This window comes from Bufo gargarizans, chromosome 2 (genome assembly GCF_014858855.1).
Source record: "Bufo gargarizans isolate SCDJY-AF-19 chromosome 2, ASM1485885v1, whole genome shotgun sequence".
NCBI lineage: Eukaryota > Metazoa > Chordata > Amphibia > Anura > Bufonidae > Bufo > Bufo gargarizans.
Window position 1 is genome coordinate 72,178,833 of NC_058081.1, and position 144,179 is coordinate 72,323,011.

Genomic DNA, 144,179 nt, shown 5'->3' on the forward strand with positions numbered 1-144,179 from the left:
CTATTTCTGTAACTCCTGTAGAGGTGGCGTGCACGTGCGCGACCTGCCACCCCGTTCACTTTGAGAGGCGTTGGGAGGTATGGCGATAGGGAATAACTTGGCACTACTGAAATACCACCCTAAGTGCTAAAGTAGGCACAATGCCTTTTAAGGCTAGCTTGGCTTAACATAGTGATACTTGTCACTTAGCGATCGGTTGCTTCATTCTGGAGAAAAAGTATTGTTAATCCATATACACAGGACGTAACTACTATAGCGGCAGACCATGCGACTGCTATAGGGCCGAGGGCAAGAGGAGCCCAGATGGGATTATTCCCTCTTCTACTGGGGGTGAAAATTTGGTCAGGACTGTACCCTCTAAAGGAGCAACTTTTAGCAAATGAGGCAGTGGAAAAAATGGCCCAAGGGTCATTGAAAAGGGTTTAGGCAGAAACCCTTCTGTCCTGTGTGGGGGGCCTGGTTTGATCCTTGCTATGGGGCCCATACTTCTCTACATACACCACTGCATATACACATACGCAGCTGAGTGCACCAATGGCGGACCCAAGTCACTCTGTGCACCCTTGCTCTACCTCCTTCCTCTGCCAGCCCGTCCCTCTCCTTCCTACTTGACAGGACCAGACAAGAGGACTATACAAGAACCTGGTCCTGTCAATCAAGAAGGAGAGGGGCTGGCAGAGGAAGCAGGAAGAGCAAGGGTGCACAGGGTGGCTTGGACCTGCCCTTGGTGCACTTAAATGCTCATTAGCATATGGATTGAAAGTACTTTTTCTCCAGAATGAAGCAGCAGATCACTAAGTGAGGTATCATTACATTCAGCTGAGCTAGCCCTACAAGGCCTTGTGCCTGGTGTAATAGTGCATTTCTTGCTGACAACTCCCCTTTAAAGAGCGGCTTGTCTCTATGGCAGATCATGTTTAAAGGGAACCTGTTAGGCATATCATAGGGGGAACATTATAATTCTCAACGATTTTATATAATATGTACTGATTGGAATACCTGCTCCTTCTCTGCTTAAGAATCCAGTGGGTGGTCTTAATCAGTGATTGGCAGCTATATATACAAGACCACCCACTGGACTCCTGAGCATGGCAGAAGCAAGAATTTCAATAAAGTACTGAATATTTTCCTACAAAACTATATATCAATCTGCTCGGCTCCTCCTGCTCTATAAGATGATGCTGATTGATTGCACTGCATTTCCATCATGACAGGTTCCTTTTAAGACTTTTGCACTTTACAGTTATCCAGTACTGGAGGTTTCACATGCTCCTCACAGTATGGCTGTACAGATTGAGAATGTCAATCAATAAGATACACAAATGAGCAGGAATTCTATGATGGCCTCATGCATGACATGCTCTTCATGCAGGGACATCCAGAAAAGTACCCTAGTCCCCAGGGCATTTGCTAAACAGATACAAATGAGTTTCTAGAAATCGCAAGGAATTAAAATCTAATGTAGTATAGGAGAGTTTTTTTCAGTACGGTAACTTCCCAAAAATTTCAAGGCACAAGTCTTGTAACCCTTAGTGATGGTGAACCTTTTAGAGACCGAGTGCCCAAACTGCAACCCAAAACCCCTTTATTTATCGTAAAGTGCCAACACGGCAATTTAACCTGAATACTACAGTCCAGTACAGTATATCTTCCATGTTCTTTATCCTTTAGTGCGCTGCCTGTGCTGTTTATAGCGCGCCCTGTGCTGATGAATGGCTGGGAAATTCTAAGGCATATTGGTACACCATAAACTTTTTACAGGGTGTGAGTGCCCACAGAGAGGGCTCTGAGTGCCGCCTCTGGCACCCGTGCCATAGGTTCACCACCACTCCCTTAGACTATTCCTGCAGGTTAGAAGTAGTCATGGAAAGTATTTTCTGTAGAGCTTAGTACATGTGTCAGTGGTAAAATATATACAGTAGGTTATTTTACCTAGAATGTAGTTGAATATACATATGGCATGTATATAAGACAGCAGCCACTTACCATCTCTGATGTCTTCTTTTGTCCAGTGCCCCTCAGTTCACAAACCCCCACTTTTTATACCGCTCTTTATCTGAACTACAGTTAAAATAGGACCAAGCCAGAGGCAGAGAACCAAAGATGGCCCTAAAGTGCTGCAAGAGATAAGAGCTTAAGTGTTCAAATTCCAATCCCTCCAGCAGATATCAGCCCCTACTGATGTCCTACACAGAAACCCCCTAGACACCTGATATAGATAGAATCATCTGGTTCTCTTCCCCCTCATACAAGTTCCTGACTTCATATCAGTGTTCCATTATTAATCTTATATTTTCAACCCACCCACAATCTTCCCAGACAGGTTATATCCATATCTCATAACTAGTAAACTTGCATACAGGTCAACTGTCCCTGAAGAGCAGGGACAGTCCCAGGTCTAAATGTATTGTCCTTGCAAGAATAAACTTCAATTTCTTCTTCTCCACATATCAGATGCATGTCTAATAATTTACAGTTTAGGCAAAAGCTGGTGCAAAAGGTCCTACCAGTCTACCCAGGGCCAAACTGTGACTGAAATTCTGCCCTGGCGTTTTAAAACAGATAGGCCTACTAGCTTTGTGAATGTGAAATATGATTGATTGCCCATTGATTGCCCCAGCAGTTATAATGTAACCCTGTAGATCCTTAAGATTATGGTAGTGCCCCCAGTAGTTATAATGTCCCTCTTTACTCCCCCATTACTTATGTCTCCCTGTATTGCTCCCAGTAGTTATAATGCCTCCTTGTCATGGCCAAGTAGTTATAATGCACCCCTGTCATGCCCCCTGTAGTGTCACCAGTAATAATACTGTCCCCCTACAGTGCTAGACTAAGGCTGGCCATACACATGAGGTACTCATCTTACGAAAGCGCATTCTTCTGACAGCTATCCTGATCCCTCCATACATATGCAATCCTAGCTTGGTTTTGAGCATGCTTGTGTTCTAAAGAGGAGAGAGGGGAAAGCCTCTGTCAGACTCCAGACTTCGGCTCCGTTCTTTCGAAGAACAATAGGACTGGGCAACTGCCTGATCCTTATCTCCTCTGACATCTGGAAAGTTAAAATAGAAAAAAGGTAGCGTAAATTGAGGAAAAAAAGAAAAGGAAAGGAAGGAAGGACAGAGAGGTGCAGAGGGAGGATAGATGAGACAGGGGGAAAAGGGGGAGGGATTTAGGGTGAATAGCGAGTGAAGGTGAGAAGAAATAAGGCGCCAAGGGATACCAAATGCCAAAACCGAGAGAAGGAAGAAATATAAGAGGCTGCTCACACCAAGTAGAACTAAAAGTTCAGACTGGTGTGACTAGCAGGCCGCCTGTAGATACACGAAAAAAAGGAACCAGTGGAGCGCCAAGTGTTGGGGAAAAAATAGGGAAAAAGTAACCACTACATGTGGCTAACAAAGGCCTACAAAGCCACCCTAACAGTGTTAAAATAGGAGGCTGTATGGTGTGAGGCCAAATGAAATGGTGGAAATTAAAAATGTTAAATTTAGAAATATAGTTAAAAACAATAAAAAAAGAAAAAACTAAAAATGGTGTCGGAGGCCGGAACTGGTGGAACGCATAGCTGCTATAATGTGGCATCAAATACATTTGAAAGAATGGAGGATCGGTGAAAACGCATAGCCCCCTAATAGGTTTATAATTAACATGGCTATATGCAGTAGGGCAGAGGAGAGAATAAAATAAGATGTATATAAAGGACTCAGTTCCGGCCTCCGGCACCACTTGAACGGAAGATAACATTCAATGCGCTTCCACAGGCCCCAAAGCCGACCCAGCAGGTGGGGGCACGGGTAATAACGCGGCTCGGCCGCTACTTCTACAGAATTGATTATATTCAACCATTATTGCTGTTTATTTGTTGATTTCCGAGTATTATTATTATTTATTATTAAAGCGCCATTCCTTCCATGGCACTGTACTGAGAAGAGGTATACATACATAATACAGACAATTGCACTAATCATAAACAAGATGAGTTACAAACTGGTACAGAAGGAGAGAGGGCCCTGCCCGTGAGAGCTTACAATCTGCATGGTATGGGAGAAGGACACAGTAGGTGCGGGTGATGTTGGTCATGGCGGTATAGAGGCAGCAGGGTCACTGGTTGTAGGCTTGTCTGAAGAGGTGGGTTTTCAGGTTTCTTTTAAAGGATTCCACTGTAGGTGAGAGTCTGATATGTTGGGGTAGCGAGTTCCAAAGTATGGGGGAGGCACGGGAGAAATCTTGGAGTCGATTGTGGGAAGAGGCGATAAGAGGAGAGGAGAGAAGGAGGTCTTGTGAGGATCAGAGAGTGTGTGTGGGGGTGTATCGGGAAAGTAGCTCAGAGATGTAGGGAGGGGACAGGTTATGGACGGCCTTATATGTATTTGTTAGTACTTTGAAGTGAATTCGCTGGGCAATGGGGAGCCAGTGAAGGGACTGGCAGAGGGGAGAGGCAGAGGAGTAATAGCAGAGGATTAGTTGGGCAGCAGAGTTGAGGATAGATTGGAGGGGTGCGAGAGTGCTAGATGGAAGACCATAGAAGTGGGATCAATTGAGTATGCGTTCCACGGGTGGAACGCACTTCCGATTCCAGGTCGCGTGACCGGGAGTGAACGTTCTACCACGTGGAACACCTTCCTTAATGTGACCTATTATAAATTGCTAAGAACCATTTGTCTATCTGTACTACAATATGCTCCTGAGGAAGTTTTTTTTTAATTGCCCTGAAACGCGTCTAGATAATTACAATAAAAGTTACCTTGTGTTACTTTCTAAGTCCATCGGGTCATCGATCAATAGGACGACAAGGGAACCAACACTCTACAGGCGACCTCTGCGAGGGGGAGTCTGGCGTCAAGTGTCTTGAGTTTATCTTGCGCCACCCTCCCTGATGAAGTGAGTAAAACACAAGATTGTGTGCATATTTTACTGAGGATTACAGTAATTGATTTGTATTCATTTTTATTGTTTTTAACTATATTTCCAAATTTCCACCATTTAATTTGGCCTCACACCATACGGCCTCCTCTCTTAACACTGTTAGGGTGGCTTTGTACGCCTTTATTAGCCACATGTAGTGGTTACTTTTTCCCTATTTTTTCCTCAACACTTGGCGCTCCACTGGTTCCTTTTTTTTCATGTATCTACTATCTGGAAAGTTAGAAAGTTTGGTGGTTTTGACCGTACTTTTAATATGTAACCATCTTTGTTTTCTTGTCCACACAGGACGTTTCAGAAATAAGTCTTAGAGGTCTTTTGTAAGACAACTTGTTAAGGAATAGACCCAAGTGACAGGAGAGTGGCCTTAAAGTCAGCTCCAAATGGGATTTTCTTCTAGAAGACCTTCATGAACCATTATTGTGTCATAGCCTAGGTCCACTCGTCGGTCTGACCCTGGATGAAGGGCAAAGTGGAATAAGGTAAGATGTATAAAGGTCTAAATGTGGTTCAATGCGTCACCATTACATTGTGGTCTTCCTTTCCTAGTTGTAATGAAATTTCAGATCTTCACCTTGTTCTATTATTGCCCTAATCTCAATGCAAGCACTCGTGAAAATTCCCTGAACCTTTCTCAGCCAGGAGGCTTGTGTACTATTATTAGCTATTCTATTCAAAGACCATTTACATTGCTGCTTGTGGACCGGTATGCCCGATTTGCAGACTGTTGAGGGACATGTTGAGGGAAATGAGATGGAAGCCAAAGAACTTAAATCACAACAATCAACACCCCCATATTGTGTATGGTCATCTTTTAATGCACATTTTATCTGTTCTTGGAAAAAAAAATTGTAAAAACTGAACATTTGTATGTTCTCCAAAGTAAAAGGAATAAAAGTGAAAAATACTGCCGCCTTCACCACAGTATTGAGCTATATTACTGTCCTCAGGACAGTGATACTGTTGAGTTCAGGTATGCCCCTGTGGCTATTGGACAGGTGCATAAGAACCTGATGCTCCTAGCATTAATTAATGCTGAGACCATTAGATCGTTATGTTCCCGGCCATGAGGAGGGCTCAGGTGGTTCCCTGGAAAATTGGCTAGTCCACTCCTGCAAATGTTAGCCCTGGGGGAGCTTTCTTAAAACTTAGACAACCCCTTTTTTTTATGCAATTAGTGTGCTACATATTATTATTTTTTTTTACAATTTGTTTAGGATCTTGTCCAAAGGGGTACATACACATGAGAGCAAAGTTATCTGAGCCTGCTGATTTCAGTGAGATTGGTCAACCACAACCATGTGCTGTGGGGGTGCTCATACTTTACCCCAACGGCAGTTTTGGGAGAAAGAAGGCTCAAGAATGTTGGGTTTCTAACATACCCAATCCTTCCTTTTCACAGGAAATTAGCTTCCCCCAGGGAAGTCTAGCTGCAAATTATTCCCCTCTCTCCATTGAGAAAACGGCAAGTTGAAGTGTATGGGGGGTATGAGGAATAGCTGTTTAGCTGATAGCTATCTAAAGTGTATGGCCAGCTTTAGACCAAGAATTAAAATCCTGCTGACAGAAAGATTTATACCTCTCATGTACCTATATATTTTGGGACCAAACGGGTGGCAATGGGTGGGATGCTTCAAGACTACCCTGTTCCAACTTTCCAAGAGATCTGCAGTGTCACGAGGAACTTCATGTAAAAGTATCACCCTTTAAATCACCTAGGAACCCACTTATTACACAAACTTTTCATGCTAAACACATGAACAATATGCCATGGCTGTGCCACGAGAAATATTAAATCTAATTTCTAACACTGATTTCCATGCAAAACTGCCCCAATTTCTTAAACCTTTAGATAATGTGGATGGATACCTGTCATGACAGGTAGGTAAGCGGGGAAATAACCAAACACGGGAAAACAAACAGAACAAATGACTAGGCCCAAAAGCTAGGGAGAAAAGGGTCACCTCCTAGCGATCCCTAAAAGCTTTCCCTAAACTGCTGTGCCCATGTGCATACCCTTATGGTGGATATGCACATGCCCTCGTGCCTAAACCTAAACACCCTGGGCAAACCCTAAGCAGCAGGGAAAAGGGAAGAGGCAACCTGCTTCTTCAAACCAGGAGGAAGCAAGCGTCTCCCTAGAGGCCTAGATAAAACACACAAAGGGAAATAAGGAGAGGACTTATCTTGAGCAGAGCTGGAGCAGACGATCCACCACAAATCAAGAGCTCCCAGGAAAGAACTATAACCCGCACAGGCCACTGGGGGAAGGAGGGATAAATAGCCTCACTAACAATGAAACCCAGTACACCTGAGGGAAGGTGGATCCAGCTCAAACCCAAATCAAAACAACAGAGAAGTCAGACATGTGCAGCCAGTCTGACAGATCTCCGCACATTCACAGGGCAAGGCGTGACAGTACCCCCCCTTCTACGGGTGACCTCCGGACACCCCGGACCAACTTTATCCGGGTGTGCCCTGTGAAAGGCCCTCACCAGGCGGCTAGCACTGACATCAGTAGCCGGAACCCACATTCTTTCCTCGGGACCGTATCCCTTCCAGTGCACCAGGTACTGGAGGGAACCCCGAAGAACACGTGAGTCGAGAATCTTAGAGATTTCAAACTCCAAATTGCCATCCACCAGGACAGGGGGAGGTGGCAATGGAGATGGTTCCACAGGTTCCACATATTTCTTTAATAAAGACCTGTGAAACACATTATGGATCTTCCAGGTCTGCGGAAGATCCAGACGAAACGCCACCGGGTTGACAATCGCAGAGATTTTGTAAGGGCCAATAAATCTTGGACCCAATTTCCAAGATGGTACCTTCAGCTTAATGTTTCTAGTGGACAACCACACCGAATCACCCACACACAGGTCCGGACCAGTCATACGTCTCCTGTCAGCCATCCGTTTATATCTTTCACCCATCTTTTCCAAATTAACTTGGATCTTCCGCCAGATAGATGACAAGGCGGAAGAGAATCTCTCCTCTTCTGGCATCCCAGAAGATCCAGTCCCAGAAAAAGTACCAAACTGTGGGTGAAAACCATATGCGCCAAAAAATGGCGACTTATCAGTGGACTCCTGTCTACGGTTATTCAAGGCAAATTCGGCTAGAGACAAGAACGAGGACCAGTCATCCTGGTTCTCGGCAACAAAACACCTCAAATAGGTCTCCAGGTTTTGGTTAGTGCGCTCTGTCTGACCATTCGACTGGGGATGAAAAGCCGAAGAAAAAGACAGTTGAATTCCCAGACGAGAGCAGAACGCCCTCCAAAACCTGGAAACAAATTGTGTCCCCCTATCAGACACCACATCAGAGGGAATGCCATGTAGTTTCACAATGTTATCGATAAAAACCTGAGCGAGAGTTTTGGCATTGGGCAAGCTAGGCAACGGTACAAAGTGGGCCATCTTACTGAAGCGGTCCACTACCACCAAAATGACAGTTTTCCCAGAGGAACTCAGTAAATCGGTAATAAAGTCCATGGACAAATGCATCCAAGGACGAGATGGGATGGATAAAGGAAGAAGGGATCCTGAAGGCAGAGTGTGAGCCACCTTCACGCGTGCACAGGTCTCACAAGCTGTCACATAACCCTCCACACCCTTGCGCAACCCTGGCCACCAGAATCTCCGGGTAATAAGATCTATGGTGGATTTGCTTCCAGGATGTCCCGCAAGGACCGTATCATGATGTTCCTTGAACACCTTGTATCGCAGTTCAGCAGGAGCAAACAACTTGTCTGGAGGACAAGAATCAGGAGCCTCCTCCTGGGCCCCCAACACCTCCATCTCTAACTCGGGGTACAGAGCAGAAACCACCACCCCATCAGCCAAAATCGGAGCGGGATCCACCGAATCACTTCCCCCAGGAAAACTACGTGATAACGCATCTGCCTTGACGTTTTTAACCCCAGTTGGCGAAAGGTGCCCACAAAATTGAACCTAGTAAAAAACAGTGACCATCTAGCCTGTCTAGGATTCAGGCACTTAGCAGACTGCAAGTAAGCCAAATTCTTGTGGTCAGTATATACCGTAATAGGATGAGTAGCCCCCTCCAACCAATGACACCATTCCTCAAAGGCCAATTTAATGGCCAGCAATCTCCTACATCATAATTTCTTTCAGCGGCCGAGAGAAAAAAGCACACGGACGCCATTTGCTAGGGAATGGACCCTGCGACAGAACTGCTCCGACCCCCATTTCTGATGCATCAACCTCCGCGATAAACGGTTGAGACACATCAGGTTGCATCAGAATGGGAGCAGACGCAAAACATTTCTTAATAGACAAAAAGGCCTGTAATGCCTCATCCGACCAGAGAGAAAAGTCGGCGCCTTTTTTAGTCATATCTCTCAAAGGTTTTACAATGGTGGAATAATTCAAGATGAATTTTCTGTAGTAATTGGTAAAACCCAAAAACCTCATCAGAGCTTTCTGATTCTCAGGCCGGTCCCATTCCAGTACCGCCCAGACCTTTTCGGGGTCCATACGAAAATCAGAGTCAGAAAGCAGGTATCCTAAAAACAGCAGCTCTTGGACAGCAAATACACATTTTTCCAATTTTGCATACAATTTATTCTCCCGAAGGATCGACAACACCTGTCTCACGTGATCCTGATGGGTCTCCAAATCGGGTGAGTAAATTAGTATATCATCAAGGTAAATAACAATAAACCTTCCCACTAAATGATGGAAAATATCATTGACAAATTGCTAAAAGACCGCTGGCGCATTAGTTAAACCAAAGGGCATGACAAAATTCTCGAAATGACCTTCGGGTGTATTGAAGGCCGTTTTCAACTCATCTCCATCCTTAATTCTGATCAGATTATAAGCTCCTCTTAAATCCAACTTGGAGAACACCATGGCTCCGACAATTTAATCAAATAGATCAGAAATCAAAGGAAGGGGATACGGATCACGGACCGTAATGAGATTCAATTCCTGGAAATCTAAACACGGTCTAAGTGATCCGTCTTTCTTTTTTACGAAAAAGAAGCCGGCGGCCACAGGGGACTTAGATGGCCTAATATGTCCCTTTACCAAACTCTCTGCAATATACTTACGCATAGACTCTCTTTTGGGTTGGGAAAGGTTGTATAGTCGAGATTTTGGCAGTTTATCTCCAGGGATGAGATTGACCGGACAATCATATTCTCGATGTGGAGCTCCACCCTCCGAGAATACGTCCACAAAATCAGAGAGAAACTGAGATAGGACCGTAGTTGACACCTCTGAGATAGAAGCACAAAGACAGTTGTACGAACAAAATTCACTTCAGCTACTGATTTGTTTTGTTTGCCAGTCAATAGTAGGGTTATGCTTTATCAACCATGGTAAACCCAGAACCATCGGAGCAGGCAAGCCCTTCATAACAAAACAAGAAATGGACTCAACATGTGAATCACCCACCCTTAACTGAATGTCATGAACGATATGAGTAAGACTCTTTTGTGAGAGAGGGGAGGAATCAATAGCAAACACTGGTATCTCTTTATCTAAAGTGCTAGTTCTAAAACCAAGATTTTGGAGGAACTGAAAATCAATAAGGTTTACCCCCGCACCACTGTCAACAAATACCTCAAAATCAAATTTCCTGAGTCTAGCTGCCACCATGGCAGGCAGGAGGAAATGGGTATTGCAGGGAGAATGCATATTTGCTTGCTCAGACTCCCCATTCACACTACCAAGAGTCAGGGAAGTCTTTTTTTTCTCTTTATGTGAATACCTCCGTAGTTTTTCATTACCGCTTTGAGGTTTAACAAAAGGACATGCACAAACAAAATTACCTTCTTTTCCACAGAAGTAACATAGCTTATTCAGCTTCCTAAAATCCCTATCACCTGAGTGAAAGGAAACCTGGCCCAACTGCATAGGCTCCTCTCCTGCCCCAGATTCAAAAGTCATATTACCCCGGGGACTAGGTGGGACGGATCCACTTACAGACGGGACCCCCCGCTCGAGAGGAATCTTATACCTCTCTCTAAGATGTCTATCAAGCCGCACTGCCAAAGACATGGCCGTCTCCAATGAATCGGGATACTCATGAAAAGCAAGGGCATCTTTCAACCTCTCAGATAGCCCCTGACAAAACTGACTCCGGAGTGCAGGATCATTCCACCCCGAGTCAGTTGCCCATCTTCTAAATTCTGCACAATATGACTCTGCAGTACGTTCTCCCTGTAACAAACTGCGCAGCTTAGATTCAGCCATAGAGACCCGGTCTGGGTCATCATAAATCAAGCCCAAGGCTCTAAAAATTCATCCACCGACCGGAGGGATGGTGAACCAGTCGGCAGAGAAAAAGCCCAGGACTGCGCGTCCCCTTTGAGCAGAGATATAATGATCCCCACTCTTTGATTCTCGTCACCAGATGACATCGGCCGCAGACGAAAATACAACCTGCAGGACTCCCTGAACCGAATAAAGTCATCACCACCCCCTGAGAACCTATCAGGGAGAGCGACTTTAGGCTCTAAGCAGACCTGATTTCCTCCAACGGTGCCAGACGCCAGAGCATTCTGACACCGTGCAACAGAACTGCGGAGATCAGCAACCTCCAGCGATAATCCCTGCATGCGATCAACCAAGGCATCCATAGCCTCCATTTCGCAAACAGCAGGGATATGACAGTTTTTTGGGCGGGTTATAATGTCACGACAGGTAGGTAAGCAGGGAAATAACCAAACACAGGAAAACAAACAGAACAAACGACTAGGCCCAAAAACTAGGGAGAAAAGGGTCACCTCCTAGCGATCCCTAAAAGCTTTCCCTAAACTGCTGTGCCCATGTGCATACCCTAATGGTGGATATGCACATGCCCTCATGCCTAAACCCGAACACCCTGGGCAAACCCTAAGCAGCAGGGAAAAGGGAAGAGGCTACCTGCTTCTTCAAACCAGGAGGAAGCAAGCGTCTCCCTAGAAGCCTAGATAAAACACACAAAGGGAAATGAAGGAGAGGACTTATCTTGAGCAGAGCTGGAGCAGACAATCCACCACAAATCAAGAGCTCCCAGGAAAGAACTATAACCCGCACAGGCCACTGGGGGAAGGAGGGATAAATAGCCTCACTAACAATGAAACCCATTACACCTGAGGGAAGGTGGATCCAGCTCAAACCGAAATCAAAAGAAAGAAAGAAGTCAGACATGTGCAGCCAGTCTGACACATCTCCGCACATTCACAAGGCAAGGCGTGACAATACCTATTTAATATGTTCATCTATTGCTAAACTCACGGCACCCTTTCACATATTTTGCACTGCCATGAGATCAGGACCTTCTTCAGCTACACTCACAGTGAACGTCAACCGGCTAGAAAATACCATTATAATCAATTGCTTGAGAATGAATACAGCCTGTAAGCTGAGCATTACGAATTGTTCCCACTGCAAATGTCAATGTCCATTATATCCTGTGTATTGGGTACCATAGGCTTTGTGTGGAGAGACCAGTGGGAGCTCCCTAGTGGCTGGAGAGGGCTGGCATACCCCCCTTCTCTTTAGGAGGAAGTAGTAGAGAGTCTAGAGCATGGGTGCACAACCTGCGGCCCAGGGGCCACATGCGGCCCTCAATACCATTCTATGCGGCCCCCAGCCATCTGGTAGCAGACATGTATGTCTATGTCTTGTGGCTGCTCACATGAATCTTTCATGTATTGTCCCATTAGATGGGAGTACTAGAAGTGTAACTAGACATTTATAATATATACTGTATGTTTAATAGGCCATAAATATAGTATTTCACTTGAAAATACCCCTTTAAAGTTTATTTTCGGCCCTTGGAATTGCTTCAGGTTGACAGTGTGGCCCCCAACCAGAAAAGGTTGTGCACCCCTGGTCTAGAGTAACCTGCACACAAGTACACCGCTAAGGAGCAGTGCTGAACAGGAAATCTTCTTGCCCTGTAGATAACTAAAACAAAAAAGGAAAATGTATGTGCCAGCCCTTGGAAGGGAGGAGATACTACAGAAGGTTTAGCGGCCACACCAAAGGGGATTGCAGAACGTTTGCCAGAGAAAGGTAATGCACTTATATTGAGGCCACAGACATCTCTGCTAGTGGTGAGAGTAACACGCTTTTAGCTTCCCATTATAAAAAATTGCACAGTATCCTCAGGATAGGTCATCAATATCAGATCGGCAGGAGTCCGACACCCGGCACCCCCCGCCAATCACAGGTATGATGAGACAGTGTATGCAGTGTGCATGTGCCATCTCTCTTCTTACTGCTGCTTTGCCATAGACATAGCAGGACCCCCGCCGATCTGATATTGATGACCTATCCTGAGGATAGGTCATCAATATTAAAAGCCTGGAGAACCCCTTTAAATACAGTAAACCTGTTGCACCAAACCCAGCATCATCATTGACTCTCACCCCTGCGAACCCTGCCTTGCACCTCAACATCAAGGGCACCGCAACCTACAGTCTACAGGCAGGAGTACCCTCAACACCAGGGAGTGCCCCAAGGGGAGTGAAATGTGTACTCTTACTATTCAATGTGCAGCCCAGGGAGCGTCAGAACCATGTATACTACTCCCGTGCACCCCCACTGTATGCTTCAGTACAAATTTGTGTTCTGAATAATATTTGAGAACTATGGGGGGGGGGGGGGGAATGTATGATGGGACTTTTTTAAGCCTGTTTTGGTTTGGTGAAAGGTGCACCAAATTTATTTTAAAAAAATTACACAATGTTTGTTAAATTTGGTGCATCTTTTTTTAATTCTTTTTATTTGAGAACAAGGCATGAAATATGCAAACATATTGAATACATGTTCATATTAAACACAAGATGAGAAATTATCAACAGGCCCTTATTCACTTTTTCAAAACGTAACATAGATTAAAAAGAGAAACATCCCTCCCTTCCCCCAACGAAAGAGATCTTATGTCACGGACGGTGTACGGGAAACAAGACAATGCAACATGCATATATGACTCACTGGATCCAAAGCTAAGGAACCAAGGGGAGACCCCTGCACAAGACCTAGCACTTTCCCTGGATGCTCAGCCTATGCAAAGATCCCAGAGGTGGATGGTTGCATAGCCACGTACCTCGACTATATAACCCCTGAACACCCTACAATAGTGAGGGGACACGACCACCGGCTCCCTACACCAGACATGGAGGGAGTCAGGATCACCTGGGATCCAGGAAACAGAAAATAACAGATAAATGTACAGCACTTAACTTTGTAGCAGACAGGGAAACAGGATCAGCATGCACACACACTTCAGGAAGTAGTATAAGCCGCCCAGTAATGCATTATGGGGCGGAATTTAAAGGGATGCAATTAGTCAAACTACATGACAGCTGAGAGAGGCTAACGAGATGAGGAACTGAATACCACAACAAAGAGAACTCAAGGAGGAGGTTCTGAAAGGCTTCTGTCAGAGCTTCTCAGCTGTCTGGTTGTGACATCTTATCGATGAAGTCTTGTGTCTCTACTCTGCATTGCAGGGTCCACATGTGGTTCATCTCATTTCTAGTACTGGGCAGTTTCTCCATTCCCTAGACTTCCAATTTGCCCAATTTTCCTCCTAGTTGTGCCTCTAAGTACCATGTGGTCTGAGTGAAGGGGGAAATCAGTTCCCTAATCTCTCCCTCTGACAATGTAGATTCAATGAATTTTCTCAATTTTTTTATGAACTTGCTAATTTCTCTTTCTTTGTACCTTTCCATTTTTTTTTTTTTTTTTTGTGTGTGCTTAAGATAGAATATTTATTAACATATATACAAACACAATTTATCAATTTTTATGAATTTTCTGAGGTACAATAAATAGAACATGGGATGATGGGGGTCACAGAACAGTCGCACCCCAATAATTATTCCATTTCTCATCATTAGAAATATTAAGCCCTCTCTAAGCTATGCATAGGGTCGGTTGCTGCATATGCATGGGGTATCGATCCAAGATGCCTCTGAGAGGCCATTCTGCAGGCTTCTCTTAGACCCTTCCAAATGGGTCTTAGCATGGGTAGTAAGCAATGCGGCTCTAGTTACACCATTTATTAATAACTCATACCAAAGTCAACGCCGAAAGTTGGCTTTCATGTTTCAGGAAAACTATTGTTGGAATACAAAGTAGTGTTAGTCGCAATTCACAAAGGGGTTGTTGGGGGAAGAGGTTTTCGTGTGATGCTCTGCGAAGATGAAAGATTTCGCTCCCTGACTTAAGAACTGCTTTTAAAACTAGGATATTTAGGTTATTTCAAAGCATGCTGCATTTTGTCTATAAAGTGAACAATGCTGCATGTGTAGTGTATTATGGTGGTTTTCCTTGTTAAAGAGGACCTGTCACCACTCCTGACAGGCCTGTTTTAATAGCTTCATGCATAGCCCGTGTAATTGCTACTCGATTTATCAATAAAGGTCCAGATGGGTCCCACCAGTTCGAGGTGTGTCCCTGCACAAGGCAACACTGTCCAATCAGTGCTGCACGTGGACTGTAGACTGCACAGGGACACACCCCCAAATGGTAATACCGATCTGGACCCCTTCTTTACAAACATCTAGTAGCAACAACGGATGAATGGAATGTAGAGTTCATTATTGCATGGGGAATAAATTATTTTGCCAAACAGATATGTCCACTTCCACAATCACTGCAGGGAAAACTTTGTTAAATGTACATGCACATGTAGTGCTGACATGTTGTATCATGATGGTGGCCAAAACTCAACCCCGAGAAGCTAGATTGGTCCGGAAGCCACTTTTGCATAATAATAATAATAATTCGAACAGGCAGCAATGCAAAATTCTAAGAGCTTAAATAGACTTCCTTTCCATTTCTAACCTCTCCATATGGAGAACTTGTTTCATGCTCCCTAACAGTGCATTTTGTAACCAATGTTTTAGAATGGATTTTTTCACTGACATGAGCAGTATGGCCTTTTCAGCTACCCCTGGTCCCTCTGCATCTGTTTGTACCCTGGGTATATAGTGAAAGATGCACTGCTCTGGTTTCAGTAGCACTTTCACTCCCCAGACTGTCAAAATGTATTTCACTGCTTGCAACCAAATTGACTTTAGGTTCGGGCAGCCCCACAGGCTATGTAAGAGCCCTGCTCTTGAAAGGGAACATTTAGGGCACTATCTTAAATAATGGGCCGGGGTATCCTTGTAGGATAGGTTAAATGCATAGGTTGCTCTGCATCTCTGCAGCAAAATGGCACTTGTGGCAAAATTTGCAGCTTTTATTATTCCAGAAAACTAGTGTACAAATGATACAACAGTATATTCTCATCATTCTGAAGCCCATGAGTATGTTGTCGGAGAACCTGTACTTTCTTAGCTTTGTATTCTGTCCCAGACTTGTTGATTCCTTTGCCAAGCATCAGAATAAATGATTCTCCCTACTGTAGTGACAGGTTGCTTGCTAGGGATCCCCTGATCTTGTTTCAAGGAACCCCAGACTTCCAGGTGACCCTGGCTGGGGACATCAGGTCTATGTCTGGGCTACCAGAGAATGTGATACATGTATGTTGAGGCAGAGGCCTCTCATGAATTTGTTGCATCCTCCAGCAGGCCGCGCAGCACACTGAAATCTATGGCAGCCTCCTAGATTCCGTTGGGTTCTATCTTTATTTACACCAGAAAACCAGCGTGAATAAAGACCAATATGTGGGTCCTTCTGGCCCGTCCCCTCCCTACCCTAATAATGCCCCCCTTTTCACATCACTACTGAAAAGTGGTGTGAGGGCCAAAAGGTTGCAAATCTCACTGCAAAGACAGCGTACAACAACAGCTGTGACTTTTCCACGCCAGAATTCTGGAGTAAAGGCCATAGTAAATGTCCCTCAGAGTTTCCATAGGATAATAACTACATAGGGGGAACTTATTATGCAAGTTTTGTCAGTTTTCTAGAGCAAAAAAAACAAAAAACTTTCAATTTCACAATGCTCTTGCCAGTCTTAATAAATCTCCCCCATAGTTTTTTATACTTTTTGCACTTGCACAACGAGTCAGAAACATCTTATTTCCATCTTTTATTTTTACAGGAAGAAATTGGCATCACAATTCATCATGCCTTACATGGCTATACAGGCCTTAACCTATAAATTAAAACCTGAAATTGAACAGCAAATTGTTCTGGTTCTGACAAAGCTGCCAGTTTGATTTGATGTACTGCTCCAAATTAATTAAGATACGTGCACTGAGAGATCAGACAGACAACTCACTACATGGAGTTAATCAGTATCTCTGGTTTATTTCTGAAAACAACATGGGTTTCATGAGAGGAGGGAGTGGGAGGGGGGGTGAAAGATAAAGTATATATTTTCTATTGGCTATGAACTCTCTACTTTTCTGTAACCTTGACGGCCAGAGGAAATTCCTTCTCCCTCCCCCCTGGGTGAAACCGTTACTTCTATCTTTGTAGCTGCTTGCTTGAGCTGAACAGAAACCACAAAGAAACACATGATAAAAACACAAAGTAAGATTCTAGTTTATAGGTGTTGGCTGAATGCCTGGCCACCATCTTAGCTCAACAAGCAAGTATCCATTTTGTATCAATAGTCCATAACAGTCCCCCCTTGGAGACTTGATTGTAGACTTTCCCTTCGCCTAGCGAATCCCCTGGGCATACCATTCGTATCCTCTTCACCCGCAGTGGCGACAACCTACCCCTTATAGGTAGGCTCCCGGTTGCTCGGACTTGTGGTAATACCCTGGGATTCATCTCACCCTATCTCAGCCAGGCATCATTGTGAGGAGGGGGAGCTGTGTTGAACGATGTTTCCTTCTGTCCTTCTTCATCATAGAGGAGCATAATAGGTCGTTCATCAGTTTTCTTCATTCTTTTTGAAAAGCGGGTCACACAAATAAGAACGAGCTTAATCACTACATATATCACCAATATTATTAGGGCTACCTGTAATATTACCTGGACAATTCCCATGAGCCAACCCCCAATACCTTTGAACCAGTTATTGGGGTTAAGGGAAGAGAAGGTATCAGACCACCATGTATCTTTATCAGCTTTATGTGCATCCAGCCATTTATCTCTTAAATCCGCCATTTTCTCTATACCCACCTTAACTTGCAAATTACCCTGCGGGTCTATGTAATGGCAACAAGAGGGTCCCACAACCTGGCACATACCTCCATCTTTAGCTGTAACATAATCTAGAACTAATGTGTGTTGGTTGGTGACAATGATTAACTGGTTTTGCACAATGTTTGAGGTATTCATAAGTCTCATCACTTCCCATATTTGGTCATCCAGGTAGTCTGTTGCTACTACCAGATGATCCCACATCTGCACTATCATGGGATATATGAAGATGGAACTAACAGTTTTGTTGGTAATGCTCATCTCTACTACATGTGGCTTGCCATTTGGTCTGGGTGTGTTATCTTTGGCCCTATGATACAAGGTGTGTTTAGGTACTGCATTTATGCCAATTTCAGAGTGTGGTACTATAAAGGTGGCAGGAGTAAGCTTGGCGATGGTGCACAGTCCTGTGACATTCTCAGATAACCATTTGTATGCTTTGTGTCCACAAACTAAGTATATATCTTCTGGAACTGCTACTGCTGTGCCATTGAATAATCGGGTAATTAGTTTGGCTAATTGTGTCCCTTTCACCAACTCATATCCTTTTGACTGACTTTCGGTGTCGTTAGCTAATATACCTGTCCGGAGATCCTGTACAGTACGGTGGTTACAGGGCAGATCCTTTCCGTTCTCAGCATCTACACCAATACACTGCACGTGGCTGTCTGTTTTTGAATCATTGCAACCTGAGTGTATGTGTGGACTAAATGTCATACCTTTGGTTTGTACTTGGAGACAATAACAGTGTGTCCAGCTAGGAAAACATGTGACATTAGCCCAGTGTCCCATTCATTACCCAGTGGCGTGAACACTGCAGATATGCCCACTGTCAAAGTCATGATCAGTATGTGAATCCTCATGGCTTATTGTTCCAGGGTCGTCGGGACAGCCTTTACTCTTTTACAATGTGAGGCGTGGATCCAGGTAAGCCTCCCTTCGAGTTTCACAGAGGTCGGGGTAGTCAGCAACACCTGGTACGGCCCCTCGTATCGTGGTTCGAGGGTGTTTCTGACGTGTTTCTTGACCACCACCCACTCTCCAGGTTTGAGAGTGTGTATTCCCTCTAGGGAGTCAGGATCTGGAATGGAAGAGAAAACTTGTGCACATATGTTAGACAATTGTTTACTATGGGCAATCACATATTTAGCAACAGATTCATAATGCATTTGCAGTGGGAAGTACTGTCCCATCCTAGGCCGTGTCCTAAACAAAATTTGGTGTGGAGGCCTAGGGGTGTGTCTAACTGAAAATAGTGCTATTGGCAGGCATTGTACCCAACTGAGCCCTGTCTCCCCAGTCATTTTCAGCATCTTGGACTTCAGTACCCCATTCAGTCGTTTGACTTTGTCGCCGCTTTGGGGTCTGTAGGGTGTGTGATAGGCTAAGTGTGACCCTACCATCTTCCAGACTTCTTGGGTTAATCTAGCAGTGAATGCTGGGCCCTGATCACTCTCAATGACCTCAGGTACTCCGAACCTACAGACAAGCTCCTGCATCAGTTTTTTTGCAGTAGTGGTTGCTGTCTGGTTTCGGACGGGGTAGGCTTCTGGCCACCCAGAGAACAAGTCTATCACTACTAGCACATATTGAAACCCTTGGCACATTGGCATCTGGATGTGGTCAATTTGAATCCGTTGGAACGGGTACTGGGCTTTGGGGAGACATTTAGTTGGTGTAGGCTCAGGTCTTCCCGGGTTGCACTGCGCACAGATGAGGCAAGACTGAGTATGCCTCACCAGGACAGGGGTTATCCCTGGGGCCATTGTCTATTAGTTCTTTCATGATGGTCTTAGATTGGTGGGTGGGCCCATGAGCTATTGAAGCTATCAGAGGATAGAGAGCTTTGGGCAGAGATGCTCTCCTTCCTTGGGTCCACAGTCCAGATTCTTTCTCTTCTTGGGCTGACTCTTTTAGCCAATCCAATTTTTCTTGTGGCGTGGCCTGTTTCTGTATTTGTTTCAGGAGGTCCTATGTGATTTCTTCTTGTTCCAGGTCTTCCTGTGTTATCATAATCTGGTCTGACTGGACTCTTTCCTCTTTCACTGCTGCTTCCTTCGCAGCTTGGTCAGCTAGGGCCGTTTCCTCTGGCTTCAGAGGTGTCAGCTCGAGTGTGCCTGTAGATCAATAAAATCTTCAGAATCTCCAGTATACTCCCCCCTTGGAAGAGGAAGGAGTGCAGCAGGATGGAGGATGTGGCACCTCTGAATCGTGACATTATCTGGCAGAAGCAAACTACACTGAAGCCGGAGGTGGCGCTGTGCAGTGAGGTGTTTAGGTTGAGTCTGCTGGAGGATGGCAGAAACTGTCATGGAGAGCCAGAATAGTGAGGGGATGACCTAGCACAACGTCAGATGTGACGTTTAGAAGAGAGCTGGCAGCATGGATAGCTCTGACACAGGAAGGGGCTTCTCTGGCTACTGGGTCCAGTCTCTTTGTATGGTAGGACTTTGGGGTCCTTCAGGGTCACAGTGACTGGTGGGACATTGAGGTATCCAATATCCTGGGGTCCTCTGGCCCAGAGAGTATTGGGGATGAGGTGCAAAATGGTTTGCAGCGAATCCCCTTGCTCATATAAATCAGTGCAGAATTTTATTGTCAGACATCCGGCAGCCGTGGGTGTCACATAATTTGAGTGAAAACCACAAAGACCAAGAAGCGAGACAGTTTCTTATCAGAAAGAGGAGCTTAAACTAACACAGCAGAAACTAACATTTCTGTGAAAAGAAAAAAGGTGGGGGTCAACTGATCCCCCGCAGCTGTCCTGCAATGTGGTGGAATGATCTGCATGGAATGATCTGCAAATTTAGCTTTTGTCCATTTCTGTAGTTGTTCTATAAAGAATTCTCCAGACTCATGATCTTGGGGGCCAAAGTTAGCACCTTTAAGTTCAGGGATGTGGATTTGATCCATCATCAGTGTGGAGTATTCACCTGTCTTGTTTTCCACTATACTTTGCAGGTCCGACCATGTGCACCCATAGGTTTGATGCACTTGGGACAGCTTCCTGAAAAAGGGCATGGGATGGGTCTCAGGGTCAGGCAGTAAATTCACTATGGTGAATAACTGTTGTGGGGTGAAAGACACATATTTTGGTGGTCCCTGTGGCCGGTTAAGTGCTAGGGCTTCTTTCAGTGTCTCAAGGTTTCCCTGCTCAATTTTCTGTAAGTTCTTTTGTAACTCTGTAATCTGACCCTGCAGTATTTGATCTTGTGAACGTCGTGATGGGCGCACGGTCATGGGTACAGTCCACTGTGGTGCCAGGGGTAAAGTTGGCGGATCACCGTAGTCTGTCGGGGTACCCCGCGAAGGAGTTTGCATATTACCCGGTGCATTTTGTATGCCCATTGTGGATTCTGCAGCACCGTCTGCATCCCCCTGTTCTGCTTCATCAGGTTGCCCCCCTACCATTATAGGAGTAAGGGTGGCAGGTGAGTGGGGTAGCATGAATGTACCGTCCGGGTTTATCATCGGGTACAAGGTAGTAGGAAGGGGCAAGGGTGACATAGGAGTGACGGGGGGGGTCCGGACCGAATGATATTAAAGGTCCGTTCATGGGCGTTGCCTGGGGACAAGATGGCGCTGTAGCTAACACGGGAAGTGATGGGACGTGCCGGGGAGTAGTTACCAAGGTGTGGTTTTGTGGGTGGGGAACCCCACAGGGAAGGCACGTATCACGGGAGGAGGGATTCTGTTGACCACATGTTTTGCAGGTCCACCCACCTGCTTTCTTCCCGGCGCCATTATAGGGTGGTGGCAATTCATGTATCAATGCAACACCAGGCTTACAGAAATATCTCTGTCTTTTCTCATCAAAATTTAGTTCCCCCCCCGGTCTGTTCAAATTCTTTACTACAGTCCAACCACACACGGACCATGTCTGTCAATTAATCATCTTCTAACTTCCCTCTCTTCTCGTTTAACAGCACTTGCCAGGTAGCACTACATAGGATGCCTCCTTTACAGACACCTTTATCTCTTCTCCAACTTACTTAATCCTTTTATGAGGATGCCTCCTTTACAGACACCTTTAACTCTTCTCCAACTTACTTAATCCTTTTATGAAACGTTTGCCTCTCCTGTCCGCCACGTACTGTTCAGGTGAACAGTAACCCTTCGGGACACTTTCCTCATTTCCCATTATCTCTCGTACCTACTGAAGCTGCCTAAAGACCTCTGCATAGAGTAATCACTGGACGTGAAGACCTTTGAGTTCCGGTCAGCACACTCTGGGCTACCGCGAACCGCTCTCCACCCATCTGTGATCGTCCCCTTTATGGAGATTTGAGTCAGACACCGGGCTGAACTCCGATACAGGAACACAGGAGAACTCCGTGTCTCCAGTCAATGATACTTGTCAACAGGGTCTTCACAACTTATAGGCACAACACAGTACATCAAGACTTTAAGAAAACATATGGGGTTCTTACTTTCATGCCCTCGAGGACGTCCCAGACTGCTTCCGCACCCCTCCCTCAGACGAACACCAAGAGGCTACACCAGGGGACACTTTATAGGCAAGATGACTCAATTTTCCTACCTCATATCACGGGTTGCGATCCCGGTGTCCGTTAGTGCGCCTCTCCTCGTCTGGTCTCTGGGGGTACGGGAACAGAGGGTCCAATCCTCGAGCCCCACGTTGGGTGCCAAAATTGTTCTGGTTCTGACAAAGCTGCCAGTTTGATTTGATGTACTGCTCCAAATTAATTAAGATACGTGCACTGAGAGATCAGACAGACAACTCACTACATGGAGTTAATCAGTATCTCTGGTTTATTTCTGAAAACAACATGGGTTTCATGAGAGGAGGGAGTGGGAGGGGGGGTGAAAGATAAAGTATATATTTTCTATTGGCTATGAACTCTCTACTTTTCTGTAACCTTGACGGCCAGAGGAAATTCCTTCTCCCTCCCCCCTGGGTGAAACCGTTACTTCTATCTTTGTAGCTGCTTGCTTGAGCTGAACAGAAACCACAAAGAAACACATGATAAAAACACAAAGTAAGATTCTAGTTTATAGGTGTTGGCTGAATGCCTGGCCACCATCTTAGCTCAACAAGCAAGTATCCATTTTGTATCAATAGTCCATAACAAGATTAGACATACATGACCTGATTTGTTGTCATTAAGAACACAACCTATATGTAATAGTCTATATAACAATAGGTCAGTTACAAGTTAATGTAGTATACATACAAGAAATTGAGACTTTTACACTCTAAAAGCCATCATAAGAATAGTCTAAAATACTGAAAGATAAATGACATGAGGTGAACACTCTAGGACAGATTCCAATGTGTTTGCCGGGCCAAAGTCAATAGCCAAGTCAGTTTTGTGCACAGTCATATGCAGACTTGATAGGCCCCCATGTATCCTGGCCCAGGATTGCTAACCTGTCCATTAAATAACATACAATCCATGCTTATTAAAAGAAGCCACATTAGTATAGAACTAACTGAAAAAATAGGGATATTCTGGCATCAGAAAATGACATTGTTTAACTTACATTTTTATGTTAAACAATTTTTTGAGAATTTTTGATGATTCTAATTTTCATTGTCACTATCTCTATTTTAAAAATGCAAATATAAAAATATACCTAAAATTGTGCAGTTTACGCACTGGCCACTAGGTCTAAGAGATGTCAAGACTTCCTGATTTTAATAGGTCACTTTTCAGTAGCCATCTCATTATCATCACAGGCAGAATTACAATGACAGATATCACCTACATGTAGATAACACAGGATGCACTATTCACTATAGTGCACAGCTTATCTGTTCCCTCCTGATCTCTGCACGGGTCACAGAGAATGCCTAGAAAACTCTCCCACAGAAGTCACCTAGGTCTCCTCCTAGCTATTATGTTTATGACCCATGTGGAGGTTCGCAAAGAATAGGAAGTCTTGACTTATTTTAAGTCTAGTGGCAAGGGTGAAAAGCTGACTTTAGGAAGTTTTTTTATATATACCCTATTTTTGGGACTATAAGATGCACTTTTTAAGCAAAAAATGTTTTGATAAAAAGTTATTGCGTCCAAACATAGAGTGATCAGCAGCTTCAGATAGCACAGCATATAAGATGCAATTGGCCTACAAATGCTGCCATGTTTACATAGAGCTGTGATGGCTAACCTCCGCGACTCCAGCTGTGGTAAAACTACGACTCCCAACATGTACACTTGCTTGGCTGTTCTCAGAACTCCATAGAAAGGAATGGAGCATGCTGGGAGTCCTAGTTTCACCATAGCTGGAGTGCCAGAGGTTAGCCATCACTGACAAAGAGCAATGATGCCAAACAAGAGTCCTTGTGAACACCCGTTCAGCAGATCACCCTAATGCAAAAGGGTCACTCCCTTGGAACACCAGAGAAGTTTCAATTAGTAGCAAATTTTTTTTTTTTTACTATTTTCTGTTGTCTAAAACCTGGGTGCATCCTATAGTCAGGAGTGTCTTATAGTTTGAAAAATATGGTTTAAAAAATCATCAAAATATCTATAACAAAAAAGTCTAAAAACTTGATTTAAAGAGGATCTTTCATGGGTTTTTGTATCACAGCAGACCGGATTTGGTAACTCTCACGAGAACAGGCTATGCAAGCGAGTATAGTATTTGCTGTACTAACTTACATAACCTGTTCTCATGAAATTTACCAAATCTCACGAGAACAGCTCACCTTCTCCCTGTCTGTGACGCGGCCCGCTGCAATTGGATGGAGTCACAGCCAGGGAGAAAGAGACGCCCCCTGAGGAAACCAGATCTTTCCTCCTCCCTGTACCGATGGTCCTAAGTAGCATATGGTGCTCCAAAAACAGCGAGGGGCACAGCAGTGGAGCGGAGGGGTATTGTTTTGGGAAAAAAAGTGCATCTACAGGGGCCGCCCTATCTGGTAAGCATGCCAGTTTGTGATACAAAAAAACATGAAAGGTTCTCTTTAAACAACAGGTCATTTTCTGATGACACATTCTCTCAAATTCCATCAATTTGAAGTATACATTTTCTCTCCATGATGGCTCTGTAATACCGTACCGATGAGACAGATTTCATAGAAGACTTCTTTTGACCTAGTTTTTTATAGACAGGGTGGCTATCCTAATCTAGCCAAATGATCTATCATGATCTACGATCATAAGGCTTGAATACTGCACAACTAAAGGGCTTGTCTTAGCAAGGCTATCCCTTTTTCAGCCTGGCCTATGTCGTCACAGGTTCGGCCTCTGAAATCCTTGGCAAACACCTGGCCACACGCGTTCCTTACATGCTGCCCATTAAAATGAATGGCCAGCCTTTTAATAGACAGTCATGTTTGGTCCACTTTTTGCTTGCCGCTCCTCATTCCAGCTAATAGGTTAAATAATAGGGGAAAATCCACGAGGATCTGTCGAGAAGTTTGCAGTAAATTTGCTTTAGATTTTTTTCAACTGCATCTGAATGAGATTTGCTAAAATTTCATCCACCTTGCCAGTACTGCAAATCTGACGATAAATCTGCAGCATAGGAATCCTGTGTGGCCCTACCCATAGAGGGGGCTTCCTTATATGAAGTCCAAATGCCATAATAGGCATATATACACATCAGAGTAATATCTGATAAATGCATACATGTCATAGAACCATATGTAACAAACACAGATGTCCTCATGTCTGGCTTTATATCTTACAGTAAGCAGCATCATGTAAAAGAGGTATAGCATGTAGTCTGTAAATAATAAATGAACCCGTCTGATGACAAGTCACCATAGCTAGTACTTTGTGATATTCTTACACTACTTTCAGCTGTATTGTGATAGAAAATTATCAAAAGGAATCTGTCACCAGGGAGTTTACCAAGCATAATGTCTAGTAGGGCTAGCTCAGCTGAATGAAATAATACCTTTCGCTTAACGTTCTGTTGGCTTCATTCTGGAGGAAAAAGTACTTTTAATCCATATGTAAATGAGTATTTAAGTGCACTGAGGGTGGGCCTAAGGGACTCTGTGCACCCTTGTTCCTCCTTCCTCCTCTGCCAGCCTCTCTCCCTTCTTCTTGATTGACAGGGCCAGGCAAGATGTCTATGCGGGAACCTGGCCCTGTCAATCAAGGAGAGGTAGAGACTGGCAGAGGAAGCAGGAGGAGCAAGGGTGCACAGAGTGGCTTGGGCCCGACCTCTTAACTGTTCATTTGCTTATGGATGAAAAGTATTTTTTCTCCACAATGAAGCAACGGATTGTTAAGTGAATGGTATCATTGCATTCAGCTGAGCTAACCCTACAAGGAGTTTTGCCTGTTTTCAAGGGGTTCTCCGGGCTCTCCTATATTGATGACCTAACCTCAGGATAGGTCATCAATATCAGATCGGCGGGGGTCCGACACCTGGCACTCCCGCCAATCAGTTGTATGAGGAGATGGTGCGCAATGTGCCCATGAGGTCTCCCTTCTTTCTTCCTGTTTGCCACTGCTTTGCCACAGACAGCAGTGGTGAGCGCCATCTCCTCATACATCGGTGGGGGTGCCACCTATTGAGAATAGGTCATCAATATAGGACAGCCCGGGGAGCCCCTTTAACAGTGAATTTCCTGGTGACAGACTCCCTTTAACAAAGAAACAAGTTTTGAATTCAGCTCACCCAATCACTAGAACCACGTCTTCTGAGTAACCTCTTGCATGGACAAAACGTCCAGAGTCAGGAGAAATATGAGACTTAAAAAACAGCAATAGGAATTCCAAAGAATGAAATAAAATCCAAACTTTATTAATATAAGTTAAAAATAGGTAACATCTGCTCAAGAGGATGTACAAAATACACTTACGCATTTCGGAAGAGTTCCTTAATCATAGCATAGATTGTTATGATTGAGGAACTCTTCCGAAATGCGTAAGTGTATTTTATATTTCCCCATGAGCAGATGTTTTATGTTTACATTATATTATTCAAGTTTGCATTTTTTCTTATTCTTTGGAAGTCCAGGTGCTGGACTTCAAAGTACAGACTCCTTTTAGATTTCTTTCTTCTTTAGGGAACATCAGCAAACATCTAACCAAAAGCTCGCTTAGCACTAGATATATTCTTGACTGGAGACCATTACTATAATACTGTAAAATACACTGATATGAGGTTTATTTGAATGAAGTCTTAATGTTCATACTAAATCATTTTCTAACATCATTATCTACATTGTAAAACAAGAATTAATGAAAAATGGTAACAAGTAACCATCAAAAAAGCTGATTAAGAGTGGACATTAAATAGAGGAAGCTCCTGAGGCTGAGACCTTTGAGAGAAGGCGCTCCTAGGTTGGCTGCATTTCAATTCCTCATGGGTGTGGTTATCTACAATGAAGAGCAGAGGAGGAGCAGATGCTGCCCTTCTTTCCTTATATGGATTAACAGGGGTATAAAAGTCTTGGATATCTGGGTTGGAGGTGAAGGTTGTGATGACCCATTTTATAGCTACCTGTACACTTTGGTTCCAAAAATGTCCATTCCACAATTGTCATTTAAGAAATAATTCATTTTCTTCTTACAGTGTAATGTACTGTTCTGTCATTAATGATTACTGCTGGCCACATTCTTGTATACATACAAAACGTACAATTAACGACATATTTTATACAGGTTCCAAGAGAAAGAAATCACTTTAATGAATGTATAAACCGCAGCTGTATTCTTCAAATTTACTATATGTTGTCGATCTAAACTATTGACCCAAGTACTAAATATGGCGTCCAATTCTCCAGGTTAAATGTTGAGCATTAGGTTTGCTGAGGGCTCAAACCTTGTAAACTCTTTAGCTTCTCTACTTACATCTGTCCGCTTCTAGAAACCTATTACCTGAGAAATCCACGTGAGAACTGAAAATGTACAACTCTGTAACCTTAAAGCAACAACTTGAAGATGTGTCTTCACCAAGATATGACTGTCTCTTAGCTTGTCTTTGCTGGATGACTAGGTTCTTAGAGCACTGTTGGGAATGTCCCACCTGGCGTGCACTTAAGTGAAGATACTTGGCAATGCACAGATGTCCTGTTCTGCAGAATACATTGTGAAGCTTTGGGAAGGTGTTTGCACCTCTTACATATCATGATGTATCCATATCTGCTTTTTAAGTCTAGCAATGTTGATGTGATGGAGCCCTGCAGGTTGTTTTTGTACAGGTCTGCAGAAACTCTGTAGATCACCGGAGGTAGGGAAAACATATTTCTAAGGAGTATGTTGCATCGATAGCTAATGACCAATAAGGTAAGCCATCTTGTATGCCACTGCTGAGATCAGGGCCGCACCTCGCCCGCTGCCTTCCTCTGATTGGATGAAGGTGATTTCACATCTTGGTGTCAGCTTGTGGACTGCTGCGTGGAACTTTTCCTTGAAGCTTAAAGCAGAAGGAAATGGAGTCAAACACATTTTAGAATCACAGATTGTGCAAAAAAATAAAAAAATAAAATGAGTCCACCCAGCTTGAAATCGTTTTGTATTCGGTCCACTAAATTCCACAATGAAATACTTTAACTTACAAAGGGTGGAGTTTGTAGACAGATCCGTCCACCCCAACTGTGATCTTGAGGATGTCTTCTCCCCGGTTTTTATGCATGCGGTTGAGGACTCCAGCAAGGCCGGATCCACACATGACAGCAGCTCGTGTGGACACGCTTTCACATGCCATACGCACTGCATGACAGTCGCCCAGTGTGGGCTGCAGACCAAGTGTTCGCAGGATGTTGTAGGTTTGCTTAAAATCTGTAGAGTCTCTGGAAATAAGAACAAGAAAAAACATTTTTGGGATAATACTAATAATGGGGGTTGAAAAAATGACAACCAAGAGACTGTCTGTCTCAGAAAACCTATGTTTGAATCCACTATTTGGACATTTTGGGTTAATAAAGGGATGTACCTCATTTTCACTTCTATTGATTTATAGTGTATCTATTGCCTTAGAACCCTGCTTGTGCATTACACTGACTTCACTGGGCAATGTTGTGCTCTCTGCACTTTGATTGACAGGGCCAAGCAGTGCAAATGTCATCAAAGCGCAGAAGGCACGGCAGTTGCAGAGAGAGCAGAGCCTCTAGGTGTAACGACAACGCCCACATTGCTCCTAGAGGCTAATTTGCATATACTGTAATAAAACATCATTTTTCTCAGCAATGAAGGGATATATGAACATGGGACCAACACAGAGGCCTTCAGCTGTCAAGCGCACATGTAACAGGTCAGCCAGTGTCATAGGTACAAATCTGCTGACAGATGCCCTTTAAAGACTTGCAGACATGGTCACAAGATATTACAACTGATCTCAGAGAGTAACAGAACTAATCATCAGGTATCCCTTTTAAAAGGACAACCCTTTTAATGTTAAAGAGTAAGGAGAACTCGTATTGATCAATAATGGGGAAATAGCATTTCTATGAACGTTCATTTGAAGGATCATGAACCTGTCTAGACACCCCACCGATCTGGTCTTAACTCTTAACATAAAAATAGTCATTTGTGCAGCACATCTCCTCATCTAAACAGGGGACGTGCTGCCAACACACAACTGTATGGGGGATGAATGATTATATTAACGATAATTCATCCCAATACAGTCAGCCTGTGTAAAAGGCCTTTTAAACAAGCGTCAATTGACTGGTTTAGAGGGCTTGCTCTGGGCTATTATCCATCTGTATGAAAGGACCCTCCCTAAAGCTGTGTTACTAGAAATTTCTGATTATTTCTTTATTACCCCTCTATCTGTGACACAAATTGTGTTTCAAAACTTCCTCTCATCTTCAGTTGTTCAGAAGCTTCTCCTCCAAATACCAAATTTTCATTCACCATCTTCATCAGGACCAGTCTGACGAGTTCTCCCATGTACTTTCCTCCAATCATCTTCTCATAGCTTTTCCATGGTAGGAGTAAACAGCAAGGGAGTCAAAATAAAAGCTCATTATTAAGAACGCCAAAATATTTAAGGCAAAAATCCAAATTTATCTTCACATAAAGATATTTATTTTGTATATTAGTCATAGACACACACATAACTTGGACTGAAATAAAATATACTATATACAATGTTAAAGAACGGTAATACAATTTCATATATTTATATATATATAGGAATATGGATTAATATTTACTGTCAGCCATGTCCTCACACCCCCATTTGCTGACAGAAAGCAGAGGTAGTGAACTCCACAGTAGGGCCCTGCTTCAAAGCCCCAGCCCTGATTGTCATTTGATTCACCTCTTGGCATGTTCATCAGTGTACATGCAAAATAAGTTTCCACCCCCCAGCCATCTGAGTGTCAGCTGGCAAGGAAGAAAGCCCCAGGGGTCTAGGCTTCAAGGAGGCCCCAGGTGGAGAATGTCACACCTCCATCCACCAGTTTGGAGGCAAGCTAAATCCTGCAGGAAAACCCCTCAACAGGAGGTATCAGCCCTTGTGAGGATCAATGGTACCTTCCAGACATGTTGGCACCTACATTTTATAAGGGATTATGAATCGCCCGGCCATCGCAGGCTCAAACCGGAGACATAGTTGTGTCCCGGTGGCCACGATGTACGTGCCCATAGGCTTTATTTGAGGGGGGCATGCCAGGGAAAGGAGATATCCATATCTCCCCAGAGAAACCACATAACGGTACCAGGTTTGGACTCTACTTGTAACCGGAACCCAGGCAGGTCCGTTGGTCACAGAACCATCTCCATGTGACCCTCTGGTCTGGACCTATGAACCCTAAAGGGTTTTGTGGGTCATTTGCTGCCAGCCCAGAAGAGGGGGAGTGGACCCCTCCCTGAGGCCGGGAGGGGAGGGGCCGGCTACAGGTTAAAAGGCTTGTGCCAGCAAGCGGGCGGGTCTTTCTCTGAAGAAGGGTCACATCGTGTAATGTGTTTAGAGGGACCCAGGAACTAGCTGAGATCACGGCCCTTCATGTAGACTGCAGCAAAGAACACCTCACCACCAAAAGGAACTTTCATCTACCCGGTAACTGACTTTTACACTGCTTAACCCTGTTGTACCCATATAATCTGTAACCTCAGACCACTGTATATATTGTCTGTGTATATTGTGTTAAATCTAGTGTGCCCTTACGGCGATTAAATAAATAATTTAATCTTGTGCTACCTTGTATCTCAATCACGAATCCCCACATCCGTGTTTTGGCCTAGTTGTAAGCTACCGCGGGTTGTTTTTTAACCCTATATAATCCCGTTAGCGGACCGGGATTATATCAAACGAGAAGCTGGTGGCAGATTTCCCGGGCTGAGACAGCGCTGTTTTCACTGTGGCAGTGAAAAGGCTCTCTCAGCTTGTTGCCTCTCTGTGCCCACGTGGACAGGAGGTGTCTGTGTAAACTGTACCAACCTGACCTTACCTGCTCCTCTGGAGGGCGTAACGTCATGTTTTTGGTAACCAGGGACAATACCACATCTCGTGAGCTCGTAGTTGACGTCAAGCGGGCACGAGGTGTGGTATTCGTCATAATATATATATATATATATATATATCTATATATACACAGTGGATATAAAAAGTCTACACACCCCTGGTAAAATGTCAGGTGATGCTTTGCGTCGTTGTCATGCTGAAAGATGAAGTTCCTCTTCATGTTCAGCTTTCTAGCAGAAGCCTGAAGGTTTTGTGCCAATATTGACTGGTATTTGGAACTGTTCATAATTCCCTCTAGCTTAACTAAGGCCCCAGTTCCAGCTGAAGAAAAACAGCCCCTTGGCATGATGTTGCCACCACCATGCTTCACTGTGGGTATGGTGTACTTTTGGTGATGTGCAGTGTTGTTTTTGCGCCAAACATATACATATCTTTTGGAATTATGGGCAAAAAGTTCAACCTTGGTTTCATCAGACCATAACACCTTTTCCCACATGCTTTTGGGAGACTTCAGATGTGTTTTTGCAAAATGTTGCCTGGCTTGGATGTTTTTCTTCGTAAGAAAATACTTTCGTCTTGCCACTCTACCCTATAGCCCAGACATATGAAGAATACGGGAGATCACACAGCCAGTACTTGCCAGATATTCCTGCAGCTCCTTTAATGTTGCTGTAGGCCTCTTGGTAGCCTCCCAGACCAGTTTTCTTCTCGTCTTTTCATCAATTCTGGGGGGACGTCCAGTTCTTGGTAATGTCACTACCATTCACTGTGTTCCATGGAAATTCTTTTGTACCCTTCTCCTGACTGATACCTTTTAAAGGGAACCTGTCACCGGGATTTTGGGTATAGAGCTGAGGACATGGGTTGCTAGATGGCCGCTAGCACATCCGCAATACCCAGTCCCCATAGCTCTCAGTGCTTTTATTGTGTAAAAAAACCCGATTTGATACATATGAAAATTAACCTGAGATGAGTCCTGTCCCTGACTCATCTCAGGGAAAGGACTCATCTCAGGTTAATTTGCATATGTATCAAATCAGTTTTTTTACACAATAAAAGCACACAGAGCTATGGGGACCGGATATTGCGGATGTGCTAGCGGCCATCTAGCAACCCATGTCCTCAGCTCTATGCACAATATCCCGGTGACAGGTTCTCTTTAACAATGAGATCCCTCTGATGCTTTGGAAGCTCTCTGTGGACCATGGCTTTTGCTGTGGGATGCGACTAAGACAATTTCAGGAAAGACCAACTAGAGCAGCTGAACTTTATTTGGGGTTAATCAGAGGCACTTTAAATGATGGCAGGTGTATGCTGACTCCTATTTAACATGATTTTGAACGTGATTGCTTAATTATGAACACAGCTACATCCCCAGTTATAGGAGGGTGTGCACACTTATGCAACCACTTTATTTTATTTTTTTCTTCCCTCCACCTAAAAGATTTCAGTTTGTTTTTCAATTGAGTGGTACAGTTTATAGGTCACATTAAAGGTGGTAAAAGTTCTGAAATGATTTATCTTTGTCTAAATTTTTTTATAGCACAGAAACCTGACATTTTAACAGCGGTGTGCAGACTTTTTATATCCACTGCATATATATAAATATATAAATATATATATATCCTATAGTGTGGTTAAAAAGGCTGTGGGAATCTTAGCTGGGGAGATCAAATGTGTACAGGCTAACTAAAAGCTGAACAAGCTAAGAGGGAGGAATTGGTCTCTGAAAGACCCCAGAGAGTGGTGAGATCATATTGTTTTGTTACCCGATTTGGACTGAACACAAAATGTGGGACTTTATGTTATACAATATGTGTGGGCTGAAGAAATCTTAAAGCTAAAGTTTGGACATGTTTACTTTTGTTTGCTGAAATAAACACTGCCTGTGGTGAAGACTAAACTGACATGTGTGTATGTGTTCACAGTGACGGAGTTAAAACCCCCACAATATATATATATATATATATATATTATACTGTATATGTTCAATCAATGGGACTCCGAATGTTTTGACCTTTACCAATCCCTAGAATGATAACTGTGAAAGAATGGAAAAATGTTGTGCGTTCTTACAGTTGCTGACCAGGATGTAGGGAGCCCTCATCCACTACTCGATCGTACTCCAGGCGGAAGTCTTCTAGTTCACCTGTGTCGCCAAATGCACCCCACTCTGTGTTGACACACATGCGACCTTCTTCTCCTTCCACCAGCTCCACATTGCACATCTCTTCCATGTAACAGGCATTACATCCAGTGCCTGGAAGATCAAAGTGATCAAGGAAAAAGAGAAGATAGGTCAACTCTCAGTGGTGGGATAGATAACTCATGTTGCTGCAAGCAACTTTTAAATTAAAGGGGTTGTCCGGACAGATAAAAAGTTGTTTTAATGAAAGTGATTGCACTTATACAGCACAAGTCAAAAGTTTGGACACACCTTTTCATTTCATAGTTTTTCTTATTTTCTACATTGTAGATTCATATTGAAGTCATGAAATTGATGAAGGAACACAGATGGAAGTAGTAAACGGAAAAGTGTTAAAGGGGTTGGCCACTTTCTGGTTAATGTTGACCAATATTCTTGTAAGATTATTATTTGGCACTTACTAATATAGCCTTTGTTAAAATTCTGCACCATTTTCTATATTTCATATGGTATGCCCCCTTGTTTACAAAGTCTTTTGTGATGTCCATAAGATGGCCGCTGATGGAGAGTCCTGTGACCAGGCAAATCACCTCCATGTGATGTCTCTTCCATTCAAAGACACTGCACTTGCCATCTACACTTGTTCTGTTGGAGGTTTAGTGCAAGTGCAGTGTGTTTGAATGGAGAAGACATCACATGGAGGTGATTTGCCACATGACCCTCCATCAGCAGCCATCCTATGGACAGAACCTCTGTGTGGACAGCACAAAAGACTTTGTAAACAAGGGGCATAAAATATGAAATATAGAAAATGGTGCACAATTTCAAAAAAGGCTATATTAGTAAGTGCCATATAATCATCTCAGAAACACATTGGTCAACAATAACCAGAAAGTGGCCAACCCCTTTATCCAAACCAGACTATTTTCTATAGTTTAGATTCTTCACAGTAGCCCCCATTTGCTTTAATGACAGCTTTGCTCACTCTTGGCATTGTGTCAATCAGATTCATAAGGTAGTTGCCTTAAATGGTCTTCGATTAACAGGTATGCCTTGCCATGATTTCCGTTGTATACAAGTAGGATTGGTTTACAGTCCATACCATGTTTAGCCCTATTCTACTACTGTTCTGATCAACATTATGGTAAGAACCACTCAACTAAGAGAAATTAAAGTTCATCATTACTTTAAGACATGATGGTCAGTCAATTCGGAAAATTTCCAGAACTTTGAAGGTATCCTCAAGTGCAGTCATGAAAACCATCAAATGTTATGATGGAACTGGCTCTGATGAGGACCACCCCATGAAAGGAAGACCAAGAGTTACCTCTGCTGTAGAGGATAAGTTCACTAGAGTTACCAGCCTCAAAAACCTCAAATAAACAGCAGTTAAAGGGATTCTGTCGTGTCACCACATTTTACCCCTACAGTAAAACATAGCTACTTGTAGGTCTCCCTGAGCTGTATTAAATGATGCCCTTATTAACTAATAGTCTTGATTTATTTCTTTATAAAATTGATTTTAGTGATATGCTAATGACTTACAGTCATGTGAAAAAATTAGGACACCCTTTGAAAGCATGTGGTTTTTTGTAACATTTTTAATAAAAGGTTATTTCATCTCCGTTTCAACAATACAGAGAGATTAAAGTAATCCGACTAAACAAAGAAAACTGAAGAAAAGTCTTTTCAAGATCTTCTGTAAATGTCATTCTACAAAAATGCCTATTCTAACTGAGGAAAAAGATAGGACACCCTTGCCCCTAATAGCGAGTGTTACCTCCTTTGGCTGAAATAACTGCAGTGAGACGGTTCTTGTAGCCATCTACCAGTCTTCGACATCGGTCTGAGGAAATTTTACCCCACTCCTCAATGCAGAACTTTTTCAGCTGTGAGATGTTTGAGGGGTTTCTTGCACGTACAGCCCTTTTCAAGTCACCCCACAGCATCTCAATGGGATTCAAATCTGGACTTTGACTTGGCCATTCCAGGACTCTCCATTTCTTCTTTTTCAGCCAATCTTTGGTTGATTTACTAGTATGTTTTGGGTCATTGTCATGTTGCATGGTCCAGTTCCGCTTCAGCTTTAATTTTCTAACTGATGGTCTCACATGTTCTTCAAGCACCTTCTGATACACAGTAGAATTCATCGTGGATTCTATGATGGTGAGCTGACCAGGTCCTGCTGCAGCAAAGCAGCCCCAAACCATGACACTTCCACCTCCATGCTTCACAGTTGGTATGAGGTTCTTTTCTTGGAATGCTGTGTTTGGTTTACGCCAAACATGTCCTCTGCTGTTGTGTCCAAATAATTCAATTTTGGACTCATCTGTCCAAAGAACATTATTCCAGAAGTCCTGGTCTTTGTCAACTTTATCTCTGGCAAATGTCAGTCTGGCCTCGATGTTTCTCTTGGAAAGCAAAGGTTTCCTCCTTGCACACCTCCCATGCAAGTTAAACTTGTACAGTCTCTTTCTGATTGTAGAGGCATGTACTTCTACATCAACAGTAGCCAGAGCCTGCTGTAGTTCTCGAGATGACACTTTAGGGTTTTTGGAGACCTCTTTTAGCATCTTGCGGTCTGCTCTTGGGGTGAACTTGCTGGGGCGACCAGTCCTGGGCATGTTGGCAGTTGTTTTGAAAGCCCTCCACTTGTAGACTATCTTCCGGACAGTGGAATGGCTGATTTCAAAATCTTTTGAGATCTTTTTAAATCCCTTCCCAGACTCATAGGCTGCTACAATCTTTTTTCTGAAGTCCTCTGACAGCTCTTTTGCTCTCACCATGGTGCTCACTCTCACTTCAACAGTCAGGAGCACACCAAACTAAATGTCTGAGGTTTAAATAGGGCAAGCCTCATTCAACATGCAGAGTAACGATCTACTAATTATGTGCACCTGGTGTGATATACCTGTGTGAGATCTGAGCCAATTTAAGAGGGAATACATGTGAGGGTGTCCTATCTTTTTCCTCAGTTAGAATAGGCATTTTTGTAGAATGACATTTACAGAAGATCTTGAAAAGACTTTTCTTCAGTTTTCTTTGTTTAGTTGGATTACTTTAATCTCTCTGTATTGTTGAAACGGAGATGAAATAACCTTTTATTAAAAATGTTACAAAAAACCACATGCTTTCAAAGGGTGTCCTAATTTTTTCACATGACTGTACATAAGGTACCCAAAGGGATGTCCTTTCCTAACTTAGTGCCCAGCCGCACCCCTTGGTCCAGCGCCGCCTTCCTGAGTCCAGCGCCGCCTCTAATATAATATATTCAAGAGCCGACGTGCTGACGTAATCCCTGAGCCTGTTTGAAATCCCGCTCGTGCACACTACACACTGTAGTCTGCGCCCGTGTGGACTACAGGTAATGGCATCGTCGAGCGAAGTGCTGGGCACAGGACCGAGGGGTGCTGCTGGGCACCAAGTTAGGAAAGGACATCCCCTTGGGCACCTTATGTAAGTCATTAGCATATCACTAAAATTGATTTTATAAAGAAATAATTCAAGACTATTAGTTAATAAGGGCATTATTTAATACAGCTCAGGGAGACCTACAAGTAGCTATGTTTTACTGTAAGGATAAATGTGAATCCCTTTAAATTTAGAGCTTCCATAAATGCTTTAGAGAGACCAAGTACCAGTCACATCTCAACATCACCCATCATGGCTTTATGGTTGAATTGCTGCAAAAAAAGCCCCCACCAAAGAAGAGAATTGCTTGGGCCAAGAAAATGAGGAATGAACATTAGACCATTGAAAGTCAAAATTTGAGATTCTGGTTCCAACCATGTTTGGATTGCTCCTAAATGTGTGGTTCCCACTGTGAAGCATAGAGGAGGAGGTGTGATAGTGTGGGGATGCTTTGCAGTAAACACTGTCATCAAAGCAAAAGAGGGATACTGTGAAGAATGTAAAATATAAAAACTATTCTGGTTTGGTTAATTGCATCTGTGTTCCTTCATAGTGATCATGTCTTCAATATGAAAAAAAAAACAAGAATGAAAAGGTGTCCAAACTTTTGACTAGTACTGTATAGTTTGAGTACCATAGCAGCCCCAATGACCCGCTACCAGTTTTGACCCCACACCACTTCTGGGTTGGTTTCGTCAAAGAAAGTAAGCGTCTGTGTTTCAGGACGTGACTATTGAAGCTAGGGGCTGGCTGTGTGCAATAGTTCAGTGCAATCGTTAAATCAGCCCCTTCTCTCTGTGCATCACCTGTAATGGAGGAGGGAGTTGGATTAGCTTCATTTTCTGTGTTAGAACCAACCCAGAAGTTTAGTGGGATTGGCCCTGCATGAAGACTGGAGTGAGAAGTGGTGGCTGGTAGGGAGAGACATCGTAAGAGTGCCTGGAGATTAAAGCAACCATGGGCTATCTACACAATGGACAGGAGGGGACCTAGCTGACTTATACGGGAGAGTTTTCATCCTCTGTGACCTGTGCAGAGGTCAGGAGGGAGTAGATAAGATGTGAAATCACCTATTGTTAATGATAGATACATTACACTCATGGAATAAATGACAGACACCCTTTTATATCCACTCTGTGTCCACATTAGCGCATGGGACTGCTTTTGGTTTTTGCAGATATTTTGGACCACACACACACATTTTTACTCCCGGTCTGAACAGTTGAATGTTAGGCTGGGTTCACATCACATTTTTCCTATCCGTTTAACGTATACAAAAAAAGTATACTTTAAAGGGATAGGGAAAACGTGATGTGAACCCACCCTCACATCGGTGCTTGTGAATGCACACTTACCTACTATCATGCCAACTTCACAACGATGATCTTCATAGTAACAAGAGATCATTGTAGCAACAGTGTCATTCACCATGGCCACAACATCCATCTCAAAATCCTGGTGAGGGCAGAGATAGAATGATCGTTATGTCAGGGGAATGAAACAGTATAATACTAAATCACATATAACTGTAGGAGAGCTTAAATCAGCACCTGGAACTATGTTCATATGAATAAACATCTATATAAAGCAGTATGCACATAAATAATTCAGGGATAAAGTTGTAGGGGGTGCAGGAGTAGCCGTCTTACCCAGGCACTAGTCTCTGACGGGGCCCATAGGCTCCTCTGTCACCTAGAAGGACATTATAAATGCCACATAGCAAGAAGGGGACCCTGAGTTACTGTCACTGATAATGCACTTGACCCCTGTAGCTTCCAGTTACACCTTTAGAATACTTAAAGGGGTTACCCCACGGCAAGTATTACTCTGCAATGAGCAGTTCATTTCAAATGAAATGTTATTACAAATACCAGATTTGTGGCTCTCAGATGGTGCGTCATGCATGGAAATCAATAGGGTGTGTTCCAGAGTGGACTGTTTAATTTTAGAGAGGGGCTATCACATTGAGAAAGGTTCATCACATTGACCAACAGCTCACCCCTCGTCTCTTGATGGCGTCTCTCAGCAGTCCAACAATGTTATTCCCTTCCGCTCCTGAAGCTTTGAATCCTTTGGTCCAGTTCAGAAGGATCCCCTATAATAAAGAAATTCACTATAAGCCTTTGTGTATGACAGAAGGGGTGGACTGGGAACTTAAAGTGGCCCTGGAAAAAAAAAACTAAAAGTGGCCCCGTTTTGTAGTCGAGTCCAAATTGATGGAAGGCCGGGCCAGCAATACCATATTGTGGCATATTATACCACCCCAACAGAGCCAAATATCACAGTCCATCACAAAATACTGCCAGCAGCACAAAATACATCCCCAAAAACTTCTACTGGCCGGCTGTGAGGAGGACTCAAGCGGCCCCCTAGGCATCGGCCCACCGGAAAATTTTCTTGTAAGGTCTAGGGCCAATCCACCCCTGTATGACAGATAGGTAACCCTGAAAATCTACAACATACAGTATATGGCAGTGATACCCTAGGTAACTGTATGTCCACACCTCATGTATACTAATACACTTCACCTTGTCAATATCCTCATGTCGGACTGGGAAGGAGAAGGTAAATCCAAGGGGCAGTTTCTTGTGTTTCATGTTCTGCTGACCCAGATAATCTGAGATACATTCAGCAATGTAATCAAAGAGCTGAAAGGAAAACACTCAGTCAGTTTGAAAAGTAACTTAACAAAAAAATAAAAAATTAAATAAAAACAAAACAAAACAAAAAACTACTACTTTATTACTTTACTCTTGTATAACCTTTACTAGTGTGTCATAAGGTCCATCAGATCCCACCAATTGTACTGTCTCATCCATCATAAAAAAGGACAAGAGGCTGTTGTCACACACCTGCCCCTGTATTTACTATAATATTTTTCACGAGGATTGAACAGTGGATTGGTCCGGAAAAATGCAATAATAAGTTGCTATTTCTTTATACTCCACCAAAATTAACCCACAATTGTGTCAACCCCAAATCCTTTCTATAAAGCTTCTCACCATCTCTGCAGTTCCTGTCATGGCATCTTCAGGGATCGAATACATCTTATGCTTGGTTTCGACTTTCCACTGTCCATCTAGATCCTCCCCTACTTTAACCAACATTACTCGAAAATTGGTTCCACCGAGATCCAAGGCCAAAAAATCTCCAACCTCTGAAAAGAAGAAGTCAGTATCTTGTATCTTGTTAGGGCTTGCAAAGGGAACAATGAAATGTTGGGATTTAAGGGAGTGAAAAGGTAGAGCCACAGCTCTGGTGCCTGAAGAGGCCGAAATGTCCTTCTGCCTCATAGAACACGATCTATCTATCACGCAAATCACAGATCCGTAAAATACAGATACTATCCATGTGCTGTCCGCATCCGTATGTCTGTTCCACAAATTATAGAACATGTTCTATTCTGGACTGCAAAATGTAGTCCACGGACCCAATGGATTTGCAAAAAAATGCGGATGGCACATGGATGTTATACGTATTTTGCGGATTTACTGTTTGTTGACCGCAAAATGGATATGGTTGTGTGCATGAGGCCTTATAGTCAGTATGGTCCATCAAGTGACGTTCATTTCAATCATTTGATTAAAATGGGGTCTCCATATAAAAAAAATTCTCTTTCTATAACGGACGGTTTTCTGACTATTTTGATTTATTTTGTGCTATTAAATTTTTTGCAATTGCTAAAAAAAAATATAAAATTATACTTCTGCTTTTATCCTCAAAAAAAAAAGAACCCTTCCATACAATATACTGATATATATCAATACAGAAGGTTGTAGGTTTTAAAACCCGGCAGAGACCATTTGAAAATAGTGGCCGAATAAAAGCTAAATACACAGGGGTATCCCAATACTAACAGTCTTTGGGGTTCTTCATACCACTGACTCAATATATGAACAAAGAGCAGGGACTCTTAGTCCATATATGGAGCTACAGCAGGGACTCTTAATTCATATATGGCACCAGAGCAGGGACTCTTAATCCATATATGGAGCCAGAGCACAGACTCTTAATCCATATTTGGAGCCAGAGCACAGACTCCTAATCCATATATGGAGCCAGAGCACAGACTCTTAATCCATATATGGCACCAGAGCAGGGACTCGTAATCCATATATGGAGCCAGAGCAGGGACTCTTAATCCATATATGGAGCCAGAGCACAGACTTTTAATCCATATATGGAGCTAGAGCACAGACTCTTAATCCATATATGGCACCAGAGCAGGGACTCATAATCCATATATGGAGCCAGAGCAGGGACTCTTAATCCATATATGGAGCCAGAGCACAGACTCTTAATCCATATATGGAGCCAGAGCATGGACTCTTAATCCATATATGGAGCCAGAGCATGGACTCCTAATCCATATATAGAGCCAGAGCACAGATTTTTAATCCATATATGGCACCAGAGCAGGGACTCTTAATCCATATATGGAGCCAGAGCACAGACTCTTAATCCATATATGGCACCAGAGCAGGGACTCTTAATCAATATATGGAGCCAGAGCAGGGACTCTTAATCCATATATGGAGCCAGAGCACAGACTCTTAATCCATATATGGAGCCAGAGCATGGACTCTTAATCCATATATGGAGCCAGAGCATGGACTCCTAATCCATATATAGAGCCAGAGCACAGATTTTTAATCCATATATGGCACCAGAGCAGGGACTCTTAATCCATATATGGAGCCAGAGCACAGACTCTTAATCCATATATGGCACCAGAGCAGGGACTCTTAATCAATATATGGAGCCAGAGCACAGACTCTTAATCCATATATTGCACCAGAGCAGGGACTCTTAATCCATATATGAGCTAGAGAACAGACTCCTAATCCATATATGGCACCAGAGCAGGGACTCTTAATCCATATATGGAGCTAGAGAACAGACTCCTAATCCATATATGGCACCAGAGCAGGGACTCATAATCCATATATGGAGCCAGAGCAGAGACTCTTAATCCATATATGGAGCCAGAGCACAGACTCTTAATCCATATATGGAGCCAGAGCATGGACTCTTAACCTATATATGGAGCCAGAGCATGGACTCCTAATCCATATATAGAGCCAGAGCACAGATTTTTAATCCATATATGGCACCAGAGCAGGGACTCTTAATCCATATATGGAGCTAGAGAACAGACTCCTAATCCATATATGGCACCAGAGCAGGGACTCATAATCCATATATGGAGCCAGAGCAGGGACTCTTAATCCATATATGGAGCCAGAGCACAGACTCTTAATCCATATATGGAGCCAGAGCATGGACTCTTAACCCATATATGGAGCCAGAGCATGGACTCCTAATCCATATATAGAGCCAGAGCACAGATTTTTAATCCATATATGGCACCAGAGCAGGGACTCTTAATCCATATATGGAGCCAGAGCACAGACTCTTAATCCATATATGGCACCAGAGCAGGGACTCTTTATCAATATATGGAGCCAGAGCACAGACTCTTAATCCATATATGGCACCAGAGCAGGGACTCTTAATCCATATATGGAGCTAGAGAACAGACTCCTAATCCATATATGGCACCAGAGCAGGGACTCTTAATCCATATATGGAGCCAGAGCAGGGACTCTTAATCCATATATAGAGCACAGACTCTTAATCCATATATGGAGCTACAGCAGGGACTCTTAATCCATATAAGGAGCCAGAGCAGATACAATTAATCCATATAAGGACACAGAGCAAGGACTCCTAATTAGAGATGAACAAATGGACTTCGGATGGTACGTGCAAAGTCGATTTGGTAAAAACTTAATTCTAATACTGTATGGAGTTCCCGCTCCATACAGTATTAGAATGTATTGGCTCAGATGAGCTGAAGTTATTACTTTGCGAAGTCTTGCGAGACTTGGTGTAATAACTTCGGGAATTAATTATTACTGTAAAAAACCTTGTAACCCAACTCGGGTTTGGTTCGAAGGTACCACTCGGAACCGAACCCGAGTTCGGTACCAAGGTTTTTTACAGTAATAATTCATTCCCAAAGTTATTACACAAAGTCTCGCAAGACTTCGCAAAGTAATAACTTTGGATCATCAGAGCCAATACATTCTAATACTGTACGGAGCGGGAACTCCATACAGTATTACAATGAAGTTTTTAACAAATCGACTTTGCAAGTACCATCCGAAGTCCATTCGCTCATCTCTACTCCTAATCCATATATGGAGCCAGAGCAAGCACTTCCATAGGCCAGTAAAAAATATGACACTGGCCTCCAGGCACAACCAGCCAGGTGGCAACTCTACCTTCAAATAACATGAAATAAAGTACATGTGTACACTACCATGGCTGACATGTATAGCAAACACTATATGTAGTGGTAAACTGCTGCATGTGCAAAGATGCATGCAAACACTGAAAAGGTGGATAAATCTGAGTTGTATTACTGTTGTACTTACTATACATGAACATTAGAAGCTCTTTGTGCACATTTTGACCGAATTTGTCTCGGTCCCATCAACCAACAGCAAGGTGGCTCCCTCAGACAGGAACCTACACTTTCAGACTTTACTCTCCATCTAATATCTATCTTCTATCTATCTATCTATCTATCTATTATCTATCTCTTGGTAAACCATGTAACTACGACTCTTCTCCATGTAATAATGTGTCCATCTCTTTTATGTCACCATTTACAATCTACCTTTTTCTGCTTCTGCTGCAGTCGCTCCTTGACATTATATAACCTGAGATTCCCGGCCGCCCTCCCCCTGCATGGTCAGGCAATGTCAACGTGAGTAAATAAAAGATTTGCTAAGAGGTGAGAGACAGAGCAGGAATCCTGATGCCGCTGTGCTGAGGGTGAAGGACACAAGCAGAAGAACTGCACTAAGCCCCTGTTTGAACTAGGCCTATGTTTGCATTCAGACTGGTGACAACCCCTGTGTCCAGTGACAATCTGGCTGTATCATGAGCATATCAGATCATCTCTTGAAAGCTAAAGTCCGTAAAAGGTGGTGACATGGCAGACAGTCTAGGACAGGGATGGGCAAACTGTGGCTCTCCAGCTGTTGTAAAACTACAAATACCATCATGCCCTGCTGTAGGCTGATAGCTGTAGGCATACTGGGCATACTGAGAGTTGTAGTTTTACAACAGCTGGAGAGCCACAGTTTGCCCATCCCTGGTCTAAGACATTGCAACTGGGTCCACACAGTGTGGGGCTTCTTGTACTAGTTTAAGGCCTGTTTCACACTGGCGTTAATGGTTCTGGCAGGGGAACAGCCTGCCGGATCCGTAACTACTGTGTGCAGCCATGTGCTGCCAGAAGTCCGTCAATATAATGGGGAGCAGCATAAATCCGTCCACAGCACGGCAAATATGCAGAGAGGCAACCGGACAAATACCACTGCATGCAGCGGTTTTTGTATGGCGCCTCTCAGGCATATTTGCTGAGCGGTGCGGAGCAGAGACACAGAGTGGAAGCCCACGGAGGTACTAAGGAGCGTTTCCGTGGGAGTTCGGTCCGTGCTTCCGCACAACATGTTCTCTGACCTATTCAAGTTAATGGGTCCGCATCTGCAAACCGTGCCCGTGCATTGTGGACTGCAATTTGCAGTACGGGCACAGGTCGCACATCTGCTGATTTTATTTACAGCCTCAACCCATGTGAGGATCCTCCGGCGCTACGGTGAACCAGACTGACCCTAAATCAAAGTGATTTCTGTTGGTCAAAGCTAACCATGTACTGCAATCATATATCATGGACAGTACCATAGTGTTGAACATTGTTGATAGTGTCTACATTATCCATATTCCACAGGTTGTTCCCTATATTGAATCACATTGTCCTATGCCTCTTACCAGAACCATCAGGTGTGGAGCGCACGTAGGTCGGCAGCATTTTTACACTGGCTTCTTCATTCGTCTCCAGGTGAAGACCTCTTTCCATCTCTGCCTGCATTCTGCTCATGAGGACCTGCAATTCTTCTTCATGAAGCTTGAATTCAGACAGCATCTGCTCCACCTACGCGGGTTTAAGACAAGGTCAAAAGGGAGAAAAACTGCATGAGGAAGGTAGTTCATGATGAAATTTATATCTGGACAGCTACAAGTAGATCCATGGGATATCTAGCAGCAACATTTAGGTGAGAAGAAAAATGGAGAGATCTTCCCGGTGCCTAAAAAGTCTGAGAAAGCCCTCTGCAATGGGCATAAATAGAGTCTTATGTTCCTGCCCCCCTTGTTGGAGTGTATAATGATATATGTTTTACCCCCCACCTGTTGGTTACGTCCTGTAGTGAGCCTTCTGATACAGGACGCACATGCTCCTTCCCTTCAGTAACCACTCCTGGTTGATGGATGGACAGACAGACAGGCAGATAATAGACATACAGATGAACTTAATAATACATTGATGGACATTAGTTGTGCCTGAATTAAATCCAGTTACACAGAACATGTTAAATATGTGGAGGAAGAAAATGAACTGGTTAGTGTCATATGTCCTGCTGATGTCAGGACACAGTAGTGGACAGCAGTCACATGACAATCCAGGAAGTAGGATTCAAGCATGGGAGATAAGAGAAAACTGCAAATAAAGTAAATTTGACAAAAAAAAGATCCAAGGAGGAATGGGAATTAGAGTACTTCAAGAAAATAAACTTTAGTGTGAAAAGTACTTTATGGCACAACCCCTTTAAAAGTGTCCCTTTTAGGCCCTACCTAGTAACCAAGCTCCTCTTAATGCCCCCAAACAAGTAATAGTGGGCCCCACATAGTAACTGTGGTCTTACACATTTATAGTGCCTCACTGAGGAAAAATACCTGTCACTGTTTCCATGAGGAGAGCTGGAATCCTCTTGCCCTTCTTCGTGCCCTGGCGGCACGGTGCAGTGATTTCACCAAGATGCTAGTGTCCTCAGACACATGGTATGTAGGTGGAAGCTCTGTATATGTGATATCTCACACATGTAGCAGTGCAGATAAGTACAGGAACATTTATATCAAACCACCATCAGCAAACATCCTCCATCTAATGGTGGGTGAAATGTTCGCTGTTTTGGGGAAAAACAACCAAAACTAATACACTGTATCTAAAACTATACTTTTATGTTACATATAGTCCTGGTATCCCAAAAGGAAGGCAACTGAACAGTTAACCTTTGCGCAATGGTAAATACGGGAATATTCATCACGGTCAGTTACATAAGACATAGATAAATGCAATCATCCACATGACAGGGTTAATGTAAAGCCAACAATGTGGGAAGTCCTAATACCTGGCCTCTCCTATAGAATAGATAGCGTATAGATATATTTAAGATCTGCCGCTTGTCTTATACCAGGTGAACATGACGTACAAATGACTAAGGGCTGAAAAAAATCTATATCATAAAAATGAATGTCTGTTGCCTGAACCATTGGACACCAAATTTTGCACATAGGTACAGTACATCGGGTGTCTGGGAAGGTTATCATAAAGGTCTCATCTCTCTAGGACGTACTGTGCTTGGGATATTACCAAAAATCCTAATATGGCACCATCACATGACCATAAAAAACTAAATGGCTGCACACCATTATATATACAAACAATAGAGCTAAGAAATGGAGGTCATTCTAGATAAAAGTGGTACAATACCGACTATAAATGAGTATACAAAGTGAGGCAGTTTCTTTAGTGATAGGGACCCATCTGCGGAAGCCACCTTGATGCCTGGTAGATGGGCCCGACACGTATGTGCGCCAAGAGCTTTCATTATTCATGTATACTTATTTATAGTCGGTATTGTACCACTTTTATCTAGAATGACCCCCATTGTATATATAATGGTGTGCAGCCATTTTGTTTTTTGTCATTATGTTTGCTTCATGGATATGCACCTGTGTTCCTGAAGGTTTTAGTCAAAATTTTCTTGCACCATCACATGACCCTTATTAGCCAAAAGAAGCTTGCAGTTCCTTCACTCATATTCTTACATACACACGGTCACATGACCTTATAAGCCAATAGAAGCTCGCAGGTCTTTCAGTGGAGGTCACATTTAAGGGGCGGGGTTCTGTGGAGGTCACTGTTGAGGGCTGGGCACTGTGGAGGTCACTGTTGAGGGGCGAGGCACTGTGGAGGTCAGTGTTGAGAGGCAGGGCACTGTGGAGGTCAGTGTTGAGGGGGTGGGGTGCTGTGGAGGGTACTGTTGAGGGGCGAGGCACTGTGGAGGTCAGTGTTGAGGGGCGGGGCATTGTGGAGGTCACTGTTGAGGGGGTGGGGTGCTGTGGAGGTCACATTCTATGTTTCTATGTTGAGGAGGTAGGGTGCTGTGGAGGTCACTGTTGAGGCGCCAGGGTGCTGTGGAGGTCACTGTTGAGGCGGCAGGGTGCTGTGGATGTCACTGTTGAGGGGTGGGCACTGTGGAGGTCACTGTTTAGGGGCGAGGCACCGTGGAGGTCACTATTGAGGGGGGTGGGGTGCTGTGAAGGTCACTGTTAAAGGGAACCTGTCACCGGGATTTTGTGTATAGAGCTGAGGACATGGGCTGCTAGATCACCGCTAGCACATCCGCAATACCCAGTCCCCATAGCTCTGTGTGCTTTTATTGTGTATAAAAAACGATTTGATACATATGCAAATTAACCTGAGATGAGTCCTGTCCCTGACTCATCTCACATACAGGACTCATCTCAGGTTAATTTGCATATGTATCAAATCGTTTTTTATACACAATAAAAGCACACAGAGCTATGGGGACTGGGTATTGCGGATGTGCTAGCGGCCATCTAGCAGCCCATGTCCTCAGCTCTATACACAAAATCCCGGTGACAGGTTCCCTTTAACGGGTCAGGGTGATGTGGAGGTCACTGTTGACTACTTGTTAGTAGAGCAAGAAGTGTATTGAATATCTTGTATATATATATATTGTATATTAACAATATAACACAACATTATTTACATGAAATAATAAGGGTTATCCCCTTCACACGGGAATGGATCATAGACGACTCTTAGAACTGGCATCCCCAGACCAAGACCTGAGCCATATCGCTCTCCGCGTGGCATTTGAAAGGGTAGAGGATCTAGCCGAGAGCTTTACCAGATCTGCCAAGGCATCAGACAAAAAATTTGAGGCCTGTTTCAGAATAAGAATGGATGCCAAAATCTCCTCTCTGGGGGTTCCGGCTGCCAGGTGTTCATTTAACTGGGTTAACCAAACTGACAATGATCTGGATGTGCAGGTTGCTGCTATACTCGGCCTTAACATAGCCGTGTTTGTTTCCCATGCCCGTTTGAGAAGACCCTCAAATTTTTTGTCCATCGGGTCTTTTAAAAGACCCATATCTTCAAGGGGCAGCAAAGTCTTATTTGATATGTGGGCAACAGGGGCATCTATCTTGGGAGTCTTATCCCACAAAGCTAAGTCTGAATCTGCAAACGGATATTTCCTCTTAAAGGCATTTGGGATTGCATTTCGCTTCTCAGGATCTTTCCATTCCTTGGCGATTAGCATTTTTATATTGTTATGAATGGGAAAAACCTTTCTTCTCTTTTCACCCAGTTCCTGGAACATTCTATCTTGAATAGACTGGGGCTCTTTAACTTCCTCAATTTTCATAGTGGCTCTTATAGTTCTCAATAATTTTTCTGTGTCCTCAGGGGTACAGAAGGGCTTCCCCGAATCATCCTCAGAGGACTCAAAACCGACATCTGAGAATATTTCCCCATCATCAGAGTCAGGATCAACGTGGAATTCCTACGTCTCTGATCTTTGAGAGGTGGATGGTTGGGGAGAACATGGTAGTAGTCTTGCGTCTATCACTGTCTTTACTTCTTCCTTGGTCATATTTCTTATAGATTCTAGGAAGGAAAGAGGCTCTTCGGTCACCACTTTTTTCCGTACATCAGGGACAGAGAGCCTTTTTAGTCTTTGACGGCAGGGATTTTTTGCAGATTGCATATTTTTCCCGCCCCGATTCTCCTCCAAAAGATTTAATGGTGCTGGTCTCCCTGCCCTATAAGGTAATAATATAAATCAGGGCTAGTGGCTATAACTCTAACTTGGGACCAGCGCCACACCAGTGGGGGGATAATTACCCCCCCCCCCCTTCCCCGCAGCAGGAGCAACATATGTAGCACAATATTTGGAAGGAGGCTTACCGGGGTCTGGGCAGAAGGATCCACAGGCTTGCAGGACATATCTGGCACTTCCAGTGGAGCTGACATGAAGATATCCACAAGGCCTCTGACGTCATGCGCTGGCAGAAGTGACGCATAGAGGCCTAGCAAATGGAACTCTCGGCCCTAGAGGGCTCCGGCCTGTTTGCGCATACGCACATGTGTGCGATCCCTCGTTCACCGACGTGAAATGGAGTGAGGGAACGGATGCCTAAGGAGCGGGGATAGAGGCTCCAGGCCCCTTCTGTACCCGTCCTATGCACCGGCCCTCCCAGGATGGGGCAATAATAATAGGCCATGCGGGATGACGTTAACGCTTGACACCACAGGAGCGGCTTCCACGCGATTTCGAGGACAGGAAACAACAACTGAAGCAGGTAAAGGGAGGGGGCCTTTTAAACTTGAGCTTCTACGTTGTTTTCTGTCCTGGGGAGGCAGGGACACCCTCCTGAGAGTGCCGTTGTGGAGGCGCCGGGGAAAATAATTATACAGTGGTCCCTCAAGTTACAATATTAATTGGCTCCAGGACGACCATTGTATGTTGAAACCATTGTAACTTGAGTAATTGGTTCCAAAGCCTCAAAATGGCATCCAAGATAAGAGAAAATGAAAATGTAAGAAAAATAAGCAGATAACTAAGACAGATAAAAGAAGTCATTACATATTACAGTCAGGAATAGCTGCAGGGCCGTCTTTACCAAGGGGCAAAAGGGGCAGCTGCCCTGGGCCCGGTTGCTCCTGGGGGGCCCAAGGCAGCTGCCTCTTGAGCCCTGCTAGCTACTGCATCGGGTGTCAGGCTGTCGGCTACACAGGCATCATGATCGTACTGTGTTAATGATCTTAATTCTAGGACCTTAATGAGTTTTGCTCTAGGACCTTAATGACATCATTACCATGTGACCAGTAACCTAGCAATTACTGGTCACATGGCTATGAGGTCATCACAGGTCCTACTGAGTGTTGCAGAAGTTAACTGGAGCTTTTTTGTGTAAAGATTACATCAGAAAAAGGTGACAGGGGCTGTTATGTTAATATACTGTAAACTACTGCATAGTGGGGTGCTGTATACTGTGTGGTGGGCTGTATACTGTGTGGTGGGCTGTATATTGTGTGGTGGGCTGTATATTGTGTAATGGGCTGTATATTGTGTGGTGGGCTGTATACTGTAGGGGTGTGGGGGGGGGGAGTGTGGCCTGTATACTGTGTGGGGGCCTGTATACTGTGTGGTGGGCTGTATACTGTGTGGTGGGCTGTATACTGTGGGGGGCCTGTATAGTGTGGGGGGGGGGGGGCGTGCTATACTGCTGTACTGTATAGTGTGGGGGGCTGTATCGTGTATAGTTTGGGGTGCTGTACACAGTGAGGTGTTGTATACCGTGAGGTGCTGTATACTGTGGGCTGCTATACTGCTCTACTATATACTGTGGGGTACTGTATAGTGTGGGGTGCTAAACTGCATACTGTGTGGTGCTGTATACTATAGGGTGCTATACTGCATACTGTGGGGTGCTGGGGTGCACTGTAACACTAGGGTGAGCCGAGCCCTGGTCTCCTTCCTGCAGAGCGGTGCCCACTTCCAGCCCAGAGCACTGATCCTGAGCCGCTGGAGTCTTCAGAACTGGAAGCATTTACAGTCATTCACTGGACTCTACCAGATGTGTGGATTTTTTTGTGTGTGTGTTGTGGTGGAGGGCGTGATTGCATGCTAAGGTGTGGGAAGGCAGGATCCAGGGGGCCCAAGTAAATTTTTGCCCAGGGTCCAATCAATATTAAAGACGGCCCTGAATAGCTGCTAACTACCAACTAATACAGCTATTTTACCAGAGAAGTGGCCTTGATCGGTTGGATCTGAGTCGGAGGCATTGTATGTTGAGTCTAGTTTTAACTTACGATGGGTCAGAGAAGACCATTGTACTATTGAAAATGTTGTATCCTGAGGCCATTGTATCTTGAGGGACCACTGTATATTATCACTCGGAGTCCCACCACTGGGACCACCACCGATTATGAGTACATTGGTCCTTTGTCCCTGTCTTAAAGAGGACCTTTCACCACTCCTGACATGCCTGTGTTAATAGCTTCATACATTCCCCATGTAATACCAATTCTGGAGCATCTATTCTTATGGCTCTATGTTGTGTCATTCCTTTATTATTTCTACTAGAAGAGGTGAGACCCTAGCAGCACTTAATCTGTGAATAGATGATACGTTATTATTCTGGGGTCCCTAAGGGTCCATTTACATAGTCATAGCACTCCGTGTGCTGTTGAATGGTGCTCCTTAAAATAATGTTTTTAGGGGAGAAAGCCTCCATAAAACAACAAGGAAAATGGCATTACATGTCCATATAGAAACTGTCAGTCAAACCTCTGTGCCTCCACACACCAAGCCTTATTTACATACGACCAGAACAAACCCTTTTGACTCATTGACTGTGAACCAAGACTTTTCTTACTCAACATGGCTGAGTAAACAAAAATTTCTTCATTGAAGCTTCATATTGGGACTCTCTCTATTCCACTGCTTGAGTAATGATGAAATGTGGTGGCAATACCCCGACATATGCCCACACTAACAAAACTAACAGTGACTGGAATCTGGCGTAGATCTGAGCGTGGGTCAATCTGACAATCAATAATCTTCTTGCAAATCTAGTCACATGTTGAAGGATTCACTACTTTTGCCCATTTGGCCAAGAGCCTAGTTCTCTTCTGGCTCCTCACGGGTTGACTGCAGTCATCGTTATTAGAATTTTACGCAATGACTAATAGTCACTGTATTCAGTGCATACAGGTATTAACTCAAGCCCTTGACTAGTGATGGTGACACCACTTTTGGTCAGAAACTTCTCATGAGTCAAGCAAAAAGTAATCCAGTTCATTGTCAACTTCATCCAAAGAGCCACTGCTAAGCCACATTGCTGTCTTGTAGGGTCTAATTAGCCATGTCTTGGACTATCCTACTGCCCAAACCCTCCCCCTGCTTCCTATATAATCTGACCTTCATGTGGTTGACTGAAACTACCTTAATACTTATCCGAATGGCGTAGCTAGAAATGACTGGGCCCCACAGCAAATTTTTGAATGGGGCCCCCCACCCCATTCGCAACCCCTTCCTTTCATGCCGCCCCCATTCCTGTGGCTAGTAAAGATCGCTCTCTCAGACCACTGTCTATACTGTCACTGTGTATAATTTCATTGTGTAATACTGTTGAGGGGGCGCTGACAAAATCTTTTAGTCCTCCTCCTCCTGGATGGGACCCTTCTGGGTCAGGGCCCCAAAAGAGCCGCTTCCCCTACTTTCCCTATAGCTACACCCCTGACTCATTCCCATAATGTGTGTGCAGATTAATTTTCGACATACTTTATTACATATGAGAGTGTATCATACTTTCCAATACTCACTAAGAAGTACCAATCAGTCTATACAATGGTCAAGTGCTTTGCAGAAGCCATTGTAGCACAATATTTGTATTTGTATTTGTATTTGTATTTGTATTTGTATTTGTATTTGTATTTGTATTTGTATTTGTATTTGTATTTGTATGGGCAGCATGGTGGCTCAGTGGTTAGCACTGGTGTCTTGCAGCACTGGGGTCCTGGGTTCAAATCCGACCAAGGATGTTCTCCCCGTGTTTGCGTGGGTTTCCTCTGGGTACTCTGGTTTCTTCCCACACTCCAAAGACATACTGATAGGGACCTTAGATTGTGAGCCTGATTGGGACAGTTGGATGCTAATGTCTGTAAAGCACAGTGGAATATAGTAGTGCATAAAGTAAATAATAAAAAAAAAATTGTATGTCTAGCTTTACAAAGCTGAAATTCAACCTTTGCCCTAGGGGCACTTCTCATGCCATATACCTGCTCATTGGAGACATATGGACACTAGATGTCCAATAATGACCGTCATACTCAACACTGATCATGACTGTTTAGAGTTGAATTCCAGCTCATCCAATAATAGTCAGGTAAGAACTTTGGTAATAGAAGAATTAAACGTAGTTCCAGCATTTCAGTTGTGTTGCCTTCTTCTTTATTAAGGACAAACTGTCCTTAGTCATAAGATGACTGGAACTACGTTTATTTCTTCAACACTGATCATACCATCATAAATTCTGTACATCTAGCCAAATACATACTCCAAAGGATCACAGACCCCTATAAAAACTTCCCTATGGACTTACATCTGGATGCACAGTTGAGTCCATGCTTCCAGGAGATCTCAGGACATGGAAGGCTGGTGCAGGATACAGATACGTGTGCCTGTCACACCTGTAATCCCTGGGTGTCTCTGATCCTGATTATGTCTGCTGCTGAGTGCATATTTTGGTCCTACTTTCCCAATGGCTAGTCCTGTATATATTCTCCAAGACTTCTCCATTTAATATCCATGGTGTGCGCCGAGCAGTCTCCACCGTGACTCTTTCTACTACTCACAGCTTGTCTACTACTACTATTAGCTAATAGCTATGGCCGGCTTACAGGGAGGAGAATGGGAAAGGAAGGGGTTGTCACGTTCAGAGCGATGTAAAAGAAACGATGGGGTGATGGTCTCAAACCGTCCAATGAATATACATTGCTTGCAGTGTCTAGCAGTGCAGGAGTTAATCAGTAACTCTGTTAACACATATGTCCTTCTTCCTGAGAACTGCTGAGCACACAGTCCAGCCTACACACGTATACATGCGGTCAAGGATAGGACAGTTCTACAAAGGATAGACCGTTTAGTTCCGCAAAATGTGAAACGCACACGGCCGGTATCCATCTTTTGCGGATCCGGGCGTATGGATGGACCCTCAGAGGAAGGTCTAAATTGCTTCATAATGAAGCAATTAAAATAACATAAAAAAATACTAATTCCAGGGTAGTAACTACCACTACTACAGAGTTATAACAGAACAGAACGGAATTCTAGGACGGAATGGAATACTGAAGCCTTTAAGAGGCAGTCCGTTTTGCTCCGTCCTAATACATGTCTATCGGGGCAAATAACGCTCCGTTTGGTCCTTAAAGTCTTAAGATATTAAAGGGAATGTGTCATTAGAAAATGACCTACCGTATTTTTTGCTTTATAAGACGCACTTCTTTCCCCCAAAAGTGGGGGGGGGGGGGAAAATGGCACTGCATCTTATAAAGCGAATGCTGCTATTTTTACTCTGGTGATGCTGATACATCGTCGGCCGCTAAGCGGGGAGGGAGGAGGGGCTGGAGGCCGGCAACTGCTGTTGGAATTGCGGCAGGGCACGGTGCAGTCACTGTAGTCTATTACACCGGACCCCGCTCACAGCAGTCTTTATATGTAAAGTGTATTCATGGGAGGTTTGTTAAAATATCGCAATCCTCTGCAGTAGCGCAATCCTCTGTACTACTCACTATCAAACTACCGTAGCACTCAGGTTGGCCCGCAGCGTAACGTCACTCACTCCATCACGCGCCTGCTTCATTAATAATGTGGGAGGAGGAGGCGCGTGAGGAAGTGAGTGACGTTACACTGCCAGCCGGCCTGCCTGCTACGGTAGTTTAAAAGTGAGTACTACAGAGGATTGCGTTACTGCAGAGGATTGCGATATTTTAACAAAGCTCCCATGACTACACTTTACAGATAAAGACTGCTGTTAGCAGGGCCTGGTGTAATAGAGTACAGTGACTGCACCGGGCCCCGCCGCGATTCCGACAGCACTGTTATCGGAGGGGTCTGTGGATGACACATTTATAGCATAAGATGCTATATATGTGTCATCCACAGATCTCCCCATAACAGTGTCATCCACAGATACCCCCATAGCAGTGTCATCCACAGATCCCCCATAGTGTTACCTACAGATCCCCCCATAGCAGTGTCATCCACAGATCCCCCATAACAGTGTCATCCACAGATCCCCCATAACAGTGTCATCCACAGATCCCCCATAACAGTGTCATCCACAGATCCCCATAACAGTGTCATCCACAGATCCCCCATGACAGTGCATCAGCCACAGATCCCCCATAACAGTGTCATCCACAGATCCCCCCATAACAGTGTCATCCACAGATCCCCCATAACAGTGTCATCCACAGATATCCCCATAACCGTGTTATCCACAGATATCCCCATAACAGTGTCATCCACAGATGCCCCCTTAACAGTGCGTCATCCACAGATCCCCCACAACAGTGCGTCATCCACAGATTCCCCATAACAGTGTCATCCACAGATCCCCATAACAGTGTCATCCACAGATCTCCATAACAGTCTCATCCACAGATCCCCATAACAGTCTCATCCACACATCCCCCATAACAGTGCGTCATCCACAGATCCCCATAACAGTGCGTCATCCACAGATCCCCATAACAGTGTCATCCACAGATCCCCATAACAGTGTCATCCACAGATCCCCATAACAGTGTCATCCACAGATCCCCCATGACAGTACATCATCCACAGATCCCCCATAACAGTGTCATCCACAGATCCCCCCATAACAGTGTCATCCACAGATCCCCCATAACAGTGTCATCCACAGATATCCTCATAACAGTGTTATCCACAGATATCCCATAACAGTGTCATCCACAGATGCCCCCATAACAGTGCGTCATCCACAGATCCCCCATAACAGTGCGTCATCAACAGATCCCCCATAACAGTGTCATCCACAGATCCCCCATAACAGTGTGTCATCTACAGATCCCCATAACAGTGTCATCCACAGATCTCCATAACAGTCTCATCCACAGATCCCCATAACAGTCTCATATACACATCTCCCATAACAGTGTCAGTCATCCACAGATCCCCATAACAGTGCGTCATCCACAGATCCCCTTAACAGTGCGTCATCCACAGATCCCCCATAACAATGTCATCCACAGATCCCCCATAACAATGTCATCCACAGATACCAATAACAGTGTCATCCACAGATCCCCCATAACAGTGCGTCATCCACAGATCCCCTCCATAACAGTGTCATCCACAGATCCCCCAAAATAGGTGTCATCCACAGACCACCATTAGTTCAAAACCCACCAAAAGCACACCATTTGGTTCAAAATATTTTTTTTCTTATTTTCCTCCTCAAAAACCTAGGTTCGTCTTATCATCAGGTGGTGCATCTTATAAAGCGAAAAATACTGTGTTTTTTAAATCATGTTTTATGTTAAATGTATTTTTGAAGAATTTTTACTATTTTTCATTTTCCATGTCAATATTTATATTTAAACAAAAATCTTAAATCCTGACGTTTCCGCACTGGCCACTAAGCGTAATAATAGGCGCTTGGTCAGTATAGATCACTTTACTGTAGTTTTCTACTTATCATTACAGGCAGGTTTAGAATGACAGGTGATTGTCTAAGCTTATCTACTCCTGGCTAGTAAAATGATCTTTGCACAGGTCACACAGCATGCCTCGAAAACTCTCCCATAGAAGTCAATGAGGTCAGCTTTAGTCAATTCTGTCTACGGGCCATGTGGCTGCCGTAAAGCAATTCTTTAAATTCTTTGAACAGCTCAGGCAAGATGGCAGGCCCCATAATCATGTTCAGGAAATAGAATTTAAAAAAATCTGTAATCGGAAAAAATAAAAATAAAAAAAGAAGATCTGTCGCTAAAAAAATGTGGTGACACATCCCCTTTAAAGAGGAGCCTGACATTGGCAGCGTTCATAGCTGACTACTAGAGATTTAAGGGTAAAGCTACACTGGTCACGGCCAGGATCGCAGAGTAGCGGTGATCCCATAGAAATGTAGGAAATTGCAGTGCGAGTCGCAGAAAATCCAGCAGTGTTGGATTTTTTTAAACTTGCACTGCGATCTTATTCATTTCTATGGGATCACTGCTACTCTGCGATCTTGGCCTCGATCAGTGTCGCCGTGTAGACGTACCCTTAAAGGGGTTATCCAAGTTCTCCCCCCCATGTGCCGGGCCCCTCACAGGTAATATACTTACCTGGCTCCCCGCTCCTGGTCCCTGCACCTCCGCTGCTGCTTCTCCCTGTACACGGATAAAAACATTCGGTGTCGGGCGGGAGCAGCCAATGCCAGGCGGGAACGGGCACAAGTCTCCCTAGTATCGTGGGTGACGCTAGGGAGGCTCGTCCCCATCCCGCCTGCTATTGGCTGCTCCCCACCCGACACTGAATGTTTTCATCCATGTACAGGGAGAAGCAGCAGCGGCGGTGTGGGGACCAGCAGTGGTGCGGGGAGCGGGGTAAGTATATTACCTGTGAGGGGCTCTGTTGGAGAACGTGGATAACCCCTTTAAAGGGGTTGTTCCATCTTGACATTACTTGTTGTACAAATAGCTTCTGGGGTCCATGCTTTCCAGTTAAAACATTATCTTTATTCAGTCCATTAAAAATATTCCAAAGTAATGCAGCATGACCGGTTTACGCGTTTCGGCTTATAGCCTTAAAGGGCTTCTGTCACCCCATTAAACCGTTTTTATTTTTTTTCTTTACTAATAATCCCTACACTGCGATCTCATCATACATACGGCCGCGGCACAGGCGCCAGATATTGAATCAAAACAGGCAGGGCCAGCAGAGAAAGGGCCAGCGGACGGGATCTGTCAATCAACAAGCAGAGGGGGCGTCATTACCATCGGAGGACGCGGCTGCTACCAGCAAGTAGCCGCCCTACTTGCTGGTAGCAAGGTAATTTACATATTTCAAAAATCGATTTTTAACAAATTCTACTGAACGAAAATCATTAATTAGCTTATGTATGATGAGATCTACTTATGTATGATGAGATCTACACTGCACGCTGGACAGTTAAAAGCCTCTCATTTTGCCGCCTATAGTGAGCTTGTTATCACTAGGGATGAGCAAATCGATTTTAATAAAATTTGTCACACATCATTTCCCAAAATTTCTTCTTCCAAACAAACATAAAGGTTTGGCAATTCGAATCAATCACACAAAACGCGCATGCTGTTTTGCATATCAAATTCAGTACACTAGTGAGAGAAACAAGGCAGGAACGATGAAGACGGAGGATCACCTTGCAGTCAGCTTTACAGACCTCAGGAGGGACGATATTGACTGGTCCTTTAGGCACTATAGGACGTGTTTAGGGCCTTACAGGGACAGTGCAGAGACTGGTAAGATATATTTAATTAGGTGGATTGATTGATTGATAGAAAGACAGGTTTTAGCCCTTTAACCCAGAATAGGGTTATTTAGTTTTTTTGTGTGTCTTTTACAAGGATTTAAATATATATATACGTATTTTCTGGAGTCACTGGGTGTAACAGCGGCTCCTGTGCGCCGCTGTTCCCCTGCTTACCGCCGCGGTCCCGGGCGTTCAGCGATGATCTGCTGCCAGTGCTTTCCCATTCACTGCTGCAGTCCTGGGCGCTGTCCGTGTGCTGTTGTTCTCGGATCCGCTCCACAGTTTCCTTTCAACCCTGGCCACAGCATGCTTGCTGCTTCTTCCATGCAGCACTTCCTTAAGGGCCAGCGAGCGTAATTTCCTGTGCTTTATGGGTTTGATCATGTGACCTCCCTGACCAATCCTAGCCCTCCTGCACATATATAAGTCGCTCAGCCCCCTTCCCAGATGCCTCAGCCTCAAGGTCCTTGTGTCCTGCTAAGGTTGCTGTTATCTCTGCTTGTGTTCCTGGACTCTGCTACCTGTTTGATCCCTGTCTGGTTGCCTTGACTCTCCTGTTGCCAACCCAGATTGCCTGACCTGTACCTGTGCCGCCTGCCCTGACCTATTGCTTGCTTGACTTCACCTCTGCCTCATCCTTCGATCCTGCACTGTTGCTCCTGGTTACGGCCTGCTGACTATGTCTGTACCTCTGGTACCTTGCACTGGTACCCCCTAATCCGTCTGGACCAGCTGCCTTGTGTGCCAATCCTCCTCAAGAGGTAGCAACCTGGTGTTCCCATCGGGAAAGTCTATCCCCACCATCAGGGGTACTATGAAGAACAAGGGGTTCACTTAGACAACGCCCTTAGAGGAGGTAGGACACGTGGCACAGTGGGTTCACTCCCGCTGGTTCGTGACACTGGGAGCATATTTTTTGCAGCAGATGTTGCACAATTGCGCCTTTTTCTTTCCAAAAACCTGTTGCAAATTTTCTACAGTAAATAAGTGCACAGATAAGTGTATTTTTCAGTGTCACCAGCAGTGTATAGTTTGCCAAAGATGTGCAATTGCATCTTTTTCTATCCAAAAACCTGTTGCAAATTTTGTACAGTTAGTACAAAAGCGTATTTTCCAGCATCAGCATCTATTTTGCTGCAGACGTTGTACATTTGTCTTTTTGTTTTCAAAAGCTGTTGCAGATTTTCTGCAGTTCTACAGTTAATAAGTTTACAAATAGGCATATTTTCGAGCATCACTGGCAGCATATATTTTGCCGCAATCAGTGTACCAAACCTGTGACTTTTCACAGTGGCAATGGACAGAATAATAGGGAATGGTCCCTGCATCATCCTCAAGTGAGAATGTGGGCGGCTGTAGACATGGAAGCGGCAGCACAGTTGCCACCCGCCATCCGGCCAGTAGTAGTAGCCACAGTTTTACCTCGGTTCCGATAAGCGACAAATTTTTTTTGATGAGAAAGAGGATGACATTGTGAACTGGATGGCTCACTCATCATCTCAGTCACAGCAGGATGATATTGACGTTCCCTCAGAGTAATGGTTCAGGGTATTCCTCCTGCTCTTCCTCCTTGCTACCAGAGAGAAGCATCATCTCTGTCTTCACTGTTCCCCTTCCCCTAGTGGAGAGCCTTCTTTTTTCCTAAGAAGAGCAAACACTCCAGGTGCTATGGAAGATACTAAGGATAGTCTTCCTGTTGATGCCTAGCTGTGTTGTGTTGGTGGTGGTGGCATTTGTTGCCATGCTGGTGATGGTATGGGCACTAGTGGCTGTGGCACTCAGGGCCAATACAGAGGAGGGGGGCAAGGAGCCCATGATAAATATAGGTTAATTACTTTTTTTTTAGATAATTGTGTGTTAGACAGGACTTGGAAACTGGATCAGTGTGATGAGAAGGAGGTGACAGCAGAGGTGGAGGGTGGTGTCAACATACGGACAAAACATCTCAGAAAAGAAATTGCCAGGGCCAGATCTCCTTCTATTGTGGCTGGCTCAGGAACTGGTGATGCCGCTGATAACGCTCATGCAGAGACAAAGCATGCCAGACCGAGGCGACGGTCGCATTGCTCATAGTGGGTATCTCCCATATGGCAATTTTTCTCCACACTGCCTTCAGGCAAAACCATTGCCGTGTGCAAGATCGGCAGGATGAAAATAAGCCTTGGGCATTCAACCACAGAGGCATCACCTCTGTACTGCAGCACATGAGGAAACATCACCAGCTCCATTCGTTAAATCGAACTGTCATTATCATCATCATCATCAGTTACTGCTTCTCCCCATTAGATTCCTCCACCTTCTCATCCTCTGCTCCGTTGTCAGATATCCATAATGGAATGTGTGGCCAGGAAACAAATATATGCACAAGTTATCTGCTTATGTGCAGATGGGAGTTCATCCCATCTGGCCACTTTGCTGGCGGTCCAGTTGCTGCCATACCACTTTATTGATTTTATACAACAGATGTCGAGTGCACAGCCTCGATGGAAGATACCTAGCCACCACTATTTATGAAAAAAAAAGTCATCCCCTGTACTTGCACGTGGAAGAGAATGTGCGCCACTGCTTGGAATTGTCACTGCGCAGCAAGGTGCGCACCACCATTAACACAGCTGCTACAGGCAGGGACAGTACATGTCTTTCATGGCCCACTGAGTCTAGGTTTGGCGCTGCAACGCTGCACCACAGCAATGAGGCCAGGTCCTATTGACACCTCCACTTTTATGTCGGTCTGGTTCCCACACCTGGCACTTATCCGCCTCTTTCATGGACATCCTCTCATCCCAACAGAAACAGGGCAGAGACTTGCTTCAACTCCCCTTCCCTCTTTTCATATGCGTAAACAAAAGCATTGTCATGCCATCTTAGAACCAGGGCGAGATGAGATGCCACACAGCGGATCAGATGCCACACAGCCAGGGGCTGACTGGCAACTTTTGGCCCAGGGGGCAAGTAACACCCAGAGGCCCACTGAGCCCCCCTCCTGCTTTCCCATTTCCCCTGCCTCCTCCTGACCCCCCCCCCCTTGCCACTTTCGTCAGCCATGTAAATTACAACACAGTAAAACAAAATAAACTAGGCATGCTCCGATATATCGGCCGCCGAAACATATCAGCCGAAAATTGCATTTTTGGTATAATGCCGAAAGTGTCATTTTCTGGCTGATACAGTGTTGCATCCGTGTATTCTCTCCTCCCCGCTGGGCGCTGCTCTCTGCTCTGTGTCCCCCCCATGACACTTGATGACTTTTGCAGGAGAAACTGTATATTGTGTGGCACAGTGTAGGCTATATGTGTATAACATAAACATATTTTATTTGAAAACTTACAGTTACTTGACCCTTGGGGATCTCGGACGCCACTTCCACACTTTGGTCGGGGGCTCGGCGGAGCTGATGTTGTGTTTTATCCTAATGAGAAAGATTTCATAATAAGGATTTGGAGAAGGGGCAGAGGGATAGCGGAGCAGGGAGAGGCTGGTGCTGCTACTAGGGGGTCATACCATGGGGGAGTAATAAAACCCACCATAATGCCCCCCCCCCAGTAGAAATAATTTTCCTTATGATAGACAGTGCACAAAATACCCCCTTGTAATATCCCCAGTTGAGCTAATGTCCCCATAGTGCCCCCTATAATGTGCTAGTAGCCAGATAGGGCCCCCTATAATGTGCCAGTAGCCATATAGGGCCCCCCTATAATGTGCCAGTAGCCAGATAGGGCCCCCCTATAATGTGCCAGTAGCCAGATAGAGCCCACCTATAATGTGCCAGTAGCCATAGGCCCCCTCCACTATAATGTGCCAGTACCAGAGAGGGCCCCCCTATAATGTGCCAGTAGCCATAGGCCCCCCTATAATGTGCCAGTAGCCATAGCCCCCCCACTAATGTGCCAGTAGCCATAGCCCCCCACTAATGTGCCAGTAGCCATAGCCCCCCCACTAATGTGCCAGTAGCCACATAGGCCCCCCCTATAATGTGCCAGTAGCCACATAGGGCCCCCCCTATAATGTGCCAGTAGCCACATAGGGCCCCCCTATAATGTGCCAGTAGCCATAGGCCCCCCATAATGTGCCAGTAGCCATAGGCCCCCATAATGTGCCAGTAGCCATAGGCCCCCATAATCTGCCATCAGCCATAGTCCCCCTATAATCTGCCATCAGCCCATAGTCCCCCTATAATCTGCCATCAGCCCATAGTCCCCCTATAATCTGCCAGTAGCCATAGGCCCCCCTATAATGTGCCAGTAGCCATAGCCCCCCCCATATAATGTGCAAGTAGCCATAGCCCCCCCTATAATGTGCCAGTAGCCATAGGCCCCCCTATAATCTGCCAGTAGCCATAGCCCCCCTATAATCTGCCAGTAGCCATAGGCCCCCCATAATGTGCCAGTAGCCATAGGTCCCCCATAATGTGCCAGTAGCCATAGGTCCCCCATAATGTGCCAGTACCCATAGCCCCCCCATAATGTGCCAGTAGCCATAGGCCCCATAATGTGCCAGTAGCCATAGGTCCCCCATAATGTGCCAGTACCCATAGCCCCCCCCATAATGTGCCAGTAGCCATAGGCCCCCATATAATCTGCCAGTAGCCATAGGCCCCCCACTAATGTGCCAGTAGCCAGATAGGGCCCCCCACTAATGTGCCAGGAGTAGCCAGATAGGGGCCCCCCTATAATGTGCCAGGAGTAGCCACTAGCCAGATTGTGCCCCCCTCATAAAGTGCCAGGCCCAGGGCCAGTAGCCAGATAGGGACAGAAATAAAGAAGAAAAAAAAAAATGTCAGTCAGACTTATACTTACCTCCCTGCTTCTCTGGAATACTCCGGTCCCGCCTCCAGCCAGCACAGATCTAATCACTTTACGGCAGCGCAGCGGCTCAGTCAGGCCGCAGGACCGGCGCAGGTGGCGCGATGACGTCATCGCGCCGATGACGTCATCGCGCCGCCTGCGCCGGTCCGGCGGCCTGTCTGATAGGCTGCCGGCAACACGCCTCCCCTGCTCCCCGTCTCCCTGGCTTAAAGTGGCAGTTCATTCCGGCCCGGCCGGCCGGGACAGCAAGCCAGGGAGGCCCGGGGGGCAATTGCCCCCCTGCCCCCCGGCCCAGTCCGCCCCTGCACACAGCGGATCAGTGGCTAATCTGCATCAAGCAAATTTCCCGCTGGATGTCCCTATGCCAAATACAACTGGGCAACATGGTCAGCGACAATGGCAAAAACATTTGGGGGAAATAACACATGCTCCCTAGATGGTGCACTTGTTAAATTTAGTGGTGCAATGTTTTTTTGTTTTTTTAAAGGATCAAGGTTTGCAGAAGGTACTGGCCAAGCCCAGGAGAGTGTTTGCACATTTTAGACTTTATGTGGGTAAGAAAGCCCTCCTGGACTTGCTTGATCTGCAACTTGCTGGAACTCCACCTTGCATATGCTAGAGGGTCTGTACAAGCAGCATAAGGCAGTCATGTGTCAGTTTGTGTTCAGACAGTGGCAGCTCATTAGGGATGACTGCCAAGCCCTTTGAAGAGATTTATGAGTAGACACAACAGCCACACCAACAATGTCATCCCTCATGGACAAAGTCACATAGAGGAGGAAGTGGAGAAAGATGAGGATGAGGAGCTACAACTGGAGGAGTTGTACACATGTTGCTGTAGCCTTCACTGAGCAGACACCTGACATCCACTTGTCTGGCCGCATGGCCCCTCTCTGTTACAAGAAGCAGAAGCCTTAACCGCTCCACCCTGATGCACATAAGCAAAAGGATATGCACTGTCTGAACAACCAGGTTACCTGGACTGTTCCCTTTTTACGGCACATACTCTGTTCCCTGACCCCATGGACTTCCAGGGAGGCAGATTGGAAAAGTGGCTAGAACTGGCTCATTTTGTTAAGGATGTACTGTCTTGCCCAGCCTAGGGTATTCAGAGGCAGATGACACTGTCACACTAAGGCAGACAAAAATGTCCTCTGCAAGTGTACAAAATATTACATTTTTGAAAATCAATCAAGCATGGACACCTCCTGCGGATGCCAATGAATAGATCTGGCATTGCTGACAGTGGCTATCTATCTCAGACCCAACGATGCCACTGTCTTTCTGTTTATTATATTCCATACTGTATTGCTGCTGCTGCCACTACTACTGCCCATACATAGCCACAGCACCTACTGCCTTGTCTGTCAAGTCCAAAACTGCACTGCTGTAAGCCACACATCTACTGCCTTGTCTTTCAGATTCCATACTGTCGCCACTACTGCCCCTCCACAGCCGCACATCTCCTTTCCATCAGGTTCCATACTGTACTGCTGCTGCTCCCAAAAAAAAAAGATAGTTGTGTACACTTGTTCAGAGCGATTGCTTCTTCCAATACTACCATGTGTGTATAAATTAGGACAGGTATCTACCCCGTTAAGATTGCAGGTTCAGAACAAGCAACTGCTTTTTCTGATACCATTATGTTTGTATAAACACCAACAGGCCAAGTAATAATTTTTGGAATTTTTTTAATTTTAAAAAGCATAATAAATTCGACAGTCCATAGTGTTTTTAAATCCGCTGTTTGTTAACATTGTCAACCATGCTTTTATCCAGAGTGTCACTCTGAAATTATTTACTATCGCCGTCATTGTGTCAAACGAAGGGAGACAGAGAAATTTCTAAAAAAGAAAGAAAAAAAAAGAAAGAAAATAGAGAAAAATGAGTCCTAGAAGACCCAATTTATTCGTACCCAAATCTAATCTTCTGACTGATTTCTTAGAATCGGACACAAAACGAATTTCAAGAAATTCACTCATCTCTATTGATGACCCAGACAACCCCAGCCTTCTCCTGTAATGACAGAGATTGTTGTAGGAACAGGAAAGGACAGTAGCGATGGCAGATATCCCTTCCTGACAATTGTCACTGCTGGCGCTATGGGTACTATAATGACTCTGTGATGACCGCTATGGATACCTAGGATTTCAGTGGTCTGGATATTTCCTCTGATGAGCTTTTATTCAATGATGAATGATGAGAAAAGGCACAGATGTCTTTGGACAATTTAGGGGCATTCACCTCCTGCCACGACCTCAAGCCTACTACACTGAAAAGTGAATAAACAAGGAGATAGTACACATATACCCTCACTTAGTGTCTCTGACCGCCCTCTACTATTCCCATACTCAGATGTTTATGAATAAGTGAGTGCCTATGAGTATATGTTGACGTGTCCCAGGAGCAGATGGCTGTTTTACCTGTTATCTCCTCTAATAGTCCCGTTGGTTGTAGGACTATCCTATTAATCAGCATGTTATGGCAGTACAAAGGTGTTTACCAGACGTTGTATGCAGAGGTCAAGCAGGACAATTGTGTGCATGAGTGCGCTAAAGCCCTCAAAGCACTAGTCGGCCAAACCAACTTTGGTATGACTGGCCAACTGTGTATGAGGTTGTGGTAACTTTCCCCGACAGATAATGTTGGGGTCAGGGGTGCACCTAGCGTTTCTCAAGGATGAGGTGAAATTTTAAATGGCTCCCCCATCCTGTTAAAGGCATACAGGTGAATATAGAAAGATGAGCCACTACCCCCACTCGTCTCTATGTCTCGCCGCCTAATGCAGCTGCCTCACCTGGCCTCATTGGAGGTGCACCCATGGTTGGGGTAAAGAAGAAGGATTGGACATGATGAATTTCTCCAAGAAAGATATTCCCCTCTCCTAATGGGGAGTGCATCTGTGCCGGCCGAGCAGATGTGTGCGTGGGAGTTGTAGAAATAGCAGAGGAGCGACGGTCGGCTATTAAAGGTGTATGGCCATCTTTAGACTGACATGTTACATATAAACATATATGACAGGCTGACGTTAGATATAGCCACAGAGAGCAAGGTATCTATGCTGTCCAGGCAGAAAACGTAATCTGCATGGTTCAAATGGCAAAACTGACATTTGAAGACAAGTTGACAGGTCCCCACGTCAACTAATAGCTGCTGAATCCAACCCTGAGGTTAGAGGTTGCATTGAAACACTGGGGTCCTGGGTTCAAATCCAACCAAGGACAACATCAGCATGGAGACTGTATGTTCTCCCCGTGTTTACATGGACCTGAAACTGTCATTCCTGTTGCATGTGCACTTGGCATCTGTGTAGGTCCCATTTTCATATGTGCCCACATATGATGTTTTAATATATGCAAATGAGCCTCTAGGAGCAACGGGGGCGTTGCCGTTACACCCAGAGGCTCAGCTCTCTCTGCAACCATTGCACCCTCTGCTATTTGAGTGACAGGACAAGGCAGTGTAAATGTATTCACACCTGTCCCTGTCAATCAAAGTGCAGAGGACGAGTCAGTTGCAGAGAGAGCTGAGCCTCTAGGTGTAATGGCAACTCCCCCGTTGCACCCAGGATCTAATTAGCATTTATTAAAACTTGATTTTTCTCAGCAATGCGGGCACAGATGAACATGGGACCACACTGATCACACAGATGCCTTTAGCTGCCAAGCGCACATGTAAGGCTACTTTCACACTCGCGTTTTGGCTTTCCGTTTCTGAGATCCGTCATGGGATCTCACAAGCGGTCCAAAACGGATCCGTTTTGCCCTAATGCATTCTGAATGGAAAAGGATCCTCTCCGAATGCATCAGTTTGCCTCTGTTCAGTCACCATTCAGCTCTGGAGGTGGACTGCAGCGTTTTGGTGTCCGTCTGACGAAGCAGAGCCAAACTGATCCGTCCTGACACACAATGTAAGTCAATGGGGACGGAATGGTTTTCTCTGACACAATCTGGCACAATAGAAAACTGATCCGTCCCCTATTGACTTTCAATGGTGTTCAAGACGGATCCGTCATGGCTATAGAAGACATAATACAACCGGATCCGTTCATGACGGATGCATGCGGTTGTATTATTGTAACGGAAGCATTATCGCAGATTCATGACACATCCGCAAAAAAAACGCTTATGTGAAAGTAGCCTAACGGGTCAGCCAGTTTCATAGGTACAAATCTGCTGACAGATGCCCTTTAAGAAGCAGAACCTAGCAGAATAAAAGTTCATATTCACATTACTCCTGATAATAAAAACTCCACAAAATGGATGTTTGTCCAGCTGTCCCCAGCCCCTACCTAGCACTGACACACTAGGAAAATAGCAGAATAGGAAAATGTCATTGGCAAAAATTGAAAGGGATGTTAAAGAATCTAACCTAGGTCAAAAAAAAAAAAAAAAGTACTACAAAGAAGAAACATATGAAAAGAAAAGGGATCAGAAGATTGTAGATCTCACCATTTTCGTTAAATGTTGATGCACACAAATAATAAAACGTCACCTTAAATTAAAAGGCAGCCTAAGCCACACGTGGTGTATAAACTGTGGGTTTTCTTCCACAGAATTTGCTTCTGGAAAATCAGCAGTGTTTTCAGGAACAACAAAGTGGATGACATTTTAGCGAATTTCGTTCACACACTATGGAAAATGTATGCAACAAAATCCACACATGGTTTGATGGAGGGATGAATGGACGGACAGATAGAACTGAAGTGAACATGTATTATATATATACTACTAGTGTTGATCGCGAATATACTAATCACAAATTTTTATTGCGAATATTGGCACTTCGAGAATTCGCAAAGATGTAGAATATAGTGCTATATATTTGTAATCGCGAATATTCTAGAGTTTTTTTCATCAGTAACCTCCCTTCTTGTTTGTGGGCCAATGAGAAGGCTGCAATGTCTTTGTCACAGCTTAGCAACACCCCTAGCAACCAATAGGAAAACTGCCTACCCCTTACTATATAAGAACCTCCCCAGCAGCCATTTTCTGCTTTTTTTTGCAGTTCTGAGAGAGGGAGCAGTGTCATTGCTGTGCTCTGTGCTTTCATCTGGATCCTATTCCTTATCCAATTACATTACATAGATAGTTAGCTCATATATATATAATACAGATAGTCCGTGTAGGTTAGATAGTTATATAGTGTAGCTGATAGGTGCCAGTGCAGGGTGTTAGGTAGTGTGATAGGAGTTACTGTTTCTCTGCTGTCCATACATACACGCTACAGACATAGTGCTGTGATGTCACAACAATACTTAGTGCACCAGTCAGTAATATCTACTCAGACCTGATAACATGAGAAGTTGCATGTATTGAGCAAAAAATATGCGCATCATTAGTGCGGATTTGCGCAATCGCGAAAATAATGACTGGAGATCACGAATTGTAAAATTTGCTAATTTATTGCAAATATTTTGTGAAAAATTAGCAAAATATTGCGAAAATGAATATTGCCTATGCCGCGCATTACTACACCACCAGCAGAGAACAGTTATTGCCTCTTGTACAAGAAATAATTTTTTATAGTTTTTAGGCCGTAACTTATTTTCGGAACTGTATTAAGGCACAGTAGAAGTTGAAAGTAAGGATGCAGTGTTTTTCTGCCGTAGAGTTGCTGTGTAGACAGAGAGCAGCGGATAATGCAGCGGATTCTGTGGTCAAACAGCTTGGTTAAAGGATAACTGCCATATTTTTTTTATTTGCTAGTTTATTAGAGCTAGGCATGCATACCTGAGTTAGTCTGTCAATGATTGCCCAAAGATCTGTAATTACCTTATAATAACGGCTTTCATTAATGTCCCCTCTCCCTTTCCACTGCTCTCTCAAAAGACCGTTGCTATGGCTCATCCGTCTCCAGCTAGGAAGACAGAGGGGCGGTCCTTCACACTGCATTCCTGCATTAGGCTTCAGAGTGGGGAGGCGTGTCTCTCGCAGTAATCCAATCTGATTGGCTGGCAGGGAGCTGCTGGCTACAGCAAGTTTGTATGGGAAGTGAGGGATAGCAGTTTTGGCCTCAGAGAACTGGCAGAGGAGCCATCTTGAGAAGGTCCTCATATTGTAAATGTTTAAACAGCCGTAACTAAGGGAAACAATTAAGGAAGACAGTGGTATGTGAAGAAACTAAAGATTGCTTTGTGCATAATGCTGCTGCAGCAGTAACATTTGCTAAAATTGATTTTTTTTAATGAAAACATGACAGTTACCCTTTAATGGTTACAAGAAACACTTACATCCTGCTCTTTACTGTAACTCCTGACGAAACGTTGATCAGGCAGCATCCACTCTGTATGTAGTAGGATTGTTACGTTCCCTGCCGACCATCTAATGCGCATGGTGGCCTCCTGACTGTCCTTCAATGGTTGATGGAAGGGGAGGGGGAGAGAAAAGGTATGGGGGGGCTATAAGGTTTGGGCATGTTGGATTTCGGCTGCCCGATCGGTTGGTTCTCAGGAGACAAGGAGAGGAGTCTGGAAGCTGCATATGTATGGGAGGTTCACGACAGGTAGATGTCGAGTGTTTGGCCAACGGCTATCTCATGTGTATGGCTTCAAACTTTAGCCAAGGTTCACACATAATTCACACCAAAAATCCAGTGGATTATTCGGAGTAGAGAAATTGAAACACATAATAAAATAATACATGCCCAAAGAAAATGTGAAGACACATGTGATGGGAAGAACGGTGAATAGCACTAATGTTTTTGCACTAGGGTCCCGGGTTCAAATCCAACCGAGGACAACATCTGCATAGAGGCACTGGCCTTTTAGCTATGTAACCACACCACAGTGAATAATAATGTATGATAACGACAAAGAAGTGGGTGTAATACCCCAACATCTTACCTTCTGCCTCTGAGTGATCTCCATTCTGCCCTTGTTATCCAGCATGAGGACCAGAGAGTGCAGCTAGTTATATAGCTCAGTACTTGAAGGTCTTCTTCTGGGATCCAGCACTCCGGGGTTAATGGAGGATGCTGCCAGGTGTTTAGCCAGCACCCAATGCCTCCTTCCTCAGCTACCTGTTGCCTCCTACTGCCTAAGCCACACCTCGCTGTACAAAGACGAACACTTTGCTGACATACTACATCACACACAACGAAATACCGTATAGAGGCCACCTTAAAAAAGCCCCAACAGCTTGGCAGATAGATCACCGGGCACAGGAACAGTCTGAGCTCCCTCCCTTGTTCTTACAACCTGCTGCCCTGTGGTGTCACCGCTTTATATATACACTCAACTCATTGACCCTTAAAATGTGTTTCTCCACCTTTTAACCCATTCATTGCAAAGGCACAACTCAATCCTATAGATACGCAGTAGAGATGACAGAAACAGCTTGCCAGGTGGGAGAAGGGCAGCAACTCTGGCTCATCAGCATCCTGCAGACTCAACAGAAGAAATTATTTGTAAAGTAATTAGCAATTCCTTAATAATGTTATTATTGGAAGTGCTCCATTTACAATTCCAGAGCATGGCAGGCTTTCCGGTCAGTCCCTCAGCAGATGCAGGCTGTTTTATGGCAGCCTGTGTCTCTTTGTTGCCTGAATTGCAGAACGCTGGTGAGGAAACAATACCCAGGCTTCTCCTATTATTTCCCACCAAAGCATTATAGATCCCAATAATAAATGGTAAAGGCAGTAGACAACCACTTTACCTAGGGTAGCCTAATCTTTTTTATTTTTGGTGCCCTAAAAATTTTGGTGTCAACAAGGCAGTATTAAAACAAAAGTTTCCCCCAATCCACACACTGGTTATCCATCACCTTCACAAAATATCAGATGATCAAAAGATAAGCTGCAAGACCAACCAGACCCTCACTCGTACACAGCAAAGCGGAGGAAACTATGAAGGACATCCAAAAATATTTATAGACATGGAGAAGACAAATACTTCAATAACGTAGACATACATGAAAGCGACCAAATGTTTCATCCCAACCGCCAATCAACTAATAATACAGTTTTCCTATGTGAAATAAATCCATAGACCGTAGGTAACAACGGATACTTCTAAGTTCTAATGATACGCTATAGGTGGCGAACCCATGGCACGGGTGCCAGAGGCGGCACTCAGATCCCTCTCTGTGGGCAGCCGCATCCTGGAAAAAGTCTATGGTGTACCAATATGCCTTAGACTTTTCCTGCCATTCATCAGTACAGGGCGCACTATGAACAGCACAGGCAGCGCACTGAATGTAGGCTATTATAGCTAAATGATAAAGTACATGCTATACTGGACTGTAGTAGGCTGTTGGCACTTTGCGATAAATAAGTGGGCTTTGGGTTGCAGTTTTGGCACTTGGTCTCTAAAAGGTTTACCATCACTGTGCTATAGTTTTTCTGGCTCAGGATGGCCAATTGGTGACTCTCCGATACAGAGATTTCAGAAACATAGCCAAGTATATACAAAATTGCATTAATCTGTAAACTACAATTATATATATCCTCAATAAATCCCATAGTCTCCTCCCAATACCTTCTCAGCCGAGGAGAAGCCCACATCACATGCGTCAAAGCAGCTTTCGGCATATAAAACCTATCACAGTACGCATCAATCCTATACTCCAACTTTCCATTAATATGCTTGGATGCAGCATTCTGTGAGCAGATAGCTTCTTTAGCAATGACCGTTTGTGGCTTACCCTCCTTGTGGAGGGTGTCAATGACTGTCTTCTGGACAACTTTCAAGTCAGCAGTCTTCCCCATGATTGTGTAAACGACTGAACCACGCTGTGGGACCATTTTAAGGCTTAGGAAACCTTAGAAGGTGTTTTGTGTTGATTAACTGTTTAGAGTGTGACACCATCAGTCTACAATATGGAACTTTTTCACAATATTCAAATTTTCTGAGATACTGACTTTTGGGCTTCCATTAGCTATAAGCCATAATCATTAACATTAAAACAAATAAACACTTGAAATAGATCACTCTGTGTGTAATAAATCTATATAATATGAGTTTCACTTTTTTAATTAAATTACTGAAATAAATGAATTTTTGATGATATTTGAATTTATTGAAATGCACCTGTATATAGCAGTATATAAAAAGTAAAAATCAAAATTAATTCTGACAGGATTCCTAAGAGAGATGGTGAAAGTTCTTATTACCTCAAGAATCCCAATTAGCCTGCCTACACATGATTCACATCTTATCCTGTATAAAGCCGAGGACTGTACATCTAGCGATCTCATCGGTGCAATGTGCATGTGCCCTTAGCTGCCAGCCTTATGTCTGATAATAGACAAGTTCTTCTACTACATAATTCCGAAATATTTGGTGACAGAGGCATCTAAACCTCAGCTGCATAAGGATATGCTGGTTTGTTAGTTGTCCCAAACTTACTGACATGGGGACTTGGAAAACAACATTTTAATATGTTGCTGGTTTCCTTAAAGGGTTATTCCCATCTCAAACATTGATGGCATATCGCTAGAATATGGCGTCAATGTCAGATACGTGCAGGTCCCACCTCTGGGACCTTCTCGTATCTCTAGAATGGACTCCTGAAGTGAAGGAAAGCACACCAGACAAGCGTGGCCAAACTCCATTCACAGCTTTGCAAGTTCCAACAACAGCCAAGTGCTGGCTCGGCTATTTCTGGCAGTCTCATAGTAGTGAATGGGGATATGGCTGTGTATGCTGTGCCAAGTGTGCTCACTCAGCTATTTTCAGACCTCCCATAGCTGTGAATGGCGAACATGCTGTGCATGTGCATACTGCAGTGTGTCGTATTTCAGTTTGAGGGCACATTTTTGGAGATAGGAGTGGGTCCCAGAGTTGGGATCCGCACCTATCTGATATCAATGGCATATCCTAGCGAAGTTTAATCAATGTCTGAGATGGGCAAACACCTTTAAAGAGGACATGTCGCCACTAAATACAGTGCAATATGCAGGCACAATGTTACTGTCACGGATGGTGTTACAGAAAACTAGAAGACACAAACGAAGATCCGACTGACTTGATCCAAAACTAAGGAACAATAGGGTAAGCCCTGTAAGAGACCTAGCTCTCTCCCTTACTGCTCAGCCTATGCAAAAATCTCAATGGTAGAAAATTGCATACCCTCGTTCCTCGACTGTATGACACCTAAACACCCTATAATAGTGAGGGGACATGACCACCGGCTCCCTACACTTAATACGGAGACAGTCAGGGTCACCTAGGATCAAGACCACAGGCAAACAGAAATAAAGAAAACAGACTTATCTTGTGGATACAGCAGTAACAGCTTCTAGCATCAGCACACTCCAGGAAGTTGTATAAACCGCAAAGTGATGCAGTATGGGAGGGGATTTAAAGGGATGCAATCAGTGCAACTAGATGACAGCTGAGAGAGGGAAACGAGATGACAAAACAAAAGAACCTTAGACAGGAGGTTCTGAAGAACGTCTGTCAGAGCTTCTCAGATGTCTGGCGGTGACAGTTACAGAGCAGCAGAAGCTGAGCAATTTGATTATATCGTTTTAGCGAGAAAAGATTCAGTAAAATTTGTATTTTATACATTTATATCTCTGCTGTTTCTGGCTTCAGTTGTACATGTGGGAGGTGTTATTAGTGATTGATAGCATTCTCTGTGTAAGTATGTACAGTCGTGGCCAAAAGTTTTGAGAATGACACAAATATTAGTTTTCACAAAGTTTGCTGCTAAACTGCTTTTAGATCTTTGTTTCAGTAGTTTCTGTGATGTAGTGAAATATAATTACACGCACTTTATACGTTTCAAAGGCTTTTATCGACAATTACATGACATTTATGCAAAGAGTCACTATTTGCAGTGTTTGCCCTTCTTTTTCAGGACCTCTGCAATTCGACTGGGCATGCTCTCAATCAACTTCTGGGCCAATTCCTGACTGATAGCAACCCATTCTTTCATAATCACTTCTTGGAGTTTGTCAGAATTAGTGGGTTTTTGTTTGTCCACCCGCCTCTTGAGGATTGACCACAAGTTCTCAATGGGATTAAGATCTGGGGAGTTTCCAGGCCATGGACCCAAAATGTCAACGTTTTGGTCCCCGAGCCACTTAGTTATCACTTTTGCCTTATGGCACGGTGCTCCATTGTGCTGGAAAATGCATTGTTCTTCACCAAACTGTTGTTGGATTGGAGGGTGTTTTGGTACCATTCTTTATTCATGGCTGTGTTTTTGGGCAAAATTGTGAGTGAGCCCACTCCCTTGGATGAGAAGCAACCCCACACATGAATGGTCTCAGGATGCTTTACTGTTGGCATGACACAGGACTGATGGTAGAGCTCACCTTTTCTTCTCCGGACAAGCCTTTTTCCTGATGCCCCAAACAATCGGAAAGAGGCTTCATCGGAGAATATGACTTTGCCTCAGTCCTCAGCAGTCCATTCACCATATTTTCTGCTGAAGATCAATCTGTCTCTGATGTTTTTTTTGGAGAGAAGTGGCTTCTTTGCTGCCCTTCTTGACACCAGGCCATCTTCCAAAAGTCTTCGCTTCACTGTGCGTGCAGATGCGCTCACACTTGCTCGCTGCCATTCCTGAACAAGCTCTGCACTGGTGGCACTCCGATCCCGCAGCTGAATCCTCTTTAGGAGACGATCCTGACGCTTGCTGGACTTTCTTGGACGCCCTGAAGCCTTCTTAACAAGAATTGAACCTCTTTCCTTGAAGTTCTTGATGATCCTATAAATTGTTGATTGAGGTGCAATCTTAGTAGCCACAATATCCTTGCCTGTGAAGCCTGTGGCTGCACGCGTTTCTTTGCAGATCATCATGGTTAACAATGGAAGAACAATGATTTCATGCATCACCCTCCTTTTAACAGGTCAAGTCTGCCATTTTAAAGAGGACCTTTCACTTGTATAAGCTATGTGAACGGAGTATGCTGCCATATAGAGCGGCGCCCGGGGATCTCACTGCACTTACTATTATCCCCGGGCGCGGCTCCGTTCTCCCGTTATGCCCTCCGGTATGTTCACTCTCTAAGTTATAGTAGGCGGGTCTTCCCTTGTCCTGTGGGCGTCTCCTTCTCCTAGGCTGCAGCGCTGGCCAATCGCAGCGCACAGCTCACAGCCTGGGAGAAAAAAACCTCCCAGGCTGTAAGCTGTGCGCTGCTGCAACACGCCAGACCTGCAGGGTATAGCGAAGTGAGGTCACGGTTATGGGCAATCGAGGGTTGCTCACTGTATTGGAGAACCCTGGGCAGGCATGTGGCAGTGAAGGAGAGGTAGACACGGTTCCTCTGGGGCACACTCTGTATGTAGGGACCAGGCCTGATGGTGGATGAGGTGCCCTGGATGTTACGGGTATTTTAAGTGCCTGGGGCAAGGTCCCTTTAAGGTTCGTGACGCCAGTGCCTTTAACGGTGGCACACCGGTTGATAGTTGGAATAAGTGAGGTACACAGGTGGTTTAGTGAACCAAACGTTGCTTTACTAAACAGTCCAACTTTGTACATACAGGTGGTAACACAGTCCTTTAGATCACAAGCAGGCTTATTTCACAAGATGGCAGGTATTGATTATGCAAGATACTCAGAGGGTAAATTCACAATGCGCTCAGAATCAGGTTGTACCTTTCCTCAGAAATAGCGTACACTGTTCTTTCTAGAACTCCTGTCTGGCTTTCTATCCCAAGGCCCGGATGCCTAAATGGTGGCTTATATCCTTGGTAAAACTATATCTTCCTCTGGTATTAAATCCTTGCTTTACTTTCTACAGCATCTGCCCATCAGGGTTACTTATCTTTGCCTGTGATATCCTTACTTGTCTGGTGGATGACTGTGGGTTTCTCCCAGGAGGTTCTGTCCTGCTACTGGGGTGACTTCAGAGCTAACTAAGGCTCTCTTGGCTTCAGGCAGGCTAGGTCTCCTCACTAGCCTCCTGGTCATAGCTAGCAGCCAGGGCTATCAAGCTGCATGTCAGGAGGAGGCCCTCTAACTTCTATCTTCTCAGACTCCTGACTCTGCACTAACTCTCCCTGTCTAGGCCTGGACATTTATACTAGGGGCTCCCTATCTCCCTCTAGTGTCTGGGATGTCTAACTACACCCAACTAGGCCTGCTATTGCATCATACAGGGGTACATTACATATCAAAAACACATTAGAAAATACATTAAATGCACAATTAAATATAACATTTCTGTTCCTTGTGAGTAGGAGTAACGCGCACACCAATTGACCCTTGTGTAGTGCCCACCCCTACCTAGTGGGACACTACACTGCGATTGGCCAGCGCTGCAGCCTAGGAGAAGGAGACGCCCACAGGACAAGGGAAGACCCGCCTACTATAACTTAGAGAGTGAACATACCGGAGGGCATAACAGGAGAACGGAGCCGCGCCCGGGGATAATAGTAAGTGCAGTGAGATCCCCGGGCGCCGCTCTATATGGCAGCATACTCAGTTCACATAGCTTATACAAGTGAAAGGTCCTCTTTAACCCAATCAGCCTGACATAATGATCTCCAGCCTTGTGCTCGTCAACATTCTCACCTGAGTTAACAAGACGATTACTGAAATGATCTCAGCAGGTCCTTTAATGACAGCAATGAAATGCAGTGGAAAGGTTTTTTTGGGATTAAGTTAATTTTCATGGCAAAGAAGGACTATGCAATTCATCTGATCACTCTTCATAACATTCTGGAGTATATGCAAATTGCTATTATAAAAACTTAAGCAGGAACTTTTCCAATTTTCAATATTTATGTAATTCTCAAAACCTTTGACCACGACTGTACACAGAGATAGCTGCCTGTCACTAATAGTTGTACACAGGGGAGGTGTTATCAGCGATTGATAGCATTCTCTGTGTAAATGTGTATAAAGAGATAGCTGTCAGTCACTGATAGTTGTACACAGGGAGATGTTATCAGTGATTGATAGCATTCTCTAGGTAAGTATGTATACAAAAATAGCTGTCAGTCACTGATAGTTGTACACAGGGAGGTGTTATCAGTGACTGATAGCATTCTCTATGCAAGTGTGTATACAAAGATGGCTGTGAGTCACTGATAGTTGTACATGGGAAGGAGTAATCAGTGACTGATAGCATTCTCTGTGTAAGTGTGAATACAGAGATAGCTGTCAGTCGCTGATAGTTATAAATGGGAGAGGTTTTATCAGTGATTGATAGCATTCTCTGTGTAAGTGTGTATACAGAAATAGCTGTCAGTCACTGATAGTTGTACACAGGGAGGTGTTATCAGTGACTGACAGCCTTCTCTATATAAGTGTGTATACAAAAGATGTCTGAGTCACTGATAGTTGTATATGGGGAGGTATTATCAGTGCTGATCGCATTCTCTGTGTAAGTGTGTATACAGAGATAGCTGTCAGTCACTGATAGTTGTACACAGGGAGGTGTTATCAGTGACTGACAGCCTTCTCTATATAAGTGTGTATACAAAAGATGTCTGTGAGTCACTGATAGTTGTACATGGGGAGGTATTATCAGTGCTGATCGCATTCTCTGTGTAAGTGTGTATACAGAGATAGCTGTCAGTCACTGATAGTTGTACACAGGGAGGTGTTATCAGTGACTGACAGCCTTCTCTATATAAGTGTGTATACAAAAGATGTCTGTGAGTCACTGATAGTTGTACATGGGGAGGTATTATCAGTGCTGATCGCATTCTCTGTGTAAGTGTGTATACAGAGATAGCTGTCAGTCACTGATAGTTGTATATGGAGGCAATGTTAAGTAAAGAAAGAGCAGAGGTTTAAATATATAAATTACAAATATTACTGAATCTGTTTCCACAAAACTATACATCAATCTGCTCAGTTCCATCTGCTCTATAAAATGCTACCCGCAGATGCTGCCTGTTGTGGTAGTAGGTCCTCCTTAAGTTAAAAAGTACACTAACTTTCAGCCTGCAATCTTCATTCCTTCATTTATTTTGAAACCCCCATGTATGAGGTTTACAACCTGCTCCTAGGTTCAGACTTTCCTCGTGTGGACATGCCCCTCCCAGTAAAACATGTTGCTTGTGAATTCTGTGCATCCAGGATTCCAGGATGCCTCTGCCTTCACTAGCTCTCATGTATAGCTATCACTGAACAAGCAAACCTCTAAAATTTAACTTTAATTGATCTACAAATAAAATAAAGAACCCCAAGCTTATATCTAATAAAGGTAAGTATTATGACCTATATCTGATGTATGTACTGAAGATACAGTGTCAGTACAGTAGAAAAGATACCAATACAGCAGCGGAAGGGTAACCAGCCTCACATCTGTATATCTGATAAGTCCAGTGGCGCCTGAGTGACGTGTTTCCGACCCAATCGATATGTATCTTAAAGTACTTACAAATATTACCACCAACAGCATTGATTTCTTCTTTGATCTTGATAATTGTGACTTTGAACAGAGAAGTATAAACATACTATAAGATCAATGTGAGTTTTGTGTCTGATCACATGACCGGAAGTGACGTCAGACGCGCGGCTTTTAAAAAGAAACACTCCCAATCACTAGTTCGGTCCTTTTCATCCTGGTGCCCTTATCACATGTGTCTGATTATCTGCAGCGACTTTGTATCAACAAAACGCTGTCCCCTGATGAACCATTTGGATATCTCCATTTGGCCCATCTAGTCTGCCCAATATACTGAATACTATGAATAGCCCTTGGCCCTATCTTATGAAGGATGGCCTTATACCTATCCCATGCATGCTTAAACTCCTCCACTGTATTTGCAGCTACCACTTCTGCAGAAAAACTATTCCATGCATCCACTACTCTCTCAGTAAAGTAATACTTCCTGATATTACTTTTAAACCTTTGCCCCTCTAATTTAAAACTATGTCCTCTTGTAGCAGTTTTTCTTCTTTTAAATATCCTCTCCTCTTTTACCTTGTTGATTCCCTTTATGTATTTAAAAGTTTCTATCATATCCCCTCTGTCTCGTCTTTCTTCCAAGCTATACATGTTAAGGTCCTTTAATCTTTCCTGGTAAGTTTTATCCTGCAATCCATGTACCAGTTTAGTAGCTCTTCTCTGAACTCTCTCCAAAATATCAATATCCTTCTGGAGATATGGTCTCCAGTACTGCACACAATACTCCAAATGAGGTCTCACTAGTGCTCTGTAGAGCGGCATGAGCACCTCCCTCTTTCTACTGGTAATGCCTCTCCCTATACACCCAAGCATTCTGCTAGCATTTCCTGCTGCTCTATGACATTGTCTGCCTACCTTCAAGTCTTCTGAAATAATGACCCTTAAATCCCTTTCCTCAGATACTGAGGTTAGGACTGTATCACTGATTTTATATTCTGCTCTTGGGATTTTACGCCCCAGGTGCATTATCCTGCACTTATCAACATAAAATTTTAGTTGCCAGATTTTTGAACATTCCTCTAGTTTTCCTAAATCCTTTTCCATTTGGTGTATCCCTCCAGGAACATCAACCCTGTTACAAATCTTTGTGTCATCTGCAAAAAGACACACCTTACCACCGAGGCCTTCTGCAATTTCGCTAATAAAGATATTAAACAATATGGGTCCCAGAACAGATCCCTGAGGTACCCCACTGGTAACAAGACCATGGTCTGAATATACTCCATTGACTACAACCCTCTGTCGTCTGTTCCTCAGCCACTGCCTAATCCATTCAACAATATGGGAGTCCAAGCCCAAAGACTGCACTTTATTGATAAGCCTTCTATGTGGGACAGTATCAAAAGCCTTACTGAAGTCTAGATAAGCGATGTCTCCTGCACCTCCGCCATCTATTGTTTTAGTCACCCAATCAAAAAAATCTATAATATTAGTTTGACATGATCTCCCTGAAGTAAACCCATGCTGATTTTAGATGTTCCACAATCCTCTCCTTAAGGCCTCATGCACATGATCGTTGTGTGCATCCGTGGCCGTTGTGCCGTTTTTTTTTGCGGACCCATTGACTTTCAATGGGTCTGTGGAAAAATCGGAAAATGCACCGTTTTGCAGCCGAGACCGTGATCCGTGTATCCTGTCCGTCAAAAAAATATGACCTGTCCTATTTTTTTGATGGACAACGGTTCACGGACCCATTCAAGTCAATGGGTCCGTGAAAGAACACGGATGCACACAAGATTGGCATCCGTGTCCGTGATCCGTAGGTTACTTTCATACAGACGGATCCGAAGATCCGTCTGCATAAAAGCTTTTTCAGAGCTGAGTTTTCACTTCGTGAAAACTCAGATCCGACAGTATATTTTAACACAGAGGCGTTCCCATAGTGATGGGGACGCTTCTAGTTAGAATATACAACGAACTGTGTACATGACTGCCCCCTGCTGACTGGCAGCACCCGATCTCTTACAGGGGGCTGTGATCCGTACAATTAACCCCTCAGGTGCCGAAGGGGTTAATTGTGCGTATCATAGCCCCCTGTAAGAGATCCGGGGCTGCCAGGCAGCAGGGGGCAGACCCTCCTCCCTCCCCAGTTTAAATTTCATTGGTGGCCAGTGCGGCCCCCCCTCCCTCCCTCTATTGTAATAAGAACATTGGTGGCAGTGTGCGGCCTCCCCCGGCCCCCCTCCCTCCATTGTAATTAGAACATTGGTGGCAGTGTGCGGCCTCCCCCGGCCCCTCCTCCCTCTATTGTAATTAGAACATTGGTGGCAGTGTGCGGCCTCCCCCGGCCCCCCTCCCTCTATTGTAATAAGAACATTGGTGGCAGTGTGCGGCCTCCCCCGGCCCCCCCCTTCCCTCCCTCTATTGTAAGTGAACATTGGTGGTAGTGTGCGGCCTCCCCCGGCCCCCCCTCCCTCCCTCTATTGTAATTAGAACATTGGTGGCAGTGTGCGGCCTCCCCCACCCAAACATTGGTGGCAGCGGAGTTCCGATCGGAGTCCCAGTTTAATCTCTGGGGCTCCGATCGGTAACCATGGCAACCAGGACGCTACTGCAGTCCTGGTTGCCATGGTTAATTAGCAATAGTAGAAGCATCATACTTTCCTTCTGGCTGCTGCGATGTCTGTGTCCGGCCGGGAGCTCCTCCTACTGGTAAGTGACAGTTCATTTAGCAATGCGCCGCACAGACCTGTCACTTACCAGTAGGAGGAGCTCCCGGCCGGACACAGACATCGCAGCAGCCAGCAGGTAAGTATGATGCTTCTACTATTGCTAAGTAACCATGGCAACCAGGACTGCAGTAGCGTCCTGGTTGCCACGGTTACCGATCGGAGCCCCAGCGATTAAACTGGGACTCCGATCGGAACTCCGCTGCCACCAATGTTTGGAAGGGGGGGGGGGGCGGGGGAGGCCACACACTGCCACCAATGTTCTTATTACAATAGAGGGAGGAAGGGGGGGCCGGGGGAGGCCGCACACTGCCACCAATGTTCTTATTACAATAGAGGGCGGGGGAGGCCGCACACTGCCACCAATGTTCTTATTACAATAGAGGGAGGGAGGGAGGGGCCGCACTGGCCACCAATGATATTCAAACTGGGGAGGGGGGGGGGGGGGGGTCTGCCCCCTGCTGCCTGGCAGCCCTGATCTCTTACAGGGAGCTATGATACGCACAATTAACCCCTTCAGGTGCGGCACCTGAGGGGTTAATTGTGCTGACCACGGCCCCCTGTAAGAGATCGGGTGCTGCTAGGCAGCATGGGGCAGTCATGTACACAGTTTGCAGTATATTCTAACTAGAAGCGTCCCCATCACCATGGGAACGCCTCTGTGTTAGAATATACTGTCGGATATGAGTTTTCACGATGTAACTCATATCCGACAGTATATTCTAACATAGAGGCGTTCCCATGGTGATGGGGACGCTTCAAGTTAAAATATACCATCGGATTGGAGAAAACTCCGATCTGATAGAATAAAAGGGACTCCAGACTTTACATTGAAAGTCAATGGGGACGGATCCGTTTGCAATTGCACCATATTGTGTCAACGTCAAACGGATCCGTCCCCATTGACTTGCATTGTAATTCAGGACGGATCCGTTTGGCTCCGCACTGCCAGGCGGACACCAAAACGACTTTTTGTTCATGTCCGTGGATCCTCCAAAAATCAAGGAAGACCCACGGACGAAAAAACGGTCACGGATCACGAACCACCGGAACCCTGTTTTGCGGACAGTGAAAAAATACTGTCGTGTGCATGAGGCCTAAGTATGGTTTCCATTAATTTCCCCACTATTGATTTCAGGCTTACTGGCCTATAGTTGGCCGATTCCTCCCTACTGTCTTTCTTGTAAATGGGCACAACATTTGCTAATTTCCAATCTTTTGGGACGAATCCTGTTACCAGTGATTGGTTAAATAAATCTGTTAATGGTTTTGCTAGTTCACCGCTGAGCTCTTTTAATAGCTTTGGGTGTATCCCATCAGGCCCCTGTGACTTATTTGTATTAATTTTAGACAGCTGACTTAGAACCTCTTCCTCTGTAAAGACACACGCATCAAAAGATTCATTAGTCTTGTTTCCTAACTGAGGTCCTTTTCCTTCATTTTCCTTTGTAAAAACTGAACAGGAGTATTCATTGAGGCAGTCAGCTAGTTCTTTATCTTCTTCCATATACCTTCCTTCTTTTGTTTTTAATTTTGTAATTCCTTGTTTTAGTTTCCTTTTTTCATTTATGTATCTGAAGAATGCCTTATTGCCTTTTTCCCTGACTGAGCTAATTTCTCTTCTGCCTGTGCTTTAGAAGCTCTTATAACTTGTTTGGCCTCTCTCTGCCTAATCTTATAAATTTGCCTGTCATCCTCGTTTTTTTTTTTGTTTTTTTTTTTATAGTTCCTAAATGCTTTCTTTTAGTTTTTAATGATTTTGGCCACTTCTGCTGAGTACCACAGTGGTCTCGTCCTTATTTTGCTTTGACTGACAAGCCTAATATGTTGCCTTTATGTTGCCTTCAATAGTGCCACTTTTAAGTAGTCCCATTTCTCCTGGACTCCAATGAAACTGTTCCAATCTGATAGGGACTCGTATACCACTAATCTAGTTTTAGAAAAGTCTGTTTTTCTAAAATCTAAAACTTTAGTTTTTGTGTGGTGTGACTCAGTCACTGTACTTATAGTAAACCACACTGACTGGTGATCACTACATCCCAAGCTTTCCCCTACAGTAATATCAGATACCAAATTCCCATTTGTGAATACTAAATCTAAAATGGCCTCCTTCCGGGTTGGCTCCTCAACTACTTGCTGTAGAGATAATCCCGGAAGATTAAAGTCTCCCATAATGATAACTTCCCCTTTCAATGTAATTTTAGATATTTCCTCAACTAGTAGATCATCTAATTCTTTGACTTGGCTAGGTGGTCTATATATCACACCTACACGAGTTACCTTATGATTATCAAGCTGCAAGGTAACCCAAACTGACTCTAAATTGTTCTCGCTAACATGTATCAAATTAGATTTTATGCTATCTTTCACATACATTTTTGCCTTCTCTGTCTTTCCTGTATAGAGAGAACCCTGGTATTGTTATATCCCAGTCATTACTCCCATTGAACCACGTCTCAGTAACAGCCACTAAATCTATATTCTCAGATGCCATTATAGCCTCAAGTTCATTGATCTTATTCCCTAGACTGTGAGCATTTGTAGACAAGACTCTGAGCTTGTCATTTCTTAACCTTTGTGCTACTGGCCTCTTCTGGCATTGTTCCGGGGGGAAGTCGGACTGCTGGATTATCACTCTTTTGCCCCCCTTTCCTAGTTTAAATGCTTCTTAGCAAATACTTGGAACTGTTCACCGAGGACATTCGTTCCCTCGAGAGAAAGATGCAAACCATCTTTCTTGTACAGTTCTTTTCCATTTCAACAAGAGCTAATATGAGACACAAAGCCAAACCCTTGGTTCAGACACCATTCACCAAGCCATACATTGAATTCCTTAATGCGCATCTTCCTGTCATGCTGAAGGTTATGCACAGGCAAAACTGCAGAGAATGAAACAGTTGATGCAACCTCCCGTATATCCTTTCCAAGTGTGTGAAAAGCTTCTTTCACCTTTCTTTCAGACTTTTCACTCATCAGGGATATCTAGGGTGTCTGAGGGTTTAGCCACCGAGAAGTGGGGTCGCCCCTTTTGGGCGGGTGCTCTGCTTGTAGGCAGGAATAGCCGGCAGGAACAATCTAGGGAAATAAGATCTTCCTTACCCCATGTTCTTGGCTGCAGACCCACAGACAACCTGGTGATGTGTAACCGTGAGTCCCTCAAAACCATGAGATCGTCTGTATAAAAGTAACCGTGAGTCTTTATCAAACAACTGCTGGTTATTGTGTATATACCTATAGGACTTATCAGATATACAGATGTGAGGCTGGTTACCCTTCTGCTGCTGTATCAGTATCTTTTCTACTGTACTGACACTGTATCTTCAGTACATACATCAGATATAGGTCATAATACTTACCTTTATTAGATATAAGCTTGGGGTTCTTTATTTTATTTGTAGATCAATAAAAGTTAAATTTTAGGGGTTTGCTTGTTCAGTCATAGCTTTAATTGGTTCCCCTACGCAAATGTACCTTGCATGTCAGTGATATATAGCTTTCATGTATAGCTTTATTCCTGGAGTGATTTTGCCTCTTACAGCCCATTAGGGATGCCCCTTCACTTGTACTAAAAGTCAATCATTCTGAGGAGCGTGTGATTCTCCTCCCCCAGCAGAGTTTGGCATGGATGCTCTGCTTTCTCTCTACATTTGTACACAACCTGTATAATTCTCCTCCTGCCAAACGCCTTGTGTGTGCTTTCCTCCCTTATTTCAGCCTGTGTGAACTGCCCTTCTTAGATCCTATCCCCCTCTACATTCTGATCTGCCATGTGAAAAATCCTCCCCCTCACTGCAGCTTTCTCCAGGTTTACACACAGATTTCTCACTAATTCAGACTGATGAAATTGAAATTTCTTGACCATTTACACCGTTTACATGTTTTGCCAGGATGGAACCAATTTCTGGTCTTCATCATGTGTTATAATTGCCCTAACATTTGTGTAAAGGTACCCTAACACTGAGAGAAGAGAGAGGGACAGAGCTGTCATGGATTCAGGTGAAATTCAGCAGCATCTCCAGCTAGGTGAAGGAGTTACACATATTCTGCAGAAGCAAAAATGAAAAAATAAAATAAAATTTTTAATGAAAACTATTTGGAAAATTGCTTAATTTTGGTTTTTTAAAGCAACGAACAATAAAAAAAATCAATACAATAGTGTTTAAAGAATTTTCATTGTAAGAAGGTAATCATTCTAATAGCTGGACCAATCTTCTGGAGCAGGTAGCCTAGTTACAATATTTGCTGTGAATTACTCACATCACTGAGCCATGATTTACAGCGCAGTGTGTAAGTGACAGCCTGAATAACATGTCATTAGAAGAGTAATGATGCTTGTTTATCCTACTGTATACAGCCGCTGACTTCTCAGAAGGGTCAGGAGCAAGTACTTGTTTACACAGTACAATGTCTTTGTATCTTCAGAGGTTACCACTCCATTAGAGAACACGTTATTTGCACTGTTAGCCGGAAAATACGTTTCCAAACAGCAAACTTCCGTAGTTGCATACAACGGCAATCTGCCATGTGTGACTGCAGCAATCTTGTGGATTTTCCAGGATTGCTTACACTTACACACTCAGCTGATTACATTGCACATACCACTTTAAAACGTATACCAAAAATAGCACCTACGTAATACAGGTCCTTCTAAAAAAATTAGCATATTGTGATAAAGTTCATTATTTTCTGTAATGTACTGATAAACATTAGACTTTCATATATTTTAGATTCATTACACACAACTGAAGTAGTTCAAGCCTTTTATTGTTTTAATATTGATGATTTTGGCATACAGCTCATGAAAACCCCAAATTCCTATCTAAAAAAATTAGCATATTTCATCCGACCAATAAAAGTGTTTTTAATACAAAAAAAGTCAACCTTCAAATAATTAGGTTGTTATGCACTCAATACTTGGTCGGAAATCCTTTTGCAGAAATGACTGCTTCAATGCGGCGTGGCATGGAGGCAATCAGCCTGTGGCACTGCTGAGGTGTTATGGAGGCCCAGGATGCTTCGATAGCGGCCTTAAGCTCATCCAGAGTGTTGCGTCTCTCAACTTTCTCTTCCCAATATCCCACAGATTCTCTATGGGGTTCAGGTCAGGAGAGTTGGCAGGCCAATTGAGCACAGTAATGCCATGGTCAGTAAACCATTTACCAGTGGTGTTGGCACTGTGAGCAGGTGCCAGGTCGTGCTGAAAAATGAAATCTTCATCTCCATAAAGCTTTTCAGCAGATGCAAGCATGAAGCAATCCAAAATCTCCTGATAGCTAGCTGCATTGACCCTGCCCTTGATAAAACACAGTGGACCAACACCAGCAGCTGACATGGCACCCCAGACCATCACTGACTGTGGGGACTTGACACTGGACTTCAGGCATTGCTTCTACCGCTGTTTCTGGTTCAAAAGTGGCTTGACCTGGGGAATGCGGCACCTGTAGCCCATTTCCTGCACACGCCTGTACACGGTGGCTCTGGATGTTTCTACTCCAGACTCAGTCCACTGCTTCCGCAGGTCCCCCAAGGTCTGGAATCGGTCCTTCTCCACAATCTACCTCAGGGTCCGGTTACCTCTTCTCGTTGTGCAGCATTTTCTGCCACACTTTTTCCTTCCCACAGACTTCCCACTGAGGGGCCTTGATACAGCACTCTGGGAACAGCCTATTCGTTCAGAAATTTCTTTCTGTGTCTTACCCTCTTGCTTGAGGGTGTCAATGATGGCCTTCTGGACAGCAGTCAGGTCGGCAGTCTTACCCATGATTGCCGTTTTGAGTAATGAACCAGGCTGGGAGTTTTTAAAAGCCTCAGGAATCTTTTGCAGGTGTTTAGAGTTAATTAGTTGATTCAGATGATTAGGTTAATAGCTCGTTTAGAGAACCTTTTCATGATATGCTAATGTTTTTAGATAGGAATTTTGGGTTTTCATGAGCTGTATGCCAAAATCATCAATATTAAAACAATAAAAGGCTTGAACTACTTCAGTTGTGTGTAATGAATCTAAAATATATGAAAGTCTAATGTTTATCAGTACATTACAGAAAATAATGAACTTTATCACAATATGCTAATTTTTTTTAGAAGGACCTGTATAATGTTACCAAAAATGCTCCTGTAACCCCTTAAAGGGATTGTCTAAGATATATTTTATATCACTGAACTGCTGGGCGCCTGTCACACTTACCTACCCAATCCCCCCGATTCAGCACCACTGCGCAGTTCTCTTCCCTGGCTTCAGCCAGTGACATATTGTTGTGGCTACAGCGGTAACATCCCGCATACCATTGCAACCAATCACTGGTCTCAGCAGTGTAAGGCTTTGATTTCTGCCATTGATTTTGCTTGCAGCATAACACGTTAAACGGCATCTGTCAGCAGTTTTGTACCTATGACACTGGCTGATCTGTTCCATGTGCACTTGGCAGATGAAGACATCTGTGTTGGTCCCATGTTCATATGTGCCCTCATTGCTGAGAAAATGCAAATGAGCCTCTAGGAGCAACGGGGGCGTTACCATTACACCTAGAGGCTCTGCTCTCTCTGCAACTGCCACGTCCTCTCCACTTTAATGTGGAAATATCATAACACCTGGCCCTGTAAATCAAAGTGGAAAGGGGTGACAGTTGCTCCTAGAGGCTCATTTGTATATATTAAAACATCATATTTCTCAGCAATGCGGGCACATATGAACATGGGACCAACACAGATGCCTTCAGCTGCCAAGTGCACATGGAACAGGTCGGCCAGTGTCATAGGTACAAATCTGCTGACAGATGCCCATTCATTTTATTCACTTTGTATGATTATAGTGATACCAAATGTGCAGTTTTCTTATGTTTTCTGCTTTTGCGCAATAGAATGTCTCATGCAAAAAATATGATTATGTGTATTTTTTTACTACTTTTATAAAATAAAGGCAATTTTTTTTTAAACATGGTTTTATTTTTTTTAACTGTGTAATTTTTAAATAAATATTATTAAAGGGACCTCCCTATGCATAAACACATAGCTGTGGTTCTCCTGATCAAAACACAGTTTTTCTTTTGTTGATCCGAGGCTCCTTTCCCAAGTTAAAATACATTTTCTTTATATGTAAAGTAGGCCTTTGGTGCAATAAGGGCATCACCATTGCTCTTGTTGAACCCAAGCTCTACACATTTCCGTGCTCAACCCCTTCCTGGCTGATTTGCCACTGCCTGGTCCTGTCAATCACAGCAGCGAGAGAGGGGTTGGCCACAGAAATGAGTGGGGCTTGGGAGCAATGGTGCCTAAGGGTCCATTCACACGTCCGCAAATGGGTACGCATCCGTTCCGCAATATCGGGAACGGATGCGGACCCATTCATTCTCTATTGGGCCAGAAGAGATGCGGAGAGCACACTATGCGCTCTTCGCATCCGCATTTCCGGAGCGCGGCCCCAAACTTCCGGGGTTCGGCCCCGCAAGAAAATAGAGCATGTCCTATTCTTGTCCGCAATTGCGGACAAGAATAGGCAGCTCTATGGGGGTGCCGGCCTGGTGTATTGCGGATCTGCAATACACTACGGACGTGTGAATGAAACCTAATTTGCATATAATGATTCGGGAACGGAGTCTCGGCTAAACAAAAGAAAAAACTGTGTGAACGACAGCCATGTGTCTATGCAAACCCTTGGATAGGGAGGTCGCTAGTGACAAATTTCCTTTAACATTTATTTCACGACTTCATTAGTTTCACCAGGGGATTTCACATGGCGATTATTTGATCACTGACATGATGCGTATATCATTGTACCTTTATGCCTCATTCACTCGTCAGTGTTCGGTCAGTGATTTCCATCAGTGATTATGAGCCAAAACCAGGTGCAACTCTAAACACAGAACAGGTACAGATCTTTCCTTTTACCTTATGTCTGTGGAGGCTCCAGTCCTGGTTTTGGCTCACAATCACTGATGGGAAAACATTGATCAAACACTAACGTGTGAATGAGGCTTTATCCTGTCAGTCTACAACGCTGCCATATACAGTGCCCACCTGACGCTGCCATACACAGCGCCCACCTGATGCTGACATACGTAGGGCCCACCTGACGCTGCCATTCACAGGGCCCACCTGACGCTGCCATACTGTCCCGCCTGACGCTACCATACACAGCGCCCACCTGACGCTGCCATACACAGCGCCCACCCGACGACATCATACACAGGGCCCAGCCGACGACACCATACACAGGGCCCACCCGACGACGCCATACTGTCCCGCCTGACCCTGCCATACACAGCACCCGCCTGACCCTGCCATACACAGCGCCCGCCTGACCCTGCCATACACAATGCCCACCTGACGCTGCCATACACAGCGCCCACCTGATGCTGACATACGTAGGGCCCACCTGACGCTGCCATACGCAGCGCCCACCTGAAGCTGCCATTCACAGGGCCCACCTGACGCTGCCATACTGTCCCGCCTGACGCTGCCATACACAGCGCCCACCTGACGCTGCCATACACAGGGCCCACCTAACGCTGCCATACTGTCCCGCCTGATGCTGCCATACACAGCTCCCACCTGACGCTGCCATACACAGCGCCCACATGACGCTACCATACACAGCGCCCACCTGACGCTGCCATACACAGCGCATACCTGACCCTGCCATACACAGCGCCCGCCTGACGCTGCCATACACAGGGCCCGTCTGACGCTGCCATACACAGCGCCCCCCCCCCCCGATGCTACTATATACATATTACATACACAGCTCTACCACATGCTCATTATACAGATCAGAGGTGGCAAAAACGCCAGGCCATTTTACTCCCTGGAAAAAGACTTATTTTTTACGTATTTTTACCCAGTGTCTTTTTCTAGTCAGAAGCGCTGTATCAGAAGCTGCAAGGTCCGGCACACATGAAGCCCCTCCCCTCTACCAAGAAGACCCGCCCCTCACGGATATCTCTCTCACCAGGAGCAGCTCCAGAGTCTGGACTAAACACTACATTGTGGTTACAGGACCTGTAGTGATGTCACAGTCATGTGATCAGCCGTGTGTGGGAGGAGTTAGGGTAACACAGGCCTAGGACTGTGCTGGTGGAGAATGCAGAGGTACTTTATGTATGGAAGGAGTGTATAAAGCAGGGCTATGTCAGTGTAACCAGTCTATTGTACAGTTTTCTGTGTGTAATGTGCACACAGTAGTTCTATCTCTATGACGCTTGTACAGGCGGTTTTGCGACCTCTGATGCCGCACATGCGCGGTGTGCTCCCCTTCACTTTGAAGGATCCATTCTCTAGATAGGAGCGGGTCCCAGAAGAGGAACTTGCACCTATCTGACATTGATGGCATATCCTAGTGTCCCAAATGGACCAAGGGGTTGTGCCATAAAAAATGTTCAGCATTTTTAAAACCAGCCCCTGGATCTGAATACTTTTGTCGTGCCATCAGCGGGCCCCTTTGGGTACAGTCACAGGAGGTGCAGTCATTATAACTCTGCTGGTCACCAGTAAGTCCTGAGAAATGTTTAGTAACATCAGTAACCACACAAGTTCACAGAGCAGTACTTACAGTGCACCTGTCCGCAGGCTCAACTTATACTGCCTGGTAGGGTTAATCCTCCTGATTAAAATGGTTCCTGAGAAAAAAAAAAAAGGAGTTGAGGGCTTCAGTGCACGCATATGCACGACCTAGCCCCTCAGCGTTCCAGGGCTGGCCCTACCCCTTTGTGCACACTTAGGGCTCGTTCACACGACCGTTGCGGTCCGCAATGCACGGCACCTTCCGTGGGGCAGGCGCATGGGGATCGCTTAAATGGGTCTGCGGATCCCTCCGTTCCGCAAAAAGATAGAGCATGTTCTATCTTTTTGCGGTGCGGAGGCACAGAACGGAACCCCAGAAAAAAACACTCCGTAGTGTTCCGTGCTTCCGTTCCGCATCTCCGGATTCGTGGACCCATTATGAATGGGTCCGCATCCATGATGCAGAATGACAACGGAACGGCTCCCGTGTATTGCGGATCCGCAAATGGACACCAACGGTCGTGTAAACGAGCCCTTACCCTCATTTTTCTCAGAAACGCAACAACCTGCTGTCATATTCTCTCTCTGTAAAGTAGGGGACGGATGGCATGGAGTATGACTTCTGGATCAGACTACACGGGGTTTGTTTGTTGTCTGTTACCATGGAGACACATAAGACAGCAGTCAGAATGTCTCTCTACTAGTTCAATAAGGAGAAGCAGACAGTTTGCTACCAGACATTTCTGTCGCTGTTAATCTCTCATGGGAAATCCAACATGGCTAACCATTGTTTCCCCTGACACCAGAACATTGGGACGCAATTACAGTCAATGGAGAAAGGACTCCGCAGTGCTGTTATCTGGGAAATCTCACTACTTACTGTGGTCATGGGGGCCACAGGTCCCACACAGCAGACCTATGGGGGGGGGGGGGGTGCAGAGTTCCCCGAAATGCTTTGTGGAGCATTGTAATGTGGAGAGATCTACTATTCTAGAATACCTACAACATACCCTTACCTGGTGATGTTTGGACTTATAGTTCTACAAGACATGAAGGTCTGTTAGTTATAGGGTTAATGTTTATATCATGACCCCTAGATTCACAAAACCCTAGGGTTCCATTAAAGCCAATGGCCCCCGTAAAATCGTCAGCTCATGCAGAATCACGTCGTCACACAGGTAATGAGCCATCATCTCCGGCAAACACTCCATCACCAGGATCACATAGCAACCTCCACTCTGCCGGACACATTTACTCACCCCTTCCCCCACCATCCAGAGGGAGGCTCTGACGTCAGGGTCTTGAGATATTTTTCGTTAGAAGTAGAATCCTGATTGTGCTGACATATACCAGTTTGTCTTTCGTTAATCTATGACGTAGTGGTGGCAAATTCTACAGTAGTATGTAACTATGCATAAATCATACTGAAAAGCAGAATCTTCTCCACTGGAAGCAGTCTATGGAGATTTCCATGAAAGAGCCTCTGTCAGCATGATCAACCCTAATAAACCAGGCACGTTGTCTGGTAGGGTTGATCATGCTGATTAAAACAATACATAGTAACATAGTTTATAAGACCGAAAAAAGACATTTGTCCGTCCAGTTCGGCCTGTCATCCTGCAGGTTGATCCAGAGGAAGGCAAAAAAAAACCTGTGAGGTAGAAGCCAATTTTCCCCACTTAAGGGCAAAAAAATTCCTTCCCGACTCCAATCAGGCAATCAGATAACTCCCTGGATCAACGACCTTTTGAAAAAGAAAACTATTAAAGGATATAAATATGCAGGGAAAATTGATCTTTTATACAGTCCCTCTTTGACCTTCGAAAAAGTTAGAAGTTATGAGCTAGCACAGCCATATAGGTCAGAGGGCACTGTAATGGATGAAGGGGACAGTCACTAATGACCGGAGGGGCCGGGCACAGAGGTGGTAGAACAGCAAAGCCATGTTTAGGCTGGAGGGTACAGCAATCATGGGATGGCATCACCATAAGGGTTGCCAATCGTCCAGAAATTAGTGGACAGTCCGTAAAAATGTAATAGTATATGTATAAGGCGGCTCACAACTGATATTTTTGGAAGCAGGTGCTCTTATCCAGGTTGACTCACCCTTGTCAATTGGATTTGTAAATAATGGTAGTAGTGACGGGCAGGCACTCTAATTATGGGGTCATGAAAAAACCTATCCATACAAAACGGTTTTTTCATGACCCCATAATTAGAGTGCCTGCCCGTCACTACTACCAGTAGTCCGTAACAATTGATGTGTCCGTGAAAAAAAAAGATGTGTCCGTGATTTTTTCTTTTTGGAGGCTAGTGCCATTTGACTAAATTATTTTGGTGGTAATCATCATCACTTTACAGCTCACAGTAAACTCTGGTAATGAGTTCTTATCAGTATATTGAGCTATAGACTTGTGTTACTTATAATCTTCATTATTCATTATGGTTTTCCAATTTGTCCATAAAAAATGTTGGCTGTCCGTGATTTGGGGATAAATTGTCCAGAAAAAAACAAAAAAATTCTGGTTGTCAACTCTGATCACGGTGTATAGACTGGAGGGCACAGCCATGAGCAGATATGGCAGGACAGGGTGACTACATGGCATATACAGTAGTTCTCAGGGGCGGACATACCGCATGTGCAGCCGGTTCGGTTGCACAGGGGCCCAGAGCAGGAGGGGGCCCCTTATTACCGGTGGCAGGGGGAGATGAGCGCTTACATTGTGGAAGCGCTCATCTCTCTATATTCATCTGTATCGCTGTCCTTAGTGGTTCTGTATATTTGGAGGGCACAGCCATGGGCAGGTATGGCAGGAGGGTGACTACATGGCATATACAGTAGTTCTGTATATTTGGTGGGCACAGCCATGTAGGTATGGCAGGAGGGTGACTACATGGCATATACAGTAGTTCTGTATATTTGGTGGGCACAGCCATGCAGGTATGGCATGAGGGTGACTACATGGCATATACAGTAGTTCTGCATATCTGGAGGGCTCAGCGGTCCCCTCCCTGTGCGCAGTCTCTTCCCGTCTAGGAACCTTCTCCCCTCAGCGCTCACTAGACAGCGGCTTTTCCGGACGGGAACAATTAGCACCGGACGCACTTCCGGTTTGTGACGTGTAACGGGAAGGGCCGCTTCCGTGGCCGGGAGCGAAACCGATAACAGAGACATCCTAGAGAAGAGGGCGGGGGAGGAGAGCCGAGCCCAGGTGAGGAGGCCGCGGGGTGTGCAGGGGGGATAGGGCCGCTGCCGCTCTACGTGTAACCGGTTATTGTGCCCCCTACAGGAGAAGGAACCATGAAGCTGTACAGTCTGAGTATACTGTATAAGGGAGACTACAAGGTCCATCTGCTGAAAAGTGCCTACGATTTGTCCTCCTTCAGCTTCTTCCAGAGGTCCAGGTAAAGGAGAGCCTGTGTCATGGAGCTCATGTGGTGCTATGTGGATGTCTGGGTCAGAACCCGTCTACAGCTCGGTGACAACCCATTAGGGCCATAATGGAGGCAGTAACCGGTTGTCACCTCCATTCCTGTGGCCGTTACAGTTAGCTTTTCAGCACTCTGACAATCTGTTCATCGCCAGGGGATCTGCAGCGGGTGCTAGCTGCATCTTAAAGGGGCTGTCCAGGATAATACACAATCTCAGACAAGCCCTAAAATGTGGCTTAAAGGGGTTGTCCTGTTTTGTTCCCTGAATGAATGGAGCAGCAGGTTGGGCATCACCACTGCCGCTCCATCTCTGTGACTGCTGAGCACCTGGTCTCAGACGGCATCTGGTTGCGATGACCGGGATCAGCGATGACACTGAACCCAGTCATTTAACCTCTCAGATTCCATGGTCAATAGCGATCATGGTATCTTTGGGGTTGGGTGGAGAGAGGGGGCTCTCTCTCTGCCTTCTGATTGGATCTTCCGTAGTGAAATTAAGGGGCTCAAATGGGTTCCCATGACGGCTCTGGATTCTACTGAAGGTTCTCAGGCTTGTCCTGTTAAACTGACTGTAAAGCTGTTCACAGAGCATCAGAATCTCAGACTGCTATAGTATTCTATTGTGGTCTATGGGCAAGCAATCAGAAGATTGCATGTTGTAGCCCACTAAGGGGGCAAAAAGTTGTTGGGGAAGGTTAATCAAAACTGGTGCAAAGAAAACTGTCTCAGTTGCCCGTAGCAACCAATCAGATTCCACCTTCCATTTTCCAAAGGAGCTGCAATGAAGTTGGGATCTGAATGGTTGCAATGCCAGTTTTCCTCTGCACCATGTTTGATAAATCTACCCCATCGTGTAAAAGGTAAAAAAACCCCATAAAGATTAGAAATCCAAATCGCCTCCTTTCCCAATTTTACATATAAACATAACTAATAATAAACCGGTATCATCTCATCCCAAAATGTCTGAACTATTAAAATACAAAAGTATTTTTTCTGCGTGGTGAATGTCCTAATAGACAAAAATGAAAACATGATTCACCATTTTTGATCACTTCTCCCCCCCCCCAAAAAAAAAAATTGGTTAAAGCGAACTTGTCACCAGGATTTGACTTAATAAACTATTACCAGTACCTTATAGATTATCCTCATTGTGTTTCAATGCATTCTTGTGCCGCTTTCCTGGGATGGATATTCATGAAAAAAACGACTTATAAAGTCCTCGTCTCCAGCTCCTGAAGTCACGCTAGAAGTCAAGGGGGTAGCCCTTCCCTCACTCCAGGCTGTAACTCCCCTGCCCTAACCCTGCCTCTAAGTAGTGTAACTGACACCCGGCTCAGTCGCCGGGACCGCGCTTGTACAGGCGGCGCATGCGCTGTCGGACTCGAGCGCGATCCTGTAACTGAATCACGCGTGAGGAAGAGAAGACAGGCAGGCATCGGGGACGGCGCATGCGCGATTCAGTTACAGGATCGCGCTCGAGTCCGATGGCGCATGCGCCGCCTGTACAAGCGCGGTCCCGGCAACTGAGCCGGGTGTCAGTTACACTACTTAGAGGCAGGGTTAGGTCAGGGGAGGTCATTTTTAGACCACGGTGAATGGCGTAGTGTGTGTGTATATATATATATATATATAATAAAAAATCGATTGGTGGTGGTCCGATTGCTGGGACACCCACTGATCTTGAGAACCGGGTGGGGGTCCCATATGCCTCTATGAATATAGCGACAGGTCATGTATGTCCGCTGCCGCTCCAGTCATTCTCTCTGGCAGTGTACTGAGCCATCCCTAGCCCACAGAGCAGGGATTGGCAACCTCCGGCACTGCAACTGATGTGAAACTACAACTCCCAGCAGGCAAATATGCTCGGCTGTTCTTCTAACTCCCATAGAAGTGATTGGAGCATTCTGGGAGTTGTAGTTTCAGAACATCTGGAGTGCTGGAGGTAGAAAATGAATGGAGTGACCTGCTGCCCCCTCCATGCAGGGTAAGAGCAATGTTTCCAGCATGGAGTAACCCTTTAATAATGGCATGGCAGGTCTCCTCGGCGCTGACACTTGTGTGTGGTGCCTTTCCTTGTTCTAAAGCGATAAGTGTAAGGTAGTGAGGGTTCTCCGGGGACATGGTACATCTTGATAATTGTTTCTCCGCTGTTTGCAGTTTACAAGAGTTTATGACATTCACCAGCCAGCTGATTGTGGAGCGGTCAGACAAGGGGAGCCGCTCATCAGTGAAGGAGCAAGGTAGGCGTGCGGCCCTCAGAGGATTGAACAGGGGGTTGGGTCACAGAATGCTTTAGATGTGTGCGGCCTTGTGTCTCCTCACAGAGTACCTCTGTCACGTGTACGTGCGGAATGACTCCCTGGCGGGGGTGGTGATCGCTGATGCGGAGTACCCTCAGAGGGTCTGCTTTACTCTCCTGGATAAGGTAAGATGGATTGGAAAGGATGTTTTTTTTTTTTGTAGAGATAAATCTGCTCGCCTGACATGTCCATTTTTGGGGAATACTTGTATTCCTCTTGAAATAACAATTCTTCAAAGACTGCATTGGTCTTTCTTTTATTATTCCTCCTGGAAATGTAACAAAAGACAACTTGCTGTTGCTCCCCTCCTTCCCATGGTCAGTAGTGCCCCCCCCCCCCCCACTCTTCACCCCAGACCACACCCAGGCAGGCGTCCTGCTAAACATCCACGAGTGCCCACCTCTTACAAGTGGCTGCTTACCCCTCCAGTCCACTGGCAGTGCCGCACATGCGCCCCCCTCCACAGTGGTCCAAGTAAACCAATCAGCTGCCGGCAGCAGCCTCCTCAATAATAATAATAAAGCTCCTTACTCTCCTCTGACCCTTGGTCTCTTCTGGCACCAGCAGGATTGCTGCGCCATTTGCAGCGCACACATCAAATACAGGGAAAGTGTCATGCGTATTATTACACGTGACTTTTCTTCCCACTGCGCACATTATTGGAGCTGTACATGCAGCGGTACATACTGTCTGCTCCCAGCCAGACCGGTCCCGGAGAACTATAGATCTAAAACACTCAATCGTTAAACGGACAGAATAAGCAAGCCGCCATGGTGTATTCTGCAGTGTTTTCTGCTGCTTCTGTCATATTGATGTGTTACTTATGACTTTCACCATCTGCATTTCTCTAGGTTCTGGAGGAGTTCTCCACCCAGGTGGAAAGAATAGACTGGCCATCTGGCTCTCCGGCCACTATTCAGTACAATGCATTGGACTCCTACCTTGCTAAGTACCAAGTAAGAAACGTAATCTTCTAACTTAGGCTACTTTCACGCTGGCGTTTTGGCTTTCCGTTTGTGAGATCCGTTCAGGGCTCTCACAAGCGGTCCAAAACGGATTAGTTTTGCCCTAGTGCATTCTGAATGGAAAAGGATCTGTTCAGAATGCATCAGTTTGCCTCCGTTCCGCTTTGGAGGCGAACACCAAAACTGTGCTTGCAGCGTTTTGGTGTCCGTCTGATGAAAGTGAGACAAACAGATCCGTCCTGGCACACAATGTAAGGCTACATTCACACGTCAGTATTTTTCTATAATCCGAATTTCGGTCCGTTTTTTGCGGATCCGTTGTTCCTGAAAATGTTTCCGTATGTGATCTGTTTTTTGCGGATCCGCAAAAAACGGAAACATGTATACATTTCAATAATCAAATAAAGTTGTTTGGATTTCTTTGAAAAAAAAAAAAAAAAAAATATTTGCTATGTGTTTCCAGGAACGGATTCCGCAAAAAACGGAAGACATACGGAATGACATCCGAATGTCTTCCGTTTTTTGCGGAACCATTGACTTTGCATTGTACCAGGATCCGATTTTTCAGGAACATAATAGGACATGTTTTATATTTAAACGGACATGCGGAACGGAACAACGGAAACGGACAGCACACATTGTGCTGTCCGATTTTTTTCCAGGACTCATTGAAAATGAATGGGTCCTGATCTGGTCCTGATCTGTTCCGCAAAAAACGGAACAGATCAGGAAAGAAAAAACGGACGTGTGAATGGACCCTAAGTCAATGGGGACGGATCAGTTTTCACTGACACAATAGAAAACTGATCCGTCCCCCATTGACTTTCAATGGTGTTCAAGACGGATCCGTCTTGGCCATGTTAAAGATAATACAAACGGATCCGTTTTGAACGGATGCAGACGGTTGTATTATCTGCACCAAACGCGAGTGTGAAAGTTGCTTTACCTGAGCACATTCATGTCCACGTTACTGAGATCTTTATCCCCCGACGTTGGCAGCTGCTTTTGTGGTTGCTTTGGAATAATGGCAGCAGCAGGACATGAGTATTCTGATTTTGTAGGAGGCAGTGACCGATCTATTTGTGTGCTAGAGCTTACAGTAGGATGGACCAGATCATTTGTTCTGGCTTCCTTCTACCCGGCAGCACTGAGGGGGACTTGAGGACGTCTTACACGGCTGTGACATGCTCAGGTGGTATGTGGATGGGATCACGTGGGTCAGCCCAAATAATTTTCTTGGGTGAAAGTAAGACATGCTAAAATTTCTATAGCGGTATGTTTTCTGATCCTTAACCCCCTCCATGCACCAGCGTGTGCCACAAGAGTGTCATTTTGGAAAATGATGGGTTTTGATGTTTGGTCTGTGTTCTCGTGTGTATGTGTATGAGGACCTAGCAAGTGACCTACAATGTCAGATTGGTGGGGAGGTGGGTGTATGTTGGACTTCCTTTGTTCCCATGGTAGATGAGCTGCTACCAGACGTATCGGATTACTACCTTCTCCTTGTTGAAACAAACATGGCCGCTCAGCCAAGCCAGTCATGCATGTCGATGGTGGCGCTGACAGCAATATCTGACCGCTCAGTAGCTGTTTTATGCATATGGCTGTCTTATAGGGGTTGTCCAAAGACAAACACTGATATTGATCACGAGAACAGGGGACGCATGTTCTTGTAATTGAAGCGGCCATCACGTGTGTGCACTGCTGTTCCATTCAATTCTATGGTACTGCTGGGAGATAGCTGAGGGTTTGTACATTGCTATCTCCGGCAGTCCCATAAGCTTGGTTAGTGTGGCCTGAATTTCTGCTCCGTATAATCTAATTTCTTCCGTGATTGAGTAACGTTTAGTGCAACCAGTTCCCTTCCATTCATAGGAGGGACAGTGTGACCTATTGTCTTCTCATAACTGGTATTTCTGAAGAGTAACCCCTTAACTGCTGGACAGTCTGTCAAGGGCCTTGGCCTGATGAGCTGTGGGCACCAAAAAGGATGCACTAATAATCGTACGCCCTCAGGTCAGGTACCCAAGTACCAATGACGGCGAGACGGCCCCTAGAGCAGGGATCGGCAACCTTCGGCACTCCAGCTGTTCTGAAATGACAACTCCTAGAATAATCCTTTCACTTCTGTGGGAGTTACAAGAGCAGCTGAGCAAGTGTGCATGCTGGGAGTTGTAGTTCCACAGCAGCTGCAGTGCTGAAGGTTGCTGACCACTGCCTTAGAGAGAAGACAGAAGCTGTACCCTCGTGATTGGATTGAATAACTGACCCAGCTCACGGAAGCGAAATATATATTTCACCAGCTATACAGAATGGCGCTTTTGTTGGGTTAGTCTTCCCCGCACTAACACAGTGCCACTTGGGTATTTGTGAGGTCACACTGCATTCATATGATTTAATAATATCAAGTGCAGAGGTGGCAGTGCCCCGGCTGGCGTTCTATATAGTGTGTACTGTGCAGGAAGACGCTGGCACGGATTCTCCTGAGCATGTTGTTCTGATCTTATTGGGGCAGAAGATCGGAGTGGTTATTAAATTGTCAGGAGGCGGAGGCAGCAGAGCAGTAAACAGTCGCCTTATGTGCAGGAGAATGGGCCTGTTTTTTTTTTTTTTCCATCTCTTATTTAGATAGTGATTAAATGAAACACCTATTACTAAAGTGCCAGTATTGTCGGTGGGTTTGTTGACACCCTGGAGCAGATATAATACAACCGCTGTAACATATGTCCAGCTTAGTATAAAGTCCAGCGACGCAAAACGCACCAAATTTTATTAGGAGGCGCGGGCGTTTAATAAAATTGACACCTCTAATAGCAGCCTGTGTGCCAGGAGTAGAAATCTGTGCCATCTGAGAGCTGCCATAGCTTTGAGCTATAATTTATGCCAGATTCTGATGCAAATCACACTTTGGAAAGGGTGAGAACAGTGAAAAGTGGGCTAAAACCCTCAGTAAGCGTGGCTTCATTTCAAACCTGTACACAGCGGATGAATGCTGCAAGCCTGAAATGTGTTTTTATGAGAATCTGTCACCAACTAAGTCTCCCTAAAACCAGTTGACTTGGGATATGTGCACTAGTCAGCTGCATCCATTGCTGTTGTTCACATGTCGGTAAGTGCCCACAATCTGTAGAAATGAACCTTTTATTAATGTGCCAATTAGCCCTAAGGTGCATTGAGGGCCATGCCGTTGCACCCAGTGGCTCTGCTCGCTCACAGGCCACGTCCCCATCTATTTAAATGACAGGACGAGGCAGAGGAGACCTAAACACAGGGCCTGGCCCTGAAGTCTCACACCTGCACGTTCGCTTAACTGGCTGGCGCAAGTGCAGTACAGTAAAAAAAAAAAAAAAAAAAGCTGCCAGCCAATGGATTCAGTAGTGCACTGTTTTTGGCGCAGGCCCAGTACTATTGGCTGATGAGCTCCTTTCCTGTACGCACAGATGCAAAACTTTGGGCCAGGCGTCATTACATCTTCACTGTCATTCAAAGAGGTTGTGGCACAGCCTGTAAGCGCTCAGGCACACGACCATATGTATTTTGCGGTCCGCAGAACACGGATCTGCAAAATATATGGATAACGTCCGTGTGCATTCTGTATTTTGCGGAACAGAACAGCCGGCCCCTAATAGAACAGTCTTATCCTTGTCAGTAATGCGGACAATAATAGGATATGTAACTTCCATTTTTTTTGCGGACCCATCGAAATGAATGGTTCTGCATACGGTCCACCAAAAAAACTGAATGGACACTGAAAGAAAATACTTTCATGTGCATGAGCCCTAACTGAGTGAGCAGAGCCTCTGGGTGCAATAAGGTGCAGTGGCACCGCCCTCGTTGCCCCAGTGGCTCATTTGCATATTAATAAAAGGCTAATTTCTACATATTGCAGGCACTTATTGACAAGGGAAAAACAGCACTGGGTTCTGCTGTCAAGCACACGTCCCATGTCAGCTGGTCTTAATGGGACATATTTGGTGACCGATTCAGTTTAAGATTGATCCATCTAACACCCCCCCTCCTTCCGTCTTGTCCAGTCACATGCGACTTCAAATGCTGTTACTGCTTTCCATTCATTTCCAGGGTGTACTGTATGGTGTGGGCACAAGATTTCAGGGCCAGGTGAGAAGACCCTTCTGATGCCTGGCCCTGGTAATCAAGTGGAGAGGGGAGTTCTAGCGATGTCGAGAGGAGGAGCTAAGGTGCACAGAGTGGCGAGTGTATGCCTTCAGTGCACTTAAGACCTCATTTGCACCTAGATTGCTCAATAACGGCACAACAGATCAGCTTATTAGTTTTGTTTTAATGAGTAGGATCAGCTCTACCTGGCATTATGCCTGGTCTAATAGGGTTGATCCTGCAGACAGATGCTCTTTAGCAATAGCAAACGTGTCATTCTTAGGTTAGCAGATATGCACGGAAGTTTGTGGCCCTGTTTTCTGAAGGTCCATGCCTCCCCTGTAAGGCTGAGTTCACACATCCGTTATTTCCATGAATGATTGTGAGCCAAAACCAGGAGTGAAGCCTCTCCAGATATAAGATACAGTGGAAAGATTTCCCCCTGTTCTGTGCTTCTGACCAGCACCTGGCTTTGGCTCGCAATCACTGATAGAAATAACTGACCAGTTAACTGAAGTGTGAACTTGGCCTAAGGCTGGGTTCAAACGGGCATTGCGGGAAAAGATGCGGGTGCGTTGCGGGAAAATGCACCATTTTTCTGCGTAAGTGCAAAGCATTTAATGCGTTTTGCACATACGTGAGAAAAATCGGCATGTTTGGTACCCAGACCCGAACCCGGACTTCACAGAAGTTTGGGTTTGGAATCGGTGTTGTGTAGAATTTATTATTTTCCCTTAAACATGGTTATAAGGGAAAATAATAGCATTCTTAAGACAGAATGCTAAGTAAATTAGGGATGGAAGGGTTAAAAAAAATAATTATAATTAAGTTCTCCTCAGCCACTTGTTCGCGCAGCCCAACTCGTCGTCGTCTTTGAGGGCCTGGGAGGAAAAGGACCTTTGGTAACGTCACTGCGTTCATCACATGGTCCGTCACATGGTCCATCACCAATGTACATGGTGCAAAATATTAAAACAATTTGTACTGTTGCATTTCAATAAAAAAATAAATGCTGCTTGTTTTTCTATGCGTCACGGGGACGCATTGGAACGGAATGCATACTGGTACACTGTTCAGTTTTGTCCCCATTGAAAATGAATGGGAACAAAACTGAAGCATTTTCCTCCGGTTTTGAGATCCTATGACTGATTTAAATACGGGGAAAGGAAAACGCAGATGTGAAAGTAGCCTGATGTATATGTCCTGGTTGGCTCTGCTGGAATCCTGAATTCTGACTGGTTGTAATTGGAAGTCTTGCAGCACCAGATGGAAGACGTGGCTGGAAAGTTTAACCATTTCTTCTGTTCTCAGAACCCTCGAGATGCTGATCCAATGAGTAAAGTACAAGCTGAGCTGGACGAAACCAAAATCATCCTGGTGAGTAAATATGTAACGTTTATCTATAACGCTGATTGTAGGAGAGCCACTGACAAGGGTTTCCTCAGACGGAAAAAAAATGCCAGATCGTAGCTTTGTCTTTAGGAAATTATGAATCGCACTACTGATCTGGATGCCTTCTTTTTTCCTTGCGATTTTTGGGTTCCTAGCATTTTTTTTCAAAATGCTGGTGGGGTTTTTCTTCTGGTTTTCCCGTAAATTTTATGAAAAAGCACAAAAAACTAGCACAGAAAAAAATAACTATGGAAAGCTTACTATGAGATTTGCTATGATCATCTGATCCTGAGACGTTGTTGTCTGCTGCTCACTTCGCCTAAAATGGCCGCTACGGGGGAATTGTGACATTACAACGGCCGTCCAGACAGAGTTCATTTACTCGATCTGCCAGATTGATACTCGCAGATCTAGTTCAGAGCAGGGTCGTGATTAGGGGACCTCTCCATACAACCAGGAGAGGAGAAAGTCGCAGGGAATGGACATCATCCGTTTTTCAGTTTTTGCTTTTCTTGTATGTAACCTGTTTCTCTTCTGTCTTCAGCACAACACCATGGAGTCTTTACTGCAGCGCGGGGAGAAACTGGATGACCTAGTCAGTAAATCAGAAGTTTTAGGAACCCAGTCCAAGGCCTTCTATAAAACAGTGAGTACGCAAGCATAGAAGTCATGCATTCATTAAAGCGCTGCCCAGCGGCAATCTCAGCCACCCAGCTGTGCTGGGTACTGCAGCATCAACCCGTTAAAGGAAGCTGTAATGCTTCTGCACAGTGGGTAGCCAAAGCTCCCTGTCTTACCTGATAGAAAACTTTAGAGGATCCGGAGGGTCTCAGATATTGCATGCCCACTGATCAGTGATGAGATCTCTTGATCAGTGATGGCCAGTTCGCATTGTTAGCCCACGAACATCTGCAGGCTGCCATCTTTTTTCACAAGTCCGGCGAGGCACAGGTAAGCCCTTGCTTGTGCCGCGAGCCGGTCTGAAACAAATGCGGTCACCCTGAGCAGGCAGTTCCGAGAATAGCCCGATGAAGGCCCCCGGTGGCTGTTCTCGGAACTACCTGCTCCCGCTGACCACACTTGTTTTCAGACTGGCTCGCGGACAGGCACAGGTAAGGGCTTACCTGTGCCTCGCCGGACTTGTGAAAAAAGATGGCAGCCCGCATATGTTTGCATGCGAACTGGTCATCACTGCTCTTGATTGCTTTAATACACTGCTATACTTCTGTATGTAATGTATTATGCTGGTCAGTGTACTGCTGACGGGGAACCCAGTAGGGCAGGTTTCCCCAACCTCCAGCACTCCAGCTGTTGTGAAATTCCGACAGGTGCTGTTTTGGCTGCTCTCCGAACTCCCAATCGAAGTGAATGGAGCGCGCTGGGCGTTGTAGTTTGACAACAGTTGGAGTTCCAGAAGTTGCTGATTCCTGCATTAGGATTCAATAGGTGTCCACAGATGTCAGACCTTTATAGGGGTTATCCAAAGTCTAAAAGATCACCCCCCGCCCCTCGTATATATTATACTTACCTGCTCACCGGCACCCGCTTCGCTCCAGATCCCTGCACAGCCATCACTGCATCTCCCTGTCTCTTGGATCAAAACATCCAGCGACGGTGGTGGGGGAAGGATGCAGCCAATAGCAGGCCGTGACGGGGACGTGCAGAAGCGAAAGTGAATGGAGCCTGTGCGGCATCTCTTAAGAACAGTTACACAACGGGACCAAGAGTCACTTCTGAATCACCATAACCAGATAAAAAAATATACTGTGGGCAGTCTATATCACATGTAGAAGCTGTTGGGTTCCCAACATTTATTTTAATTTTTTCCCTCCAGTGACATGGGAAAAAAAAAAAAACTTGCCAAAAATTCTAAAATGTTTAACAACCTTTATTTAAAGGGTAGGGGATAACTATTAGATTGGTGTGGGTCCTACCTCTGGGACCCCTTCCTCCATGGAGCCCCTCAAAATGTACCGCATGGCTGATTGGGCATGCGCACAGCTGCTCCATTCATTTCTGTGGGACTTGCAGAGATAGCTGAGAGCTGAACTTGGCTATATCTGGAATTCCCATATAGATGAATGGAGCAGAAACTAGGATGCCCGACCGCCCTCTGTGTTTATTTTTGAGCGGGGCACAGGGTTCCCAGCGGTAGGACCCCCACCAATCTAATAGTTCTCTATCCTGTGGATAGGGGACAACTTTGTAACCGGAATATCACTTTAAATAAAGGGAATGTGTTGTCAGAAAAATGACCTATTAAGAGAACATGAAAAAAGGTTTTCTGCCTTGGATAACCCCTTTAACCCTTTCCCGAAATGTGACATGTTGGGTCTTTCACACAGCAGACAACCAGGGCTAATGTCTGCAATGCAGCGAAGATTCTGATCACGGAAATGTAAGCCCTCAGATGCGGTGGTCAAATGTGATCATGACATCTGAGAGTGCAAAATCTGGAAGTGCTGCACTTCTGGGTCTTTAACAGCACCCGTAGGCAATGATCGGGGGAGCCATTTATTGTCAATGAAAGGCCAGGGCCTGCTCAGGCTCTGATGGTGTTCACAGTTATATTCCAATGTAGGCCAGCAGGTGGCAGCACTATATTGGAATATACTGACCTTTATATATTGTAATAGTTAAAATGCCATTACTTTATACAAAGTGCAATCCAGTGATTGCATGTTAGTCACCTAGGGTGACTTAAAAAAAAAAAAGTTGAAAAAAGTAAAAAAAAAAAAAAAAAAAAAGAAAAAGTTACAATTTACTCCCCAAAATAAAAATTAACAATTAAAATAAATAAACATCATAGATATTGCTGCATCCGAAAGCGCCTGTATTATTAAAATATAAAATAAATGATCCAATACGGTGAATGGCGTAATAGGGAAAAAAAAATAATCAAAATGCCGGTTTGCCGTTTTTTCTATCGCTTCACCTCCAAAAATTTTATAAAAGGTGATCGAAAAGTTACACCCCAAAATGGTATCACTGAAAGTACAGATCGCCCCACAAAAATTGGGCCCCCACACAGCTCTGTAGAAGTTATGGGTAGGGATGAACGAATCGACTTTGGATGCTTCACTTTGCTGTAATTCTGTATTGGCTTCATAAATTATTGCTGTAAAAAAAAACTAAAAAAAAAAACTTGGAACCGAAGCAGAGTTTTTTTTTTTTTTTTTTTTCAGTATTAAAACCACAAGTGTACAAGTACATATGTGGTATCTCTAATCATACTGACCTGGAGAATGACGGTAATGGGCCAGTTTTACCTCCTAGTTATTGCTGTAAAAACAAAACCTGTAAGGCCTCTTGCACACGACCGTATGGATTTTTCAGTATTTTGCAGAACGGAACAGCTGGCCGCTAATAGAACAGTACTATCCTTGTCCGTTATGCGGACAATAATAGGACATGTTCTATCTCTAAACGGAACAGAAACACGAAAATGGAAGGCATACGGAGTACCTTCCGGTTTTTTTTCCCCCGGATCCATTGAAATGAATGGTTCTGTATACGGAATGCAAAAAACGAAACGGGGAAAAAAAAAAATGTTTGTGTGCAAGAGGCCTAAAGCTGTGGCAGAATTGCATTTTTTTTTTTTTCTCCAGCTTCCCACTATACCCTACGCGGTATTAAATGGTGCTATTAAAAAGTACAACTTGTTCCTCAAAAAAAAACATGCCCTCATACGGCTATGTGAATGGAAAAATAAAAAAAAATTATGGCTCCAAGAAGGCAGGGAGTAAGAAACTAAAACTGAAAATCGCCTGGGGTAGAAGGGGTTAATGTAGCATTGAAATGTGAACTATGTGGAGATTCCTTTTTTCCTGCATTTCGTTGACGTGTTGATGACGACTTATCAGGCGCTATAAGTAATATTGGATTTTTTTTATGACCACTGATAACTTCTGTCCTCTCCCTTTAAGGCACGGAAGCAGAATTCATGCTGTGGAATCATGTGATGGGCGCAGAGTGACGGAGACTGGATGAAAGACAATGAACAAACACTATAATATCAGGGCTGACACACCAAAATCAGCCCTTCCCATCCCCAGCAGGGGGCAGTGTAGGTGGTTACTGCCCTCAGGTCAATTCTTCCTTTCCTCTGTTATTGGGGGGGGGGGATTGTTTTCACATTATCTATTGATGCGTGTTCACTTTTTACCGCAAGACCTACGTCTCTGGCCCCCCAGTATCAAGTGACGCCCTCCCCAGGGGATTGTGCTGACCGTTTTCTGTTGCAATGCAAACATTCCTGTGATATTTAAAGTGATACCAAGAATCACCACGCTGCAGAGTGATGTGGAGTGACCTGGTAATTTGTAACGTAATGCTATACTAACTGAAGCCTAATGTTATCTCCCTGGGAGGAGATGGGTTAATCGTCTGTCTACTTCTCCCCATAGCGCTTATGCACTCGTTTAGTGTTAGGTTAACGCCCTTCCTCCATTAACCCAGATTTGTCTTACCTGTGGTTGACTTTGTAGTCTTTGCGTTGTATTTAGTATTTTTTTTGTTTTTTGTTCCTGGAGCACCCATTCTGAGGTGAAATCGTGAAACGTGCAGGGTAGTTCTGCACCCGCATAGCAAAGCGACAGCCTGCACTCCGTAAATGACTGCTTAATGCCGAAGATCTCATTGCTCTTTTACCACCTTGTCTTATCCAAAAGAAAGAAATCTTCATCAGCCGATGGATCTAGTTCCACTGAGGAGCCCTCGTCAGGTGGACTGTTAAATTCTCATGCTGTATAGATAAGTTATTAACATGTGTCAGTGTTTTATCTTTGGTTGTTTATTCTGATCTCCAGCTTTTTGATTATTATTATTATTTTTTTCTCCTTCAAATTTATTTCTGATGAACTTGTATTTTAATAAAGATTGGCCAAATCTTTCTGTACCAATCACTGACCTTGATAAAACACGTTCATGTCTTATGCAAGCTTGGACGAAGCACTGACTTTCGTTAATTTCTAACGATAATTTGTTTTCCCTTAGTCCTAACAGCAGCACAGATGGGGTTAACCCTCCCCCCCGTGGACTGGTAGGACCGGCGGAATGTTTAATGAGCCCAAGCATAATAACTCAATTTAACAATTAAGTATCCCCTTAAAAGGAGGGAGTCAACCCCCAGCCCACTGTGTTTATAGCAAGAAAAAAACTAGACTTGCTATGGTAGGATATTTGTGTGCTGCTGTTAGGACTAAGGGAAAACAAATTATCGTTAGAAATTAACGATTCCCTTACGTCCTACCAGCAGCACAGATGGGGAGATAGCAAGACGGAACCCCTAGGGAGGGCCCTCCTGCATAGCAGAGCTAAGAATAGTCTGCCCAAAGGCCGAAAACTCAGCTAGTCTGGCATCTAGTCTATAATGGGAGATGAATGTCGATTCAGAGCTCCAGGAGGCAGCATTACAAATTATGTCGAGAGGCAGAAGACTCCTCTCGGCAAAAGAAGTAGCCACAGCTCTAGTAGAGTGGGCCTTTACAAACTCCAGGGGGTCCAGAGATTGGGAAACAGAGGCTTCCCTAATAGCCTCCTTAATCCACCGACTGGTTTGGATGCATTACAGCCTTTAAACTTACCCTCAAACAGGATTAGAAGATTTTCATCTTTCCTGAACTCCTTTGATCTATACACATAGATCCGGAGACCTCTCGAGACGTCCAGAGGATGTCTAGCAGGTTCCTCGGAGGAGGTGGAAGATGTCGACAGAACCAGGAGGGATATCACCTGGTTGATGTTCTGGAAGGAAGGAACACATTGGGCTCCCTCCTTTTAAGGGGATACTTAATTGTTAAATTGAGTTATTATGCTTGGGATCATTATACATTCCGCCGGTCCTACCAGTCCACGGGGGGTGGTTAACACCATCTGTGCTGCTGGTAGGACGTAAGGGAAAGGGCAAATGCACACGATCACTGTTGGCCTTGTGCACCACAATCTGGAAGATGCGGAGTGCTTCCGTGGGTTTTCTGTCCATTGCTCCACACCGCAAAAAAAAGTAGTGCATGCGCTAATTTTTTGGGCTGCGGACCATCTGATGCGGATCATGAACCCCATTCAAGTGGGACCGAAAAAAATGTGGACAGCACACCGTGCGCTGTCCGTTCCGCAGCCCCGGTTGCCAGGACTCCGAAGCCTATTGATCAGCTATTGATGCCCTATTCTGATGATTGGCCAACTCGTTATCCAGCAATGATGTGCCACTTGGGGACACGTCACCACTGCAGTGGGGCATGCGACACTGTCCTTACTGGAAGTTTACCTACAGTGATCTAAGCACAGAGTTGACAGCAGTGGAACTCATGGTACCGGAACCGAACCTTAGGGTCATTATTCTTTCCAGGCCGGGGTCTGCTGGGTGGGAAGAGAGGAAACTTTATCAAGTTATCCAACCCCTATAATGCCCCCAACAGACCTGGGCCCCTCATAGAGGTTATACCTGCGTCGCTTCTGATGCCGGCACTGCATCTCCCAGTTGCATCGTGGGTGACGTTAGGGAGGCTCCTTCCAGTCGCGGTCTGCAATTGGCTGCCCCACCCCAGTTGCTGGGTGTTTTGATTCAGGCGACAGGGAGATGCAGCGTCGGTGGGCATCTGGAGCGATGCGGGTGCTGGGGAGCAAGGTAAGTATAACCTGTGTTAGGGGCCCAGGCATTATAGGGGTTGGATAACCCCTTTAACTAGGCTTTAAAGATGCAGATTTCTTTCTTTCTGATTTAAAGTATTTTTATTGGCACCATAATGGATTCATACAGTACAGTTTATTGAAGAAAAAAATATTTGTTTTTTGGAGGGGAACACAATTCTGCAATTTAGTTTTTTCTTTAGGTTTTTATTTTTTTGTTATACTATTTTGTGCAATCGACGTTTGAGGTTCTAACGAAGTGTGAGAGAAATCTTATCCTGTGAAAAGTACAATGCAATGAACAGGACATTTCAAATGAAGTATTATTGCAATATAAATGCAAAAAAAATAATAATATGGTCCTTATAGCCATTTCATTTTTCTCTCTGGTAGCGCCCCCTGCTGGTTATCTTTTTGATCCACCTTTTACGGCATCCAGTGTTTGACTCACCTGCTCAGTACCTTTTGTACCTCCTTCTTAGCGCTGGTGTAAGAATCTCAGAGAAACAGGTGAGGCGGCCCAGACATTCATTCACCCCTTTATAGGAACATGTAGATATATCTCTCTAAGCAGTGGAGAAGAAAAGTGGACAAGGAGCATTCCATACTATAGTGCAGGCATGGCCAACCTGCGGCCCTCCAGCTGTTGTAAAACTACAACTCCCACCATGCCCTTCTGTAGGCTATCTGGGAATGATGGGAGTTGTAGTTTTGCAACAGCTGGAGGGCCGCAGGTTGGCCACCCCTGCTATATTAGAATCTCTGGAGCTCTGACTGAGGGACTACTTTCTCTGCAGGGGAGGAAAGTGTTAACTAGAGTTTGGACAGAAAGGAAAGACAAAATTCCTCCAGATAATGTGAGTAAGGCCTCATGCACACAACCGTAGTTTCGGTCTGCATTTTTTGCGGAGCCATTCATTTCAATGGGGCCACAAAAGATGCGGACAGCGCACTGTGTAGTGCGCACCGTATGTCCGTTCCACTGCCCTGCCAAAAAGATAGAAAATGTCCTCTTCATTTTACAGACAAGAATAGGCATTTCTAACAGAGAGGGGAGGAGGTACCGATGCGCAAAAACAGATACAGCCGTGTGCATGAGGCATTGAAAAGAGGAACAGAAAGGTGAACATTACACTGGAGATCAGCATTTTTTGCATTGATATGAATAAAATAATGCTGTACATTATTCCAGATACTTTTTTTTTTTATTAAAGGGGTTTTCTGACTTTTTTTTTTTACTGATGATAGGTCATCAGTATCTGATTGATGGGTGGGTGTTTGACACCCGGGACAGACACCCGGGACTCCCGTCGATCATCTGTTTGAGATGGCACCAGCGCTCGTAGTAGCCCCGCGGCCTTCTCCCAGCTCCCTAAGCACAGCATTGTATAGTAGTTGTGCTTGGAATCGCAGCCCAGCCCCATTCGTTTTTTTAATTGGGGCTGAGCTGTGCCTAGGCCAGGAAGAGGCAACCTCTGGGACCCCAGGTGTTCTGAAACTACAACTCCCAGAATACTGGCGTTAGATGAACGGCCGAGCATGTTTGCACATTGGGAGTTTCACAGCAGCTGCTAAGAGTGCCACTGCCTTAAACAGATGTTTGACCCCCACCAATCAGATATCCGGAGGAGAGGCTATCAGTAAAGAGCTGTTCAAAAACCCCTTTAAATTTATGGGATATTCCCTTCCATCAGAAAACATCCCTTTAAATATGGTGTATTATTAGCACCAAAAGTGAAATGTAGTTGTTCTGTGCCTCCACTAGGTGGCCACAATTGCTGCGGGTTTTACCCACAGCTTTCAGCCTTTGCAGTGCTGTCGCTGCTCATTTCCAGCAGTTTTTCGGCCTAAAACGTGTGGTCGTACCCTCATAGTGAATTTTCATTATACTGAAATAATTGAATCCCTTTGTAAATGACAGTATTATGGCTATAGCCTATTACGTACAGGCAGCTTGCAGCCCCAGTATGACCCTACATTTCCTTTTCACAGGTTGTCACCATTCAGATTAGTCGCAGTCTTCAATGGAATTCACAATTTAAGAAGGCCTCTGACATCTATTTCTTCTGCCCTTCCCATACACATGTCCATTTGGGTCGTCCAAGGGTACGTGTTCTAAATAGGGAGAGGGGAGTAAGCCGCTGCCGGACCCCTCGAGGTGGTGGCTTACCTTCCCTGAAAAAAACAAAGGGGGTCATTTATCAACCTGAAATATGCCTATGTTGGGCGTATTTCAGGCGCAGATTGCAGCGCAACAATCTCAGACTTTTCCCTGTTCATGCCAGGTCTAAAAAATTTGGCGTGGCGTCGGTGGTGAAGGGGATGGTCCGGCATCTCATTAATTATTTTCTACACCTGTTTTAGGCGTAGAAAATGGTCTAAATGTAAGACAGCAAGGAAGGTGTCTTACATTTAGGCCTCCTGCACACAAACCCTGTGGTCGTGCAATGCACGAACACCGTCCGTGGGGCAGCCGCAGCGGATCGTGGACCCATTCACTTGAATAGGTCTGCGATCCGGCCGTTCTGCAAAAAGATAGGACATGTGCTCCCGTAGGGTTCCGTTCCGTGCTTCCGTCCCGCACCATTCCGGATTTGCGGACCCATTGAAGTGAATGGGTCCGCATCCGTGATGCGGAATGCCCACGGAACGGCACCCGTGTATTGAGGATCCGCAAAAGCGTCCCGCAATACGGTAACTGAGCGCACACGTTCGTGTGCAGGAGGCCTTAGACTGGTGCTGGATGCACCGAATTTATAGAGGCTGGTGCCTCTTCATAACTTCGGCGGATCCACCGCCAGCTTAGAGATTTATTAAGACTGGTCTTAATAAATGACCCCCAGAATCTGGGACCTTCTCCTATCTCCAGGAATAAGCCGGGTGCCCACAAGTAGGTGAGCAGTGCTGATGATGGGGACACAAGAGGTTGAGAAAGGTATATTTTTGGGTATAAAAAGTGCAAAGCAGTTTACAATAGCGATTAACAACCATTTTGGATTTTTTTCTATGAACTTGGTTTAACCCCTTTATAGATATTGTCCTGTGTGGATAAACCTTAGCTCAAAACCTCCGATGAGCCCAGGCCCCCATGCAATATGTGGTTACCATGTTGTCTTGCAGCACAGGGGTTCTGGGTTCAAATCCCGCCAAGAGCGACATCTCCATGGTGCGAGTGGGGGTTTTCTTACATACAGCTATATGGTGTGACATAATACACTTGGGTGCCAGGGCTAGAAGGGGTCCAAAAGTCCTTCTACCACCTAATAACATACCGGCAATGAAAATGGCATGTCAAAATTCAGGCCCCTGTTCTGCTTTGGGGCCCTGAAGCTTTAATTACTCCGCCGATTAAAGGGTTTGCGTTCTGAGCCTTGTGAGGATCCTTTCATCCCCATCCAGTCCGTGCAGACGGCTGTTCTCAGGGGTAGGTGATGTGTTCAGCGCATGTGATGAGATGTTCTCAGGACTAATGACAGTGTGAGCCTGTGCAGGACAGGATGTGACAAGGCAAACAGGAGAATATTAACAAAAGACTTCCGAGAAGTGGGCTGCAGGTGACTGTGCCGGGCCAGGTCGTAAAATAGACATCCCTGAGGCTTGATTTCACAGAGTTCTTGTTCTACTGTCTAAGGCCTCGTGCACACGACCGTAGCAGGCCAATGCTGGTACTGTGGCCCACAAACAGCGGATCCGCAATACACGGGCGCTGCCCGTGTGCGCACCTTGTCACGGATGCAGAACCATTCACTTGCATGGGTCCGTAATCCGGGAGGTGCGGTGCGGAACAGAGGCACTACAGAGTGCTTCCGTGGGTTTCCTGTCTGTGCATGCACTACTTTTTTTGCAGTGTGGACCCATTCACTTCCGAGACGGCGGGCACAAGGTTGGTGCACGTTCATTTCAGACCGCAATTTAGGGTCCACAGCATGGGTATGGCCGGCACACGGTCGTGGGCATAAGGCCTAAAGGATAGGTTATACACGTTTGCAGATATTCCAAGTTTTGGGACCCCCGCATGCTTGACCACCACTCCATGCACTTCTGTAGGACTGCTGGAGCTAGCCAAACGCTCTACTTGGCAGTACCATAGACAGTGGATGGAGCACACTACTGCGCCATTCACACAAGGGACTTGGGGGACACAATTGATCATGGGGGTCCCAGTGGTTGGACCCCCAGCGGTCATACATTTATCACTTATCTTGTGGATAGATGATAAATGTCATTCATGGGCTAACCCCTTTAAAAAGGACCTGTTACCACTCCTGACATGTCAGTTTTAGTCTTGCATTCCCCATGTAGTAACAATTCCGAATCATCTATTGTTATTACTCTGTGTTGTGCCATTCCTTTATTATTCCTACTAGAAGTTTACAAATAAATTGCCAGCCATCACTAGTAAGGGTACTGCTGAGTGTTACCAGTAGCTGCTGTGTGTCTGACTCTGTCCAATCAGTGCTGCTAGTGTCAGACTGTGCAGGAAACCCCCCCCCCCCAGCTGGTAACACCCAGCTGTACCTTTACTGCAAGCTGACAACAATTCATTCTTAACTTCTAGTAGAAATAATTAAGGACTGGCACAACATAGAGCCATAAGTATAGATGTTATTACATGGGGAACGCAGGTAGTTTCTGCAACAGAAATGTCAAGAGAGGTGACAGGCCCACTTTAAAGAGGAACTCCAACATGAAATCAAACCTACCACTCCACACTTAGGCTCCATTAACACGTCCGTATAATGGGTCCGCATCCGTTCCGCAAATTGCGGAACGGGTGCGGTCTCATTCATTCTTTGTGCTCTCCACATCAGCATTTCCGGAACACTCCCCCTATCTTCCGGTCTGCGGCTCCGGAATCCGGAAAAAAAAATAGAACATGTCCTATTCTTGTCCGCAAGGCAGTTCTATGGGGGTGCCGGCCGGGTGTATTGCGGATTCACAATGCACTACGGACATCTGAATGGACCCTTAAAGGGGTTTTCTGGGATTTTTTAACTTATGACCTATCCTCTGAATAGGTCCTCAGTATCTCTCAGTCATGGCCGGATTGGCCATAAACCCTACAGAAAAATTTCCTAGGGGGCCACTCAAGCCCTCTTGATAGCCGCAGGCCAGGTACATAATGATCTGATGCTCAACGGCCACAGGTGCCCCCCTGAACTTAAGGGCTGCACACGACAGTATTTTGCGTTCAGTATACTGGACGTTTTTGGAGTTCAGTATGTGGAACATATACTGAACCATTCATTTCAATGGTTCAGCAAAAAATACTGAAGTGTCTCCGTGTGCATTCCGTTTCAGTATTTCCGTGCTGTGAGAAGATAGAACATGTCTAATTCTGGTCCGCAAATCACGGTGCTTGGCTCCATTCAAGTCAATGGGTCCACCAAAAAACTGAACACATACGGAAATGCATCCGTATGTCTTCCGTATCCGTTACGTTTTTGCTGAACCATCTATTGAAAATGTATAGCACAGCCCAATTTTTTTTCTATGTAATTACTGTATACTGTATATGGCATACGGAAAAACGGAAAGGAAACAAAAAACGGACCGCAAAACACTGAAAAAGCAATACTGTCGTGTGCATGAGCCCTAACTGTGATACAGTTGAATACTGTGGTTGGGGCGGCAGTACTTTGTGCTTCACTGTGGTATTTGTACTGCACTATGGTATTGCAGGCCCTGCCTGCTTTTGTTGTCCCGTCTTGTCAATTTGGACCCACCTACAACATGGGGCCACTTTTATTTTTTTATTTTTTCCAGGGCCACTTTAAGTTCCCACTTCGCCCCTGCTCTAATTACTATTCCTATTGTCAAAAGCACGTGTTTCCACAGTCTGCAGTGATTGGATAGAGGGTTTATGTAAGCCCCCCTTCCCATCTAGTAACACACAGTTGTCAATATGTTTCAGAAATATCTAGGAGGAATTACCTGAGCTATGCCTCCAAATATCCAACCTAGATGTACTCTCAATGCGGTGTTATCCGGGTGCCTGGACCTAGTGACTACGGCACGCTATGGCTACAACCCTTGCCTATCTTCTAAATTGCATGAGCCGTACAGCAGTAAAGGACAAATAGTGTTACCAGTATGGTGGTAACTAGAGATGAGCGAATTTCATATTTTGAAATTTGTTTGCGCTTTGTTTCTTGGTAAAAGCAGAATTGCGTTATGGATTCCGTTACCACGGACCATAAGGCCATAGACTTCTATTATGACGGAATGAATAACGGAATGCCTCTAAAGGCATTCCGTCATAGAATTGCGTTATGGTCCGCGGTAACGGAATCCATAACGCAAGTCTACTTTTACCACCAAACGAAGCGCATACGAATTTCAAAATATGAAATTCGCTCATCCCTAGTGGTAACATCCAATTACTGTACCTTTCCCATTGTGTACACCTCAGTGACATCTCTGAGCTACATTCTCACTGCCACCATATGTAGCTACTGTTTGAAGCTGTAAGTCAGGCATCCTCAAACTGCGGCCCTCCAGCTGTTGCAAAACTACAACTCCCAGCATGCCCGAACAGCCTACAGGTATCCGCCTACAGCAGGGCATTGTGGGAGTTGTAGCTTTACAACAGCTGGAGGGCCGCAGTTTGAGGATGCCTGCTGTAAGTGGAAGATAGAACATGCCTCCTGATAAAGGACACACCCTTGAGCTGCAGCAGAAAGGACATGGCCCTTGAGCAAAGGACACACCCTTCAGCTGCCAGCTCAGAGCAATTGGAGAACTGAATGGTGATATCTCTGGATCCATGTGAGGTACAGCGCTGGTTCTAGTTTGTTACAAAGAGATTGTTATGTAGTATATGATGTCTGATTTTCATTTTTTACATTAGTCATGGGATAACCCCTTTAACTTAAAAGGGGTTCCACAGTTCGTTTTAACTGATGATCTATCCTCTGGATAGGTCATCAGCATCTGATCGGCGGGGTCCGACACCAGGGACCCCCGCCGATCAGCTTTTTGAGAAGGCAGTGGCGCTCCAGCAGCGCCGCGGCCATCTCACTGTTTACCGCTGGCCCAGTGATGTCATGACTAGTATCAACTGGCCTGGGCGGGGCTAAGCTCTGTTCGCTTGAATGAAGCTTAGCTCCGCCCAGGTCAGTTGATACTAGTCGTGGTGTCACTGGGCCAGCGGTAAACAGTGAGAAGGCTGCGGCGCTGCTGGAACGCTGCTGCCTTCTCCAACAGCTGATCGAGGGGGTCCCGGGTGTCGGACCTCTGCCGATCAGATGCTGATGATCTATCCAGAGGATAGATCATCAGTTAAAACAAACTGCAGAACCCCTTTAATTCCACAGTTAGAGCAATGGTTTACTGCATAATAATTTCTATTGAGTTAAACAGGAGCTGTATTTATCCATCTCCAGTGACCTCCCCGTATGTGAACGTGAGCGGAGGATTTTAAATTCTGTAACCGAAAACCCACTACTGAGACCCCCACCTATCAGGAATCCAGCGCCAGCACAGGCCACAAAGGGAATGGGAAGCGGGGGAGAAGATTCGGCTGCACATATGTATCACAATCTCCATTATAGAGAGTTACAGAAATGAATGGACACTTGGCTCTCTGTGGACTAAAATGGAGAGTAGCACACAATGCAGCCTAATACGGGGTCCTACTAGGTGGGGGTCTCAGCACTTACAATGGGGATATTCCAAAAATACCATATTGTTTAGTGAAGGGACCATAAACCCACAGGCTCATACCAATGACAGACTCCATACACATTTCCCTGTGACATAGAAGGCTTTAAGGTGGATTGCCCTTTAAGCTAAGAGAAACAGAAGGGAAGTTGAAATAAAGAAGGTTCTGTGTCCTGGTAAACTCAAGAGGGGAAGAGCTTCCTTAGTCAGAATTATTATGCAGAGATACTCAGAGGAAAACCAGAGGCCGCCCTATAAATAGACCGTGTTCACGTGTATGAGGAGCGCATTAACTACACGCATCACATAATCCCGCCATCTGATGGACCGGACACAGAGCCGACCCGTGTGAGCGCAACTTCACAGGGAAACACGCACGGCTAGCAGCATTATAAAGAGGTCTGCCTGTCACGGAGGTTAGGAGTGATGTGTATACAGGATAGATATGCAGCGACCGGGCCGCAGGGGCAATATGTGTGCGTTATGATGGGCCGATGGGGGTAGTAGTAGTTTTACTCACTGTTCTGTAGCTCCCTGAGCTGGCGTGCAGTGATGGGCAGCACAGCACCAGTTCCTTCAGGGAACACTCTGTTGTCCAGGGATTCCCACCAGATGGTGGTTGAAGTGCCATGGAGGTAGGGTCCCTGGTGTTTGTGACGCCAGCACCGTAAGGTGCGTTGAGAGATGGTGTAGAATAAGGAGAGAGTCAGTAGTTGAACCAACAAGAACTTTGCTTAGATATTTGCCTTGAGGTAGATAACATCCACGCAAATAATGCCTTGGTACAGAAAAACGGAGACGAGCTGCAACTCCAGAGAACAGGCACGGTGAGACAGTGGTATGCAGGTCCCAACTCAAATCAGAGAGAGAGGGTGATACTTTCCTTTCTTCCTTGACTTGCTCTGACAACTCAGCCTTTTGGTACTTCGAAACTTCTGAACTAGAATTTGGCAACCAACAGGGCGGTCTCCCTAGCGGCAGGCATTACTCATCTGCTCCAGTATTTGAACAGGTTGCTTCAATACAATAAATCCACTTCGTCTCTGACTCCAGGACAGTGGCACTACAAAAGGAGGGATCCAGTAGTCCTTGGGCTGGGTTTCTTATCTATCTTGCCCTTCTGAGGAGTGCCCAGGGGCACACAGCACAAGTTACATGCTCTCCCCTCCTTTGCTAACCTCTCAACCTCTCCCTTCCTGTGCCTGACCTATCATATATAAATGATGTGATAGCACCACCTAGTGATGACTGTGTGTAAAGGCACTTACCAGCCTGTTGTGAGGAGTTTGCAGCTATTGCAGAGGAAATAGACGATGACAAAAAAAAGACATACACAAAGATTTGAAGTGTCCCCTAGCATGTAGTGGGACACTGTATTCCCCTGTGCTTTAAGCTAAGCCGTCCACGGCGTTTGACTTGCTGGACGCTGTGGATCTCTACGCCATCACCTGGAAAATACTAAACATGTGCCGCACACCTATACATCTCCTAGTTCAACATTGCATAATAATATTAAGTTACTTCAATAGGCTCAGATAAGAAAAAGAGTTTGCATGACAATACACAATATTAAAAATGTCACTTATACACATTTTTCCTGGTTCTCATGGCGCAAAAGGGACATTGGGCGCCGTGACTTATTTGCATGACAAAGTCCTCTAAGACAAAGTCCATCTCTGATTTGGGGTATAAATATTTGTAATCCAATAGGCAGTTAAAGTGCAAAGTCTTTGACTTGTAAAACATGTGCATTGAATAGGATAAAACGCAGAAGAATGTCCTTCTGGGCACTTGACTTAAAACGGTGCATAACCTTGATTTATGAAAGCTCAGGAAACCTGAGAAGGGGGGTTAATAGGGATATAAAAAGGCTAAAACGTGCGCAACCTTTTAAAGAAACAGAGGACGCCTAAGTGGCATGAGGAACTGCCACAAAACTTTAACAAGGAGTCCCTCTTTGACAACTGACCCTGGCTCCAAATGAACAGTTCCCTCATATTGAGGTGTAATGAGTTGGCCAGCCGGCCTACTTACTCATAGGGGTCTGGTGATGATGGCACGTCGGTCTCCAGGGGCTTCCAGAGTCCCATTCATCCGAAGATAACTCTGGTACACATCCGGGTCTATACATGTTTTTTTTGCAGAAGTGGGCTCCAGCCCACAATGGGAAACCTTCAAGCTCTCCAGGTGGCGCTGCACGGCCAAGCGGCGCATTCTGGCTAGGTCAGCCTCCCACTCCTTGAATCCTGGTGTCGGGGCAATGCACTCTATCCAGGAGCTCGGACGGGTCTGTGGAGGCTCATCCGGTTCCCTGGTAGCAATCGTGGGTTGCCAGACGACGACAGGCCCATAAAACTGGCTAGTCGATTAATATCCTACCCGCAGGGAAGGTGATGACGGGTTGCGAGCGTTGGCTCTTTTTGCTGAAGACTCCGAAACAGTGGCTCCCTTTTCTTCGGGCCTTTGCAATTCCTCCTAGATCTCTCGCTCTGGCAGGGGACGTATAATGCCAGTGGCATAGGAGCCGCGCGGTCCCTCCGCTATGGTGAATTCTACCACCTCCCCCATGCGGAGGTTGTGCTGGGTCTCTGGCAGGTATGATCGTTTAACGGACCTCCTATTGACGAAGAAGTCCCGGCCGGACTCCTGATCCCGGATAAAGACCGAACCCCTGCTCTTTGGAAAATGACAAAACGACTCACTTTCACCGCTGCAACTCCAGTAGGGAGTCAACTGGGTAATCCAGTATTTTTTTCATGAGTTCCTCATAATATTTCTTTTTCACGTGGACCTTACTGTGACTCACCGAGCGCAGCTCCCTCATTAAGCGCTGGGGAACCGAATAGCGGGGTTCGGCGGGTTCTGCATAAGGTGGAGGTTCGATACCGCGGCCCAGACCTCATAGCTGCGGGCACGCTCCTCCGTGTGTCTTTCTCTCCCAGGCTGCGATGTGAACCGATCAGCCATATTGGAATTTCGCTCCTCTTCAACAGCACCACCACAGCACACATCCTCCCTCTCAGATGGGCTGGCAAACACAACACCTTCAGGCCCGTCCCCTAGGTTCACTTGCATAAGGGGGCAGCACCACCATTTCCCACCGCACAGGGGAGCACCGGGAGGCATAATGTAAAGTCTATGGTGTCGCAGTAATAATTATCTTCCCGCTCTTTTAAAGGTGCGGCATTCACTTTTCCCGCTTTTGAGGGGGTGTCACTAACTTTTTCCTGCCGTTAGCGGGGTGTTGGCACAGTGATATTGCAGTAAAAAAAACAAGAAAGCCCTCAGGTGGCCATTTTGGTGCAATTCATCCATCCAATGGCAGCAAGCAGTTTAAGTGACACAAAAATATGCAATTTTCCACTTTTTGACAATGTGAATTTGTAGTAGGGGTCTCCCCATACAATTTCAATCCACATAAACACTTTTTCAGCTCAATAAAGGCGTTTATATTTTCTTCAATGTTAATACTGCATTAAAGCACATTCAAAGTCTCTCTCAAAGAATATATAACTTAGGGTCCTATTCACACTAGGCGCAGAGGATTTTGATCCTGTCTGTGATGCCAATTTTATGCATCGACCGGGCTGCATGGGCAATATGTGTGAGTTATGGTGGGCCGATGGGGGTAGTAGTAGCTTTACTCACTGTTCTGTAGCTCCCTGGGCCGGCGTGCAGTGATGGGAAGGACAGCACCAGTTCCTTCGGGGCACACTCTGTTGTCCAGGGATTCCCGCAAGATGGTGGTTGAGGTGCCCTTGGTGGAATGGGTTTTTTGGTGCCTTGGAGGCAGGGTCCCTGGCAGGGAAGGACACAGACAGCAAAGGGAACCCTGTGCAAAGAATGTGCCTGGGCCCCCCTACCCCAAGCCAAATTCGCAACCTAACCTATTCCATCCTAACATTACTTATAGCAATACAAAACATATAGTGTAAAGCTACTTTCACACCTGCGGCACTATGCTCCGGCCACCTGATCCGGCAGAAAATGCAAGGAATCGGCCGTCCGTGTCCCACTGATTCTCTGCATTTTTGCCAGATTGTGGCCGGATCTCTGCCGTACCCCATTATAGTCAATGGGGCCAGCGGGCATTCTGTCTGTATCCAGCAGTGCTGGATCCAGTGAACAACAGGCTGTTCTCTGCTGGAACAGACTGCCAGAATAACTAATGTAGATGTGAAAGTAGCCTAATATAGGTCCACATACCTCTTCCATCCAGTGATGTCTCCTTTGATGTAAATGTTCTCTGTCCTCATCTTCTCTCAGACCAGACCGCCATGATGATTTCTTTCAGCCATCTCTTCTCTCTGCAGAGTTTGACAGACATCTTAGTTTCCTATTTTTCCATCATCCTCCCACCTTCTGAACACTCCACCCTGCCACCCCTTAATACTGTGCCCACTGTGCTCCCTATACAGGTTACACACAGATAGTTCCCCTTCAATAATTATTGGCCCACAGTCCTAAAAAATAACTGTGCCCAGGAAACAGTGTCCCTGACACTAATAGTGTAAACATAATGTTCCCCAAAAATAATTGTGCTAAGCTGATACCGTGCCAGGGTGCCCCCCACAGTAATACTGCTCCCCAAAGTCCCACCAATAAAAATAATTATCTACCAGACAACACGTAGTAGTAATAGTGCCCCTACAGTAATGTCCCCATTGTGTCCCAGAAGTAATAATGCTCCTATAGTGCTCATACTAGTATTCATGTTCCTCATAGTCCCTCAACTGTAATAAAGCCCACCATAATGCCCCCGGTAGTAATAATTCTCTTTATAATGTGTTACAGTAAAAATAAAAATGCCCTGTTGTGTGGCAGTATAAAAAATACCTCCTCATAGTGCCCCCTGTAGAGCCAATGTCCCCATAGTGCCCTCATAATGTGTGCCAATGCTCCCTACTGTGTGCCCAAAAAACCTTCTTAGTGCCCCCAGTTGAGACAAGGTCCCCATAGTGTCCTTTAATTTGCACCAGTATAAAATACTCCTATATTGTGCCCCAATAGTGCGCCTCCCCTTGTCCCCATGGTGCCTGACAATGTGCCAGAATAAAATAACCCCATAATGTATGCCAGTATAATTTCCCTATATAATGACCCCAATAGTGCTCCTCTCCCCCCTTCTCCATAATGCCCATGTGTGCCAGTATATAAGATAGGGTCCCCAGTAGATGCCCCCATAGTGCTCCCCCCTTCTCCATAGTGCCCCCCATGTGTGATAGTATATAAGATAGGGCCCCCAAAGTGCTCCTCCATTCCATAGTGCCCCCCATGTCTGCCAGTATATAAGATAGGGCCCCAAAAGATGCCCCCATAGTGCTCCTTTCCCCCCTTCTTCATAGTGCCCCCCCTGTGTGCCAGTATATGATAGGGTCCCCATAGTGCTGCTCCCTCTCCATAGTGCCCCCATGTGTGCCAGTATATAAGATATGGCCCCCATATTGCTCCTCCCCCTCCATAGTGCCCCCCCCTTGTGTGCCAGTATACAAGATAGGGCCCCCCATAGTGCTGCTCCCTCTCCATAGTGCCCCCCATGTCTGCCAGTATATAAGATATTGTCCCCATATTGCTCCTCCCCCTCTATAGTGTCCCCATGTGTGCCAGTATACAAGATGGGGCCCCCCATAGTGCCCCTCATGTCTGCCAGTATATAAAATAGGCAAGCCCCCCATATGTCAATTGCTCAGGCCCCCCCACCATATGTCACTTGCTCAGAACCCCCCCTCCTAATATCAGTTGTTAATTATTTATTCAGGTCCCCCATATCGATGTGACAGACCCCCATCAGACCTCAGATCAGACTAAAAATAAATAATTTAAACTTACTTCTCCTGCTCCGCTGCTCTCCATGTCTGCCGGGGTGTCCTGATGTGAGTGCCTGCCCTGCTGGTCTCCAACAGCCCGCGCTGCACAGTCATGTGACCTGACTGCTTACAGCCGGAGATGATGTTCACCACCAGGCAAATGCTGGGAAAAATGCTCACCAGCAGGTACAAGAACCACTGTGTCACGGATGATGTTGCAGATAGCTGGAAGTTATGAAAAAACGTCCGACTGGCTTGATCCCAAACTAAGGAGCATATAGGTGACCCCTATAAAACCCTAAGAGCTCACCCTGACTGCTAAGCAGATACAAGGGTCTCAAAGGTAGACGATTGTATGCCCCCGTACATAAGACTGTGTGACACCTGAAAACCCTATAATAGTGAGGGGACACGAGCACCGGCCCCCTGAACTTCATACGGAGGGAGTTAGGGTCACCTAGAATCAAGCCAGCAAGCAAACACAATACATGAAAGGACTTATCTGAAAAAGCAGCAGCAGAAGCCTCCAGCAGTGAACACTTCAATCCAGGAAGTTGTATAAACCGCAAAGTGAGGCAGTATGGGAGGGAATATAAAGGAAAGAGGATTAGTCTAAATAGGTGACACCTGGGAGAAGGAAATGAGATGAGAAAGTGAAACCAAAACAAAGAGGTAGAGAAGGACGTCTGTCAGACCTTCTCACAGAAGTGGCAGTGACACACTGGGGAAGATGGTTCCCAAGTGGAAAAAAATGCACTTGGGAGCCATCTTCCCCAGTGGTTCTTGTACCTGTTGGTGAGCATTTTTCCCAGCAATTGCCTGGTGGTGAACATCATCTCCGGCAAACGAAACATACTTTGGCCCATTTTACATATTCCCCTGATGAGAGGATTGTTTCTGCCTCAGAAACGTGCATGTTGGGATCTTTTCAGGGCAAAATAGGGAACGCAATTCCAGGGTTAGGTTCCGGACGGAGGCCCAAATAATGGGACACCCCGTGGTTAGACTAACAGGGCTATTGTAGGGCCCCGAGGGTCGTTTAGGGATAAATAGGAACATCTTCCTGTGATCCCTCCATATCATGAAGACTCTCTTCCGTCAAACCGGACCATCCTACCAAGAAACAACGGAACGAAGGTGTCTGAAGAGCCCATCATCTGTAGGGTAGGACACTGGGTTTCAATGGTGCCGCCGTGCATCTTTATGATATAGGTGCAGCTGTGCATGTATGCTGCACAATGTCTTTCTGCACCTAATCAGTGTGTGTCTTTTTGTTGTTTTTTCTGTATGCCACTGTGCATTGTTGTATACACTTCTACATGTTGTTTTTTGCATTATTGCTTGAATTGTGCACATAGGGTGCCAGTATACATTGCTGCTACCTTGTTTTTTTGCACTTAAGGTGCTTGTGCACATCAGCTCTTCTCACCTTCTAGTGTCTGAAGCTGACTGTATAAGTGTAGACACAGCTGTTCTTGTTTCCAAAGAGCCCCCCTGAGCGCGGGACTGTGGAAAACTATCTACTAACCCACCTAAACCTGATATCTCCATCTCAGTGTGTGGTACTAACACAACGCCTAGGAAGCATGCCCGCTGTCTTGGGGTCATTTTCAACTGAGGTCTGTACTTTACTCCTCAGAATGAATTTCTTGCCTGCTCATGTCCACCTCAAAAACATCTCCAGAATCTTCTGGCGTAAACCATTCTCATCTTGAATACTGTAAAACATTACTAATCGTTCATCCGCTCACTAAACTCTCCCCTCTCTATTCTTTCCTGAAGGCAACAGCCAGGCTCATGGATCTGACAGCAGCTACACTGATGCCGCCACCTTGTGCCCATCACTGCACCGGTTACCCATACAACATATGGAAACTTCTCACTCATACCCATAAAGTTCCTCCCTCATCTCTATCTACCACCCTACCCCTGATCTACATTCTGACACTAATCTAAGACTGACCTTCTCCATAAGCTGACCTCTCACTTCCACCTTCAGGACCTTTCCCTTGCAGCACCTGTTCTCTGGTATGCCCTTCCCCAGACAAACAGGTTAATTCCCAACACACACAACTTTAAAGGGGTTGTCAGAGTTAACCCTTAGGATACTGGAGTTTTTATTAATTTTTTTCGTTTTTATTTTTCTTCCATATCTTCCTTGAGCTATAGCTTTTTTATATTTCCGTTCACATATCCATATGAGGGCTTATTTTCTGCGAGACGAGTTGTACTTTCTAATGCCACCAGTAGTTATGGCATACAATTTAGTGGGAAGTGGTAAAAAAAAAATCCAAATGGGGTGGAATTGGAAAATAAATGCAATTCCTCCACCGTCTTACAGGTTTTTCTCAAACGGCATTCCGTTTGCGGCAAAATTGACCCATGCCCTTCATTCTCTGGGTCAGTACGATTACAACGATACCCTATATGTATAGTTTTTTTATGTCTAAATAGTGTAAAAAAAATAAACTTTAAAAAAAATTTTTTTTTTTTTTTTTTACATCACCATATTCTGACCCCCCATAACTTTTTCATAGTTATATCTACCGAGCTGTGTGAAGGTTAATTTTTTGAGGGACAACAGTAGTTTTTGTTGATACCATTTTGGAGTGTGTGTGACTTTTTGATAATATAAAAAAAAAATATTGGGGTAAGAGAAGCAATAGAAAAAATGGCAAAATGGCCATTTTGACCCTTTTTTCCGTTACGCCATTCGCCGTATTGGAAAAATAGTTTTATATTTTAATAGTACATGCATTTTCGGTCACGGTGATAGCTATGATGTTTAGATTTTTTTGTTATTTAGGTATTTATATTTTTATTAAGCGGAAAGGGAGTGATTTTTTAAGTTTTTTATTTTTATTTTTTTGTAATGATTTTGAAGCTCATATATGAGTTTACAAAATCTTTTTTTTTTTTTTGAACAATCATGTATTTTTAAACTGGACTTATTATTGAGAATTGCTCATTTCTTATGTTCACCTGCCATCTGGTGGCCAAATTAAGAATTGCACTTTGAATGTTCTCAGCCTCTTTAGCGATGCTGAGACCTTTCAAATTAATTACCGGCATCTCCATTGGCCACAGGGGACGCCGGAAACAGTCCCAGAAGCGCAAGCTGGCCACGACCCTGATGCACATGCGAGCGGTCGCCATGTTTGCCTATCGCTCCAGCGCCATACATGTTTTCATCGTTCCTCAGGACCTGATGCCTTCATCCGACAGTGTGTCCCACACTCCATTTACTCGAAAGCACTTAAACGGGTTGTCCTCTTTTTTATATTGATGATCAATATCAGATCGGCGGTGGGGGGTCGATGTAATTGCAGCTATGGCATCCCCATTCACTTTAATGGGACAGCTCCATCCTATTCACTTGAACAGACAGAGCTGTCCCACCTTAAAGGGGTTGGCTCATATTGGACATTGGGGGCATATTGCCAGGATATGTGCCCAATATCTGATAGGTGCGGTACCCACCTCGGGGGCCCACACCTTTTCGTTAGAACAGAGCCCTTAAAGTGCAAGAGGGCGCACCATGTATTTGTGGCCACCCTCGATTCATTTCAATGGGACTATGAGGTCAGAGCTGCGTGAATATAGAACATGCTGCGATTCTCACAGAACGCAGAAATGATACGTGGAAAAACAACGCTCATATGCACAGACTCATTGAAATGAATGGGTCAGGATTCAGTGCGGGGGATATGCGTTTACGTCACACATTGCACCCGCACGGAAAACTCGATCATGTTAGGGGCTTTAGGCATAAAAGAGTGAAATAAAATGTTAACACAAAAATCTACTACTACTCAAATTAAAGCAGCACCATACTAAAGAGAAGGGCTCAAAAATACCCCCAAGACTGCTGACACAGAGACTTTTTTGGTATAAAAATGTAAAAGATGAGGAATCCCTCAACCTTCCACCACAGTCCTCTCCCTCTGGTGACATTGTATTATTACAGGTAACAGCACTATTTGCAATAAAAAACTTTCTAGTAGGGAATTGCGTTTTTTGCAGTATCTGCTTATTTGGTAGGAGATCCGTCCTCTCGTGCTGATCAGCTGGCATTATACTGGAGACCAGCTAAACCCGACCGACTCTGTGACCAGCATTACAATTGGCAGGTTACTGGCTCACGTACAAGCTGGCAGCGTGCTCATAGGCCATTGCCAGCAGTGTCTCCAGCTCTCCCGAAAAATCTGCCCTTGTGAAAAATCCAGTTTATAGTCAATAGATATGACTAGTTGAGCCGTTCCCTCTCAAGGCAGAGAGGCTCCTGCCCTTCATTGCAAAATCTCATAGACTGTAAGCTCTTGTGAGCAGGGCCCTCGCTCCTCTTGTTTTATTGGTTGACTTGTTTGTTGCCATGTAATTTATGACTCTGTTTGTACATGAACCCTGTGATTGTAGAGCGCTGTGGAATGTATCTGCAGATAGTAACTATACCGTATACCTAATACTGCATGTATCTGCAGATAGTAACTATACCGTATACCTAATACTGCATGTATCTGCAGATAGTAACTATACCGTATACCTAATACTGCATGTATCTGCAGATAGTAACTATACCGTATACCTAATACTGCATGTATCTGCAGATAGTAACTATAGCTTATACCTAATACTGCATGTATCTGCAGATAGTAACTATACCGTATACCTAATACTGAATGTATCTGCAGATAGTAACTATACCGTATACCTAATACTGCATGTATCTGCAGATAGTAAGTATACCGTATACCTAATACTGCATGTATCTGCAGATAGTAACTATACCGTATACCTAATACTGCATGTATCTGCAGATAGTAACTATAGCTTATACCTAATACTGCATGTATCTGCAGATAGTAACTATACCGTATACCTAATACTGAATGTATCTGCAGATAGTAACTATAGCTTATACCTAATACTGCATGTATCTGCAGATAGTAACTATACCGTATACCTAATACTGCATGTATCTGCAGATAGTAACTATACCGTATACCTAATACTGCATGTATCTGCAGATAGTAACTATACCGTATACCTAATACTGAATGTATCTGCAGATAGTAACTATAGCTTATACCTAATACTGCATGTATCTGCAGATAGTAACTATACCGTATACCTAATACTGCATGTATCTGCAGATAGTAACTATACCGTATACCTAATACTGCATGTATCTGCAGATAGTAACTATACCGTATACCTAATACTGAATGTATCTGCAGATATTACTGTAAGGGGGCAGAATGGACATTATTACTATTAAGAGGGCACAATGGGCATTATTACTGTGAAGGGGGACAATGGGCATTACTACTATTAAGGGGCATTATTACTGTGAAGGAGGCACAATGGAGATTATTACTGTGAGAGGGGGACAAAGAGGGCATTACAACTGTGAAGGGGCACAGATAGGGCATTACTACTGTGAAAAAGCCACAGAGAGGGCATAACTACTGTGAGAGGGGCACAATGAGGGCATAAATACTATGAAGGGGGCACAATGAAGGGATAAGTACTTTAAGGGGGTACAATGTGGGCATAACGACTGTTAGGGGGCACAACGTGGGCATAACTACTGTTAGGGGGCACACATCTGTACAAAACTACAGTGAAGGTTGTACAATGAGGGCAATACTACTGTGTGGAAGCAAAAAACTAGAGTAACTGAAGCTCATAGACAACCAATTTATGAAAAAATTACTTTATTATTGCATAATAAATATAGTGTGTAATACCATTAAAAAGGGGTCAAATGCCAACTTTGTATAAAAAAAATTTGAAAAGTTGTCTTTTGCCAAGATATTTCTCTCACCCAGCATGGGTATATGTAAAATGACACCCCAAAACACATTCCCCAACTTCTCCTGAGTACGGCGATACCAGATGTGTGACACTTTTTTGCAGCCAAGGTGGGCAAAGGGGCACATATTCCAAAGAGCACCTTTCAGATTTCGCAGGCCATTTTTTACAGATTTTGATTGCAAACTACTTCTCACACATTTGGGCCCCTAAATTGCCAGGGCAGTATAACTACGCCACAAGTGACCCCATTTTGGAAAGAAGACACCCCAAGGTATTCCGTGAGGGGCATGGCGAGTTCCTAGAATTTTTTATTTTTTGTCACAAGTTAGCGGAAAATGATGATTTTCTTTTTTTTTTCTTTTTTCCTTATAAAGTCTCATATTCCACTAACTTGCGACAAAAAATAAAAAATTCTAGGAACTCGCCATGCCCCTCACGGAATACCTTGGGGTGTCTTCTTTCCAAAATGGGGTCACTTGTAGGGTAGTTATACTGCCCTGGCATTCTAGGGGCCCAAATGTGTGAGAAGTAGTTTGCAATCAAAATCTGTAAAAAATGACCGGTGAAATCCGAAAGGTGCACTTTGGAATATGTGCCCCTTTGCCCACCTAGGCTGCAAAAAAGTGTCACACATCTGGTATCGCCGTACTCAGGAGAAGTTGGGGAATGTGTTTTGGGGTGTCATTTTACATATACCCATGCTGGGTGAGATAAATATCTTGGTCAAATGCCAACTTTGTATAAAAAAATGGGAAAAGTTGTCTTTTGCCAAGATATTTCTCTCACCCAGCATGGGTATATGTAAAATGACACCCCAAAACACATTCCCCAACTTCTCCTGAGTACGGCGATACCAGATGTGTCACACTTTTTTGCAGCCAAGGTGGGCAAAGGGGCACATATTCCAAAGTGCACCTTTCGGATTTCACCGGCCATTTTTTACACATTTTGATTGCAAGGTACTTCTTACACATTTGGGCCCCTAAATTGCCAGGGCAGTATAACTACGCCACAAGTGACCCCATTTTGGAAAGAAGACACCCCAAAGTATTCCGTGAGGGGCACGGCGAGTTCCTAGAATTTTTTATTTTTTGTCACAAGTTAGCGGAAAATTATGATTTTTTAATTTTTTTCTTTTTTCCTTACAAAGTCTCATATTCCACTAACTTGCGACAAAAAATAAAAAATTCTAGGAACTCGCCATGCCCCTCACGGAATACCTTGGGGTGTCTTCTTTCCAAAATGGGGTCACTTGTGGCGTAGTTATACTGCCCTGGCAATTTAGGGGCCCAAATGTGTGAGAAGTACTTTGCAATCAAAATCTGTAAAAAATGACCGGTGAAATCCGAAAGGTGCACTTTGGAATGTGGGTCCCTTTGCCCACCTTGGCAGCAAAAAAGTGTGACACATCTGGGGAATGTGTTTTGGGGTGTCATTTTACATATAACCATGCTGGGTGAGAGAAATATCTTGGCAAAAGACAACTTTTCCAATTTTTTTATACAAAGTTGGCATTTGACCAAGATATTTATCTCACCCAGCATGGGTATATGTAAAATGACACCCCAAAACACATTCCCCAGCTTCTCCTGAGTACGGCGATACCAGATGTGTGACACTTTTTTGCAGCCTAGATGCGCAAAGGTGCCCAAATTCCTTTTAGGAGGGCATTTTTAGACATTTGGATCCCAGACTTCTTCTCACGCTTTAGGGCCCCTAAAAAGCCAGGGCAGTATAAATACCCCACATGTGACCCCAGTTTGGAAAGAAGACACCCCAGGGTATTCAATGAGGGGCCTGGCGAGTTCATAGAATTTTTTTTTTGGGCATAAGTTAGCGGAAATTTTTATTTTTATTTTTTCTCACAAAGTCTCACTTTCCGCTAACTTGGGACAAAAATTTAAATCTTTCATGGACTCAATATGCTCCTCAGCGAATACCTTGGGGTGTCTTCTTTCCAAAATGGGGTCAGTTGTGGGGTGTTTGTACTGCCCTGGCATTTGAGGGTCTCCGCAATCATTACATGTATGGCCAGCATTAGGAGTTTCTGATATTCTCCTAAGGCCCCATGCACACGGCCGTGTTTCACGGCCGTGTGCGGGCCGTGGAACCGCGGCCTGGATCCCTCCTGAGAGCAGGAGCGCACGGCGTCACTGGTTGCTATGACGCCGTGCGCTCCCTGCTGCCGGCACAGTACAGTAATACACTGGTATAGATCATACCAGTGTATTACTGTATTGCGGCGGCAGCAGGGAGCGCACGGCGTCATAGCAACCAGTGACGCCGTGCGCTCCTGCTCTCAGGAGGGATCCAGGCCGCGTGAAACACGGCCGTGTGCATGGGGCCTTATATTGAGCATACAGGTAATGAGATTTTTTTTTCCGTTCAGCCTCTGGGCTGAAAGAAAAAAATGAACGGCACAGATTTCTTCATTCGCATCGATCAATGTGGATGAAAAAATCTCTGCCAAAAAAAAAAGGCGTCTGCCAGGGAAAGGCGTCTGCCAGGACATAGGAGCTCCGCCCAACATCCATACCCACTTAGCTCGTATGCCCTAGCAAACCAGATTTCTCCATTCACATCAATCGATGTGGATGAATAAATCATTGCCGGGAATTTATTTTTATTTTTTTATATACAAAGTGTTTGCCAAAGCATAGGAACGCCGCCTCCTCCTCAGCTCGTATGCCTTGGCAAACGTATCTGTTACTGCAGAGTAGAAATCTCGTCTTGCAGCGCCGCATACACCGACTTGCGTGTAATCTGACAGCAGCGCAATGCTTCTGTCAGAATGCACATCAGTGCTGCAGCTAGTCGATCGGTTGGTCCACCTGGAAGGTAAAAAAAAAAAAGAAAAAAAGAAAAAACCAGGCCGCAACGCAATAATTTTATTAACTTTGGAACAGAACATATAAACTTTAACTTTTTGAACTAAACATTAACCTTTTTGCTTACTGGTGTTTTTTTTTTTTTTTTTTTTTACCTTTATAGAACAAACCTCTCCTTCCCCATGGGTCAATGTGCAAAGCGCAAATCGCCCAAAGATGTGGCGAAGTGCGTTATGCACTTTGTCCCAGGTGAAAGGAGACGTTTGCAGCAGCTGTGAGTGAATGGGCCCTAATAGCCCTGTGTGCCTGTCCTGGTGAGATGATCCCTATGCTAGGTATACCTGTGTGTGGTACTTCCGGAAACACTCCCCTAAGCATAGGGCAGGGTGGTCAGGACAGTCAGGACAGAAATAGCGGGTGTCACGCCTTATTCCACTCCTGCTACAGACACGACATCTTTTTCGGGGTGACGGTTGGGTTGAGGTACCAGCAACGACATTGGGGAAATGTCGCTCGTGTAGACGGCTAACTACACTGGTGGATGGGGCCACGGAACCTCCTGGGTACAGGAGGTTCGCGATGATCTCTTCCTGAAATTTGAGGAAGGATCGTGTTCTCCCAGCCTTACTGTAGAGAACAAAACTATTATACAGAGCCAATTGAATCAATTATACAGACACCTTCTTATACCAGCGTCTGGTTCTGCGGGAAACTAAATACGGACACAACATCTGGTCATTGAAGTCCACCCCTCCCATGTGAAGGTTATAGTCGTGGACTGAGAGGGGCTTTTCAATGACACGGATTGCTCGCTCAATTTGTATTGTCGTGTCTGCGTGAATGGAGGAGAGCATGTAAACGTCACGCTTGTCTCTCCATTTCACCGCGAGCAGTTCTTCGTTACACAGTGCGGCCCTCTGCCCCCTTGCAAGACGGGTGCTAACGAGCCGTTGGGGGAAGCCCGCGCGACTAGTTCGCGTGGTACCACAGGCGCCCATCCGTTCTAGAAACAAATGCCTAAAGAGGGCCACACTTGTGTAGAAATTGTCCACATAAAGATGGTACCCCTTGCCGAATAAGGGTGACACCAAGTCCCAGACTATCTTCCCACTGCTCCCCAGGTAGTCAGGGCAAGCGACCGGCTCCAGGGTCTGATCTTTTCCCTCATAGACACGAAATTTGTGGGTATAGCCTGTGGCCCTTTCACAGAGCTTATACAATTTGACCCCATACCGGGCGCGCTTGCTTGGGATGTATTGTTTGAAGCCAAGGCGCCCGGTAAAATGTATCAGGGACTCGTCTACGCAGATGTTTTGCACTGGGGTATACAAATCTGCAAATTTCAGGTTGAAATGGTCTATGAGGGGCCGAATTTTGTGGAGCCGGTCAAAACCAGGGTGGCCTCTGGGACGGGAGGCGGTGTTGTCGCTAAAGTGCAGGAAACGCAGGATGGTCTCAAATCGTGTTCTGGACATAGCAGCAGAGAACATGGGCATGTGATGAATTGGGTTCGTGGACCAATATGACCGCAATTCATGGTCTTTAGTTAGACCCATGTTGAGGAGAAGGCCCAAAAAAAAAATTATTTCGGAAACTTGGACTGGTTTCCACCGGAAAGGCTGGGCATAAAAGCTTCCCGGGTTAGCGGTTATAAATTGTGTGGCATACCGATTTGTTTCTGCCACAACTAAGTCCAAGAGCTCCGCAGTCAAGAACAGCTCAAAAAATCCCAGGGCCGAACCGATCTGAGCTGTCTCAACCCGAACTCCAGACTGGGCGGTGAAAGGGGGAACTACAGGTGCGGCTGAAGTTGGGGACTGCCAATCAGGGTTTGCCAGCACCTCAGGGATTCTAGGGGCTCTACGGGCACGTCTTTGCGGTGGCTGCGACGGGGTCACTACTGCACGTGCCACCGTACCAGCTTCAACTGCCCTTCTGGTGCTCGCTACTTCACCATGTTCTACGGCAGTGCTGGTACTAGGTCCAGGAAGGGCTGCGCTGCTGGTGTATGCCTCACCACATAATCCGACAGCACCAGCTCCACTCTGCTGCTCTTGAATCGGATCCTGCGCAACCTGCGGTCTAGTGACACGGGGCCGGGTACGCCTGGTGCTATCAGGGACCTCAGCCTCCTCGTCCGAACTTTGGGTCAGAGAGTCACTGCTTTCTACAGGTTCGTATTCTGACCCGCTAGATTCATCAGATGAGGGTTCCCATTCCTCATCCGACTGGGTCAGAAGCCTGTAGGCCTCTTCAGAAGAATACCCCCTGTTTGACATTTGGGCAACTAAATTTAGGGGTATTCCCTGAGACTACCCAAGAAAAAAAAGCAAGCCTGTCTTACAAATGGGAGGCTAGCGAAGTACCGGAGGCCGCTGCGGTTGATAAAAAATATCAAAACTGATTTTTTTATCGCCGCAGCGCGTGTAAAGTGAATGTGCAGTGATCAAAAAAAATATTTTTTTGTCACTGCGGTGGGGCGGGCATGGGTGAACGCACGTGTGGGCGACCGATCAGGAGTTTTGGTTTGGGTGGAGGGCGAACTAAAGTGACACTAATACAATTATAGATCTGACCGTGATCAGTTTTGATCACTTCCAGATACTATAAAAGTACAAATGCTGATTAGCGATACTCTAATCAGCGAATAACGGACTGCGGTGCGGTGGGCTGGGCGCTAACTGATCCCTAAACTACCTAACCAAGGGGCCTAAACTATACCTAAAACCTAACGGTCAATACCAGTGGAAAAAAAAAGTGACAGTTTGCACTGATCACTTTTTTCCTTTCACTAGTGATTGACAGGGGCGATCAAAGGGGTGATCAAAGGGTTAATTGGGGTTCAGGGGGGTGATCTGGGGCTAGTATGTGGTGTTTGGTGTACTCACTGTGTAGCCTGCTCCTCTGCTGGATCCAACCGACGAAAAGGACCAGCAGAGGAGCAGGCAGCCATATAACAGATCATGTTTACAAATATGATCTGCTATCTGGCTTGTCATTGGCTTTTTTAAAAATCAGCAACCTGCCAGCCGCGATCATTGGCTGGCAGGTTGCTGACGAAATGCTCCTTGAACTTTTGCCGGCCCGCGATGCGCATGCGCGGGTCGGCTGTGACCGAAATCTCGCGTCTCGCGAGATGACGCACGGATGCGTCCAGGAGGAGTAAATCAACCACCTCCCGGACGCATCCGTGCGTTATGCGGTTGGGAGGTGGTTAAATATAACCTGATGTCATATAGACGGACCAAAAGTTAAAGCAGCATGCAGATGCAGAGAACTCACCTAACAAGAATGACTCTGTGACTCTGCTCCCCTCTCCCCCTGTCACCCCACTAGTGACCCTGCTCCCCCTTCCTCCTGTCACCTCACTAGTGACCCTGTGTGTTCCTGTAGGGAGAGGAGCCTGGCTGTGTCTGTCCCTGTGTGTGTGTCTGTCCATGTATGTGTGTGTGTGTCTGTCTGGAGTGTGGTGAGGCCTAGCTGTGTGTCTGTCCCTGTGTGTGTGTGTGTGTGTCTGTCCCTGTGTATGTCTGTCTTTCCCTTTGTGTGTGTCTGTCTGTCCCTGTGTGTGTGTGTGTCTGTCTGTCCCTGTGTGTGTGTGTCTGTCTGGAGTGTGGTGAGGCCTAGCTGTGTGTCTGTCCCTGTGTGTGTGTGTGTGTCTGTCCCTGTGTATGTCTGTCTTTCCCTTTGTGTGTGTCTGTCTTTCCCTGTGTGTCTGTCTGTCCCTGTGTGTGTGTCTGTCTGTCCCTGTGTGTGTGTGTCTGTCTGGAGTGTGGTGAGGCCTAGCTGTGTGTCTGTGTCTGTCCCTGTGTGTGTCTGTCAATGTGTAACACCCCAGAGTTGTGTTACCACACGCCTCTACCCCGCTACTATCTTCTAAGAGAATTTATATTGTCATCTGATGTAATATACACTCACCTAAAGAATTATTAGGAACACCCTACTAATACGGTGTTGGACCCCCTTTTGCCTTCAGAACTGCCTTAATTCTACATGGCATTGATTCAACAAGGTGCTGATAGCATTCTTTAGAAATGTTGGTCCATATTGATAGGATAGCATCTTGCAGTTGATGGAGATTTTAGAGATGCACATCCAGGGCACGAAGCTCCAGTTCCACCACATCCCAAAGATGCTCTATTGGGTTGAGATCTGGTGACTGTGGGGGCCATTTTAGTACAGTGAACTCATTGTCATGTTCAAGAAACCAATTTGAAATGATTCGAGCTTTGTGACTTGGTGCATTATCCTGCTGGAAGTAGCCATCAGAGGATGGGTACATGGTGGTCATGAAGGGATGGACATGGTCAGAAACAATGCTCAGGTAGCCCGTGGCATTTAAACGATGGCCAATTGGCACTAAGGGGCCTAAAGTGGGCCCAGAAAACATCCCCCACACCATTACACCACCACCACCAGCCTGCACAGTGGTAACAAGGCATGATGGATACATGTTCTCATTCTGTTTACGCCAAATTCGGACTCTACCATTTGAATGTCTCAACAGAAATCGAGACTCATCAGACCAGGCAACATTTTTCCAGTCTTCAACAGTCCAATTTTGGTGAGCTCGTGCAAATTGTAGCCTCTTTTTCCTATTTGTAGTGGAGATGAGTGGTACCCGGTGGGGTCTTCTGCTGTTGTAGCCCATCCGCCTCAAGGTTGTGCGTGTTGTGGCTTCACAAATGCTTTGCTGCATACCTCGGTTGTAACGAGTGGTTATTTCAGTCAACATTGCTCTTCTAGCAGCTTGAATCAGTCGGCCCATTCTCCTCTGACCTCCAGCATCAACAAGGCATTTTTGCCCACAGGACTGCCGCATACTGGATGTTTTTCCCTTTTCACACCATTCTTTGTAAACCCTAGAAATGGTTGTGCGTGAAAATCCCAGTAACTGAGCAGATTGTGAAATACTCAGACCGGCCCGTCTGGCACCAACAACCATGCCACGCTCAAAATTGCTTAAATCACCTTTCTTTCCCATTCTGACATTCAGTTTGGAGTTCAGGAGATTGTCTTGACCAGGACCACAACCCTACATGCATTGAAGCAACTGCCATGTGATTGGTTGACTAGATAATCGCATTAATGAGAAATAGAACAGGTGTTCCTAATAATTCTTTAGGTGAGTGTATATTATGTCTTCACAAATGTGCATCTAAAACCATGTTAAACACAATTGTTCCTGTAATTTTCCAGGTTCACCAGCAAGTGGCAGCAACACTTTGGCAAGGTACTAGTCCTAGTTTATTATCTCTAGGCTGGAATGGATTATTCCAGCTTAGCTCTCCCTCTGTGGAAGTGTGGACTGTTCCCACAACCTGCAGCATGGTGTTGTGCCTTTTCATAGGTAAATGCATTGATATCCAATTCATTCTAGTCAAGATGGATGTTCTTTGCCTTTAAGAGCCATGCTCGACTATATTTACAATTTTGTATGTCTTGAGTAGGCCGAAGTAAGGTCGCACAAAGGTTTCTACTCTTCAGTGTTATTCTTCTCATTAATGTACCGGTCTGAGAAGAGGCCTCCTTGTCTACTTTTAAATTTATGACGGGAGATAAAGATAAGCTCTATGCAGCTGGTGATAATTACCTATACAATTAGGCATTTATTAATGAAGCAAAATATATAATATGTATGTATTCATTTAATGAGCCTTAGTTAGTCCTTAGCATAAGACAATCAATAGGATATACACTCACCTAAAGAATTATTAGGAACACCTGTTCTATTTCTCATTAATGCGATTATCTAGTCAACCAATCACATGGCAGTTGCTTCAATGCATGTAGGGTTGTGGTCCCGGTCAAGACAATCTCCTGAACTCCAAACTGAATGTCAGAATGGGAAAGAAAGGTGGGCTACAACAGCAGAAGACCCCACCGGGTACCGCTCATCTCCACTACAAATAGGAAAAAGAGGCTACAATTTGCACAAGCTCACCATAATTGGACTGTTGAAGACTGGAAAAATGTTGCCTGGTCTGATGAGTCTCGATTTCTGTTGAGACATTCAAATGAGTCCGAATTTGGCGTAAACAGAATGAGAACATGTATCCATCATGCCTTGTTACCACTGTGCAGGCTGGTGGTGGTGGTGGTGTAATGGTGTGGGGGATGTTTTCTGGGCACACTTTAGGCCCCTTAGTGCCAATTGGCCACGGGCTACCTGAGCAGTTCTGAAGGCAAACACTGTATTAGTATGGTGTTCCTAATAATTCTTTAGGTGAGTATATATATATATATATATATACACATATATATATATTACTTTATATTATATTGTTATGTGTTATGAAGACATGTATCCAGTATATTATATATATTTCTCATTAGGAGAATATTTCGTCTCTAAAAGAGTGTCTGTGAAGATGTGTGTTTTGTAACACACAAAATGTACCATTAGATCTCCCTACCCCTGAGTGCGCACGCGCACACAAATCATAAGGAGCAGTTCATCCTTACCGCAGAGCTGAGTGCAGAATATCGAGATCACCACATAGCAGAGCTGAGTGCGGGATATTACCCCAATATCCAGGACTCAGCTCTGCGGTGTCCCGCAATATCCCGCACTCAGCTCCGACAGTAACTCAACTCAGCTCCGACACTAAAACTCTGATCCGACAGTATATTCTAACACAGAGGCGTTCCCATGGTGATGGGGACGCTTCAAGTTAGAATATACTAAGAACTGTGGACATAACTGCCCCCTGCTGCCTGGCAGCACCCGATCTCTTACAGGGGGCTGTGATCTGCACAATTAACCCCTCAGGTGCCCCACCTGAGGGGTTAATTGTGCATATCATAGCCCCCTGTAAGAGATCCGGTGCTGCCAGGCAGCAGGGGGCAGACCCCCCTCCCTCCCCAGTTTTAAATTCATTGGTGGCCAGTGCGGCCACCCCTCCCTCCCTCCCTTGTATTAAATTGATTGGTGGCCAGTGCGGCCCCCCTCCCTTCCCTGTATTAAATTCATTGGTGGACAGTGCGGCCCCCCCTCCCTCCCTCCCCTGTATTAAATTCATTGGTGGCCAGTGCGGCCCCCCCTCCCTCAGTGCGGCACCTGAGGGGTTAATTGTGCAGATCACAGCCCCCTGTAAGAGATCGGATGCTGCCAGGCAGCAGGGGGCAGTTATGTCCACAGTTCTTAGTATATTCTAACTTGAAGCGTCCCCGTCACTATGGGAACTCCTCTGTGTTAGAATATACTCTCGGATCTGAGTTTTCACGATGTGAAAACTCAGCTCTGAAAAAGCTGTATGCAGACGGATCTGCGGATCCGTCTGTGCTAAAGTAGCCGACGGACGCGGATCACGGACGTAGATGGCAATCTTGTGTGCCTCCGTGTTTTTTCACGGACCCATTGACTTGAATGGGTCTGTGAACCGTTGTCCGTCAAAAAAAATAGGACAGGTCATATTTTTTTGATAGACGCGGATGTCAAACGGTGCATTTTCCGAGTTGTCAATGGGTCCGCAGAAAATCACGGAAAACGGAACAACGGACACGGATGCACACAATGGTCGTGTGCATGAGGCCTTATGTAGTGCTGACATTAGCACATCGCTAATGTCAGTCAGCTACATAACAGAAATTCTGATGGTAGAAACCCTATAAGTCCAGAGACCTAGGAGAAGCCTATTCCTCCTCAGCTAGTCTGTCCCAATACAGCAGAAGGTACAGAAAAGTGCAGAAGCTTAATTCCTGCCACAGTTACAGAGCTACCAAGCAGACGACTTATCCTGGAAGCTCCAAGCTTGAACCAGAAGCATTCATTTCCTGCCAACCATTGCTAAAACCTGCTGGGACCAGAGACCAAAGCTGTATACTGCTTGGATACAAGTTATCTTCAGTAAACGTTTGAACTTCATCTCAAGGTCTGGACATCATTTCTGCTGCAAAATCCCTCTATTACTCCTACCATCACTACACTCAAATTTATTGCAAGTGAGCCAGAAGTCCAGCCGTACCCAGGTAGGAGACACCGTTGACACAATTATCCCTATCTGTAATGCAAGGCACCAACGAAACAGACCAGTGAGGATGAAGTCAAAGGGGTTTATTAACAAAATAAACAAAGTTCAGGTAAACTTCACTGGGCAAACATCAGGCAAACAAAAAACGAAGGAAAGCCAGGAGTAGTCCCGATCCGTGCATAAGTCTCTGTGCAACTTGCCAGGTAAACAGATGCGCCACGGAAAGTCCCGGGTCCTGGGTCCCACTGGAACGGATGGAGTCCCAGCAAACGTCAGCCAGTAGCTAGCAGTACTGACCTGCACCTGGATAAGGAAGGATAACAGTAGGCACTGACCGACCTGGGAGGCCACCTTTTATGTGCCTGCTAACAAATCCCAGGGCGCCAAGTGTCCACTCCCCATAGGTGATGATCCTGCCCTACACCTGTGTACAAGGCTTTGGTCGGTCATTAGTCAATTAGACCAATGCTGGCCCCTTAATCTGCTTTGAACTTGCAGTCAGGTGCTATTCCCTTCGCTGTTAGGCGAAGCGCGTATCCCCTCTGTGAGAGTGCGTGAGCGCATTGTCATGGACACCAGAATGGAATCCGCAATAGGCACCGGAGACAAGCTCGGCCGCAGCGCAGTGCCACTAGCCCGGTCAAGCATTTCCCGAAAGCCATGCGGTCTTCCCCTCCAGCGCACATGCGAACGCATCCCCACGTCGGTTCACAAAGGGGTTGGAGCTGGTGTATCAATGGAGACACGCGTAACCTGTCCCGCAGCTCCACGAGGACCCTTTTTGATCACACCGGATTTCGAGACAGGTGAGAATCTTACACTATCCTACAGATACATAGGCCACTACACCAGTCTGGCATTCCTAATCTGGGACATGCATTATAGCACCTTGGAAGGGCCTTGGGATAGTATCCTGCGCACGCTGCAATTGGTGTCACGACAAATACAGAACTTTTATTACCAGTATCCTGGCCATTGCAAATGTGTGTGTGTGTCTCTCCCTGTGTGTGTGTGTCTGGAGTGTGGTGAGGCCTAGCTGTGTGTCTGTCCCTGTGAGTGTGTGTGTGTCTGTCCCTTGTGTGTGTGTGTCTGTCCCTGTGTGTGTGTGTCTGTCCCTTGTGTATGTCTGTCTGTCCCTGTGTGTGTGTTTCTCTCTCTCTCTCTCTGTGTCTGTCCCTGTGTGTGTGTATCTGTCCCTGTGTGTGTGTCTGTCTGTCACTGTGTGTGTGTGTCTGTCCCTGTGTGTGTCTGTCCGTCCCTGTGTGTGTGTCTCTGTGTGTGTGTGTGTCTGTCCCTGTGTGTGTGTGTCTGTCCCTGTGTGAGTGTGTGTGTGTCTGTCCCTGTGCGTGTATCTGTCCCTGTGTGTGTGGGTGTCTCTCCCTGTGGGTGTCACCATCATCATGCCCACAGTGTTCCTATGTCTTGACGCAGCTGCATCAGGATGTTCTGTGCGGGGCAAGAAGAAGAAGGAAGAGGAGCCAGCATGGAGTCCGTGGAAGAGACACAGGGAGGCACACTAAGGACGTAGGTAACACTACCACATGATCTACACTAGTGTTATCTGTGGTTTTACATAGGACTGCAGGTAACACTACCACATTATAAGGACTAGTGTTATCTGTGTTTTTACATAGGACTGCAAGTAACACTACCACATTATCAGCACTAGTGTTATCTGTGGTTCTGCATAGGACTGCAGGTAACACTATTAAATTTTCTGTACTCAGATAGCCATTACTGTGTTATCTGGATTGTTACATAGGACTGCAGGGGACATTTACTATATTATCTTTACTCAGAGAGTTATCACTGTATAGGGGGGCCCACTGAGACTTTATCGCCCAAGGGCCCACATGAGCCTGGAGCGGGTGCGGCACGATATGTGTGGGGCTATGTGTGGGTGTGGCTTGAGGATTGGCGGGGACACAGGGGCCCCATAATCTCCTATTGCCCAGGGGCCCCATGAGTTGTCAGTCCGCCCCTGCATATACCTAATACTGAATGTATCTGCAGATAGTAGTTATACCATATACCTAATACTGAAAGGGCTTCTGCAGTTTGTTTAAACTGATGATCTATCCTCTGGATAGATCATCAGCATCTGATCGGCGGGGGTCCGACACCCGAGACCCCCCACGATCAGCTGGGCCGGGGCCTTCTCACTGTTTACCGCTGGCCCAGTGACGTCACGACTAGTATCAACTGGCCTGGGCGCAGCTGAGCTCCATTCAAGTGAACAGAGCTTAGCCACGCCCAGGCCAGTTGATACTAGTCTTGACATCACTGGGTCAACGGTAAACAGTGAGAAGGCCGCGGCGCTCCCTGAGCGCCGCGGCCTTCTCAAACAGCTGATTGGCGGGGGTCCCGGGTGTCGGACCCCCACCGATCAGATGCTGATGATCTATCCAGAGGATAGATCATCAGTTTAAACAAACTGCAGAACCCCTTGAATGTATTTGCAGATAGTAGCTGTACTATATACCTAATACTGAATGTATCTGCAGATAGTAGCTGTACTATATACCTAATACTGAATGTATCTGCAGATAGTAACTGTACCATATACCTAATACTGAATGTATCTGCAGATAGTAGTTATACCATATACCTAATACTGAATATATCTGCAGTTAGTAGCTAATAAGTCCTCCATTACATTGCACATTGTTTTTGTGCTCCATCCATATGTTCTCAGTAACTATGAGGAGGGTTTTGTCAGTGATTGCCTAGGGCGGCATAGTTTATAAAGATATCTCTGCATATTTTCCCCGCCTGCTATTACAGGCAGTATAATACTTAAAGTTCACTCAATGCCTTGGGATAGGTTTAAGGTGGAGACTTGACGTCTATAGGCTCAGCTCAGCTGCCTTTATCTTAAAGGGCTATTCACATAAAGGATATTCATGACCTATCCACAGTGATTGGAAGACCTCTGGTGGGATAGCTTACTGCTGGGCAGTCCTATAGAAGTGAAGGTAGCGGTGGTCATACATACGTACTAGTGCTCCATTCACACCAGGGACTGAGAGCCACGATTGTTGTAATCACTAGAGGATCCAGCAATAAGACCACCAGCATTCCTAAATTTGTTCTCCTCCAATTGTCCAGTGGGCCTCTGTTAGGCCCACCACACAGATATCTTTTCTGCCTGGCCAGTTGTTTTAGGCTGGGATCCGGACACAACTTACATACACTGATGAGCAAAAGGTTAACAATGTTTAGAACTTTTGACTTTAAGGCTCCATATCTCACCATCCACTACAGCTTCGAACGTGAGACTACCATCATTTTATAGACAATTATCTTGGCTATCTCATACATAAATTGGACTTGCGACTATTTAGCATATGAATAGTTATGCAGATTCTTTTAACTGCATTGTTACTGTTTTGATCCTAAAATTCTAAAATGTAATTATTTTGTTAGTATTTTGTAAATCCACCTTTGGCTTTCAACATTGCCTGAATCCTTCTAGGCATGCTCTTGATCAGACTCCAGTATGTCTCAACTGAAATCTGTTCCCAATGTTGGTGTATACTGGTCGACTCACTTGGGTATGAATATGTTTTTTTCTTCAACTCTACCCACAAGTGTTCGATTAGGTTGAGATCTGGGGATTGTGAGGGCCAATCCAGCACCTCTACTTCATTGTCATTAAACCATCTCTTCGCCAATCTCGATGTATGCTTCGGGTCGTTGTCCTGCTGGAACACTATGTAATCCTTTTCAAACCCATAGTACTTGAGTCTATGAAGTAACTCGTCTTGTAGGATACTCACATACAGCTCAGCATTGAGGCCACCATCAATCCTGGTCAAGTATTGAACGCTTTTGGCTGTGAAACAACCCCATATCATCAGACTTCCTCGACCAAACCTGACAGTTCCTTCAATTTCTTGATCCGTTAGCCCCATTTTCCCTTATTTCTTCCAGGCCCATCTGCACCCATCAGAACCCAGTCTATTGAGATTGGTCTGATCCCTCCAAATCACCCATTTCTAATCTTCGACTGTCCAATGGAACTTACAATTCCAGTATTCCCCTCTTGGTGGGAGTGAGCTGGTCATGCTTCCTGCCAGGAAAGGGAGCTATAGAGAGTTCTAGGGAGAGTCAGCTGAGCGAGCATGGAGTGAGGGAGCATGTTCATCTGCTCATGCTCATGGGCCTTAGGAGTGAAGATACAGATTGAATGTGAGGACTACTACCCCAGGGAGATTGCAGGGTCCCAGGCCATCAGAAGAACTGCAAACTACAGCATTTACATACAGCAGAGTGATCAGTACTACCATTATACAGACTCTGCTGCAGGTAAGGGAAAAACAAGTTAAGACACCCATCACCACAGTTCAGGGCACATGCATAAGCCTGCATATCACTAGTGGAGACCTAAAGCCACAAGTACCAGCTTATTGCTGTTAGTGAAATAAAATCAGGGGAGAGAAAGAGGGACTACTCTAGAGTGCTATTGTCTGCTACCTTGCCTGCCACCATACCTCATCATCTTTGGACAGAGGCATTGCACCTAGTACAGATGACAGGTGGATGTACTGTTTTGACTCTGTAAAGAAAAATTTAAGTTTCTGCTATGTCTACCTGGTCCTTTCACACCACCTTTTCACTGCACCGAACCCAGGGAGAGACGGTCTGAGGGAGTACGCAGTGACACAACATCTCATCAGGGCCACTACAACTCATCCTCTGCACAGAGTCTTCAAACCAGAACCTGGATCTGAATACTTTAGTAATTGTAATGTAATAAAAAAAATTCAGTTTAACCACTGAACTATTCAATCAAGTGTATCTGTATAGCGCCACTTGTTGTTT

The 144,179-nt window shown here is 45.1% G+C and overlaps 3 protein-coding genes across 4 annotated transcripts in view; 1 reads left to right on the plus strand and 2 right to left on the minus strand.

The window, feature by feature from the left end:
* MYL7 (myosin light chain 7) overlaps nt 1-2,035 on the minus strand; it is a 10,088-nt gene extending 8,053 nt beyond the window's left edge. The window contains exon 1 of the mRNA XM_044279185.1: nt 1,987-2,035. Coding sequence (XP_044135120.1) covers nt 1,987-1,989 — 3 coding nt within the window. The 5' untranslated portion in view covers nt 1,990-2,035. The remainder of the gene's footprint in view (nt 1-1,986) is intronic.
* A 24,846-nt stretch (nt 2,036-26,881) lies between these two features.
* Nucleotides 26,882-69,952, minus strand: GCK (glucokinase). Of its 2 annotated transcripts, none has more exons than XM_044283054.1 (10): nt 69,799-69,952; nt 44,743-44,905; nt 39,900-40,054; nt 39,426-39,545; nt 38,897-38,992; nt 38,253-38,352; nt 33,417-33,600; nt 29,694-29,849; nt 28,486-28,719; nt 26,882-28,343 (listed from the first exon to the last, which is right to left on the minus strand). In XM_044283054.1, the coding sequence occupies exons 1-10, from the start codon at nt 69,841-69,843 to the stop codon at nt 28,199-28,201; spliced, it is 1,398 nt and encodes a 465-aa protein (XP_044138989.1). In that variant the 5' UTR covers nt 69,844-69,952; the 3' UTR covers nt 26,882-28,198. The 2 variants fall into 2 exon arrangements, with proteins under 2 accessions (XP_044138989.1, XP_044138990.1); XM_044283055.1 differs by lacking the exon at nt 69,799-69,952 and adding an exon at nt 53,233-53,520.
* Nucleotides 69,953-93,504: 23,552 nt separating this feature from the next.
* YKT6 (YKT6 v-SNARE homolog) lies at nt 93,505-107,539 on the plus strand. Its single transcript, XM_044279187.1, has 8 exons — nt 93,505-93,645; nt 93,724-93,838; nt 96,023-96,105; nt 96,190-96,290; nt 97,017-97,121; nt 102,558-102,623; nt 103,183-103,284; nt 106,565-107,539. Exons 2-8 carry the CDS (start codon nt 93,735-93,737, stop codon nt 106,598-106,600), a joined length of 597 nt encoding a protein of 198 aa, XP_044135122.1. The 5' UTR covers nt 93,505-93,645; nt 93,724-93,734; the 3' UTR covers nt 106,601-107,539.
* Nucleotides 107,540-144,179: the final 36,640 nt, after the last annotated feature.

What these genes read in the sequence shown, in the direction of transcription:
- YKT6 (XM_044279187.1), top strand. Translation starts at nt 93,735, where the DNA reads ATGAAGCTGTACAGTCTGAGTATACTGTATAAGGGAGACTACAAGGTC. An exon ending in AGCTTCTTCCAGAGGTCCAG is followed by an intron (nt 93,839 to 96,022) that starts GTAAAGGAGAGC and finishes CGCTGTTTGCAG; the next exon opens with TTTACAAGAGTTTATGACAT. An exon ending in CCAAGGCCTTCTATAAAACA is followed by an intron (nt 103,285 to 106,564) that starts GTGAGTACGCAA and finishes TCTCCCTTTAAG; the next exon opens with GCACGGAAGCAGAATTCATG.
- GCK (XM_044283054.1), bottom strand. Translation starts at nt 69,843, where the DNA reads ATGCTGGATAACAAGGGCAGAATGGAGATCACTCAGAGGCAGAAG. An exon ending in CTCCACACCTGATGGTTCTG is followed by an intron (nt 40,055 to 44,742) that starts GTAAGAGGCATA and finishes TCTTCTTTTCAG; the next exon opens with AGGTTGGAGATTTTTTGGCC. An exon ending in GTCTACAAACTCCACCCTTT is followed by an intron (nt 28,344 to 28,485) that starts GTAAGTTAAAGT and finishes TTCTGCTTTAAG; the next exon opens with CTTCAAGGAAAAGTTCCACG.